At 39.0% G+C, this 144179-nt stretch overlaps 2 protein-coding genes and 2 long non-coding RNA genes across 8 annotated transcripts in view; 2 read left to right on the top strand and 2 right to left on the bottom strand.

The window, feature by feature from the left end:
- Adcyap1 (adenylate cyclase activating polypeptide 1) overlaps positions 1–9529 on the bottom strand; it is a 10018-nt gene extending 489 nt beyond the window's left edge. Inside the window, exons 1-5 of one of the 2 annotated variants that reach the window (XM_074070212.1) lie at positions 9400–9529; positions 8946–9056; positions 6690–6821; positions 6122–6220; positions 1–5047 (exon numbers count right to left, since the gene is read on the bottom strand). The exon at positions 1–5047 is cut by the window's left edge and continues 489 nt beyond it. In XM_074070212.1, the coding sequence (XP_073926313.1) occupies positions 4858–5047; positions 6122–6220; positions 6690–6821; positions 8946–9055 (531 nt within the window). In that variant the 5' untranslated portion in view covers position 9056; positions 9400–9529 and the 3' untranslated portion in view covers positions 1–4857. Of the gene's footprint in view, positions 5048–6121; positions 6221–6689; positions 6822–8945; positions 9221–9399 lie in introns of those variants that run through there. The other variant, XM_020186197.2, reaches the window with a different exon arrangement.
- LOC141422505 (uncharacterized) lies at positions 6776–18534 on the top strand. 3 transcript variants are annotated; one of them, XR_012447115.1, is made up of 8 exons: positions 6776–6968; positions 8358–8625; positions 8747–8979; positions 9409–9561; positions 10163–10279; positions 11654–11838; positions 13689–13796; positions 14244–18534. It is a non-coding gene; the product is annotated as an uncharacterized lncRNA (long non-coding RNA). The 3 variants fall into 3 exon arrangements; XR_012447113.1 differs by having other exon boundaries at positions 10079–10279; XR_012447114.1 differs by lacking the exon at positions 8358–8625 and having other exon boundaries at positions 10079–10279.
- Positions 18535–47642: 29108 nt separating this feature from the next.
- LOC141422504 (uncharacterized) lies at positions 47643–80516 on the bottom strand. The gene is made up of 3 exons (XR_012447112.1): positions 80330–80516; positions 52392–52496; positions 47643–47906 (listed from the first exon to the last, which is right to left on the bottom strand). It is a non-coding gene; the product is annotated as an uncharacterized lncRNA (long non-coding RNA).
- A 202-nt stretch (positions 80517–80718) lies between these two features.
- On the top strand, positions 80719–139726 carry Yes1 (YES proto-oncogene 1, Src family tyrosine kinase). Of its 2 annotated transcripts, none has more exons than XM_074070211.1 (12): positions 80719–80885; positions 115204–115473; positions 119555–119654; positions 122098–122196; positions 123571–123674; positions 123764–123913; positions 125997–126152; positions 126322–126501; positions 128907–128983; positions 130940–131093; positions 131512–131643; positions 137136–139726. In XM_074070211.1, the coding sequence occupies exons 2-12, from the start codon at positions 115212–115214 to the stop codon at positions 137342–137344; spliced, it is 1623 nt and encodes a 540-aa protein (XP_073926312.1). In that variant the 5' UTR covers positions 80719–80885; positions 115204–115211; the 3' UTR covers positions 137345–139726. The 2 variants fall into 2 exon arrangements, with proteins under 2 accessions (XP_073926312.1, XP_020041780.1); XM_020186191.2 differs by lacking the exon at positions 80719–80885 and adding an exon at positions 80992–81210.
- The last annotated feature ends 4453 nt before the right edge of the window (positions 139727–144179 follow it).

Raw genomic sequence — 144179 nt, 5'->3', positions numbered from 1 at the left:
GGCTGAAAAAGATTGTCAAAAAAGAACAGCTTAGTTGTTGGACCTTGTAGAATATTGATATTGGGTAAACAGAGAAGACATTCCAAGCATGAAGAGATTATTGGAAGTGGAAAAGGAGCATTCACATTTCAAAGACTGGTAAGAACCCGTCCTTCCAAAGACAAAAATATTGTGTTAGAGAACAGAGAGGTAAGATAGACAACTGAAGAACCTGAACCCTGTGACAGTGGAAGCTATTTTAGAACATTTCTTCAAAGGGATATGACACTAAGAAGCTAATGGACTAGGCCAGAATGACCAGCCACAAACCAAAGTAAGAACCCACTGGTAAGACAAGGGCCAGTAGCAAGGAGAGCAGGCATCATTCTTCTTCAAAGATGGCAATGAAAGAGAAGAAGACCAACTTGACCTTGGTTCCTAATCTTGTAGAGGTGCAAACAGTAGGATTGAGTTTGAGGTAAAAGAGGGGCATCCAAATGAAATCATCTTGTAAATGCTTGGGGTAGGAGTGGGGAGATCCATTAAATCCAAATTGGGATATAATGCAATTGAAAGTTGACTTCTTGGTTCCCAGAATTAATGCCAGCTAGCTGCACAGGCTTTCTCCAGTGTAGCCCTGACTTCCTACTCCTATGACTGTTTTAGACTCCACTTAAAGGATCTCTCCTGGAAGTGCCTTTAACAGAGAATGCCAATCAGAATGTACAAATAAAATAACACTAGTAGTCTTAGTGATTTAAACTAAATATTGTAAATAAACTTAATGTCTATTCTGAGAGTATTCTTGGGGAATTTATTACTGTGTACAGGGAGCATGACCTGCTGCATATTTCATTTGAAAAACTCTCGCCCCAACATACATATGTTATCTGCATATTGCACCAAATTATAAATTATAACTCTAGGTGGGCTCAGACTTTAGTGCACATTACTGTAGGGGGTTTCTTTAAAATGCAGATTCAGTGGTTCTGGTGGAGCCCTAAGATGATTCTGTTACAGAAAACACTCTTAGGAAAAATACTACTTTCCTCCCAGATGTTAACCATGCTCTCTGAGCCATAGTACCTGGCCCACTTCAGGTGTTCGATAAATATGCATTATTTTGGATCAATGTGTGTTCCCAGCCCTAACAGCAATAAAGCACATATTATGGCTTCTTGAGTACCCAACTACCTCAAGTATTTCTAAAGACTGCCATATTTGATTTATAGCTATATTTGAAAATCGAGCACATTATTATATATGTGAACTTCACCTCATGTCAGTCAAGTCTGGGACTAATCTTTATTTTCTTGACAAGTCATTAGCCCTTAACCAAATAAACTATCCTTCTTCATTTCTCCATTTATCACATCACACTATAAATTGATGTGAGAGGCAGGTTAAAATGGAAAAGAAATTCTCCTCATCCAATAGTCTGATGTAAATGTGAACTTTTCTATATTCATTTTTTTAATTTACAACAAATGAAATTTATAGATTGTGGGCTCCTTATCTAATTATGGGCCTCAAATACTAAGCTAAGCTCTAAAACTAATATTTTGAACTCTTGCTGGTCTTTTAATACTATTGTGACATATCTATTGATTTATTTATTGAGTACATTTGCTTTTAGGGTAAAAAGCTGGCATTTTTGAATTAAATGGTATGACTTATTAAGTGATTTTCATTACAACATTTTTTAACCCAGAACTAGACAAGGACTCCAAAGAACATACCACTGGGGAAATTCACATGACGGCTTTGCTTTAAAACTTACCACTATGAACTAATAAATGATCCACAAATGACTTTTCATATTTTGTCCTAGGCTTCAAAGTACATTTTCTTTTAAAGGTATTTGCTTACTCTTAATTACATTCTTGCTCCTCCTACCCAAAACATTTTAATGAGAGATAACTTTGTATATGTCCAAACACATTCTAAAGCCTCCCAAATTGAGTGTTTATGTCATTGGTTTACAAAATTTTTTATCAAGATCCAGTTTGTACAGAGTTACTTATAAAAGAACAATGTTAGATAGCTATTTTAGAAGTGTAACTACTACTCCACTATGATTTGCCACCACTGCCCAGTAACTTTCTGAATACTAAGCAAGGTACAAATGCACTGGGGTAGGGGGTGGAAATTAATCTAAAGTGTGTGTCTTATAAAGGTTGCAACATCCACACCTATGTATGAGCTGAATATCTTCTTAGGCATCTCCATCTGAGCAGCTACTACAAATTTTTAGTGGAATCCAGTAACCCATCAAGCAGATATCAGAATACAGCTTATGAAAATACATGGATGTTTAGATAGATATATATTCCAGACATGAAAACTCTTACGGTTGCTAAAGAAATATAATACTTTAAAAGATTTTAAAGTAGTTATTTCCTGAATGTCTTTTTTTCTCCAAACATTAGACCAAGTTGCATTGTTTACAAAAATTTATTCATACAAATTTTACACACTTTATATAACAGTTATCAAAGTCCTAGTTATAGATATCATGTGTGTAATAATACTTGGTTAAGATTTTTTTTATAATCAGTTGCACACAAAATAAGAGCTTCAAGACTAACATCTACCTAAATTATCACTATATCATAAATTTGCTCCAGTTTGGTAAGGCTCTTGGCATTTCTAAAAAGTATACAAAAGATTTAACTGGGTGATCACTGTAAAATGCTTGCAACTAGCCACGGGCACACTAAATTAGACTTCATAAATAAAAGGATAACTAGAGCCCTATTTCACCACTAACAGCTGACACAAATACAGAAAATTCTGCCCATTATCCAAGAAACAAATAATTAAGACTAAAATGCAAGCTGATGTGTTGCAGCATTGTAGGGCCACTAAATAGCCATCAGTGATTCGTGGCGATTTAAAAGGCGAAGAAAGGCACTAAAGCTGCAAACTGCATCCCGTGTCACATTGCCTGAGGAGACTGCAGACTTAAAGAAAGATTGATCCTGTAGCAGGACACAGGCATAGATCGAGTGCCTGTTTTCACTGTTTGCAATGTGATCTCCTGGCAGCATCCATCCTGCCTGGGAATGCAAATACAATTCTGTTTTCTTTGATGTATGACTTCATACTGATCAAATCCGTAAAGAAAAAGGAAAGGTCCTTTAAACTTTACAAACTAATGCTTAATTTTTTTCTTATTATTTTTTCCAAAAATTTGTGCCTGAAAATTGGCTTGGTTTATCCGTTGCTGCTTGATCTGGTTGCTGGGTGAAGGTTCTTTTGTTTATAAAGATTACTGTATATGTTCAAGAAATTGACAGGAAACAGACATGCTTTCTTTAGCTAAGAAAGAATACAAGGGTGGGTTGTGGGAGTTTGCTTACCTCACTCTTGACCACAGATATAAGATAGTACTCATACATAAGAAGATGAGGTTTAAATGATTTATCAGTTAGTCAAACTGAGCAACATGTGAACACTACACATTCTAATATGACAAAGATTGGTTTTATGAAATAAATTTTACTAAGCAATAAGCCATAATGTAGAAAAATACATTTTACCTACAAACTCAATAAACAAGAAACAAAAGGTTCATATTTAGTGCATAATTACTTAGTGGTAGCTATACAGGGGTTCCTAAACTTTACAATAACTGCTTGCATCAAACAATCAAAAAAAATGAGAATCATTCACAAGTTTAAGAGAAGTGAATGAAAAAAAGAAAGGTCAACAGTACTTAAACAGTGCAAGAAGAAAAACCACAAAGGAAAAAGGGTGGCTTCTACAGAGCAGGGTTCAAAAGGGAGGATCCTGGCCATTTCACAAGATGAGAAGCATGGACAGCACTGGAGAAAAACACATTGTACTTTGCATCCATTTCCAATACCCAGCGCCCAAAATAGGTCAGGCAGCGGACCTGCGGTGCAACTGGACTTGCCACCAGCTTCCCAGACCTGGGGCAGCCTCAATCCAGTCCCTCTGCAGGGTCCTTCTACTGCCTTATGCTCTGCCTCTTCCAATATATCACTATTTCCTTTACTTTGTTCCAATTGCCCTAGCCTTGGGATATCAGGTTCCCTGGTGAATGGGGAAGTACAGACAAGAGAGCTTCCCCTCCCAAGCCCCTCTTCTCTGTACAGTCCCTCAACTCTTCTCCCAGGGAGTGGCATGAGTGAATTCTGGGGAGAAGCACAATTTGGATGGAGCTGTTGTTTTATTAGAATTTCCTTCTGGGCTGAGAGTCTGAAGAGAGACAAATACACATAAAAATAGAATCAAAGGAAGCGAAAGTATTGGAACTGCCACCCAGCCACTGGGACAATGCCCACTGAGATAGTTAGGCTGGGACTCAAGCAGCCTGCCCCAGAGACTCACTGGGAAAGAATGCCCTCCAGCAATTCTCCAAATCATTATTTCTAAATCTCCCTGGAGCAGGACATCATTGTTTATGTACAGTAGCAAATGGTCAATATTAATATCTTCAGGCCTGTTGTGGATAAAAATACTATCCTTTTAATTCCAGTTTACAAAAATAGGAGTAATATGCAAAACAATGATTGTCTATTTTCTATTTACTTTATATAAAAACATAAACAGCTCAGGTGAATTTTCAATCCTTATGCACGCTTTGTATGAATTGCTCTCTATTATACTTATATATATTCTTAATATATATATTTATAATATATCAATAATTGGTCCACAAAGTATATCTGTGCATTCTCTAGTGCTTTGTAAAAAGAAAAACAATATTATTATCAAAATATTCATTTAATGGCTTTACTTCATACATAAATACATGTTTGATAGAACACATGAGCGATGACTGTTCAGTCAGTTTGGAAAACGACTTTTCATTGTGTCAGGGTTATACACAGGGTAGCTGTTAACTCATCGCTACAAATACGCTATTCGGCGTCCTTTGTTTTTAACCCTTTGTTTATACCTTTTCCCTAGGACTGCCGCCAAGTATTTCTTGACAGCCATTTGTTTCCGGTAGCGGCTGTAGCTGTCTGTGAAGATTCCGTCCGAGTGGCGTTTGGAGAGTGGCTCTGAGTCGTCCTCCGCGCCTCCACCTAGGCTCCCACTGCAAGGAAAGGGGTCGTGGAGGTAGGAGGAAAGGAAAGGGAAGGAGTCGAGAAGAGGGTGATGGGGTGAGGTGGGAAACACAGATTCAATAGCTGTGGGGAGCAGGCGGGCCCCACCCCACGCGGGCGCCTTCCGGGGGCGCACGAGGTTCGCCCTGCTTGCTAGCCGCCTTCCTCTACTAGGAGGCGACCGTGGGGAAGTCTGGACAGAGACCCCTCCGCTCCTCCCCCCTCACCCAGGACTTCCTGCCACTAAGTCCTACAGAAGAAGATCCCGGAAAATATTTAACCATCCGTGCGTTTGCGCTACGGTCCTCACTGTACCTTTCACCCCCTAGATACAAAGAAAATGACCAAGGGGCCCTAAATGCCACGTTGGCTGCTGTCATGGAGTTTACATCGATCCGGCTTTCCTAATCAAACACGAGTACTTCTTTCGCACGCTAACTTGAAAAACGTGATAATAATGTAAGTCGACAGGCTATAGGCAATATTTTCAGCGCATGAATTATTCATGGCGAAATGTAATCTGTTTTCCTGTGGGCTTTATTAAAATGTTGCCTTCTGCTGAGATTGGCTTCACGCAAGTCCTAAGCTCTGTGTTTGTCTGGCGTGAGCAAAAACTGTTTGTTTCCCTAATTGTCCAAATTCAGTGATTTGTTTACTTCGATTTGAATTTATAGTAAATGCAATGCTCCTCCCCTCAAAAATGCCATGTTTAAATGAAATTATAGCAAATCCTCCCGCGAACGTTGAAGGGTCTTAATGACTAGGAGGGGTTTGTTTGGTTTCTCTTTTCTTTTCATTCAAACGGATCAAAATCCCTGGTTTTCCTCCCCGCCTTTCCGTCTCACCGGGTCTCCAGCTCTTGGGGCAAATTTAACGTGCCATTTCGAAATCTCCAGAGGCTGGTAGCAGGTACCCCCAGAGCCGGGAGCGCAGACGCACCATCAGCCACACGTGCACGCACAGACGCAGAAGCCGCCCCGCCCGCCCCGGGCGCGCTCCGCACAGTCACCCACCCCGTGCGCGCACGCCAGCCCGCGCGGGTTAACTCTTTCGCAAACTCTTACCCCACACCCTTGGCCACGAGGGACTGCAGGTACTTCCTGGCGGACAGCTGGTCCAACACTTTGCGGTAGGCCTGGTTAAGGATCCCGTGGGCGACATCTCTATCGGGGAGGCAAAGTGTGCGCCCAGGGTCATTGCCTCGGCCCCCAAGTGACAGCCAAGCACCCCCTGCTGGGATCGCGCACCCTCAGCCTTGAAGGAGGGTAAAGGGCAGCGGCCCAGGACCTGGGAGTAACTCTCGGCAAAGTTCCCAAGAGTGAATGCTAGGGTCCAGTGTGAGTCCTGGCCTCCGGGGATGACAGGTGTGGCGTCTGGCTCCCCATCTGCTGAGGCGCACACTCAGTGACACTCCTCAGCCCACAGATCTTTGAGTCCCCCACGCGGCCCTTTGATCCACTCAGATCCGCCCGCTACTAATTTTCTGTCGCCCTCGTGGGATCCAGCAGAGAGAAAAGAGGCTTGAGGACGTTTAAGAAAATGAACCTGCTCTGTGGGCCACCATCCTGCTCCTTCCTCCCCGCTCCCCACCGAGTCCCGGGGCGCGCGGCCCGGGCCTCCCGCAGGTAGTACCTCCTCTCAGCAGGGTAGTAGAGAGCGTAGGCGTCATGCAGCGCGGAGGCGGGGCTCCCTGCACCCGGCGGCTCCGCGTCGTAGAAGTCCCGCAGCGGGTTTCCGTCCTCGTCGTAAGCCTCGTCCTCCGGCCTGCGGAGTAGACAGGAGGGATGGTCAGTCACATCCCTCCCCAGCTCTTTGAGGACCCAAAGGAAGACTCTTCCATTGATTTTCCATCTTCGTAAAGATTCCCCCACGGAGAATTGTCCTTTCTTCCAGAACGGGGGTGGGGCAAAGGTAAGGAGGAGGGGACTACACCCAACAGAAATAAATGCCTACTCCGCTAGGCGGCTCGCCCACCCCTCCTCTAGCGGATAAAGGGTTTCCCAGCAGGATAGCGGCCTCAACGAACCCTAGAAAACCTATGCTTACGGTGCATACCTGGTCACTGAAAAGGACCGCCCCTCTCCCCACCGGGCGTCCCAGCCTCCCCCAAGTAGTAAAGGGCGGGGACAAGAAAAGTCCTAGGAGGCGCGACGCTGACCAACTCCAGTGTCCAAAAGGGGAGGCCCAGATCGGAATGAGTGGGATGGGTGGGTAGGGTGTGCGGTAGCCAAGTGCGGCCGCCACCCCCACCCGAGCCTCTAAGCCCAGGGGAGCCCTTCCCCGCGCAGATGTAGGTCACGGAGAACCTCCAGCTTCTATTTTAGGCGGGAGAGAATCTGGCAGGAACATGAATAATAGATGTCCCTAAACTTAGCCTGTTTGACGACTCATTCTGTGGTGTGTCCGTGCCCTCCGGTGCCTCTCACCCGAGAAAAGTGCCAGGCACACGGAACTTTGAAAATAGGAGGAGGTGAAATAAAAGGGCTTTTAAATCCAGTAAATAAGCAGTCTACACTAATCCGTTAGCGATGGCGGGGCAACAGGATCCTATCTCAACCGCAGAGCGCAGAGAAAAGGTCAACCCAGGACTGACACTCAGCGAGTGCCGGGAGACCTTACAGTCGCCCTAACCTACCCATTCTTCATACAAGACGGGGGAAAATGGGTTAAAACAACAAAGCCCCATCGCTTTGGGCCATTGGGAAGAATCAGGAAAGCGCCCTGGACGAGTGGTACTCTCTAGGCAGGGTTGGTAATTCGTTACTCCGTTTGCCTTTCCTCCAGCCTTGGAGAGGCCAGAGTCTCATCCCTCAGCACGCCCCACACCCAGGCTTTCCTCGGCGACGCGCTTCAGCCCTGAGCTTTCTAGCCACTTTTTATCCTGCCCTATGCTCTGATGCCAGGAATCTAATACAGAATTTAGAATCCATCTCTGCGGCCAAATCAAGGGTCAGCGGCCCGTAAGGCGAACGTTCTTGGGCGCGGCTTGGAGGAGCAGCTTTACGCGCAGGTCGCGTGCTCCTCGCTGCCCGGAGCGCCACCGAGTGCCGACGATGCGCTGCCCATCTCGTTTCCACTGTCCCGCACACCGGGGGACGTGGGGACTCGGGCTGCGATGGGGAACCTGGGCAACACTGCACGATTAGAAACTAGAGATTAAGAAAAAAAGCCCGGGTTTCTCCATCCTGGGGTGGGCATGGCTGTTCTCCCGGTCCTGCCTGCCTGCTTGCTTTCTCTTTCTCCTTTGGATCCGTTTCTCCCCCTCCCTCGCAGTCTCATTCTTGTTATTCCTCTCTCTAGTCGCTTTTCCTTAACCATAACCGGCCAACACCCCCTCCCCAAGACAGTCTGGGACTCAAACTCCAGTTGAAACACAGATTACTTGAAAGAAAACGCTTCAGGAAAAAGAATTAGAATGAGGTGAAGAGGAAGGGCGGAGGAGAGAGAGGGAGACCCCGCCCCAGTAGTCCAGAACAAGCTGTAACAAAGCGAAGTCTAAAGGAGCTTCCCGTTCAACCCTCGGCCCAGCTCTGGGAGCCGAAGTTCTCTGAACTTATCCCAAGAATAGGTAAAAGAAGCCAAGCTGGGGGCCCTGCCCTGCACCCCGCCTTGGACCAGATTGGGGGGAGGGGCTGTATCTCTAGTGGTCAGAAGCTCACTCGCTCTACCCGGGTCCCTGGGCTCCGTAGGGTTGGACGTGGGGAGCCTAGCCGTCCGTGAAGCCTGCCGGGTCCTCCTGCTTAGCTTGGATCGGGACCCGGGGCCCAGCCAAGGCTGGTGAAGGTGCACCGGAATCATAGAGGGCGATTTCCCGGGGACTGCAGGAGAACGACCATGAGGTGTCCGGCGAAGAGAAGCCCCATCTCAGCCTGAGCGCCCAACACCTACCTGATCCCGGGGAACCGGAGACCAGCGGCGGCAGGTGAGCAGTAAACGCTGCTGTGCATTATTATCCCATAGACCAGCAGGGCCAACCTCGCTCCGCTACACATGGTCATTCTGCGCAGGACGGAAAAGGGCACACAACAGTGAGAACGCCCCTGGCCTTTCACCCTCCTTCCTCAAGAAACTCCGGAGCTGGGGGAGGGAGCGAAGCTCCGTTGCCTCTGTTGAATACCACTTAGCGACAGCAGGCGCGCGCCCTGCCACTTCTTGCTTGCTATAGTTAGAGAAAAAAAATATATGTGAATGCATATACCCAGCGCCCAATAACTAGCCAGACCTGGTAGAAGGACAGCTAACTCCTACCCTGATTCCGATGGCAGAGGGGGAAAAAAATCCATAGTCATGTAACTCGTTTGGTTTGGAAAGATATTATTCCCCTTTACTATTCAACTCTTACCGCTGCTAGGAGAAGCTCTGCTGCCAAGTAGGACGCGGGCAAAGGGCTCCTTTGAGTTTCTGCGCTGGAATCACAACCCGAGAGGCATCACCATCTGGCGTTGGAGTCTAAGGAGAAGCAGCAGGGATGAGCAGAAGGAGCTGGAGGACTTGTTTGCTGAGGGTAGTATTCTGTTCAAAAGTTTGTGGACGCACGGAGGGAGCGGAGCGAGACACCAGGAGAAAGGGGCGAGGAGAGAGATGTAGCAAGCAGAAAGAGGAGGCAGGAGCTAAAGGGAGGGGGAAGTAAAGTGGCCTTAAATCCGCCGGGAGAAAGGAGCGAGATTAAGGGAAAGTCAAAGAAGAGGGAAAAGAAGAAAAGGAGAGGGCTGGCCGTGCAGCCGGCCTCTGTGGGAACTGCAGGGTCAGTCAGCTGCAAGAGTCGGTAGAGCCTTCTCCGCTCCGAGGTCCCTCTGACTGCGTCTGGAGATGCGGCTTCTTCTGCTGCTGCCTGTGGTTACAGAGGTGACCGGCCTTCTGCTCGTATTTATATGTGCAGTTAGCAAAAAAATCTATCCGAACATGGTTTTAGGAGAGTCCTCTGTGTCAACATCTGCCTATTGCCTTTAAGTACAGAATATTTTGTTGCACTGTGCGCTCCGATTTTTATTCATGAAATGACTTCCTTTTTTTTTTTTCAGTCACGTAATGATCGGGTATCAGTAAAAGACGTCAGCATCCTAGTCCCTCAAGGAACATATTAACTATTCTGTGCTGTCCTGCAGGATGATAAAATCCGGAGTCATCGACTTCTCATAAACACCTTTCACTCATACAACCTAATTTTTAAGAAGTCCAATTATTTTGATGGTTTTCAATTTCACCCAGTTCTTCAAGGACAGGTAAAGAATTTGTAGAATTTGGAGGATGGAAAAGTCATGTTTTTAACTGTATCCCTACTGTTTCTCTTTACTTTTTCATCAAACCTTACCCATGAGAGAGCTCTGGTCTCTGGAATTAAGCACCATCAAGCTCTCCTATTAATAAATTTAATTTAGATCTCCTAATTTCTTGCGTATGTTCTTTCAGATAGACAATTAAATGTGGAAGTCGTTTTGTTTTTAAAGGAAAGTCTTGGAGGATTTTTCAGTAAATTTCTAATGAGTCTGGCTGTCCTTGACAGTCTGGCTAGGAATAGATTGATTAGAGCTTAGGTTGTGTCCAGAGCTGGGCCAGTGCCCTTGGTGCTGAGCTGTTTGGGCGCAGATGCCTCAAATGTTGAAAATTGCCACTGGTTTAATTTTCACCAGAGCCTCTAAATCTGAAGCTTTGGCAGTGGTGCTGTTAATGTGGCAATTCATTGTCTAAATCACCCCGCTGTTCAGATACATTCCCTGTGTAGTGTCCATGAATGGGTCCCAATGCTGAGAACCTTCTGGATCCCTGCCTTAAGTGTGAGTGAAGGTGTGTGTGTCTCTGCTTAGTCCTGGTGTTTGGACCTCTAGATTTCCTGTTTTGTACGCCTTCACACTTTCTGTGGCTCTTACTGATTTTAAAAATTGAAACTGTGGCATCATGTTTTCCACAAGAATTGAAAATTCAAGAATTTAAGGGTGAGAGAGATGGTTTTTACACTTTCTTTACAAGTTGAATTCTGTTTGGGAAAAAACAGGCAGACTGGGAAAACAGGAGGATTCCCACTACAGGTTCACTTGCTGAAGGTTTCTAACCGGAATCCCTCCCTTGGGAATAGTTGTGGGGCTTTTTGTTTTGTTTTGTTTTTTTCTTTTTAACTGAAATGACATGGGAAGAGGAAAGCAATAAGAAAAGACCACATCCCGAAGTCTCTGAGTAATTCAAGAACATTCATAAATTTCTACTTCAGTAAGTCTATTTCTTTTCACAGGGAAATGGGGTCATCAATAACCATTAGTGTGCATTTTAATTATTTGAATCTTACACAAAAATTAAAGGAAGTTACAATTAAGTGGGACCGTTTCCCGTTATTACGATTTGGATCTAACATTTAAATAAGCTATATTTAATCCTGCATGCTATTTCCAAGACATATTTCTCATTCTCAATGCCATTCCCGCTCTTCTGGGAGATTTAGTACTTCCTCCAAGAAGGCAAAGTTTTGCTTATTCCTGGCCATCAGTGACCAAAAACTGCCTTCTTTCTCTTCGTTTCCTCCTAGTCATGCTCTGGATTGGCTGACTTGAATAAGGCTTCCAACCACATCTACACGAGGATGTATCCTTTTGTCTCCGATGCAGGTTTGCTGGTTTATGTTGGAGTGTTTGCATGTGTGCGTTCTGCGATCGGCTGTGCCTCTGCTCGCACACGGAGAGCCCGCGGTGAGCAGGACCGGATAATCAAGCAGAGACATCTTTCTCACTGAAGCGCGCAAAGCTGTTGCCTACTGTGTCTTCCCTGTCTTCCGCAACGCTTCACGTCAAAGGTGAGCCCCCATTAAAATCCTCTTTCCTCCCACGCGAATTCCGAAATGAGTTCAATCTGGAGAAATATTTGAAAATCTCCAAGACTCCTTGCACAATTCACAACTCAACTTTAGTAAAGGGAGCCACCATGTGGGGAGTTTGTTGACTTCACGGCCTATTAAAGGGGGGGAAAACCACAGACACTAACGACTGCGAGGAGCAGGATGAACTAACTGCTGGCTCCCCGCGTCCGCAGGAGTCTGAACTGTGGCTGCGACTTTGGGAAGGCTGTGTGGGCCACCTGCGCTCTGTTTAGTTTGGTTATTCCCAGATCGGAACGCAGGGGACCCAGCACTCCAAGGTCACAAGCATGGAGGCCGGAATCCATTCACTTTAGGGGAAAGACTAAGCAGAGAACTTGGGATTCTTGGTCGTCACCTCCAGAAAAGCCGCACCATCTATTGCTCTGAATACCCACAGCTGCTGAAGGGAACCGAACTCCTGACAGGATCATCCCACAGATTTTTTTCATTGCCAACGACAGTTTCTAATTTGGCCTGTTTGGTGTCTCAAGAGTAGGGAAGCGTTCCTCTTCTTGAAAGGAACCCGTGGGGACCCATGGTCTGAAAGAGAAAGGGGAGGCTGGAGGCAGAGAAGGTAAGAGAGGCTGCGGGCTGCTCTCCACTGGTCAAATCCGCGCACACTTTCTGCTTTCTTTCGGGTGGAAGGTAAAGAGTCTCAAAGACCAAAACAACCTTCCCAACTCCCGCTCCTGCAAGGGGAAATTTGCTTCTAATCTCGGGTTAAGAGATTACACAGTTGAGAGCTAACACAGCATGGGGTGACACACCACACCTTAGGGGAGCTTGGTGGAGGAGGTATCAATAGGAAACTCCAGTCTAGAGATACCCCAGCCTCCTGGCACGCACTGACCAGGTGAGGACAAGGAAGGAAACCACGGCCAGCAACACCTGTTAATTACAAATGCAGAGGCCAACCTGGCTTAAGGTACAGGGAGGAGTCTGGGTGCAGATCCAAAGGTCCCTTGGTGTGAAGAGAAGGAGGAGTGGGAGGAGAATAGGGAGGGGCAAAGCAAGGGGAAAGAGCGTTCTAATTTTATTTTGTGCCTACCCAGTTTCTCTCCCAAAGGGATTTTTATATCCGCCTGTGGTGACTGAGGTTAAGAGCGTGGAGAAACCTCTGGCCTCCTAAATATTGAAAATGACGTGGAACTTTCTATTTACAGATAACACAAAGGAATTTCAAGCCTTCTTCCCAAACAACCCCATTCTTTCCTTCCCCCAATGTTTGCCAAAAGACTACCCCAGCTGGCAAAGATTCTCTCCAGATGGTGAAAGCAAGAACAGTTATTTTAGCTGGAATAACCAGTTAAAAAAGTGAGAGAAAACAGGGAAGTCTTCAGAGTGGAAGGTCTCACCCCTGCCCTCCTTGACACAGAGTGACTAAAGACCTCTGGGGTTGAACAGTGACTTATCAGGAAGAGACTTTTTGGAAATCCTTGTTGAAAATGATAAAAGACCCTAAATTCCAAGTCCCCAATGTGTGAACTCCTGTTATCTCGTTAGTCCTTCAGATATGAAAACAATTTTTTATCTGATAATGCTGAATGTTGGCTTAAAGTCAAGCTAACCTCTTCCCTGGGTGGTTTTTCGTGACACATCTGTCTTTCCGATATCCAGGTCTTGAGCCTTGAACCAGAATTCAAAGACTTCTTTAACCTTCAAAGCAATAGATTTTTGTATTCAAACAGGAGGAATATGTCTACTGTATTTACTTAGCGCTTGAATTTGCAGGTGGTTTCACTACATTAGCAAATGCTATAGTACTTGTATTGTTTTGTCTATTCCAGGTTCCTGGTCTCTAGACTGTCTCCACTTAAGAAATCTACTTTCTCTCTGTGTCATGGGAACCTTCATCCTGCTCATCTCTTTCCAGTCCCCCATATTGCAAATCAGTGGTAAGCTAAGTCATTTTTCCTATATGAAGATCAGTGGTCCATGACTTGTTTCCCTAGGTAAGATTTACACTACCTTCCTTCTGGTCCAGTCACTCACAAAACCCGTAGTTTACGCAAGTCACTTTCCCTTTCCTTGACTCCTTAGCTCTCTGCACATTACCTTTCATCATCTCCATGTCCTACTCCATCAGATTGTTTAAAAGGAAATATTTACACGGAGCATTCTTGCACATTCCTGATAGAACTAGTACTAAGCCAAGGTTGGAAAATCATACATTCTCATTTTATTCTTCTGTAGACAGTCCTTAGCATAAGAACCAGACTATAGGAAGCCTTTTTGGTGAACAAACTTGATGCAGAACATGATCCTGTGCTAAGAATGAGAAAAGTGAATTATAGGTCTGTATTCAATTTCACTCTAAACTTTTTCTCCTCTGACTGTTCCAGAAAATGCGATGACTAATGGCTCACTCCATACCGATTACACCTGGAGGGAAACCCAAATGTTCTGCAGCAGAACATCATGACCATCTCTTACTGGACTGCATGCATCATGCTCTTCTGAACTCACTGTGAAGTAAGGAGCTGATGAGTCTATCCATGATGTCACGACTTCTCTGACCTTCACATTGTAGTGCCTCACCTACTCTGAGAACAATCAGAAAGAAAGCCTTTCCAAGCCACACGAGCAAAGCCTCTCTCTCTAACTAAGAGCAGAAGAGCATATGCATGGAGCCAAGAAATTTTGTAGGTTGTTTTAAGACACAAAGCAGATATGCAAGAAACAAAAACCAACATGTAACTTCTGCTATAGGTTTGGGTGATTTCAAATATCCCACAAATATACCTTTTTTAAGGTATATTTTCATGTTCTGATTCTCTGAACATGAATTTACTGGGTACCAAAAATATACACCTCAGACTTCACTACACAGCATCTGCTAAATTCTCCTGAGGTTTCTAGAACATCTCCTCCTTGAAATCAAGGAGAAGAAAGTCCTCTCTTTTTCAGTCTAAATCTGCTCACATAAAGTTTAAATGAAGAAGGGAAAGCTTGGAAAGTATCCAGGAAACCCAATATCAGCTTCTGAAAATGTTAAAAGACAGATCTGTGTGCAAAATAAAACCAGGTTTTTATGTGTCAATCAAAAGAGAATTTTGCTGTAAGAGTTTCATAAGATCCAAAGTTCTGCCCTCTGTGCTCAGTTATCAATGAATGGAGGTATATTTGTAATAATTTTGTGGAAACTTTGCTTTTCATTCACCTTATTACTAGCATTGTGTGGTAATATATCTGTAAATACATTTTTTAAGTGCTCAGAATTGAACCCGGGGCTTTATACATGATAGGCAAGAGCTACCACTGAGCTACAATCCCCAGCCCGTGCAAATACTTTTTAAACAATCTTCACTCTCATTCTAAATGTATACAAGCATGATTATTTTAAAAAAACTTTCATCTGTATTGAATACAGTTATATTTGTCATCAGTTTACTATTTGAAAACCTCAATTATTTCTTTAAATTATTTCAAATCCTTCCTTCCAAAAGGGCTGCATGGTATTACTATGCAGTAGTAACAGCAACAACAAAAATAACTATCAAGTGAACAATTAACTGTGCTGAGTGCTTTGCTAGAGTTCTTTCCCCTCATAACCATATATTTTGTAGACACTAATGTTACTCCTAGTCTACAGATAAGAAACTGAGGCTCAAAGAGATTAGGTAACTTACTCAAACTTTAAGTGTCAATAATTCCATAGAGTCTTAATTACTATATGTTAAACTGCTTTATATGTTTATTTTCTCTATAGTTGTTATAAATACAAATAATTGATATATCAGTTTTAATCTGTGACTTGTCTGAGAAGAAAATCGATTTCTTACTAATTTTCCAATTAAAAATCATGTTTAATATAATTGAAATCAAATGCTATTAATACAATTGAGAATGAATAAGTTAAACTACAAACATATATACTTACTGGCTTTGTTTTATAGAATAGGTGTGCCTCTTAAAACACGTTGTTAATTGGGCAGTACCATATTCTTATTTACATATACCAAGTTTTTCAAAGGTTAAAAATATTGCCATCCCAAGTCATTGTTTAAAATGATTTCATACTTAATGCATCCAAGGTTTTAGTGATTTATTTAGCAGAAAAAATTCAATATTTTAAGTTCATCATTTGATATCCATTGTATCATCATATAGTATTAAATCATCGTGTAATTCAATACTACAAAGCCATATGATCACCAGTGAGTCAAGACTCCTGTGAGTCAAAATGAGATGATGTATATATAAAAATGTTTTATAACAATAGATCCTAGACCAGTAGAAGGCAAGGGAAATGGACATTTCTTAAGCTCCTTTGATAGCAGTGACAGTCTCTGTGTTAGCAAATACTTTTTCATTTGATCTTATTGCTCTATGAGAGAGACATAGTAGTATTGTCCCTGTTTTTACTGATTGCAACACTGGGACTCATGAAGGTTAATTAAATTGCCCACAGCTAACAAATGACAAAGTAAGGTTTCAAACTTATAACAATTTCCAAAGTCGTGAGCTTTCTCCTACCATTCTGCTTCCCTGTTTTGCTGTATAATCAACATTATTTGTGAAGGGAGAAGAAACCCAGTTTTCCAGAGAAGCACAGGACTACAGTGTTTAAACAATCATTTTTGCTTTTCCCCTCACATTTTAAGATAGATGAAGCTATGTGTAAGTATCATTTCCAAGAACATTTTAAAAGACATAACTAATAAATAAGATTTCACTCTCAGGTATTTTTTTTAATGTGATAAAGTTTCAGCAATTAAAACAGTATGGTGCTGGCAAAATAATAGACAATATAGAAATAATACTAGTATCTAATTTCCAATGGCACGAGTAGACTGCTGGGACAAATGGCTATCCGTTTAGAAAAAAAGAAACACTAGACTGCTACTTCATATTCTACAACAATATAAAAGTAATATTGAAATGAATTCAGGACAGAAAAGTACAACACAATCACACAAAACTAGAAATATATATAAGTAATTTTAGAATTATAAAGGAAATTTTAAGACTGATTGAAAATAAACCATAAAAGAAGAGACTGATAAGTTGACTAAAGCATTTTTTAACAACTCTGTGTTAAAAGAAAATCCACAAGCCAGGCATGGTGGCACACACCTGTAATCCTAGTTACTTGGGAGGCTGAGACAGTAGAATCACAAAAGCAGGAGTTGGAGGCCAGCCTGGTCAACATAGTGAGACCCTGTCTCAAACAAATAAACAACAAAAAAAAGCAAATAAATTTAAATGACGTGCATGGAAACTGAGGAGAAGTGTTGACATCATTTATAAAGACTAAAGAATTCAAAATTTCAAAATACGAAGGACACTTATCCATAAAGAAATACAATCAGGGCAGGCACAGTGACTCACACTTGTAATCCCAGCTACTTGAGAGGCAGAGATTGGGAGGATCGAGGTTCAAGGTCAGCTGAGCAAAAAGTCAGAGACCTCATCTTAACCAATAGCTGAGTGGGGGAAAGTTTGCACACCTGTCATCCCAGCTATGCAGGAAGCATAAATAGGAGGATCACAGTCCAGGTCTGCCTGAGTAAAAATGTGTGGCCCTATTCCAAATACAACTAAAAAAGGGCTGGCAGAGTGGCTGAAGTAGTAGAGTGCTTGCTTATAAGCAAAAGGCCCTGAATTCAAACCCCAGTACCACCTATATATATATAAAATCACATGTAAATAAAAAGTTGGTAAAGGAAACAGGCAACTTAAAAAAAATTAGAAACATGAATGGAAAACAAATTTGAAAAAAAAGAAAAAACTTCAAGAGAAACTTTTCTTTTTCCAGATGGATAGGCAGTTTTGCCAACTGGAAATCACATAACAGTGTTATTTCTTTATCTGTATGCACTTTACATATACTGCTTTGATCTATTAAAAGGGGCACAAATGGTCACACAAGCAGAAGTATTTTTTAAAAGTTTGCAGTCCTGCAGATTGAACACAGTGTCTTGAGTGTATGAGGCAAGGACAAAAATATCATCTTTTCAATGTAGAAAATTGGAATGATTTATTTTATTCTACTACTATCATATTGTCAAACATGGTAGGCAACATGCCCTCAGGCACTGCTGGCAGGAGTGTGTGTTTATCCAACTTGTCCAGAGAGCAGTTTGTCAATTACACACGTTTAACCTACTGATTTCACTTTAGTGACTTTATGCTGAGCAATAAGCATGTGTGAATCTGTGCAAAGATTAACTTCCACTCTGTTCCTAGCACCATTGATTATAATGCACAGCACTTGAAGACAAGTACAAATGTCCTTTCATGGGGAATTCATTAAATTTCTTTTAGTACATCACTACACAAGAGTATAATATCCACTATAAAACGGTGAGATGAAATGATACTGTAGAAAAATCTTTAATGACATGAGAACATGTTTAGAATATGTCATGGAAAAGAGTGAACTTGGGTTATAAACCCACATAGACCACACCAATTTTATCAAAACAAACATTTATACCAAACAGTAAATGTTCATTGCTGGTGTTGGAATAATGGAAGGAAAACTGGATTGCATTTATTTTCTTTTTATGTGTATTCAGAGTTTTTTAAATTTTTTTGATAAATGTTTTCATAATAAAAAATTCTGAGATTTGCTTTTTAATACATCAATACATTCATTTTTAAATGTCTAATACATGGCTTTTCTTTATTGCATCTCCAATAAAGGTATACTTCATCCTTGTCAGATTTTCTTTTGTTTTATACTAAGCTCAGATACTTGGTTCTTTTCATCATGCTGATCTTTGGCCTCCATTTGGAAGGAAAGCTAAACACAAACCAAGTCACTAGAAAGAGGAAGAGAACCAAATCTACTTATTAAAGGAGAAAGCTTTGCAAAAGTAAGTTCGAGAAGAAACAGCAGAGAGGAAAGTCAAGCAACACAGCCATCAACTGTGGCAGTTGCCAGTGTACATATTGAATCATCTTGTATATAAGTCATCACTGATAACATTAATTGAATGTGTTGAATCAAATTTGTGCCAAATGAGGTTGAACTGTTATCTTGGAAGTATAGTATCTGACATTATTCAGAGGTGGGTCATCTAACTCGTTTCTTCAGAACTGGCTCCTTTATGATCCAGTTCTGCTGTCATGTTTTGTGGGATCAGTCAGGTGCAGACACCTGATTAGTGTCTCCAGGGCCCCTCTCACCTCTTTAAATATATCTTTCCACGTCAGCTTCCAGGGCTAGTTGGGATCAGGGTTGAATAATGACTAGCAAGCAGGCTTGGTCAGGTACTATACATGAGGTGATGAGTCAGAAGTTTCAAGGAATGGTATTATGGGTTGAATTGTGAACCCCAAAGAAGATACAGTGTTGTCCTATACGCTAGTATCTCAGAATGTGAACTTATTTGGAAATAGGGTCTTTGCAAATGTAGTCAGCTTAAGTTGAAGCCGCTAGGGTAGGTTGTAATTCAATATAACTGGTGTCCTTATAACAAGGAGAAATTTGAACACAAACATGGGTATGCACAAAAGGAAGATTACATAAAGGTTGGAGTTATGCTGCCACAAAGAAAAGAACATCTGAGGCTACCAGGGCCTGGAAAACGCAGGGAGGGATTCCTCTCCTACAGGTTTCAGAAGGAGCATGGCCCTGCTGTCACCTTGATTTCAGAATTCTCACCATGAGGAAATAATTTCTGTTGTTCTGAGTCACCCAGTTGTGGTACTTTGTTTAAGCTATCCTACAAAACTAATACAGGTGAGACAGTCCTTCCCCACTCCTCCCTTAAAAAAGGGGCAAATAATTCTCAAGAAATCCTGGGAAGTGTTCAAGAGTCCTTTAATGCACCCAGTGGGTCTGGCTGTGGCAAAAACTTATCACAAAGAATCCAGTGCCTGTGTGCATGGGCAAAGCCTCTGCTTTACACATACACTCCCAACTTCCATTTTGCCATTGTTTTTCATCTTTAAACAGAAAAAAAAAAACTGGCCTTTCTCACAAGGTTACTGCATATATATATATGGAAGCATTTTGAAAAGAAAGGGCAAACATAAATGTAACAGAGCCAGATAAGATGACAGTCGTAAGAGGCATGTGGAATAGAGTGGCTATAGAGCTTAATGCATTAAAGCCAATTGTTTGCTGCTTTTTAAATGGTCTGCAGTCTTACAATGCTTCTCTAGTGTGTTGAAAAAAACCAAACTACTACACCAGCTCATCCATGCAGATGGAGTGAGCTATCTGTGTAGTTTACATACTCCAGGGCAACAGTGTGTGACAGCCATTCCCTGGAGGTTCACACAATAGACACTTAGTAAATAAGGCTCTCCCAGGAAGGCAAATGTTTTGCTACATAAATAAAATTTCTTTGAGAAAATTGCATGACTCAGAGTAATAGGCAGAGAACAAAAGAAGGAAACCACAGTTCCTTTTCATTGGAACACATTAAGAGTGCCTCAAGATATGTAGGTTCTATCCCAGGTGGCACACGTGTAATCTCAGCTACTCTGGAGGCAGAGATAGGAGGATCACAGCCCAACCAGCCAGGCAAAAAGTTACAAGACCTGTCTCCAAAACAAGCTAGGCATGGTAGTTCATGCCTGTAATCCCAGCTACTCAGAAGGCAGAGATAATAGGATCATAGTCCAAAGCCAGCCCCGGAAAAAGCATGAAGCCCTACCTAAAAAACAAACTAAAAGTAAAATGACTGGGGCATGATTCAAGTCAAGCATGAGGCCCTGAATTCAATCTCCAGTACCACCAAAATAAAAAAAGACACATGGATTCTACCTTTAGTGAAAGACACCACTCTAAAAACGCCAGCCTCATTCTGAAGGTAGAACATTCATCTTTCCAAATGTCTCTTCCCTAGATGTAAACACATATTTTAGAGCTGGAACTAATTCCTGCTGTTGTCTTTTTAAGGGGACTTAATGTGGGTCAGTTTTACACTTAGGAGCAAGCCTCCCCCAAAATATGTGAAACAAATATCCCACCTCCTGACTTAAGGAACCCAGAATTATGTAAAACTCTAAACATACTAACACTGTGGACAGCTGCACATAAAGCAGCTGGAACTTTGAGGACAGCATTTAGCCCTGCATGTGCCTCTGAAGACAACAGATCTCTGCCACATGTGAAGCCAAGTCAAGATAAAAATACAAGCAATGTGTTGACGGGACTGGAAAGAGGCATTGGACTTAAAAACGCCCTTCTGTCAAAATTCTAGTCAAAGTAATTGAAGTCAAAATGCTTTGCAGCCAGGAACTGGTGGCGCATGCCTGTAATACTAGCTACTCAGGAGTCAGAGATCATGAGGATGGTGGTTCAAGGAAAGACCCTATCTTGAAAATATCCAACACACACAAAGGGCTAGCAACATAGGTCTGGTGGTAGAGCGCCTGCCTAGCAAGCATGAAGCCCTGAGTTCAAACCCCAGTCCCACGAAAAATGCATTTTGCACCCTTCTATTGAGTTTCTTAAATTTGATCCTCTCTACATATCCACAACTGCCTTCATTCAGAAAATATCTGCAGATGCTCACAACTGGTACAGATGATGCTTTTCATTAAACCCCTAGTCAATATCTCAGTTAAAGAAAACAGGTACTGTAGGTAAGCCATTGCCACTCTCGAGGATAAAAGCTGTGATGTTGCCTAAGACAGCTGGTATGAATGGGAAATAGGACAGCTTCGCAAATTGTTTTTATAAATCACTGTGCTTACAAAAGTGCAGTTGGTCTGCAAAATGTATGCTCGCCTAACACAGATTTTACCTAGGCAATTCTCTTTCTATCCCACAGTAGAGAACATTGGAACAGTTAAATCTTTCTGATACACATACCACCGTACCACACATCACCCTCACTCACATTGCTCCCATAGCACACAGAAGTTTCTGCCCAGGGGGTGGACAATTAAATTACAATATGCAGAAGAGGCAGAAATTAAATGTCAGTCTGCTTGCAACTTGATTTCTCTGTGATTCACCCCAAGGTCTTATAAAGCATGAACATATATATACTAAAGATTTTATGACTGCTACCATTTTTGGGAAACCCCTACCCTTCTGAAATAAAAACATGCAGGTGGCTAGATACAGAGAAATCTAAAAAAGCTGCTAAACTCATCTCATACTGTTAATGACCTGTAGTGACAGAGATATCATCACTTTGGAAGAGAGATATTGACCAGGTAGGATCAGGAGGGAGCCTTTGAGGACTGTGTCATTCCTTAATCTGGGTGATGGTTACATGGATATATCATAGGTTAAAAAAAACAATTATCAAGTCATAAACTTAAAATTTGTGCACCTTACTCTTAGTCATACCTCAATAAAAAATTTTTATTTCTGCCAGTTAAGTGTATTCATATCCTGCTCAAAATTAGGTAAAGCAATAATACATTTTATAGAAGAATAATTTACATATTAATAAACTAATAAAGTTATATTTGAAAAGTCATGACATCCCTTGAAGCCTATATGCAATCATTAAATATACACCACATAGCCATGAATATGGATTATCCATAAAACCTAGCCTAATTACTTCTTGACAATAGTTGAAGCAGGATAAACAGGGTGGAAAAAGAATGTTTCCTAAAACCTAATTCCTCTCAATTGCATAGTCACAGAGAGCACAGGGAACAGAGCCAACCTCTCTCAAATATAGGACTCACCTCACCTTTAGAGTCACCTGCAGCTGCTGCTGAACCTGAGGCCCCATAAGCATTTGTGCCACAGAAAACAAATTGCTGTCTCTCAGCCCCACTCAGGCCTGAATACTGAATTCAGCAGCAGAACTGAAAAATACCCATCCCAGGACCAAAACGAGCGGTTAGCATCAAAGAGAATACCATCCTGGGCTGGAGCTGTGGCTCAAGGGATACAGTGCCTGCCAAGCAAGCACAAAAAGCCTTAAGCTCAAACCTCAGTACCACCAAAAGAGAGAGAGAATGCCAACCCAACTTCTCACCTTCTCCTTGTGTACAAATCCCAGGAAAAGCATAGATAAGTGACATAGATGAGGCTCAAGCTCCCAGGGCCCAACTCCCTCCTATCCTACCACTGGAAAGAGGAGTTTGTTTTTTTGCTTTTGTTTGGTTGGTTGGTTTGGTGGCACTGGAGTTTGAATTCAGGGCCTCATGCTTGCTAGGCAGACACGCTACCACTTGAGCTACTCTGCCAGCCCAAGGAAAGAAGTGTTTGAAGTTAACCCACTGTTGTGAAAAAGTCAGGGTCCTTCCACAGTAAAGTTAACCCCCACATGTTAACCTTGGAAACCTTCATTTTCCATATAAGTAAAGTCTGAAAAATATGAAAAAAATCTATATGAGGTCATTTACATTTTTACTCACTGATTCTTCACAATCTAATGTGTTCTTCCCTCTTAGAGCACACTGCAATTCGAACTGACCACATTTCAACTGCTCACCAGGGACGACCACATTGAACAGCACAAATCTAACCCTTGCTCATTTCAACCATGGAACTCTTTCCACACCCACTCCTCTACTAATTAGGCATCCCAATTCACTAGAATTCCATAAAGAGCAATTAATCCCATATCTGTCTGTTTTTTTCAAATGCTACCTCCCTCATCAGAATGCTATTCTCATTTCTCCAAAATTTACCATGAAAAATTCCCTGAGAACTGATTGTCCATTAAGTTCAGTAAAGTTGATTATTCCTACTTTTGTGTTATTTCAGGGGTCACAATAAAGCATTTATCACATTGGGCTACAACATTCATTTTCCTCTCTGTTCCCCTTAAATAAAGACTTGAGCTTACTGAAACCAAATCCGTGTATCTATCCCCAGCAGACTAAGAAGCTTGGAATATAGTACGTGTTAATGCAACACTGCATTTATTGACTACCTTAAAATATACTGGACACTATGGTTTCACATATTATATCTCATTTAGTCAGTGTTTATTAAGATTCATATAGCCAACACTGGAAATAAGAGCTTATAAAGTATTAGATTAAATGACATCAAAATCAGCATAAGCTAGAGAGAGAATGGAAAATATATTCAGCAAGTATTTTGGGGGTCTCAATAAATATTTTTTAATTTTTTAAATATTTTTATTAGTATATGATACTTATACAAGGGAATTCATTATAACATTTTCATGTTATACCCTAGCTTAGTTGTTCCCTTCTGTTAGTCTCCCTCCTACCCAACTGAATGTTTTAAGAACCTAAACACTGTCCTAGGCTCTGAAGATGGATCCATAAAGAAAAGAGAGGAGGCCAGGCACCAGTGGCTCATGCCTATAATCCTAACTAATTGGGAGGCTGAGATCAGGAGAATTGTGGGCAAATAGTTCATGAGACCCCCATCTTCAAAATAGCCAGAGCAAAATGAACCTCCTGTTCAGTTCAAAAGTGAAGCCCTGAGTTCAAACCCCAATCCCACCGAAAAAAAACAAAAGTAAGAAATGAGATGAAGGATGAAGGATCAAGTGGTAGAGCATCTGCCTAGCAAGCAGGAAGCCCTGAATTCAAACCCCAGTACCACAAAAAAACAGAAAAAGGAAGCAAAGAGACCCATGCTGTCATTTGTGGATTGTATATCCTGGAGGTATCCTCAGAAGGCAAACAAATCAACAAATAAATTAACAAGAGAATTTCATGCACTAATAAGTGCTTGACTCATATATCATACTTTCCCCTCACTGTCCCATGGCAGACATGGGTGATTAATCATAGCACTCTTTCCTCCTGAGCCTAAACTCAGAGTCATAACCCATCTCAGTACAGCATCCAGGCACATGAAATCCATCAAAGTTGTCACATCAATGAAGCTTAGTTACCACTGTAGGCCTAGGCTTTTTTATAGAACAGTTCTTTCAAATCCCAAAAATTAGTCTTGGCAGATGTAAGCCCTAACCACCTTCAATATCACCAGAGTGTCATAGTCTACATATATATATATACACACACAGAAGTTTATTTTGGGAGCCAGGTGCCAGTGACTCACGCCTATAATCCTAGCTACTCAGGAGCTAGAGATCAAGAGGATTGTGGTTCAAAGCCAACCTGAGGCAAATAGTTCACAAGACCCCATCTCAAAAAAAACCCAATACAAAAGAAGGCTGGTGGAGTGGCTCAAGTGGTACAGTGACTTTCTAGCAATCCTAGCCAGTGTGAGGTCCTGAGTTCAAGCCCCAGTGCTGCCAAAAAAAAAAAAAAAGAAGTCCATTTTGGAAATGACCAAGTTGCATGCAAACTATACATAGCAACTATTTTTACTTCTTTCTTCAAGTGACATCTTCTTTAAAATTGTCAATATCTTTTTTAAAGTGTCAATATCCAAAATACAATATTGGCACTTAATAGGAAAAAAACACATTCTTCTATTGTAGCACTCACGGTTTTCCAGAGTCTCCAGAAAAATAAGATTTTTTTAATGAGTTGATTCACGCAGTTGTAGGTGTTGGCAAGTCCAAAATCCATAATAAAGCAGGTTGGCCTAATTATGACTAAGTATTCATGGACAAGAATTGATGCTAAAACTGAGAAAGAATATATGAAAACAATTCCATTTACAATAGCCTCAAAAAAAATCAAATACCTAGGAGTAAACTTAACAAAGGATGTGAACGACCTCTACAAGGAGAACTACAAACCCCTGAAGAAAGAGATTGAGGAAGACTACAGAAGGTGGAGAGATCTCACATGCTCATGGATTGGTAGAATCAACATAGTAAAAATGGCTATACTACCAAAAGTAATCTACATGTTTAATGCAATTCCCATCAAAATTCCAATGACATTCATTAAAGAGATTGAAAAATCTACCTTAAAGTTATTTGGAAACACAAAAGATCATGAAGAGCCAAGGCAATATTGAGCAAAAAAGAGCAACACTGGAGGTATCACAATACCTGACTTCAAATTATACTACAGAGCCATAGCAATAAAAACAGCATGGCACTGGCACAAAAACAGATATGAAGACCAGTGGAAGAGAATAGAGGACCCAGATATGAAGCCACACAACTATAACCAACTTATTTTTGACAAAGGTGCTAAAAATATACGATAGAGAAAATACAGCCTGTTCAACTGGTTAGCAGTCTGCAAAAAACTGAAACTAGATCCATGTTTATCACCCTATACCAATATTAACTCAAAATGGATCAAGGATCTTAATATCAGACGCCAAACTCTAAAGTTGGTACAGGAAAGAGTAGGAAACACTTTGGAAGTAATAGGTATAGACAAGGACTTCCTCAGTAGAACACCAGCAGCTCAGCAACTAAGGGAAACTATAGACAAATGGGACTCCATAAAACTAAAAAGCTTCTGCACAACAAAAGAAATGGTCTCTAAACTGAAGACACCACCCACAGAGTGGGAGAAAATATTTGCCAGCTATACATCAGACAAAGGACTGATAGCCAGAATATGCAGGGAACTCAAAAAACTAAACTCTCCCAAAATTAATGAGCCATAAAGAAATGGGCAAGTGAACTAAACAGAACTTTCTCAAAAGAAGAAATTCAAATGGCCAAAAAACACATGAAAAAATGTTCACCATCTCTAGCCATAAAGGAAATACAAATCAAAACCACACTAAGATTCCACCTCACTCCTGTTAGAATAGCCATCATCAAAAACACCACCAACAACATATGTTGGTGAGGATGTGGGGAAAAATGAACCCTCATACATTGCTGGTGGGAATCCAAATGGTGCAACCACTCTGGAAAAAAATTTGGAGACTTCTTAAAAATCTAAACATAGATCTGCCATATGATCCAGCAATACCACTCCTGAGGATATACCCAAAGGTGACTCAGGTTACTCCAGAGCCACCTGCACACCCATGTTTATTGCAGCACTATTCACAATAGCCAAGTTATGGAAACAGCCAAGATGCCCCACTACTGAAGAATGGATTAAGAAAATGTGGTATTTATACACAATGGAATTTTATGCAGCCATGAAAAGGAATGAAATCTTATCATTTGCAAGTAAATGGATGGAACTGGAGAACATCATCCTGAGTGAGGTTAGCCTGGCCCAAAAGACCAAAAATTGTATGTTCTCCCTTATATGCGGACATTTTTTTAAATTTTTATTGTTTTATTATTTTTATGTGCATACAATGCTTGGGTCATTTCTCCCCCCTGCCCCCTCCCCCTCCCTTACCACCCACTCCACCCCCTCCCTCTCTCCCCCACCCCCTCAATAACCGGCAGAAAATATTTTGCCCTTATCTCTAATTTTGTTGAAGAGAGAGTATAAGCAATAATAGGAAGGAACAAGGGTTTTTGCTAGTTGAGATAAGGCTGCAGACATTAGATCAAGGGCAAATACAACAAGGGGATTGGACTTTGATCACATGATAAAGCAAGAGCACACAAGGGAGGTATGAGGATAGGTAAGACACCCAAAAAACTAGATAGTATTTGATATCCTCAATGCAAAGGAACTAATGCAGATACTTTAAAACAACAGAGACCAATAGGAGAAGGGGACCAGGAACTAGAAAAAAGGTTAGTTCAAGAAGAATCAACTTAGAAGGTAACACACGTGTACATGAAAGCAATCCGAGGAATCTCCCCGTATAGCTATCCTTATCTCAACTAGCAAAAACCCTTTGTCCTTCTTATTATTGTTTAGACTCTCTTTTCAACAAAATTAGAGATAAGGGCAGAACAGTTTCTGCCTGGAAGTGAGGGGGTGGTGGGGGAGAAAGAGGGGCAGGGGGAAAGGGTAAGTAGGGAGGAGAAATGACCCAAACATTGTATGCACATATGAATAAATGAAAAAAAAATTGATGCTGTAGTTTTCAGGCAGAATTTCTTCTCTGGGGAGCTATAGTTTTTGTTTTGGCTTTCTTATTTGTTTTGTTTGGGGGAGGGTTGTTTGTTTTGATGTTTGTTTGCTTGCTCATGACCGTGTAGTTTAGGTTGGCCTTGAACTTGCAACCTTGAGCTACAATATGGAATTTGGAATCTCTAGTTAGTGGACCCATATCAATAAATTTGTCCTGATCCAAATTTCTATGCCTTCCAGAACAGAGAAGCTAGTGTAAATCCAGTCTGAATGCAAAAGACCAGTCCCTCAATAGTCAGGCAGAAAAGGAATAAAATTCTTCCTTCCTCCACCTTTTGCCTTCAACAAATCTGGTGGTGCCCACCCACATTGAGAAAGAAAATTTGCAGGCTGGTGGAGTGGCTCAAGTGGTAAAATACTTGCCTAGCAAATGGGAAGTCCTTAGTTCAAACTACAGTGCCTCAAAAATAAAATAAGAAAGAAAGAAAAGTTGTTTCACAGGTCTATTGACCCAAATGCTAATCTAATACAGAAACACCCTCACAGGTTAGCCTGGCCCAAAAGACCAAAAATCGTATATTCTCCCTCATATGTGGACATTAGATCAAGGGCAAACACAACAATGGGATTGGACTATGAGCACATGATAAAAGCGAGAGCACACAAGTAAGGGGTGAGGATAGGTAAGACACCTAAAAAACTAGATAGCATTTGTTGCCCTTAACGCAGAGAAACTAAAGCAGATACCTTAAAAGCAACTGAGGCCAATAGGAAAAGGGGAACAGGTACTAGAGAAAAGGTTAGATCAAAAAGAATTAACCTAGAAGGTAACACCCATGCACAGGAAATCAATGTGAGTCAATGCCCTGTATAGCTATCCTTATCTCAACCAACAAAACCCCTTGTTCCTTCCTATTATTGCTTATACTCTCTCTACAACAAAATTAGAAATAAGGGCAAAATAGTTTCTGCTGGGTATTGAGGGGGGGGAGAGGGAGGGGGCGGAGTGGGTGGTAAGGGAGGGGGTGGGGGCAGGGGGGAGAAATGAACCAAGCCTTGTATGCACATATGAATAATAAAAGAAAAATGAAAAAAAAAAAAAGAAACACCCTCACAAACACACCCAAAAAAAAAAAAAACACATGTTCAGTCAAATATCTGGGCACCCTATGACCCATTTAAGTTAACATGTAAAAATTAACAATCACACAGCCAAATCTTGTTGAACCCATTAGTTTGACAAAAACATCCTAAGGTTTCAAATACGTGGTCACCCAGTACATTGCTTCTTATAACTATTTGAAGTATTCGACAGTGATATCTTGCATATCTCTACTGCCACATAAGCCACAGACTACCAAGTGACATCTTTACCACTGAAAATAGTCATTAAAACTAGTCGTATTGGATAACAAATCCAGAAAATTCATCCTTAAAATGAGTTATTTCTTCTAGACCCATTTTCCATACCAAAATCTGTATCAACCAAAGTTCTCCAGAGAAATACAACCAGTTAAGGAGAGAGAGAGAGACAGAGTCAGAGACACAAAAACAGAGTAACAAAGAGAAGTTTCAATGTCTAGGCTTACACAGATGTGGAGTCTGGCAAGTCTGAAATCTTAGGGCAGGTTGGGAGGCTGGAAAAACTGAGGCAGGGAACCATGCTGCTCTTTTGAGGCAGAATCTTCTTTTTTTTTCCTTGGGAAAACCTTGGTTTTGCTGTTAGGCTTTTCCACTGATTAAGGCCCACTCACAGTACTAAAATAATTACCTTTATCTAACAATAATTATTTGTAATTGTCAACCACATTTACAAAACAACCTCACAGCAATATTTAGATTCACAGGTGATTGAAAAACTTGTATTACAGCCTAGTCAAGTTGACATATAAAAGGAACCATTACAATTTCCCATACTGATTTTTTTTTCAGTGCTAGAAATCAAACCCCACGCACACTAAGCAAGCACTCTACCACTGGGCAACATCCCCAACCCTCCAATAGTGATTTCATTGTTACTAGAGCTTGGGTCTGGAATGTTCCTCAAAGACCCATTTGTTAAAAGTTTGCTCCCCAGCCTTTGGCACTACTGGGAGGTGGCAGAACGATTAAGAGGTGGGGCCTAGTGGGAAGTCTTCAAGTCTTTGGGGAGAGGGTGCCCACAGAGGATACTGGAACCTCATCTCTCCCTCTTTCACTCTTACTTTCCAGTCATGAAGTGAGTGGCTTTACTCCACCATGTGCTCCCCGCCATAATGTATTGCTTGCTACAGGCCCCAAAACATAGGACCAACCAACCTGGACTAAAACCTCCAACACTGTGAGCCAAAATAAACCTATTTTATTTATAAGTTGATTGTCTCAGGTATTTGTCATAGTGACAGAAAGCTGACTGACACAGTTGTAATTTGCAAATAACATAATTTCTGTGGTCATCTAATTACAATAAGACTTTAAAAGTTTATCAAATCTGTTTTCTTTGCTCCCAGCCATCCCCAAATCATGAAGAAACTGTTATTTAAATTTAATTTATATGAATAGTATTTCTTCATGGTTATACACTACTTACAGAGTTAGCAATCTCATATATATCAACTCTACCACTAGGAAAAAAATATCCTTAGTGGTTTATGGATGTTTTGGAAACATTTATTTGTAGCCAAGACTTGCCAGGAATAAGTCAAATTAATAATTAAATAGAAAGCTTTTATTGCAAAGGGAACAAAGCTAAAATAAATTGGAACTATCTGAAACTTTTTAGTACACAAATTCATAGCGCTTTTATTTAACTGAACAGTTATTACAATAATAACTAACTCCCTGACATCTTCCAAATCCCCTGGAGCACTTGTCCTCTAAATCTGAGAAAGATGACAAGGGATAGCCTAGCAGTTCAGCCTGTGTGGGAGAAAATAAGAGAAATCAATGGAAATCCGTAGGGAAACGCGTGGGCAGGTAGGAAATACTCTGATTTGTTTTGCATTGGAACTTAGAAGGGAATAGATTTTTATAGCTGTAACCTCAAATATGCAAAACCATATTTTTATTTTTCCATAACTGAATTTCATTTCTGCCCTGAGGTTCTATTATTACCTAATCACAGAAAGTTTAATTTAATAATTCCTAGGTAAACTCAGTCAAATCAATGACTACTCACTCTTCCATGTTTTTAGTCACTAGGTTGAAGAATTTCTTTTTCCCAGGAGATCCAAGGACCCTCTGTTCCACTTTTACCTAGGAGTATAAATGCCAGAGAGCTTCTGGAATTTCCTGTATCTCGCAGGTAAGGCATCTGGCTTTCGGTGGTTCTCCAGCCTCCACAGGCCTAGTCAAAGATGTTACTCACCTTTCTGGGTCTTCAGTCCTGAACATCTGTTCTAGCTATGGTACCTCTTTCAACTGATCCATGCAGCATCTGTGGACTGTCTCCTTTTACCACTGCTGCTTCTACTCCATCAGTCTTCTCTCAGCCAATCTTGTTCCTCTCTACAGAGCAGGGAAAACTTTCTAATGCACTCCTGCTCTCCTCTGGGTCTGGGAGAGGCGGGAGACGGGCTTTCTGCCTAGATACTCCACACCTTGTAGCCATTGCCACTGCATACCATACTTTGGTAGGAGGGGCCTTCTCTGAAAAGTTTGGATCTCTCCCCAGCATTACTTGGGAAGTCAAGCACTAACACAGCCCTGAGTTCTTTGAAGTATAATGTTATTACACACACACACACACACACACACACACACACACAAACACAAACACACAACCCAAGGGAAGAGAGGCAGGACACTAGGACCCTTTTCAATTCACTCTGCTATTACTAAAAAAGCATATTTCTCCCATGAGCTCATCCTTCTACATGGAGGTGTGGTACATATGGAGACCTCTGCCTTTTAGTATTCAGACTTCTCTGAGTAACCTATTTTCCCTGTGGAGGGAAACTGCAAAGATATTTTTATAACTATTATTTTTACTTTGATTGTATCACTTCTCACCAGAAATAAAAAAGTTCCACTGATGTGATGAGTTGAAAGTTTTGGCCAAACATGAAAGTAGAGGAAGTCTTGATTTGGCTTTTCATGCCACTATAGTTATATGGTTCTAGCAGAGAAGCCATTATTGTTCCAGATTGGTGATGGTGATTTCCTTGGGTTTTAGGAGGTCTGACAGGCTTATATTTGATTCCTAGTTCCATTATGTTCTCCCTAGCTGCTTTTTTTTTTTTTTTTTTTTTTTTCAGTACTGGGGTTTGAGCTCAGGGTCTCACACTTGTTAGGCAGGTGCTCTACCACTTGAGCCCTTCCACCAGCTCTTTACTAACTGCTCTTAAACAAGTTACTAAACCTCATTAAAACTCATATTCCTCATACCCCACAACAATCTCAAGAGATTATTATGAAAATTAAATAGGTAAGCCAAAAATGTTGGTTCCTTGTCCAATTAGGCAAAATTTGAAATTCCCAGTTGACATAATCTCAGTATAAACTACAACATAAAAACTAAATTTCTTTGTACATTAAAAATTAGCAAGATAATCATGATAAGTAATCACTTATCCAGGATGATTTCAAAGAGATTTTAAGTTCAAAGTATTCAGGAATGAGTGACTTCTTAAGTAAGTCACTCACCACCCCACTACTTCCCACACAAACACATATATATCTGATCGTAATTCTACCTCAAGTTCAATAGAGTAAAATCTGCTTAGAGTGGTGGGTTTCTACAAGCAACAGCTTTTAAATTTTGGTTTTACCATGACCAAGAAAAGCCAAATTGATCTGCTGCATTTGGGATTATGTAAGAAGTTTTCTGTGGTTTATAGATTCCTTGGACCATGTGTATTGTGTCTGTTCCTGCTCTTCTGATTCAATGCTTGCTCCTCACTTGGTACTTGCTCTTCATCTCTAATGGGAATTCATCACTTGATCTATTCTCAGGCTAAATCCCATACTCGCCTCTGCTATTTCAATCTTGCTTCCCACCCTTTTCCTAGGATCCAGTCTCCCTTACCTTGGGAGATGACCTAGGACTACAGTCCATGGAAGATGTACTACTAAATCCAAAAACAACAAATATAAGAAAACAAATGAGATGAGAAAGATTTCAGAAAACAAAAAGGATCACTATCAAAGCAAAAGAGAAAGATGATATATACTAAGTATGGTGGCCCCTGAAAATGTGACTAACAACAAAAGGCAAAGATAGAGGATCTTGTAAGAAATTAGAGAGTCCCCTGGAGGAGCTCAAAAGGACTATGTTGTAACAGTCTCACAAGGAAGGAGTGAATCAGAGTCGACATAGCCAAGTTTATACATGAAAGTGAGTTTATACATGAAACTGTGAGAACCTGAGGCACCTTAGAAATCACTTAGCCTGACCCCCTTATGTCACCCATAAAGATAGTGGCCCAAGAGGATCCAATGACTGGACTAATGTGAATCTAGAATGAGCCCGTTTCTCCCTGTGTCTTATTCCTTTCTGAGCACACAATGACTGACTTGATCTATTTTTCAATTTCTAGGACTTTGACCAAGACAACCTCCCTCTAGGTGGATTAAGCAGTCACACAGTTATGTGTCTATTTTTCTCCATATCTCCTTCTACTTAGCTGTGTCTTATTCCTAAACTTACAGACTGTAAATTAGTTCTACGTGATAAGGAGGAATTTTTCCTTTTTTCCCAGAGTCATATATTACCCAACCCTCATCCTCCAGCCCTTCTTATCTACTCTACTTCCACCCCCAAATGACTTTGGTGGAGTTTTTTTGTTTTGTTTCATTTGTTTTGATTTTTTTCATTTTTATTAGCATATATTCATTGCACAAGAGAGTTTTTTTGTGACAATTCTGAATAGATTTACATTGTACGCTGGTTAGATCATCCCTACCATCTCTTCTATTCCCAACCCCCTCCATACCCCACTTAAAGCAATTGCAAGAGGTTTCATCATTCTATTTCAAATATGTATATGAAGCCCATCAACCGTATTCCCTCTTCTTCATGTCCTCCATTCACCCTCCCACAGGTACCTATTTTGCAGTTGTTTTAAAGCATATCTTAACTGAGGTCTATTAGAAACCAAACATCTTCAAAACCTTAGGAATTAGGTCCATGGTGGAGTTAGAGGAAATACAGGAGGTGGTGAAAGGAAATCTTTTCTGTCGCACCCAGCTCAACTCATCATACAATGAACTGGAAAAACATTCTCATGGAGGAATGATGTGTTACTCTTATTAGTGGGTACAACCTAAGGGCAATGAGTTTATCAGACCTTTGCAGAACAACATAAGAGGGCTATTTTTGATGGGGCACAGAGGAGACTGCTCTGGAGTTGGGAAGACAGTATGGGTAGAAGGCTCTGGTCTGCCCAGTTAGCTGCATGGAATTGGGAAACTGAGAAGAGGGGAGCTCTGCTTCAGGTGGAGACCAAGTCCTAAAATAACACTGAAGACAAACTTCACTCATTTCTCATATTTGTATCGAGCCGGCTTAGTACTCATGGTAGTTGCTAGAGTTCTGTTTTCTCCATGACTTATGTGATTCTTCAGTGCTTTGCATTTATATTTTGTCAAAGCATGCTAAAAACATGGTCTATGTTGGAATTTTTGTGATAACTTGTTGCCCAATATTAGGGATTCAAGACTTGGAAAATGTGTTAGTCAGAGTTTTCATGCCTGTGACAAAATACTCAACATGAACAATGTAAAAGAAGGAAAAAAATTGGGGGCTCATGGTTTCAGTAGTTGGCTGGCTCCGTTGCTGTGAACTTGAGGCAAAGTTGAACATATGGCAGGGGGCACGTGGTAGAGCAAAGCAGCTCACCTAGTGGCAGACCAGGAGCCAAGAGCCACAGGAAAGGACCAGAGATAACGTATATTCTTCAAATGCACACCTTCCAAGACCTTCTTCTTCCAACCAGATCCCACCTCCTACATCTCCACCACTTCTCAATAATACCATCATATCACGAATCTACCAATGGATTAATTCATTGATGAAGTAGAGCCCTCATGATCCAATCACTTCTCAATGGCAACAGTAACTGGACACTAAACGTTCAACACACGACCTTTTCGGAGGGACACTTCCTGTCTAAACCAAAATAGGAAACATCTCCAGTAATATCCTTATTCCTACTTGTTATATGGAGGAACTATTACCTATAAGTGAATTGAGTGCAATTGTTCTTCTGTTCTTTATTTGGAAGTCTAAAATAATTGTATATTTGTTTTCCTGTTCGAATTCCCAAATATTCCAGTCAAAAGGTTTCTTTAAATTTTTTGTTAGAGGGTCAATATGTTTTAAAGGACAACCTTAGCCAGGGACTAGTGGCTCACACCTATTATCCTAGCTACTGAGGAGGCAGAGATCAGGAGGATCTCAGGTTCAAAGCCAGTCCCAGGCAAATAGTTCGTGTGACCCTATCTCGAAAAATACCCAACACATAAAGGGCCACCAGAGTGGCTCAAGTGGTAGAGCACCCTGAGTTCAAGCCCCAGGACGCAATAAATGAATAAAGAAAGAAAGAAAGAAAGAATAACCTTTTAATAATAACAACTGCACAAATATATAAGTATAAACTACTGACATAGTATGTAGATAGCAATAAGTCTGTGATGACTTTGTCATATTTAAGATCAGGATCCATATTTCTAGTCTTCTACATAGCATTTTTAAATAACTACTTCATCATTTCTGGTCCTTTCAAAATTACTGTAGAGACCTCTTGCTGTTGTAAAAAAAAACTTAGGTGTTCATTTGACATAGTTACATAAATTTGCTACCAATTTTAGAAACTGAGTCTTCATTAAAATCATTAACCAACAGCAAAAATAGTAAATTGTTAATTGTGCTAGAAAAAAAAAAGCAAAAATAAGAGGCTCGTTACAAAATCTCAGAACTGCATTGCCAGATAAAATTTCATGTTAAAGGTTGCTTTGTCTACATCTCTTAGATCTAGACACTTCAAAAAGGACAAGTATCTGTCCGTGTGTAGCCAGTTCCAGCGTCACCTGATCAAGGAGCATTCTTCTTACACCCATCTGAACTCCTACAGTGCAGTCTGCTGTTAACTATCTGGAGTTAGACCTAGAGCACAGTGCTCCAAAGAACCCCCACCCTTTAGACACCAACCATGAGCTCCAGCGCTTCTAAGCCCTCCCATGCTTCTGGCCAACTGGATAAAAACCTGAGGATTCCTACATTCCCCTTGGGCTCGATAATTTGACAGAAAAATTTACAAGGCTCAGAAAAGCACTATGTTTATGTCTATAATTTCACTATAAAGGTTACGAATCAAGACCAGACAAAAGATCTAAAGGGTAAGGTTTGGGAGAGTCACAAATGTCCATGTCCTCTACCTGAGAACTCAGCATGCATTATCCTCCTGGATGGTCAATCTGCTCACCAATTGGGAAACCACCTGAGCTTCAGTGTGGAGTTTTTTATTAGGGTTTCATTCCATAGGAATGATGGATTGTATCATTGGCCACATGGTTAAATTCCATCCCCAGACCCCTCTCCTCTCTGTATATTGGACTGAAACCATCTGAGACAAAGCTTCAACCTGCTAATCACAAGTTTGGTCTTCCATCATGGCCAATCCCCATCCCACAACTCTCTAAGGGCCCACCAAGGGTCACCTCACTAGCATAAACTCAGGCTTGGCCTGAGGGTCTCGCTGTGAATCGTAGACATTCATATCACTTAAGAAATTCCAAAAGGTTTAAAATCTCTGTCTCAGGAGCCTGTAGTAAAGTTCAGACAAATTCATAACACACCACCTTTTTATGTGAATTAGGATGATGTATATAGATAAATGGAGTCTCTTAAAATGTGTCTTATGAAACTCTTGAAGACTGCCTCATTTTATTCCCTCTAGCTATCATTTTTACCAGCAAAATTACATCTAATTCATGGTCCCAGAGCAGGTATTGTCCAGCATTGAATTATCAAATTACTTCTTATTAAATTTTTAAGAAAAATGTCAGTCTTTTATTATTCCACTATGTGATTTTTATTACATCTATGACCTATTCAGAAAACTTTTCCATCACCTGAAGATAAAAATCTTCCTTTTGACAATTATATTTCTTCCATTTTTCCCAGAGCTGAAAAGACTCAGATATTCTGATGTGAGACATACTCGTAGGAACATGGGTATGAAATGAGCTCTTGCCTAGTTATAGAAAGAAATCGTAAATCCTTAATAATAAATACTAGAAAACTGTTGTGACATTTATAACGAAAGACTTATTTCTGTCATTTTAAGTTGACCTGATTTTGGACCTCATTATAGATAAGGACCCAATCAGAAGAGTTGATTAAAGAAAAACTCTTCTCTCAATTAACACGTGGTGGCATTAAAGATGCATAATTGGGCCAGGCCTGTCATGGCCAATTTAAAGGAAGCACATCATTCATTTCTTTTACTCTGACTTCCAAGGCAGAGATATTTCATCCAAGTTTCATGGAACACCATCCATAGAAGAGCTGAATAACTTCTGTCAAGTTCCTGAAATGACGAATAAAATGCTGTACATTTGATGGAGCAGAGGCTTCATTTTCTTCTTAAAAGTCCCAGGAATCACTTTTGTAAAGGAGCCCTCCTTCAGAAATGGCCAGCTCTTGAGCCACTCTCTAATGTTTTCAAAGCATCAAAAAATTAAAATTTCTACCATTGTAGTCCAAGGGACTGACACTGGAAATTCCCAGCTCCTCCAGCCTTCCCAAGGCATCTATTTCCCTAAAAGGTTGACTTGAGCCTCTGTCCCATGTGATGTCCAGAGCTTACCTCCATATTAGAGAGTTCTTGGTATATAGTGCTTATGTTTCTTCTGGTTACCTTCCACTCAGATTTCCTGTTCTACTCACTTCCTGTAGCAACATCTGCATGATGGAAAATAGTCCTATTCTCTTTATTTTCCAAAGTACCTTATACTTGCATATAAAAGAACTTTTTTATTTTGGCGGTGCTGGTGTTTATATTTGCTAGGCAGGTGCTCTACCACTTGAGTCACGCCTCTAGCCCTTTTTGCTTTAGTTATGTTTCCAAGAAGGTCTTGAGTTTTTGCCCAGGGCTGCCCTAGACTGTGATTCTCCTCCTTCTAATTCTGGAGTAGCTGAGATTGCACTGGCCACCACCAGGCTTATTGGTTGAGATGGTGGTCTTGATAACTTTTTGCCCAGGCTGGCCTATTGCTGTGATCCTCCCAATCTCTGCCTCTAAGTAACTGGGAATACAGGCATGTGCCACCACACTAAGCCACAGAACTTTACTGAAGGTTTGGAGAAACTCAGAATAATCATGTAACAACCATGTTTCTAGCTCCTGTAAATTTGATGCTTTAATGTCTCCCCTGCATGAATATGCTGGACTTGCCTTACTCTAGACACCTAGCCATGGTCTCCTGCCTCCCTCATTGAACCTGATTCCTCCCTGAAAGAAGTCATCCTTCTGAGGGCATACTTTTCCAATACAAACCAACCAGTCCACAGTCCACATTTCCAGCTCCTTTATAGGGTTCTCAGAATCCAGGCGGTTATCCACCTGCTCCACTCACCCCAGGGCACAGAACAGGAATCAGCTTGCAATTTAATATTAGATGTCACTGATCCTCAGAAGTCCCCTTTCAGGGAATTTCTTAGCAGTTATATTTGCATGGAACTCCTCTTTCCACTGAGGTGATTCCTCTCCATGGTTTCTCTTCTCATCCTTAGAGTTCTGCATAACTTTCCTCTTCACTTGGGAGTGGAATTTAGGAATGTTGCATCAGCAAAACAGCTTCCCAAACACACTATCAATGTAAAATATTAACTAACAGTTTAGAATTTATCAGATAAACATAAAGGCTGCAGTTAGTAACAAAATTAATGTACAAGAATTAACAACTTTCTCAAAGAAAAATGGAATTAGGTCATTTGTTAGAATATGGATGGAACTGGAGATCATCATATTGAATGGGATAAATAAAGCTCAAAAAGCCAAATAGCAGGGTTAGAGGCATGGCTCAAGCAGCAGAGCACCTGCCTAGCAAATGTGAGGACCTGAGTTCAAACCCCAGAACCAAAAAGAAAGAAGAAGAAGCCAAATATCACATGCTCTCGCTTATTTGTGGAACCTAAAACTAAAACCATGATCATGACTATGATAATAATGGGTCATGAATGTGAAAGGGGGACAATATGAGGGGGAAAATCAATGGGAGGAGAAGGGGCAAAAGAAGGGATTCTGAAGGGGAAAAAGGACCAAAGCATGCTACATGTTTATGTTTGAAGACAGCATAATGAAACCAACCAATGGGAGAATGGGAACATAATAGAAGGAGTGAACTTGTTCAAAGTACACTGTACACATATATGGAATTATCACAATGAAACCCCCACATTTTATTAAAGTATACTAATTCAAAATATAATTTTAAAAGCTTATTATTTGCATGAATTGTATTTCTGTATTCAAGCAACAAACAGGATATGAAAATTTTAAAGACACTATTTAATATAACATTAAAAGATATTAAATACTTGCAAATATAGCTAACAAAAGATGTATACAATCTATACAGAGAAAATTACAAAACACTAAGAGATTTTAAAGAAGAAATAAATAAATAACCTATTATGAATTGGAAGACTTTATTAAAAAGGAATTAGTAGCTTTCTAGGCATAATCTTAACAAAGAATGCACAGGAACTATCCTAACAAGCTCAAACTTTATTTAGGGCATAATTATTTAAAACCAAATAACAGAAAGGCAAGCTATAATACTTGAATGGGGAGTACAAATATTGAAACAATATCAATTCTGCCAAAGTTAATGGATAAGTTCAATATGACATCAAACAAAATTCCAAAACATTTCAGATTAGGAAGAGAAAGCCAACCAAACTATTTTAGTAGAAGGGATAAACTTGCAGGAATATTTGTGAGAAAATATTAAAGATAATAATGAAAGAAAATATAAATAATCACTGTCTCTAAGGGTTTCATAAAACTCAATCTCAGATGTTTTGTCATCAGTGTTCAAAGCAGCATTACTCACAATAGCCAAAAGGTAGAAACAATTCAATTGTCTATTGACAAAACGTGGTATGTACATACAACAAAATATATTCAGCCATTAAAAATAGTGAAACTTTGATACATGCTATCAAAATTTGAATCTTTGCAAACATATGCAGAACAAATATTTTATGAATAGGCAGATTCCTATAGACAGAAAGTAGAATCAGAGTACCAGGGCTGGATGGAGTGGTTAAGGGGAGTTATTATTCAGTGGGTACAGAGCTTCTGTTTGGGATGATGAAATGTTCTGGAAATGGACAGTGACATGGTATACAACACTGTAAACGTGTTTAATGCCTTAAATCTTAGATCTTATCTTAGGTCTTAAATGTTCTTTGTTCCTTTTTTATTAGAATATATTCATTGTATGGGGGGATTCCTTGTGACAATTTCAGATTGTTCTTTGTTCTTACTTTGAAACAAAACCAAAAAATGGTAACTAGGTAGCAATCATTTTACAATATATACATATCAAATCACTATATTGTATACCTTAAACTTATAGAATTTTGATTACATGTTATACTTCAATAAAGCTAGAAAAATAATAAATATTTGCCTATCACATAGGATAATTGTGAAGAATAAAATGAACTAAGGTGTGTTCTATGACTATCATAGCAAATTCCCCATTAATGTGCATTCCCTTGTACTTTTTCTCTTTCCTGAGAAGTCGGGGCCACGCCCTATCAGATATGTAACTAAACTCCTCGAGATTTTGTTGTCTATCTGTAAAATAAAGGATTAACTGATCTTTAAATCCATGTCTACCTCTAGCATTCTTTGATTCAATATAAACACCCTGAAAATTGTCCCTGGTAAGGGTTCACAATGCATTCTAGTTGCTAAACATGGGTCTGGTGCTTAGAAGGAGCCCAAGTTGTGGAGCTATTACAGAAATAGCATCAACCTGGCATGGTGAGTAACACTTGTAATCCCAGCACTTGGAAGGCTAGGGCAGGAAGATCTAGAGTTTGAGGCCAGCCTAGGCAATTTAGCAGGACTCTGTCTGAAAAAAAATTGTTAAAATAACATCAAACTTCTAACATTCTATTTGGAGAGTGGAAAGGGAAGTTAGTTGTCAGAATGTATGTTTCTCAAACAAAGGATCCCACTAAAATCAAATTATTCATCAACAATGAATAGAATTTTGTAAATGTAATATTTCAATTACATCAAACCTGTCCTTGCAAAAAAAATCTTTTTCCTCCTCCATTCAGTTAAGAGAATACCTTGTGTCATCCTATGAGTGTGGCATTTATTCACTGAACTATTGTCCTTCTCAGGAGATGATTTTTACCCCCAACAAAAATAACTATGAATCACTGGTTCTATGAATATTTCCTCCTTCATTTTGTTTATCATATGAATGACAGGCTTCAGTGTATTTATTTCTAATATAAGCCAACATTGTCATGAACCTGAAATGGTCTAAACTGCAAACGCCAACTATTGTTCTTTAAATTTCAGTTTTGAGGTAGCTATGCAGTTCTAATTAAGGGGTCACAATTCTCCTAAAGAAATTATGTTCTCATGAGTAACAGGAAAAGAAAAGGGAGTTTCACAGAGAATGGAAAGTCAACTGATATTAAAAGGGTTTTTTGTGTGTTTGTTTGTTTTTAGGAAAAAAATTTGTTTATATAGCTTGAAAACTAAGAGAAAAATATTACCCTAGCATTTATTTCCCTAACATTTCTATAGTGACTATGATCAATATGTTTAAAAATCTACATATGTTTCCAGGCTTCTCAAGAAAAAAAGTATATTTAACACAGAAACATAGTGCTTTTTTTTATGTGTCCTGTTACAGGATTATTTTTCTATGAATTTGCATGAGCAATCTAATCCAGTGTTCAGTTTTTCCTTATGAAGTTGCCATGCATAGTAATTTTCATCTCTATTGCTATGTATTCACAGAGAACCTTGTATTTCTCCATTTATAGCACTTACCACACTTGCAATTGCTCACCCAATTACTGTCTATCCAGAAAAACATTTCCTTGAAGACAGAGCCTATCATTGGTTCTTCCCATAAGTGTTTGGAAGAAACAAGTTAATTCAAGGGAAAGTATATTTAAAGTACAAAATGTAGCATGTGCCCAGGAGAAAAAATTATATAATTATTTAATATAAGACATGTGATACATAAATACTAGGGTGATTTTTTTTCTTGGCAGTGCTGGAGTTTGAACTCAGAACTTCACGCGTGCTAGGCAGGCACTCTACCACTTGAGCCATGTCTCCAGCCAACTAACATGATTTTGAATGTTGCAAATAGAAGGCCAGTGGTATTTTTTATTATAATTATTGATGCATATTCATGGTACATATTAATGGGTTTCAGTGTGACATTTCCATACATGTATATGGTGCTTTGGTTGTATCCACCCACCCTCCTATCTTCCCTGTTTTATCCTCTCCTCTCTTCCACCTGCCCGTGGTCCCTTTACCTTCCCCTAGTAATTCCTCTACTACTTTCTGGTCATCCTTTTTTTAAAATTCTAGCTTCCATACAAGAAAGGAAACACACAATACTTATCTTTTTGCATCTGATTTATTTCACTTAACATGATGACTTCTACTTCTACCCATTTTCCTGTAAATGACCTGATTTCATTCTTCTTTATGACTGAATAACACTCCATTGCATATATATGCCATATTTTCTTTATCCATTCATCTATTGATGGGCACATAGCTTAGCTAATGTGAATACTGCCACAAAAACATGTTTTCGGGTACTTTATGGTATGCTGAATTGATTCCTTTGGATATATACCCAGGACTGGTATAGCTGGATCAGATGGCCGTTCTATTTTTAGTTTTTTGAGAAGCTTCTATATTGACTTCCATAGTGGTTGCACTAATGTACATCCCCTCAAGCAGTATATAAGGTTTTTCTTCCCCCCACACCCAGCATCCTCACCAGCATTTGTTATATTTTGTTCTTTTGATAATGAACATTCTGGGTGGGGTGAGCTGGAATCTCAATGTCATTTTCATTTTCATTTCCATGATGACTAAATACGTTAAGTATTCATTGGCCATTCATACTTCTTTTGTTCAGATAATGTAAGGTCAGTGGTTTCTAAAACATTTAGAGCAAAGATAAAGCACTGATCATTTCGTTCTCCTCTCTCTCTCTCTCTCTCTCTCTCTCTCTCTCTCTCTCACTCACTCTTTTGAGATAAGTTCTCACTATGCAGCCCAGGATCCAGGATTACCTGAAACTCACGATTCTCCTGCCTCCACTTCCCAAGTGATTGGATTACAAGCATACATCACCACATCTGGCTCCCAGCGCTATCCCTTTAATTTTAAAGTTTTCATTCTGTATCTTGAAATTCTAGGAATGAAAATCACTTCTGACATTAGATATGACATGGTTCCCAAATATACCATATTATGAAATTAAGAAATTGAAATCAAATTAAATGGCTTTCAGGATCTCCTACACGTTATCACTTTGTAACAGCTTAAAATCAGGTAATCACTCACGGTAAGGAAAGACCCTAGAGACCCCCTGGTCATCTCTTTTGTGTTACAGCTGAGAAGTTGCCTCACCCAGCCACCTGCTGTCTTCTTACTCAGAAGCATGATGGAGATCAGCCCACCAGAAGCCCCTCAAACCACAGGTTCTTCGCTTACTAATCTTCCTAAAAATCTGAATTTCATCCTTACAGTTTCTTTCCCATTTTTCCAAAAGTCTTTAGACAAATTGACAAATAGTTTATGGGCTAAACAAAGTATAGCACCAACAAAAGCTTTCAGGATATTCTGTTGCCAGATCCATAACATATAAAAAACCACCTGTGCTTGGGCCAACCCACTTGTCCCTGGGCACAAGTAGCACTGACCAAAATTCTCTCTGAAATTTTCCCAGCGGAGGACCGCAGCTTTCACAATGCTGCACTGCCACCTCGTGGCTACTTTGAAGGACTTGTGCTCACAGCCAAAACCACAGCTCCTTGGCTTTTTTGGATTGACAATTTTATTCTAAAGCATCGGAACCAAGATATGAAGTCCTGAAATGACTTCTACCTTCCTACAGGAAATCCTCTGATTCAGATTCAATCCACCTAGCAAATGGAATCAACAAGTATAAAGCCACCTGGGACCAGAAACAATTTATATTGTTGAGCAGAGATCTCAATCATCTGTTTTATTTCAAATGTACATCTCAATTATTTAAACTGCACTGGTTCTTTTTCCAGTTGCTGCCTATATAAAAAGAACACAAACTGAAATTTACCAATTTCAATTGCACCATTTTCCAAAAAATGCCTCACCGTGAGACAGAAAAGAGAACACAAAAATGATCTGGGAAAAGACATTTGACCATTCTGTATGTATGTACCAATGTTGACATAAAAAAATCACTTGATTATCTCTGAATACAGTTAGGACAGGAAAAAATCAGATTATTTTTTCCTGGTCCACTTTGCTGTTCGTGGTATGGTGATCTTGAACTTCTAGTGTTTTTTCTTATGCTGTCTTTACTGGGATGTAAGGCAAAATGGCATGTTAAGAAAGAAAATCTCCTAATCCATAAGGACTGATTGATGAGATCAGTTAAACTCCTGGGCTGTGCACCAGTTCCCCTCCACATAAAAGAAGGTTGCCATGGACACACAGAAAGTTCCCCACTAAAAAAATACAGAAAGGGAGCTGGGTGTGGTGGCTCACACCTTTAATCTCAGCTACTCTGAAGGTGGAGCTCGAGAGGATCAAGGTTCAAGACTAGTCCAGGCAAAAAGTTAAGAAGACTCCTTCTCAAGAAATGAGTCAGGTGTGGTGGTACTCACAGGTAGGCGGATCAAGATCCAAGTTTTACCTGAAAAATGACTAAAGCAGGAAGGGCTGAGGGTAGGGCTCAAGTGGTAGAGTGCTGAATTCAAACACAAGGCCCTGAATTCAAACTCCATACCACCCACTCCCTCAAAAAAAGGAGAAAAAAGAAGAAAGACAAGAAAGGGAACTTGTAATAATGTTTTACTTAATTAAGAGTGAATTTGGTCATTTCAGACAAAAATTATGCAACTATTTAAGTTAGTACCTTATTAGTAGAACTCATTAGTAAGAAAGAAACCCAATGAGTCATGCCTAGGTTTAAAAGAACAAAACCCGTGGGTGCAAGCAACCCTGCTTCAGTCTGAGTCCACTTTCCGGGTGCATGTGACCCTCATAGACAATTGCCAACAGTTCCTTGATTGTGCTGAGATGCCTGGTGTGGGAAGTCACTGTAAGTTTTCATAAACTGGAAGATCATAAAGTCGGATGAGAATTCTACAAAAAGAGAAATTCCAGGAAACTCCTTAGCACATCGTGGGCTACTCGTTCTTTCTGCATTTCATGAAGGAAGGAAGTGTGGGCAGTTTCTTTCATAGTAAGCTTTCCGGGTCTGCTCATTCTAATTCTACCTAGAAATTGGGAGGTGACATCTTGGCTATTGTGAGTCATACTGCAATGACCATGGAAGAGCAGACATCTCTTTGACACACTGATTTCAATTTCTTTGACTGCAAACCCACTAGTGGGATTTCTGGATCATGTTATAATTCTGGTTTTTTGTCTTAAACAGAACCTCCATGTCTTTTCTACATGGCTGCTATAACTTACAATACCAACATTTTATCCTGCCTTGAATATTACACAATGTATACATGTACCAAAACATCACACAGTTCTCCACAAATATGTACAACTTTTTGTCAATTAAAATGAAGTAAGGGGCAGCTCAGTGATAGACTTGCCTAGCATGCATGAGGCCCTGGCTTCCATCCCTAGCACAAGAAAGAGAGGAAAGGAGGGGGGGGAGGGAGAAGAGGAAAGGAGAAAGAAAGGAAACAGAAATCTGAAGAAAAGAGAAAAAAATTAAATGGCCAGACAAAAGTTAAGTACATTCACAGCTGGGATACATGGAGAAACTCTTTTGAACATTGATTGACTTTGGAATTAAAAATGAAAGACAGGACTGTAAAATAGGTACAGTGAGGGGGTACTTGTGGGAGAAGGAGGGTGAATGGAGTAGATGAAAGTGAGGAAATATGGTTGATGGGCTTCATATACATACATGAAAGAGAATGATGAAACCTTTTGCAATTACTTTAAGTAGGAGGTGGAGAGATAGTGGGGGCACTCTAAACAATATACGATGTAGGCCTATTCAGAATTGTCACAATGAATTCCCCCCTGTACAAGGATTCAAATTTTAAAAAAATTAAATGGTCAGAAATACAAAGTGTAAGGGGACATGGTTGAAGGGGTAAAGTGCTTGCCTAACAAGCACAAGGCCCTTAGTTCAAAGGTACTGCCAAAAAAAGTAAAGAAAAGAAATACAAAGTGTAGCCTGAATTATAAATGTCACATAATGATCAGTCAGGCAAAAAATGGAGAAAAAAAATTATAAAGAAGTTGTCAGTGCAGTGGTTTCCAATATGAATGTGAACGATCAGTTCTAGAAACAATTTCGGTTCTTGTACAGGCTGTAAAGAAACGAAGCAGATGAGGGCATCTCAAATCAGAAAAGCCAAAACAGGAAGGCGATCGCTGATCTCCCTCTTCTACTTTCTAGGCCACAGAATCAACAGATAAGTCCGACCTATTGGGAATTAGCAAAGAAGGGTGCATTTCGTTGGTAGCATCAGAGTGAGACATTTGCTTCAGCTTCCTTTGGAGGAAAAGGGCAAGGACATTTAGTACCTGAAAAGAATTCAAAAATGGCCTCTTTTGGAAATTTTTCCCAAGCTTGTTTATAGAAAAAAAATGGAATTACAATAAAGGCAAGGAACCCCCTTGGACAGAATAAAGCACTAATTTCAGAATACAAAAACAGCCTCCATGCTATAACAAGTGTGCCCAAATATTATCATTTTCAGGGCTAATCATTCTTTGTCATTCTTTTCTCAATAATGACAGGTTTTTTTAATATTCATTTTGCATTCAGGCAGAATTCAATATGAGCGCTTTCATTCCAGATTTTTTTTAATGCCTGTGAGCATTGTTACTTGGCCTTCATTTTCCCTAGCGCCATAATGAAGTGCCAGATTTCCTTTTGTTAGGCTAAAATAAACTGTTGAAAGGTAAGAAGAGAGGGCCAGGAAGGGGAGACCACCAAGCATGTGTCCAGAGCACATTTATTCTAATGCTTTTGCTGTCAAGTCTTGCCATCTGTGCTCTTATTATCGCTGGGAAGGAACAGCAACCTCCAGGTCAAGCAGCCGAATCTTCAGATGTTAGATCGGCCTGGGGTCTTCTTTTATATAGAAAGCCAGCGATCTGGGTTGCTAAGGATACGTTTTCACCACAAATGTGAGGTTGAGAGACCTTACAAAAGGTAACGGACACTGAATAGTATTTTGCCATGAGGCTGCTTAGTTCATGTTGGTTTTCTTACACCTGAGTGCTGTTTTAAAACGCATTACATTTTTAAATGGTATCCAAAGCCCAGATTGCTGAAAAATAATTCCAAGAATTTAAGAAATTAGTCTTAATAAAAAATCAAATTCTGCAGCCTCACCTATAAAACTACAATTGCTACAGCTAGTGCTAGAATTTTCAGAATTTGTACACAGTTCCAAACCAGGAAGAAACGGAGGTAGAGCTCAGCAGACTTCCTGCCTGTTAGAAAAGCCACAATTCGCTACATATCTACCAACCTTAGCCTCATTTCCTACTAACTATGGAGGTCTCAGGGACAGTTTCACACAAAATGAAAGTCGGAAGAGGGGCAACAATAACTATGATACTAACTGTCTTCCTATATATTATGTGGACTTTGTTTCTTGAACTGTAAATTAAGAGATTGAATTTAGAAAAGCCTAAAATGTCAAAATGAAACAGTAACAAGTTACAATGAGTCCCTCCCAAGCCCCGATCTGAGAGACATCAGCATGAACGACAATGGGCCTGAGAAAAGTCAATGAGAAATCCCATAACTCATGAGGTTTCTTTTTTTTAATTAAATAAAAAAATTCAAGAAACACATAAACACCATGTCACTGGTACAAAATAGGATAAAATAATTCTTCAAAGTGTGAGAGTTACAGAAAAGAATGCTTAGAAGTGGAGTCATTGGATCTTTGTAAATTGGGGTTCAGAAGATGAAGAGTCATTCCTCAGGGTGGGGGCAGGCAGGCCAGGAACACGGACCAGACACCCTCTTTTTCTATTTCATATAAGTCTCAAGGGGTCAAGACATCTCTCTCCATGTAGCCTCTGTGGGGATACAAACACATTTGCTTTGGTTAGAAGAACCCTCCCCTACTCACACTCCTGCTTGAGTTTTTTTTTTTGTTTTTTTTTTTTAAAGAGGTAGGGTCTCACCAGGTTGCCCAGGCTGGCCACAAAGTCTTGGGCTCACATGACCCTCCTGCCTCAGCTTCCCAAGTACCTGGGACTACAGGCCTGCACACCTGTCTCTGCTCCACAACAGCACTTTCAACAAAAACTGAGTCACGTTAAAAAATCAGAAGGAGCCGAGCACCAGTTGCTCACACTGGTAATCCTAGCTACTCAGGAGGATCAAGGTTGGAGAAACCCTATCTCCAAAAAATCCATCATAAAAAAAGGGCTGGTGGAGTAGCTCAGGAGGTAAGAGTGCCTGCCTAGCAAGCATGAGGCCCTGATTTCAAACCCAGTGCTGCAAAAAAAAAAAAAAAAAACAGAAGGTCCCTTGCAAAACAAAGCCCAGTTTCTATAAAAATGAGATAACAATAGCAGTGAGCAGCAATGTGACAGTCACTATGAACTAAAACTCTAACTTAGTTTTCAAAAATTGTCAAAGAAGTCATTACTCCTGGAAGTATTCTCATAGATTGCTTCATTGAGGTGAAACCTATTCAAACAGGTTGAACATGTTTTCCTTTCCTGTAAAGTTTATTAATTTTATTTTTCATAAAAGCCAGGGATTTGTGGGTTTTCTATGATATAGCTATGTTATTGACATTAGTTCTATTCATAGATACTTATTAGAATAAAGATGTAACATTTATTACTTCGTAGGCACCATAGGTATATGTCATCTAAACTAGTTTGTAAGTGCTGGACAGCACTAATTCATATGCTGTTATATTGGGATATCATCTTTGCTTTTGAGGGGGTTGGAGGGTTTGTGTGTTTTTTGTTGGGTTTTTGTTTTGTTCGTTGGGGTTTTTGTTTGTTTGTTTGCTGTTATTTGGTTTGGTTTTTTTGAGACAGAGTCTACACTATGTAGCCTGGGCTAATCTCAAAGTCCTGGGCTCATGTAATCCTCCAGCCTCTGCATCCCAGGTACTGGGATTATAAGCGTGTGCCACCACAACTAATGAGAAATAATATTTATAACCATCATTTTTCATTTCCAGTTAGTTTATTTATAAATTCTCAGAAGCATGAAACCAAGTCATTTCCCCAGTCACTAAAAATTTCCTGAGATTTTTTTTTCTAGATTTCTACTTTCAACCAAACAAAAATGTGCTTCCTCTTTAATAAACCATCTAGGCAAACAAAGGAAACTTGGCATTTAGCCTGATCTCTGTCTAAAGGGAGAGTACTCCAAATTATAAACATGAAAGTGTTCTCACCTAACACATCCTCACTATCACCGTACTATTTATAATGTTAGACTTCACTTTAGAAACTCATCCTCATTAAGTTAACATATGAGAAAATGAATCACCAAAAAAGTTAATACCATTTATCAGTAATGATATTACAAATAAATTGAATACTCCCTGGGCCTCAAGTATATCAACCTCACACACTTAAAAGCAGCAAATCTTTCTTCTTTTAGTCCAGGCTCAAATTTGAAATAATATCAAGTAATATCTCAAAGGATAACTTTTGCCCAAAAGTGCTTCCCCAAAAGAATATGGAAATTACTTTTCCCATTAAAAATTCTGTGAATTATAGCCAGGTACCCATGGCTTATGCCTGTAATCCTAGCTACTCAGGAGGCAGAGATCAGGAGGATTGAGGTTTGAAGCCAGCCTGGGAAACATAGTTCGCAAGACCCTATCTTGAAAAAACCCAATGCAAAAAAGGGCTGATGGAATGGTTCAAGTGGCCTAGCAAGCATGAGGCCCTGAGTTCAAACTCCAGTGCTGCCAAAAAAAAATGTAAATTAACACACAAGGTGTGAGACAACTGCACACCCATGATTATAGCAGCACTATTCACAATACCCAAGGTATGGAAGCAGCCTAGGCACCCAACAACTGATAACTGAACAAAGAAAATGTGGTGCATATATACAATGGAGTATTATTCAGCAATAAAGAGAAATGAAATTATATTGTTTGCAGGCAATGTTGAGCTAGATAGGCTCAGAAAGCCAAATATCACATGTTCACACTCATATGATGATGATGGCAGTGGTGATGATGATCATGATGATTATGATAGGACATGAGTGTAAAGGGGCAGGAATCAGCAGGAGAGGGAGGGAGAAAGGAGAGGGTACTGGGGGATGAAGAGAATTGAAGTTTGGCACAATGAAATCCACAGAGTACTATTAAAAAGGAAGGGAGACTAAGGAATGTAAGAGAAGGAAAGAGCTTGATCAAAGTACACATCTACGGAATTATCAGAATGAAACTCCCTTAATGTTATTAGTCTATGCTAATATTTTAAGTAAATAAAACTAGGCTTATAGAAAAAAAAGTTACTGGGCTGCTCCTGACGAAGAGACTCAGAACGGAGAGAGATTTACCCACTGGCCTCACAGAGCAAACTGCCATGTTGAGAAAGGGACACAAGGCAGCCTCTAAAGATGTGAACTTGGTTGACCAGCAGCAAGAGAGCAGGAACCTCTATCATCCAACCGTCAGGAACTGAATTCTACCAATAACCAATGAAGCTTTGCTGAAGAATCCAAGCTCCAGGTGAGATCATGCAGTAGGCTGGGACCTTGGGAGACCTGGAGCCCAAGACCTAACAAAAACATGCCTGACCCATGCAAACGATTTCTCCACTTCTGAAAGTGATCTCTCTTCATTCACTTAGATCCTCTTCAATGTTTTCAATAAAGTTTGCATTTGATTTTGTAGCCTAACTCTGAATGTAACTGGTTTTAATATTTATGATTAGTTCTTTACACCTTAATATCTCTCTCTCTCTCTCTCTCTCTCTCTCTCTCTCTCTCTCTCTCTCTTTCTCGGGTCCAGCATTTGAACTTCGGGCAAAGCATGCACTCTACCCCTTGAGCCACACCTCCAGTCCATTTTGCTCTGGCTGTTTTGGAGCTAGGAGTCATACTTTTCCCAGGCCAGTCCAGACCAGGATTCTCTATTTTGTTTCCCACTGCCATAACAGACACACACCAACATGCTCAGCTTTTTTCTGTGTCTCACAAACTTCATTTGTTTATTTGTTTGTTTATTTTTGCCAGGGCTGGCTGAGAACCATGATCATTCCAGTCTCAGCCTCCTGCATAGGCTGTAATGACAGGCACATGCCACCATGTTTAGCTATTGGTTGAGATAGGATCTCACTGATTTTTTTTTTTTAATCAGGGCTGGCCTCAAACTGCAATCCTCCCAATCTTGACCTCACACGCAGTTAGGATTAAAGGTTTAAACTATGTGCCTGACTACATCTTTTATCTTCTGAAACAAACAATTTAACCAACCATAAAAGTCTCTAATTGTACTCTTCTCTACAAGTGTTGTCGGCATTGATCTGATTTCTTCTGCCATTCAGAGAGGTCCAACCCTATATTTTGTTCTGTTTAGGCAACTTGTGTTTTTATCTGCATGGGCTCTTGCAGTATTTCTTCTGTATCCTGTTGAAAGGGTAATCACTTTGAAACAATGGTCAGGACATACTTCATTGCTGTTCAGGGGAGTATACAGATCTCAGAACCAAATAACAGAAGTAGTTCCTGTCCCTATAATTTTAGGCTGTGATGGATCTCAGGTTCTGGTTCTTTGAAAGGGTACACTATTACCAAGGGACCAGGTAAGAGTTCCTTTGAACATGAAGCTTCAATTGCCATTGGGAATTTTGCATGCTAAATCAGAAAGCAGAGTGGAGTCACTGTACTGGTGAGAGTAATGGACCCTGATTATCATAAGGAAATAGGATTGCTGCTACATCATCCTGTGTAAGTCCTAAACAGGACCTAAGGACTCAGGCTCCTCACAGAACACGGTCTGGGTTTCCCACTGGGAAAACCACGTAGACTAGCAGAATGGTCAGCCAAGGAAGAGGAGAAACTAGAATGGATGAATCAAATGCCAAGTGTCCACTGCAGTTTATGCCAACTGCAGCAGAGGAAGCTGTAGCATGAGCATCTGCTATCCTGTGATAAGTGAATTTTTAGAAATTTTGGCTGGCCAACCTAGAGGAATTGGCAACGTGATGTCATAGAGCCAATTGTGGAGCATGAATGGATCCAAGTGGTGAACAACGGCAGCACCCGAATCTCCTGTCTCAATACCGCAGCGTGGGCCAGCCTGACTTTCAACTGTGAACCTCCATTCTGCCCCATTGCAGGACAAAAGTGCCCCAGAAATAACACCCCAGGGGCAACCTTCCGCCAATGACATAGAGGAGATAGTATACACAAACATGCCCATTTCCCTGCCTTCAAGTGAGGTAAGTCTGAGCTTCCTGTTCTATGTGGTCTCCTAGTTTCTGGTCAGGATGAAGCACATTCATTGACTCTTTTCCTTCCCTGCCTCTCATCCCCATGCTCCACCAGAGTTTTTTAGAGTTACTTACCATGTACTCTCAAAGCCTCAGCCCAGTTCCTCTTCTAGGGTTGAAGCAGGTTTTCCATGGAGCCCCTCACTTGCTTGAGCCCCTTCCATGACCTTAGGAAAGGCTCTAGAAATGTATTCAAACAGTGTATCAGTCAGATCTTTTGTCACTGTGGCAAATCCTTAAGAGAAAAAAGACTAAAGGGAGAAGCATTGATTCTGGCTCACACTTTTAGAGGTTTCAGTCCATGCCATTGCCATGGGCCTGACGCAAGGCTGAGCATCATGGCAGAGCATGCAGCAGGGCAAAGCAGCTCACCTCATGATGGACAAGAAGCAGAGAGAAAGAGGGACTTGCAAAAAGAATTAGAGGCATAGCTCAAGAAGTAGAGTGACTACCTAACAAGCACAAGGATCTGAGTTCAAACCGCAGAGAGAGAGAGAGAGTTGGGATGGAATTCTAAGTGGAAAGGCTCTACTTCAGCAGTCCCATTGACCATTAAAGGGTCCTCTTTGCCTCAAAGCCCCTGGGTTTTCAGGTCATTTTTGTCCTAGAGAGTTTATCAGAATGGCTTAGTAGCCCAATGTGTCAGCTCTTTGGTGTGGAAATAAATCAAACTGCTCTCTTATAGGCTGACACGTGCTCTATAAATGCAAACCTTTTGGCAGAGTTCTCTGTTCAAGGAGAGTCAATGCCCCCAGTGGCAATGGGGGAGGGGCAATATTTGATTGTGCCTGGGTCTCAGAACTGTCAGAACATTTAACATCCCTGGCCCCAAAATACTAAAGGTCAGCTGGACCTCCCCCATTCATTAGAAGAACCAAAAATGGCACCGTATAGCTCCAAATGTCCTTCAGAAGGGTGGTTCCCACACCTTATAGAAAATTGCAGGCTGTAATCATTCAGTATTGTTCCCTTTCTTAGCTATTGTCTAAGAAAATGGTAAGCCAAACAATTTCATGATATTCATCTTTCTACTTATTATTATCACCTCATTTATGTAGTAATAGTCTTAGATATTTAACTAGATAACATTGCAATTAGTGCAGTGCTAAGCAAATTATAAACATTCACATATCATGTGCTCATAGTCTAATCCCCTTGTTGTGTTTGCCCTTGATCTAATGTCCACATATGAGGGAGAACATACGATTTTTGGTCTCTTGGGCCAGGCTAACCTCACTCAGAATGATGTTCTCCAATTCCATCCATTTACCAGTGAATGATAACATTTCGTTCTTCTTCATGGCTGCATAAAATTCCATTGTGTATAGATACCACATTTTCTTAATCCATTCGTCAGTAGTGGGGCATCTTGGCTGTTTCCATAACTTGGCTATTGTGAATAGTGCCGCAATAAACATGGGTGTGCAGGTCACATGATAAAAGCGAGAGCACACAAGGGAGGGGTGAGGATAGGTAAGACACCTAAAAAACTAGCTAGCATTTGTTGCCCTTAACGCAGAGAAACTAAAGCAGATACCTTAAAAGCAACTGAGGCCAATAGGAAAAGCGGACCAGGAACTAGAGAAAAGGTGAGATCAAAAAGAATTAACCTAGAAGGTAACACACATGTACAGGAAATCAGTGTGAGTCAACTCCCTGTATAGCTATCCTTATCTCAACCAGCAAAAACCCTTGTTCCTTCCTATAATTGCTTGTACTCTCTCTACAACAAAATTAGAAATAAGGGCAAAATAGTTTCTGCTGGGTGTTGAGGGGGGAGAGGGAGGGGGCGGAGTGGGTGGTAAGGGAGGGGGTGGGGGCAGGGGGGAGAAATGAACCAAGCCTTGTATGCACATATGAATAATAAAAGAAAAAGGAAAAAAATAATAAAAAATAAACATTCACATAGCTGCAATTTTTTTGTTAATGTGTACCATTATTAGCTATATTTGATTATTAAATATTAGTTAAAATGAAAGCCAAAAGAAGCAATATTTTATAACATTTTGAATTTTAATTTCACCTAAGTAGGATTAGGTTTACCTACTGCAACCCCTGCATTATCACTCAGATCCCCAAGAATCAACTTTCTTATCTATGAAGTGGGGGTATTGGTATTGGCACTGTGTGATTGTTACAAAGCTTATCTGAGACTGTGTTTGTGAATGATAGTATCTAAACAGATACTTTTTCCTAGCTTATTTTAGCAGGTTTTGGGAAAAAAACAAAACAGGGTAGAAAAGGGGCAAAAAAACTCAGATAGCTCCAAAACTGTCTATGAAATCTGGTTCCAAGTTCCTCAAGCATTAATTTACATTCTAGTCACCTGGGAAGCTCATTAAATGGAAGAAAACTTGTAGACAGTTTTGAAAAAATTTATCAAACTAACAAAATTACATTTCATGTTGGGTGGCAAAATTACTCATGAAATTGGAAAGGTGCCTACTTTTTCCTAACATTTTTATTACCATCATTTTACTATTGGAATTAAGAGTGGTCAGATATCATCTTTGAAAAGCAGCAACACGGAGGGGCAGGATATACAGTAGAAAAATGGTTGTTTTTTACTTCCCTTAAAATATCTACCCAAAAAATAAAATAAGTGAAGAATCACACTGTTAAATTGCAGATTTCTTTTAAAAGGAAAGTCTTTCAAAAGGTCTACATCCTAATGTACAGTGTTACTCGCTCATGACGGTAGATCACTTGGCCAGGTGTTTCTGTTTGGTTCCGGAAAGTATTTCCAGAAAAATGGCCCACAGGAAAGCAATCTCTCCACAACAGGTGTCCTGTGCTGATCCCAGTGCCCACATTTTCTAAAATAATTAAGCCAGCTAGCAAGAGTTTAAGAGGTTGTCACACTTGTTCCAGAGATCTGAGGATTCTTGATGCATAGCAATTAAAGTCATGCACATGGGACAATCGGACTGATCAGAAGTAAGGGCTCAGAGAAATAACAGCTTCCTCTGCTGAAAGAGCGGATAAAGAAATCCGTAGGGCTCCCTCGTACCACCAGGAAAAAAAAAAACAAAAGCTTCTATAAATGGAGAGCTAGTAGTGTGGCTCAAGCAGTAAGAGTAACTGCCTAGCAAGTTATAAGGCTCTGAGTTCAAATTCCAGTTTGGTTTGGTTTGGTTTTCTAAAATTGTTCCTATGTAAACATATAGTAAGGCCCAAGAGGAAGTTCAGAAGGTCAGATCTTCACGTTTGCTTCCCCTCCTGTCATATTCCAAAGGAGGAAGTTCCCAAGTAAGAAATGAATTCCCAATAGCCCTTAGCACCAGAAAGAAACAAATCTTGGCATTGTCCAGGGAGCTTGAAGGGATCTACCCCACAGTGACTGCCTCATTGTTACCATGAGGATTGGAGGCCTTGGTCTCACCTGGACTGGTGGGCAACCTGTAAAAATGGAGAGGGGAAAGGAACAATGAATCAGGCAGAAGCAGATGGCGCTAGGACTGTGAAGTGGAATGAGGTGAGAGCTGGGTCACACACAAAGGGAAACCTAAGGAGGAATTACTTTAAGGAAAATAAAAGCATGTCAACAAAATTTCATAAGTCCTATAGAATTCCCACTTAAATTTTTTATTCAGTAAAAATTTTGTATGCAAGTAAAAATTAGCAAGAGAGCATTCACTGGGAAATTTGACTGGGGTCACATGACCAAGGAAACTGTTACTACACAGTTTTTTGGTGAAGATGCTCATTAAAAGCCATTTTCTGATAGGGGAAAATGTAAGTATTCAAGACGTCTTTAGTTGAGTCTTGAGGTAGAAACTGCCCCTTCACACAAGGGGAAGCATAGGAAGAAACAGCTTTCCCGAGGCTTTGTAGACTCTGGATTTGTAATCGAATTTTGATTATCAAAAGATAGCTGGGAGTTTTGTCTTTTTGTGAAGTGGGTCCAAACAATAGCAAATGATTGCACAGCCAAGGGACAGAGTGGTGTGAAATGGAATTGCAGCCGTGGGCTAGAGGAGGCTGCATGCCACCATAGAAGTCATAGAAAGAACTGTGATTTTCATAATGCAAGGCAGTGGGGAAAGGATAAGGAGAGTAATAGGGGTTAGGCTGGTTAAAACACAATATAACAGGTAAAATATCAAGGCAAACCCCCACTGAACAATGAACAAACAATGAAGGGCAGGAAGGTGAAACAGGTCATGCCAAGGGGAGGGTAAATGAAGAGGGTGAAGGAGGTGAATATGGTGGAGGTACTTTCCACATGAGTGTGAATATGGAACATTGAAATCATTTTCAAGAAGGGATTGAGGGGGAAAAAAAAGGGATTGGGGGACTTGCACACCCATGTTTATTGCAGCACTATTCACAAAAGCCAAGTTTTGCAAACAGCCCAGATGCCCCATGACTGGTGAACGGATTAAGGAAATGTGATACATCTATACAATGGAGTTTTATTCAGCCATAAAGAAGAATGAAATTGTGTTGTTTTCAGGTAAATGGATGGAACTAGAGAACTTCATGTGAAGCAAAGTAAGCCAGACTCAAAAGGTCAAAGGTCATGTTTTCCCTCATAAGTGGATGTTAGACCTATAAGTTAAATATATATATACATATATGATTATATATATATATATACACACACACACATAAATATAGTGAAAGAAAGAAGAAGATTATATTAATGGGTCTGTCTGAGGGGACTATGGGAGGTAGGAGAGGGAAACAAAATGTTAGAGAATGAAAAATATTGAGACAACCAATATGTATATAAATATAACAAAATGCACCCTAAGTTGAATATTAGGGGAGCATGTGATTTAAAAAAGTAAATAATGGGGGGGTTAATTTGATTAAAGCACAATACAGACAGTCCTTAATTGTCAAGGTAAAACCCCCTCAGACTATCAATATACACATTAAAAAAAAAAGGAAGGACAGGAGGGTAAAACAGGTGTTTTCTAGAGGTGGGTACTGGTGGGAGGGGGGTGGGCATAAAGATAGGGTGAATGAGGGTGAATATGGTATATGTATCTTGTATTCATATATGAAAATAGAAGGATGAAACCTGTTGAAATTGTTCTAAGAAAGGGGGAGGTGAGGGAGAAAGATGCAGGGGGTACATTTAATCAAGATATATTGTAAGCACAATTTATGCGTTTTTACAACAATTTACATATGTTGCAAATATCTTAATGTATCCTCCTGCACAACTATTATATGATAATTAAATTTAAAAAAAAAAGGACTTGGGGGAAGAGAAATAAAAATGGAAGGGATGAACCAAACAGGGTGCATTGTACACATATATGGGAATGTCACAACAAAACCCCTGTACAACTAATATATAGTAACAAAAACATTTAAAAATGGGGTTTTGATTTTACCCTAGGTTCAATAGAAACCATTGAAGAATCTCAAAATGTTAAAAATTCCTTGAAGGCTAAGGATGTAGAGATCCCACTGGCATGCTGGGGCCTGAGCTCCATCCCCAACAAGAAGAGGAGTGACCTTCCTTGGTTATTTCCTGTTATAAACATGTTCTGCTCAGCTCATTACTCCCTTCCATTCAGTGGATAAGTATTCCATGAAAGTCTAATACACACTGTTCTAGGTTCTAATAATAAACTGTTGACCAAGACACAAGGTCATGTCCACTGCCTTATGAATGATAAAGTTGAACAGTTTTAGCATTTGTTGCCCTTAACGCAGAGAAACTAAAGCAGATACCTTAAAGCAACTGAGGCCAATAGGAAAAAGGGAACGGGTACTAGAGAAAAGGTTAGATCAAAAAGAATTAACCTAGAAGGTAACACACATGCACAGGAAATCAATGTGAGTCAATGCCCTGTATAGCTATCCTTATCTCAACCAGCAAAAACCCTTGTTCCTTCCTATTATTGCTTATACTCTCTCTACAACAAAATTAGAAATAAGGGCAAAATAGTTTCTGCTGGGTATTGGGCCGGAGGGAGAGGGAGGGGGCGGAGTGGGTGGTAAGGGAGGGGGTGGGGGCAGGGGGGAGAAATGAACCAAGCCTTGTATGCACATATGAATAATAAAAGAAAAATGAAAAAAAAAAGTTGAACAGTTTTTTTTAAATTCCAGTGAGTAAGTACAGACTAGATTTTATCCCACTCACCCACCTCGGCTAGGTGCCCTTGTACAGTGTACAACCTGTATAGATATTCATGGCATCCCTGGACGAAATGAGTTGACTTCAAAGGGCATATGTTTTAGTGAGAGCAGATAGATAATAACTGAGCAAAACATGGATAATTAGAAAGGATGATATGATCAAGAAAAACTGAAGAGGGAAATGTTAGACTGAAAAAAAGAAGGTATAGGCGAGGGACGGCTCAATACGGCAGCACAGGCTTTAATGGGGAGAATAAACCTGTGGGTGGGGTTCTCCTCTCAGCAAGAGAGCTAGAATCCATTGTATTTACAGACTGGGGGCAGATAAAGGAGGATAATGGGAAAGTGCCAGGAAATTGGTTAGGCCAAGGAAAATTTTGTGATGGGCTTGTTGTTAGGGGTAGCTAAAGGAGATAAGTGGTGATTAGGTCATTCAGTTGCTCGATCAACTCTTGCTGTGCCCCCACCCCTCCTACAATGGCATAGGGTGGATTTCTATTACTCTTTGGGGCCAGGGGTGATCTTTGCAGTAAGTGGTGGGGTGTTTCCAGTAAGCTGCCAGCAAGGGGAGGATGTGTGGTCCTAACATGACTGTCCTCATGTTCACTCTAACAGGAGAGACTTTTTTACCTAAGATGGTCGAGAAAATTTCCCTGAGGAAAGGTCACTTAAGCTGAGACCAGAAGTATATGAAGAAGCCAACTGTGAAATAAGCCATAGTAATAATGTTCCAGCAAAAGGGAGCAGCATGTGCAAGAGCCTTGGAGCGGGAGAGGGTCTGGCCTGCTGAAGAACACAAAAAAGGCCCGCATGGCAGCAGTGCCTGTGTGCAAGAAGGGCAATAAGACCTGGAGGAGGAAGTGGGAGAAATCTCACCCTGTGGGCTTTGGAAAAGACTGAACAGGTTGGCATTTGCCAACCTGTGGGACATGGATTCACAGATGGCCACTGGGAAGTTATTTGTATGGGAAGACAGTGCACACAGGGACTCACAAGTATCAGCATAAGAACAATCATTGAGCAAAATACAGTGACTCAGGCCTGCAGTATTCAGGAGGCAGAGACAAGAGGATTTCAGTTCAAGGAAGCCCAGGCAAAAAAACATCAATGAGCCCCTATCTCAAAGAATAAGCTTGTAATAGTGGTACATATCTGCAATCCTAGCTATGAAGCTAGGATCGTGGTCTGAGGCTGGCAAAAAAGTACAAGACCTTGTCTGAAAAATAGCTAAAGGTGTTGCTTAAATAGTAAAGTGTTCTCCTCACCAAAAAAAAAAAATTATTGAGCCAAGTGTGGTGGTACACATCTGTAATCCCAGCACTCAGGATGTTGAAGAAGGAGAAGCAAAAGTTCAAGGCCAACCTGAGCTACAGAGTGGACTCTGTCTTGAAAAAAAAACAAAAAACCACTGGGTCTCCAGGTGAGTATAATGCCCTCTAGGGAAAGTAGAGAAGACCTGTGGACAGGGCCTTCAGGGAGGCTGACCTCTAAGAGGCCCAATAAAGAAAATGCAGTATTCCATCACAGTAAGAGCTGCACTTGGATTCCCGGCCTCTCTAGACTCAATCTACCTGCTGTAGAACTTGGCTGAGGTTTTTAACCTTTTGGCGTCTTGGGTTCCTCGTGTAAAATGGGAATGAAAAGTACCTGTCTCAGAAAGTTGTTCTGAGGGGAAGATGAGAAAACTCATGCAAACTGTTATGGGATCTAGCCCTCAGTAGGGCTCACGAGGCGAGTGCAAACTCACATACACAGGCAAGTACACGTGCACAAATGCTCACACACATGCATGCACACTCACATTTTACTGATACTGAGAAGGAATTTCTTTTTGTTGTTGTTGGGACTGGGGTTTGAGCTCAGGGCTTTGTGCTTGCAAAGCAGGTGCTCTACTGCTTGAGCCACACCTCCAGTCCACTTTGCTGTGGTTATTTTGGAGATGAGGACTGGTGAACTATTTGCCCAGGCTGACCTCAAATTGTAATCCCCCTGATGGAAGCCTCCCCAGTAGCTAGGATTACAGGCCAAGCCACCAGTGCCCAGCCATGAGAGAAGGAATTTCTAAAGAGGAAGGGTAAGAGCCTGACACTAATTGAAGAGAGTTAAAAGGTGAATATGGCCAGTGACAGTAAATGTGCCTGAGAGGTTAGGAAAGGGGAGCCAGGAAAACACCCAGTGAGTTTAGCAATGGTCACTTTTGCAAGAGTCGTGTCAGTAGCAAGTTCGGGTTGGAAGCCTTTTCACTAGCATTTTAGGAATTATTATGGGATGTGGGAATGGAGATAGAGAACTTACCCTACTCTGCTAAGAGGCCGGGCTCAGGAAGAGGAGAACCACACAATAACCAGAGTGCAGAAGTGGATCAAGTCAGCTTGGGTTTAAAGCTTAAATCACATAAGTATGTTTCTATGCCCAGGACAGGGAGCTGGGACTAGGGAAGAGAAATGACCACTGATTTACAAGGTGGAAGGTAAGAGGTTAACACAGGACCATACCTTTGGTGTGTAATGGCAAGGAAATACAAGTGGGGTTTGGACCCAAGGTCTTGGGCTTGCTGGGCAAGTGTTTCACCACGTGACCCACACCCCACTCCTTTTGCTTCAGTTTGTTTTGTAGACAGGATCTTGTGCTTTTGCCTGCACTAGCCTTGAATTGCAATCCTCTCACTTCAGCCTCCTGAGTAGCCAGGATTACAGGCATGCACCACTACACCAGGTCCCAAATGTGGTAAACTTTTAAGAATGCAAATAAAGAGTTAAATTTCTCATGGGTGTACTATATTTGCTCTGTTCTCAGCTGTAAGACTGAGGTGCAAGGAGTTAAGGGGATTATTAGGCTGACTTACAGAATTATAAAAATGGATGACAGTCTAGTATCAGTCCATAAGAGCTTTTAAGTCACAAGTTTCTTCATAAAAGAAATAAAATAGGAGCAGGGGATATAGCTCAGTGGTAAAGCACTTGCTTAGCAAGAGTGAAGTTCCCAGGTTCAATCCCCAACACTGCAAGACAAACAAACAAACTCTAAATATAAAGAAGCCGAAGCTCTTCCAAGCAGGTTTTGAAGCTAGCTTTTAAAACTTTATGGGGCTTTTTTTGACAGTACTGGGGTTTGAACTCAGGGCCTTATATTTGCCAGGCAGGCATTCTACCACTTGAGCCACATTCCCACCGAAAGTTAGCTTTTTGGAGGGTGAAATGTTAGTCTGAAGTTTTTCTGAAAAACAGAAAAGTGCAAGTTAAACACAGGGACTAGGAGTGTTCAGCCCCAGGGCAGAAGCCTTGCGAGGCTTTCCTTGAGGGTTCAAGAATTAATACAACTACAGAAAAACTCCCATTGACTTCCAGTCCATTATCTTTTGAGTTCATCTGCTTTGTGACAGCCTTTGTTGCAGACACCATCTGTGCCATGGGTAGAAAATTCAAAATCCAAGGCCATTTCCAGAGACTTTTGTCCTGAGAACCTTTCTGCATCATACACCTGGCTCTCAATATTTCGAATCAGCCATTTTTAAAGTCCTTTAGAGATAAAAGAAGCCATTGTGGCTCATTGCAGAGTGACCCTGACCTCGTCTCTGCTCATCAAATGCTGTAAGATAAAGAGCACATGCATCAGAGTGGTTTTATCACTATACTGGGAAACAAGTAAGCTAGGTCTAAAAATGAAAATGGAGTCATGTTCAAGGTCATTACTTCAATACAGAAAAAGTCTAATTGAAGTAAGCTTATTCTAAGTCAGTTCTGGCTACTGTGATTGGCCTTGTCTCGCCAACAAGCTGAGCATATCATAAATTATTTACGGGCGTCAATGAGTTATTCTGGTTGTCATGATGACATTCTACCTGCAGTGCCATATCCAATTTATTTTAACCAGAGAGCACTCTGTCCTTAGAGAGATTTCCCCTGGTGTGATGTGAATTACCACACACACACACACACACAACTTCCAAGTCTTGCTGAGCCTGTGCACTGCACTATTCGTTATGACCACGAGGTGGCGCCCACAAACCTCCCACGAACCCTACAGGGCAGATGCTGAATTCATCCCTCCACCAGCCAGAATGGAGGATGATGGCCAAAGGTCATCAAGTCCTACCCAACTATTTTATAAATGGGAAAACTGAGACTCAAAGAAGGTAAGTGACCTAGCCCAAACCACACTGCTAGTTTGGAGAAAACAAGATCAAAGTTCAAGGTCTCTTCACTGTCAAACCCAAGTTCATTCCACCAAAGGGCAATGGTTTACAAACCAAAACCAAAGCAAACAACAAAGCGCCTTATATCCTAACAAAATTTTACAAATAAAATCTACTTCCACTATCCCCCCCAACACACACAATGACAACGGAGTCCCTCTGATTGAAAGAATTGTCCTGAGGCATAGCTGAAGAACCACCAGGGTCCTCAGATGAGTTTGAAGCTGATGGATGGGGTGGAAAATCTGGACCAGGAGTCCTGGCTCATGCTTGTCCTACGATGTGCATATCACACCGACTCGCTCCCTCGCCCCTGCTGCACATTAAGCTCCTTCACGGCCACTAAACTGCCCCATACCTTCACATAATAGCTTCATACCTGAAGTCCTCCCTGACCCCTCAGCTTACCAGCCCTCACTGCCCTGGAACTGAACCACTGAGCCCCAGTCTTGGGAGCACTTGGACATCTCTGGCCACTTACCCTTACCCCGCTTCCCTGTCTAGTGGCTTGTCTTTGCCTCTCCTGATGCTGCATTCTGCCAAGGGAATCAAAAGTAACATGTCGGTTCTACTGTGAAGTTCATGGTTTCCAGCATTAGTCAGCCAATGACAATGCTCAGCTGCTCCTTTTCAGACCTAGCCGACTTCCTGCCTATTCCCCAAACAGGTGGCCCAGCCATCAAATGCTCATCACTGCCAACCCAAAATGGAGTCCCCACCTCCTGCCAGGTATTGTTCTAAAAGCATTCTATGGGCTAACTCATGGTAACCTTCACAACAGTCCTAAAAATCTGGGGGAGTGGGAGAGAATCCCCATTTTGCAGATGAGAATCAGAATCACAGGGATCAAAAGACCTGAGAAATGACAGGGCTGAAAACTGAGCCCAAGCAATCTTGGCTCCAAAGCCTGTGTTCTTAGTCAAAACACTCTGTGGCCTCCGATGGCTACATCTGTGGCTTTGCTTAGAAAATACCCATTAAGCAATCTCCCCCTATTCTCCCTCAACTTGCTTTATTTCAACATAGACATTTGACCCCATCCTCAGACCAGTGAGTCACAGTCTAGCTACAGAGTGCAGGCCTTTGCAGTTTTTCAAATCTCTGCAGGTGATTTTGCTGCAAGCCTGGATTAAGATAGCCACAAGAGATAATATTGGGTGATTCCATTTACATGAGGTAACTAGAAAAGTCAAAGTCACAAGGACAGGAAGTAGAATAAATGGCTACCAGGTCCCCTCTGTGTCATCACTTTTTCTGCACATTAAATGATTTTCCCTGCCTTCATGCCTGGCTAGTTCCTGCTCTCGCTCGTGCTCTCAATTTCTCTCTCTCTTTCTCTCTCCCTCTCCCTCTCCCTCTCATCTCATTTGTTGCACAGCTTCAGCTCTTACCTGCATGTTATTGACTTGTAAGTTTGTCTCGAGCCCTGACAGTGCTGCTGAGTTCTGGCTCGGATCACATTTCCCACTGGCTATCTTCCACTAGACATCTGCTTTCCCTCGGGCCTCTCAAACCCAACATGTCAAATTGGGTTGTGATTTTCCCCTTTCCTACCCTGCTTTTTCTCCTGTGCTTTCTTTTCAAAACCTAGCGTCATCAGATATGGCATGTGTCAAGTACTCAGAATAAGGCCTAGTACCCATTACTATTATCTGAGCTTGATAATATTATTCAAAATAGAATTGTAATAATAGAAATATAACAAGGACTTTCAGAAACATGTTGAATCTGTGATGAAGGGCCTAATAGTTTATAGTGCCCACATATTTAAAATAAAAATCAGCCTCTTAGAATAGCAGGGTAGAAAAGGCAAAGGTCAATGATGTAACACGTTTCTGCAAGAGGTCAAATATGTAGCATATTTTCTCCAGTGTACTGTTAGTACAATGAAGATAATTTCCTTTGAAAGTAGGCCTTTGCAAGAAGGTCTAATGAAAGGTGGAAATAGGAAGACATAGCAGATATAGAGACTGAAAGAGATGAACAACTTTCTGTGCGTCTCATCAAAATGTGTTATAGATTTATACAAAGTGCTCAAAGTATGTACTAATGATTGGCTAAAAGATTCAAGATATTTTCAAAGATGTTATGAATAGATATTATTCAGCCTTAAAAAGAAAGGAAAATCTGAATAAACTTTGAAGTTGCTCTTTTAAATCAGTAAGACATGAAAGGATAAATGTTGTATAGCTCCACTTATTTGAGGTATGTAAGGTAATTCCAGTCATAAAGACAGAAAGTAGAATGGTTGTTGCTAGGGGTTGGTAGGGGAAGAAGAGAATGGAGAATTATTATTTAATGGATATGGGTTTTTTTGGGTCGGGGGAAGATACTAGAGATCAAACCCAGGGTCTGTGTGTGCTAAGCAACTCTCCTACCACTGACCTATACCCTCAGCTAAAGTAGTTTTCGTTCAGAGAAATGAAAAGTTTAATTTTGGAGATGGGTGTTGGTGATGGCTGCACAGCAATGTGAATCTTCTTAATACCACTGAACTGCACACTTAAAGTTGGTAAAATGGTAAGCTTTATTTTATATATATATATATATATATATATATATATATATATATATATAACCACAATTAAAAATACCATAAGGCATATACCTGTAAGTCCTAGCTACTCAGCAGGCTGGGATGGAAGATCACTTGAGCCCAGGAGTTCAAGACCAGCCTGGGCAGCATAGCAAGACCCCATGAAAGAGAATGGAAGCCAGGCACCAGGGCTCATGCCTGTAATCCTAGCTACTCAGGAGGCACAGGTTAGGAGGATCGAGGGGAGGAGAGGAGGGAAAGGACAAAGGGAGAAAGAAGAAAGAAAGGGAGGAGGGAGAGAGGAAGGGAGGAAGCAAGTGACACTGTCACTTTCAGGTTGGTAAAGGCTAGTGTGCCTCCTCCATCTTTTTCTGTGCCCTGGTAGCCTTGGCTACTAGAAGTAGTCAACCGAGCCACAGACTTCAAGAAGTCTTGAGGTGCTGCTTGTAGACAAGTCCAGCCAAGCTGCATTGCATTATTTCTATGAGAAATAAACTTTGGTTTTTAAGCCACTGAGACTTAGAAATTTTTTGTTACAATAACATAGCCACACTTACACTAACACAATGAGTAGTATCACAAATGATACCATGGGAATCATTTTAGCTTCCCTATTCATTGGAAAAGTCCAGTTCTATGAATAACCACTCAAAACTCCAAAGTAGCCATCATTAATACTAAGAAACATTAGAGGGCACAACTGAGTTGCAAAACACTTCGGGCAATCCTGGAAATGAAGGGAGGTTTGAAAACTTGTGACCACTAAACGATGCAATGGAAAAATGGTAGTGAAAATCGTCAGCTTTAAGAACAATTGCTTTCTCTGTGAATACATTGGCTATCTTTTTCACATTCAGATAATTAAATCCAAATCGATTTTACACTTCAGTTTTAATATGAAATCAATATTCCAAAAATATACAAAGCATACATGTTTACAAATATGAATATTTATATGGGAAAATGGATGGAAATGTTCTCTTTGTTTTCCAACTGTATTTTTGTTTTCTTTAGCTATTTCTATCTACCAGCCAGGACTGTTTGGCAGTGAAATTCCTGTGCTTTCTAACCTGGTCAGTTGGAAAAGCTGAAGTTTCTAAGGTTTCGTTATTATAAGAGGTGACCAGATGTTCCAAACATCAAGCTGTTACAGGAAGCTCCCCACCCACTCTAAATGTCACACTGAGTTCTCAACAGACTTCCCTTTCCCGTTTCCTTTTTCCCCCTTTCTAATTTTTTTCTTCCCAGTCTATTCAAAGGCTACCACCAAAACCATCTTCCTCTATTGTTGTCCTGATGACATCACTCCCTCCCTTCCCTCCCTTCCCCTCCCTCCTGTCTTTGGTCTCCTAGTCAAAGTTTGCCTTTATTCCTGTGGACAGCCTTTATGCCTGCCTCTGCCTCATTTCCCCATTATTTCTCACTGCTTCTCACCAATTACTACACAGGATTGTCTTTGTTTTCTGTTTTTCTGTTGTTAATGTTTTGGGGGGATTTTATTGTTATTTGTTTGCATTTTGAGATGGGGGATGTTATGCTAGTCTTGAGCTTTCCATCTTCCTGCCTTAGCCTCCAGAATGCTGGGATTGCAGGCATAATGGCAAGACTGTTTATGGTCCTGTGTCGAGGATCTTCTAACAGAGTATACGGGAATTGCACTCTTCTAGACTTTCCCAGGTTCATTCCAAACTAATTTCCATTATGTATACATTGATCAAGAATATATTTAACACTTTCTGCATTCATGGCATGGTTCTAGATATTATAAGAGGAGGTGTAAAAACCATGATCTTTAAAATGAAATTTACCAGGAAGTCATTCAAGTTAGGACTTTTGGAACCCAACTGGAATTTACTCTCCTTTAGAGAAGGAGATAAAATATCAGGAGGACATTATGCAATGACACAAAATAACTACACCATCAGACTGGAAAACCTTCAGTCATTCCAATTATTTTATCATCTTGTCAAGATTATAACTTCAATTTTAAAAGGTTTGAGCAGGGCACCAGTAGCTCATGCTAATCCTTGCTTCCTGGGAGGCTGAGATCAGGAGTATCACAGTTTGAGGCCAGCACAGTTTGTGAGACCTCCATCTCCACAATAACCAGAGCAAAAATGGATTGTGGCTCAAGTGGTAAAGCACCTGCTTTGCACATACAAAGTGCTGAGTTCAAACACCAGTCCCATCAAAAAAAAAAAAAAAAAAAGGTTTGAGTCTTTAAGTGGAGATAAGAATAGGAATCCTCCATGGACTCATACTTTTCTCATTTTTACTGGATGCTATGATCCTATTCAAAGAGGAAAATTATTAGCCAGATGCTGGTGGCTCACACTTGCAATCCTAGCTATTTAGGCAGAGATCAGGAGGACTGAGTTTCGAAGCCAACTCAAGCAAACAGTTTGCAAGACCTTATCTTGATAATACCCAACACAAAACAAGGCTGGTAGAGTGACTCAAGTGGTAGAGTGCCTGCCTAGCAAGTGTGAGGCCGTGAGTTCAAACCCCAGGACCTCCACAAAAAATTCATGTCATGTTTAGCTGTTCATGGAAATGTTTTAGAATGAAAAAGTTTATAAGGCAACAGAATTAACAAACATTCAGGAAATGAAAATATTTGCTAGGTGCCAGTGGCTCACAGACTGTAATCCTAGCTACTTGGGAGGCTAAGACCAGAAGGATTGCAGTTCAAGGCCAGCCCAAGCAAATAGTTCACAAGATCTTACCTCCAAGATAACCAGAGGAAAATGGACTGGAGGTATGGTTGTTTTGTAAACTGGAGCCCCTGTTTTGTAAGCCTGAAGCCCTGAATTCAAATTCTAGTCCCAGCAAAAAAAAAAAAAAACAACTTTTATTATAATTTCTCCAAGTGTTTAGGTTTAAATCAAAATTACATTTGTGTAAAAGAAAAAATACTAAAACTATGAACATTTAAAAATACCGAATTTTTATAATGACACAATGATACCAAATAGTCTCAAAATTTTATCATGTACTTACTGTGTATCAGGCATACTAGGAACTGAAGACAGAAGTTTAAATGGATGTGTCTACCATGGAAGAGCACCATTTCATGTGAATAAGGTTTATATGATAGCATCAAAGAAGTAGCAGTGATATGCCATATTCATTAATACTTTTTTCTTTTTTGTGGTGGGACTGGGGTTTGAGCTCAGTGCTTTGTGCTTGCTTGAGTCACACATCCCACCAATAACAACTTTTCTCTTTTTTTTGGTAGTGATGGTACTGTGGTTTGAACTCAGGACCTCATGCTTGCTAGACAGGTGCTCAACCACTTGAGCCGCTCTGCCAACCCTGTATTAATATTTTTTATTAAACCATCACTTATTAAGTGCTTGCTGTGTGTCATGTATTGTGCTAAGTGCTTTGTGCATTTATTTTCTCATCATAACAAGAACCTTGTGATGGAGGAATGAACAATTATTATTTCCTATTATGGATAAAGAAACTGGTATGATAAGTAATTTGCCCAAGGTCACATTGGCTGGTAATTGGAATTTGAACCCAGCACCGTGCTATACTACTTCGGCAAAAGGAACTTGTGAACATACATATTCAGAACTAAATTTATAGACCACGGGGCTGGGGGCACAGCTCAGTGGTAGAACACGCCTATAATATGCAAGACCCTGAGTTCAACCTCCAGCACCATAAAAAAAATAATAAAATAAATATATAGACCATGAAGTTGTAATGGAACTGATTTTGTAAAAGGCAAAAGATTGATACAATCTGAAGAGAAACTAATTTGGGATAGTCAATTGACCACATTAATTGTTGTGAATGGTTAAGTTTTGTGATGGTTAGTTTCATGGGTCAACTTCACTGGCCGTGTTATTCTGAATGTGTCTGAGAGGGTGTTTCTGGATAAGATTAACATTTGAGTCAGTGCACTGAATGAAACCGATTGCCCCACTCACTGTGGGTGAGCCTATCTAACTCTTTGAAGGCCTGAATAGAACAAGAGCTAACTTTCTCCTGAGTTAGAATTCCTCCTGCCTACCTGCAAGTCTTTGATTCGAGCCAGGGTTTTTTCCTGCTTTGAGTCTTTTGCTGGTGATAGAAAGCAGGACCCTGCACATGCCAGGGAAGCACTCTACCACTGAGCTGCAGCTCAGCCCCTCCTTGAATCTTGAACTGAAACATTGCGTCTTCCTCCCTTATCAGCCCTTCGCATTCCAAATGGAACTACACCATCTGCTCTCCAGGGCCCTGGAGACTCGCCCTGAATTTGGGACTTCTCAACTACCGTGATCACATCATCCAATTCCTTATTATATATGCTCACTTATATGTGCATCCTATTGGTTCTGTCTCTCTGGTGAGAGAGTTAAGACAAGCTTCTTAATGCTACCCAAGCAATTTTCCAAAAAAGCAAAGGGGAATGGAGAGATAACAACTCTGTGGCACTTCACAGCTCCTGTCTGAATGGTGTAAAATCAAATTGGTTTATAGTAACTTGTCACTTACTTAGTTTGGCCTTGATTAATTCACTTAATCTAACAGAGACTCATTCATTGATTCATTCATTTAATAAATACTGGCAAAAGGTCTTTTCTGTCCTAGGCACTGAAAGCACTGGGTTAGGCAATGAAGGTATCAGAATAGATAATATAAAGTCCCTCCCTATCCTTTAAAAATTCAGTATGGTGAGAGCTGAAGGCATTTGATAGAAAAATTCACATTCAGAGCAAGAGTTGTAAACCCTATATCATTAAGAACTCTTACCTCACTGGGCTCTAGTGGCTCATGCCTGTAATTCTAGCTACTCAGGAGGCAGAGATCAGGAGGATCACAGTTCTAAGCCTGCCTGGGCAAATAATTCACAAGATCCTATCTTGAAAATACCCATCACAAAAAAGGGCTGGTGGAGTGGCTCAAGGTGTAGGCCCCAAGTTCAAACCCCAGTACAGCCTACCAAGATCCACTCCTACTCTAAATTACCAAAGACTTTATCTCTATGCTCCTCACTAGCATGTATCAAAAATGAGCTATCATTCATCTTTGTATGTAATATTCTACTGTTAAGCTTCTAAAAGTAGGATATGTTATTTTTGTTCATTTGTTTGATATGATACAATAAGCATTTCTTGTGTAACAATAATGATTTTCTGTTGTTGACTCAGCCTGAGAAACGAAAAGCATTTCATTTCAATGTGCGGAATTCTCTCAAGCTACACAATATGAAGAGAATGCCAAATAACAGAAATATTATGTAAAATATCTTTGGTTTCTAAGAAGAGAAAAGACACCAAATACGTTACAACTCTAATAATTTGTTTAGAATGTCATGATGATTAGGAAATTAATCAACAATAAAAATTTAAAATCTGTGAATGACACATTTGTGTAAGGATTTTAACCTATAGTCAAGCATTGAATTCTAACTTTTGAAAAATGCCTAAGCCATAAGCTACAGTTGAAAGTTATCAGTACTGTGGTCAAGGAAGTGGGTGCAAGGAGAAAATCTTTTTAATTTGTAGAGACAATGGTGATGCGTGATTATGAGACTCCTTACAACCACACAAACTGGAGCATGTTAGTGAGCCTTAAGCCCCAGCTTCCCCACCTGAGAAATCCATGTCAGAATTTTAGCTCTTTTTGGTTGGCATAAATAAAAGAAAAAAGATAGCTGTCACAAACAGGATATTTCTGACTCTTAGGGAATTCTTGTTTCATTAATACCTACATTGATTGTTGTGAAGCATTAATGGTACTAGCAATTTGCTAGTACCATTTACAATTTCTCAATTGTAAAATAAATGGTACTTGCCTTAGAAAATAAACAAACGGCCAGAGTTTGTATGTGGCTAGTCACTGTAAATTCTTTGCACTGGTTCTACATAATCTCTACTTGGCTACAATCTCTGTTGAATGTTTTCTTCCTATACCTTGAAGAAATCTGTAATCTGATTTTTTTTTTCCCAAGGCAGGTTTTGCAGGCCAGAAATTCATTTCTCATTTTATGCATTTTTTTCCATCTCTCTTACATTCTTTGGGGTGGGGAGCATTATATCAAGCATGGCTCAAAGGAGAAAATTATGTTTTTTTTAAAAAAACTCAGCCAGGGGCCTCCATTCCTCTTTAAATTCCAATGAAATCACAAAATTCTGTTTGAATAGCTACATTGTTCCTAGTCCATTAGACATTAGCAGCTAAACTTAAATTCAATAATTTATAGTGTAGTATTAAAAAGGAAATAATGTGGGGTGGAGGTAGCTTCAGAGGTAGAGTGTGCACTTATATTCAAAAGGCCCTAGGTTCAATCCCCAGCTCAGAAAAAACATTTTTTAATAAAAAAAATGTGAAATATTTGTGACTCCTAAATATAAAATTAGATATTCAAGATTTGGACTGATCCAAAGGTTAAAAAAAAAAAAAAAAAGCAGCATCCCAGCAAGTAAACCAAATCTTCTAAATGTTCTAAAATATCATAGAAAGTTAAGGAATGGAAATGTCTGGTAAACAACTCACATGCATTTCGAATGACTGAAATAGCGTAAAACATAGTAACAACATACATATGTATATGGGTGCATTTGGGGAGGGGAATGGTACTTCAGAGCCAAGCAATGGGGAACCTACCAGGCTTGGCTCAGAGAAACTGGATAGAAACACCAGATTATTTTAACTGACTTACAGTGTGCTCACAATAAATAAGAAACCAAAAAAGGAAATAAAAAGAAATTCATTAGTACATTAAAGCAGTTCAAAGTCAAATCTTTTTTATTTTATGTATTTATTTTTCTTGGTGTTACTGGGGCTTGAACGTAGGGCCACGCACTTGCTAGGTTTATGCTAGACAGGCACTCTATCACTTGAGCACTCTATTAGCCTTCAAGGTCAAGTTGTATTAAAGAACACTCATCAAATGAGTTTCCAATTTTTATTTTATTTTGGGGGTTTGGGGGGGCAATAATGGGTTTTTAAACTCAGGTCCTTGCTCTTGCCAGGCAAGTGCTCTACCACCTAAGCTATGCCCTTAGCCCTTTTCTGCTTTAGTTATTTTTTAGGTAGGGTCTTGTGTTTTTACCTGGGGCCAGCCTCAGACCTCAATTCTCCTACCTATGCCTCCCATGTAGCTGAGACCACAAGCATGAACTGCTGTGCCCGGCTTCACCAAGATAGGGGTCTTGCTGACTTTTTGCCTGGGTTGTTCTCTAACCGCAATCCTCCTGTTTCTGCGTCTAAAGTGGCTGGAGTTACAAAGAGAACTGTAACTCTCTTACACAGTTACACTGTGACTGGACCCCAGTTTTTATTGCCAAGAGATTAGAAGTGGCTTGAAGAACCATGTCTCACATCAAAAAAACTTTTTGTTGAGTCATTACAAGAGTGGGTATATGTGCACCAATGAATACATTCTTCATCAAAAAGAAGAAAGGCTTCAAAGTATATTAAATGATAAAGTAAGGTTTAGAAAAATATATGGCATGTTGCAATTTGTAGAGAAAAATAACAAAGGCAGTGATATGAAAATGTGTCAAATTGTTGTGGAAAGACACACAAGACACTGATCATTGTGTTTGTGAGGAAAGAAGCTGGGGCATGAAAAATCAGGGGTGGAAGGGAGCTGACTTTTTTACTGTGCCCTTTTAGACTATATGGACTTTTCTTTTTTGCAGTGTTCTACCACTGAGCTACACCTCCAGCCAGATTGTATGGATTTTTTACTGAGCCTATCAAAATTAAAAATAAAATCATTTAAGTAAGTCTGGTATTAAAAGAAAAATAAATTAAAAAAAAAAAGAGTAACAGAATTTGCCATTTGTACTTTTTTAAAAAATTGCATTGACTTCAGCTATTCATTTAAATTCTGTTTTTCATTTCTCAGCCATGTTATTATCACTTGCCTTCTTTGGAAGCAAATTAGAACAATCTGGTATGAGGACAAACACGAGACGTATTTGTATGTGGCTTGCCTAGGCTGGCCTACAACTTTCAATCCTCCTGCCTGGGCCTCCAGAGTGCTGATATTACAGGTTTGCATCACTACACTGTCTTTTTCTTCTTTTTTACCGTGCTGGGGATCAAACCAAGTCTTCCCTCCCTTGCACATGCTAAGTGCATGTTAAGCACATACTGTACCCCTAGACTGTACTCCCTGCCCAAAGAAATCTTCATATTAAGAGAATGAAACAAAGGAATTAGTTTTTTTTTCTTACAGGAGGATTTTTTAATACAGACAGACCTTTTTTTTAACTTGAAAATTTTCTGCTACTCAGCAAAAACCTTGCACTCAACAAACGGCAGTTGTAAGAGAGCTGATGGTCTGAGCTGATTTGATGGGTTTTACCTCCCCTGTACCCTATAATGCCTAACATGGCTTATTTCCTACCAATGCAACACCTTTTTTTTTTTAAATGATATTGTCCACCAAGAGTATTTTATAAGTAGAGAAGGGCTAAAGGATGGTTGGTCAATTTTAAACTTTTTAAAAAATTATAGCAAGAATTCTAGATAGGATGGCATAGTAGTTGAGTGCCTACTCTAAAGTTAAACCACTGGGGCTCAATTTCCAGCTCAATCACTCCCAGCTGTATGATTTTTGTCTGGATTACTAACCTCTCTTTCCCTCATTTTCCTCACAGGGAAGGATTATAATCATTTTCTCCTTCAGTTTGTGGTGAAGACTGAGTTAATACATAGAAAGTTCAGGACAGTGTCTGACACATAGTTCAGTGTTCGAAGAATGTTACCTTTAAGTTTTGCAAGATCCAATGCAGAATTTGCTACTTTCAAATTGACCAAATTGTATAAAAGGAGAGAAATTACAAATCAACTAATATACTGGACTTCTAACTTTTTCACTGTAACTCATGGTTAAAAGTACATTATTTTATATCATGACTCAGTATGCATACATATATAAGGGAAACAGTTTTGCATTAGTATATGCAGTGTAGTCTAATATTTCTTTGTTCCTGTTTTTAATTGTAGTTGCCATTCAATTGATTTTGTCATTCACTAAAGCAACAATTCACAGTTCAAAAAACATTGGTTTGGACTGCAGGTGTGGCTTAAGTCACAGAGTGTCTCCTTGCAAAGGTGAAGACCTGAGTTTAAATCCCAGTCCCACCAAAAAAATTTAATTAAAAAATCTTAAAGAAACATTGGTTTAACATAATACCTTTAACTTCTGAGTAGGGAAAATGGAAACTCTAAGAATTGTGAAATTTACATGCTCAAGTTAGAGTCTGTAGCTACAAATGAACATACAATTCTGGGAGCAGAGTGTTTTTAATTGAGATATAATTTTTATGCAGTAAAATTTACTTTTTAAAGTGTACAGTTGAGTGGGTTTTTTTTAAGTATGTTCACAAAGCTATGCTAATTCCAGAATATTTTCACTACCACCCAAAGAAATCTTGTGCTCACTAGTAGCACGTCCATAATTTATATTTTAACTCAGAGTCCAAAGAACTTTACATTGTCGTAGCCTTATGCAGATATTCAAACTCATTATCTTAAGGTAAATAAAGCTTAGTATGTATGTCTAAATAATCAAATTTATCAAATACTTGCTAGGATTTTGCATAATTCTGTTGTTAACCCTTTTAAGATTTCATAAATTTCTGTTTTCCTTGGGGTTTTGTTTTGTTTTTCAGGTATCTTCTAGATTCTTAAGCACACATGGCAACTACTTAGGAATGAGCCCTGTGTGCTCTAAACAGACTCAGGAAATGCTTTGTTCTTTGGATGTATAGCACATCATCTCAAAGGAAATGAGACGGGTAATTTTTACAGAGAATATATAAGGCTTAAGAGAAAAGCTTAAAGTTGTTTATTCTGGAGCCTTTTATAAAAGGAGGCAATTTTTTTTTCCTATTTTAAGGTTTTCACATAAAATCCACAAGTGGACAACAGATTCCCTAAGAGGCTTAAAGAAAACCTAAATATTTTCCTGAACAGAAGTTAAAATAAATTTTAAAAGTCACTCACCATAACATAAACCAAATTTTCCAATCCGTGGTATTCAAAAATCCATTCCTTAGTCTCTTGCTTTGCTTCTATCTTAACTTGTTGGAATTAATTTTACACAAAATGAGCATGAGTGCTAACTTTCTATCTATGCCAAAATTATGAGGTTTCCAAAAGGAAAAAAATCACTAAAGCTAGTCATATTTGGATTATTTAAATAGCATCCTCTAAACTGTGAGAGTCATTATATATACTTTGAATCTTGTCCATGGTTGTTTAGTAACATAGTTTTGAATATTCATAAGGACATGCACCTCTGCAAATTCATCATCAGAGCTCAGGGCTCAAAATAATTTGAAATGATTAGCTAGTTGAAGATTAACTCCCTATAATGAAATTTTAAAAATGGTAATAAAACTGGAGAACAGTTTTTTTTTCAATTAGTAGTTAATTAAAACAAAAAATTAAACCACCAGTGGCTTACACCTGTAATCCTAGCTACTTGGGAGACAGAGATCAGGAGGATCGTGGTTCAAAGTCAGCCTGGGCTTCAATGTATAACTAGGGATACTACCACCAGCCTCTAGGGTCATTATAAGTAGTCGATGAATGATGTAGGTAAAGCATATGGCTCAATAAAGAAAGCCATTACTTTTGTTGCTGTTGCTAATGTATTATCAATTCTAGTATCTGCACTGCCTATCTAATTAATTCATTCACTCACAAGATCTGAGACACTCTTCACCAAAGGGGTCTTATGTTAAGTATTTATTACACATGTGATTCCCTTAGGAGATAAATTAGGTAACAATATCAAGCAACCATTAAGCCCTATTCATATATAAGCCAAAAACTATTCACACCTTGCTAAAGGATTAAAGAAACTGTGGTTTACATCAAATAATAAGATTAAGTGAGTAAAATTTTAAAATTTGGTCTGACACAAATGAAAAATAATGATCTAAATAGTTAAAAATGCAAAAAGGTTTATTTAGAGATTAAAACAAGAATTTTAAAGCATGGGTTTATTCTAAACACATTTTTTAAACTCCTACCATAGTATCATCTTGCATAATGTCCAATAATAAGTACCTTAATATGAAACTTTTATGTTTCATGATCTGATGTCAGTTAAATTTAAAGATATGAGCCTAATTTATAGTTTCTCTTCTAAGCAGTCAATGGAGATAAACATTCGAACTTTAACTTCTTGCCTTGTAGCAAAGTTATGTCCTACTTTTCATAACCCATTTCGGAAGATTTCCAGGAAGTAGCAATCTGGTAGCAATTTTAATGGTGTTTAAACTCAGTGTCAGAAACACTGATAAATTATGACTACACATCAGTTTACTGTATCAGAATAGTGCAGGCCAAACACTTGGTGATGGATATAGGAACTGCAAATATAGGTTATAGGAGGAAATTACCAACCTTTAGGACAGACATACCAAATGGTTTCCAACATACTCTATTCCAGTTTTTGGGGTGGGCTGCCTGAATTGTGTTGAGAAGGATTTTAAGGATGAAGTTAATGCTCTGGGAGAGCATTGCTATGTCATGCTCTAAAAGCCACGACTGTCATGGGTAAGTAGCAGAAGGGTATGACTAGTCAGTTCTCTTCTAGGTTTGGTGTCTTATGTATTGCACAAAGAACATGAGTCTCAGCATTGAGATCTCTTTTCTCCCTCTGTCGGTAAAAACAGGCTCCCCCTTTTCACCCCCAACCTAGCTCTGTGTAATGGCAAAATATCCTGCCCTCACAGCACCCGAACTGACTGTCAGCAGTACAAGTAAGTAGGAGAGACTAAGTTGTAGTTCTTATATGCAAACAACAGAATCAGTATGCTAATTTAAGCAGAAATTTATTGAAGGAACTATGGGCAATCAGCAGGAAGATTAGAGGAGCAGACTAAGGCAGGAAGCAAGAAAGATGAAACAGAGTCCAGGTCTCACCATGGGGAGGGTCTGTTTGGGATGCAGGCATCATCAGCGCTGGACACTTGCTGCCTACTGCTACTAGACACCCCTACCCCTGGACACTCACCTTCTGCCACTGGACTCTCAACTCCACCGTGGCCCCCATGAATAATCTGTCATTCCTTCAAAACTCTAAATTCCAAGCAGGGCATGGAGGTGCACACCTAGAATCCTGGCCCTCTGGGCAGAATTGAAAGTTCAAGGCCAACATGGGCTACATGGTGAGACCTGTCTCATAACACCAAACAAACCAACCAACCCTCATAATTCCAGGCTGGAGACTGAGATTATAGAACAGGCATTCAAATCACTGGCTTACACGCCAGATATTAGTAGAGGATTGATTCTCAAAAAGAAAGGATGGAAATCCACAACTTGCTGTATTTTGCTCAGCAGAAGCCATAAGAAAGGATGCCAAATGCCCATCTGGCATACGAACTGCCTCAGAGAGCAGTATGAAAGTTTGAAGCTAGTATGCTGGGAGTGTAGCTTAAGTGCTACAGTACCTGCCTAGCAAGCGTAAGGCCCTGGGTTCAAACCATAGTACTGCCTGAAAAAAAAAAAAACCCACAAAACAAAAACTGAATTTGGGGCTGGTGGTGTGGCTCAAGTGGTAGAGTGCACAAGGCTCTGAGTTCAAGCCCCAGTACTGAGGAAAAAAAAAAAAGTTTGAAGCTACTGTGAATGAGCCTGCCTAAGCAAAATGGGTACCAGGAGTTAAAACTAAGGATTTTGCTAGATACAGTAAGACTAGGGCCAAACTGCAAGACAACCAGAAAGTACTGAAATCAGAGAACAAGCCAAGAGATGATCCCAAAGTAGATGCCAAAGGAAAGACTAGACAGCTAGAAAATAGTCCTGGACCCAGGGACAGGAGTCACAAAGTGAAATCAGAGGTGGCAGACCAGCTAGCCATGATGTTAAAAAGCTAGAGAAAGCAACAAAAGACAGCAAGAAAATGGGACAGATTTGCAGAAGTTCATGAAAGACTGTCAGTTGTGACATGTCCTTATATACCCATTAATTTGGTTCTCTTAGACAACCCTTGCTCATCACAGAAAATGTAAAAACTAATCCACCAGCTCCCATCCTTGAGGCAATGCAGATTCCACTTGTGGAGAAACTGATGGGTCACAGCACTGCTTCATGGAGTTTGACACAATGAGTCTAATACTCAAGAAGAAACACTTTCCTTTTGCCTGATCCTCCAAATCTTAGCCTAGAGGGGTCTTCCTAGGAGCAGTATTAGCCAGTTGGAGGCCACAAAGCCAAGGTGGTACAGGTAACATCAGATACCACCAGGATTTGAGGAGATCCAGCCTTTGAAAGGTAGAAGGCATTTTGAAAGGGCTGGTGGTGGGGATGGTTGCTTGAAAGCAGAGGCAGTGCATGTACCTTGTGAGCGGTGGATGGCTTTCCACTGTCACTAGGAAGAGGAAATTCACCATCACCGCCTCTGTGACGGGAGCAGAAGCAGCAGTAGTGGGTCACTCACTGATAACAAGTAGAAGTTTATCCTCAACAAAAACATTTCCTGGCAGAATCACATGTTCAATCTTTCAAACTTCCAGATAAATAACTTTAATAAATTTAAATGAAAAAATCTTTTATGGAGACCCAACATAAATAGTTTAAACTTTCCGTAGCTTTTTTTTTTTTTCCAGGCAGACTTTCCCAGGGGTTTCAAGACAGATCCTGTATCACACCCTAACACACAAAGTACCAGACCTCAATACTGTGCAGTAGAGAAGAATGGGAGCGAGCTTCTTTACTTGTCTATTCCACAAACAGATTTTCAGTTAAAAGTAGTTTCTTTTGATGGGTGGCTCACGCTTATAATCCTAGCTACTTAAGTTGGCAGAGATCAGGAGGATCCCAGTTCAAAGCCAGCCCCAGGCAAATAGTTCTCAAGACTCTATCTCAAAAATCCCATCACAAAAGGGCTGCAAGAGTGGTCAGCGCTAGTGATGCACATCTGTAATCTTAGCTGCTTGGGAAGCTGAGATCAAGAGGACTGCAGTTCAAGGCCAACTTGGGCAAATAGTTTGAAAGGCCTCATCTCCAAAATAACCAGAACAAAATAAAGTAGAGTTCAAGTGATAAAGTGACTGCTTTGCAAGTGTGAAGCCCTGAGTTCAAACCTCATTCCTACAAAAGAAAAAAAAGTAGTTTCTTTTATATTTAACTCAAGGACACTTTCCAGATTCTGTCTCTCATTAAAAAAATGTTTTAAATATTCCTGAAAAAAATTAACTATTAAAGGTAAAACTGAAAACTTTCCAAGTTATTTAGACTGAATCTGTCATTAGATAGTAAATATTGCAACACCTTAAGGAATTCTACTTTTTTTGGGGGGTGGGTGGGACTGAGGTTTGAACTCAGAACCTATTTACTAAACAACTGCTCTAGCACCTGAGCCACTCTACTATCCCTTTTTTTGTGTTCGATATTTTTCGAAGTAAGGTCTTGAGAACTATTTTGCCTGGGTTAGCTTGGAACAGGGATCCTCTTGATCTCTGCCTCCCGGGTAACTAAGATTACAGGCATGAGCCACAGGCACCGGGAAGGCTACTTTCTACTTTTAAGACAAGCTGAATATAAACCTACATGAAAATCTTAATGCCCAAGACAGTCATTACATGCACCTTTCTGTTAATGTGGATGCCTGTGCCTATTTCTGGTTCATTTAGTGAGGTGAAGAAACATTTTTTTCAAACCCTTATTATTTCCTCAAATTCCTAGAATACCAGAATACTGACAAATGAGTGTGCTATTTCTTGTTTGAAGATGAGTCTGAATTTCACTAAAAACCACAAAGGAAACCAACAGTCCCTCATCAAAAATTCTGATAACCCCACTGAACAGGAAACACAAAGGGGAAATTAAGAGTCGGACTATGCAGAAATGACTTTAGCGTAACCTCAAGGTTCACTAAGTCCATGCATGACCTTGGTTAAACCCTCATCTTTCCACTGTTCCTTTTGCACCCTCCCTTCTCCTACAAAGCAAAGAGGAAAGGTGCATAGGGTTCAGACGAACACTATTCCAGCTGGGGCTGCTCTAATTTCGGGGTCCTCAGTCTCCGTCTCTACAGCTGTCAAGCAGGGTCATCATCATACCTCGCCCCACTTCCCTCCCTGGAACGTAGCCAGGATCTGAAAAAAGAGTACCCTGCTCCAAGACAAATCAAAGCCACCATTACTGGGAAAGTTGCCAACACAGCTCAGCTTCGGTTCCCCTCCCGGCAAGGCTGGTTCGACCTACAGTCAACAGGAAGCTCCTGGGGCAGGGACAGGATCCCGGCCTCGGAAGGAGGCCAGACGCGAACGTTTTTGGACGGCGACCAGGCTGGCGAGGCGCGTGTGAGAACCGCCCCGCAGCTCCCGCGCCGGGGCTGAGTTTACTACGGCTACAAAGGGTGCGGAAGCAAGATTCCGAGAGGCACCCGGCCAGCCCCTCACCCTCACCCCAGTCCCCCCCGCCCTTAACAACACACCCAAAAACAAAGTCCGGGAGCCCGGGGCTGCGCGGGGATAGGCGCAGAGGAGAGACCGAGGCCGAGGGCGGGACCGGCGCGCCCCGGTCACCCGGACCGACGGAGGGCGGCGGGCAGGGGCGCCGCGGGCGGAGAAGCACCTCCTCCCCACACGCCCCCTCAGCCTGCGCCGCCTCGGGAGTCCGCCCTGGACCCCGCCGCCATGTTGGGCCGTGGAGGAGCGGAGGAGTGACACGGCCTCGCCGCCGAGCCGGCCCGCGGAGGGGCCGAGGGGCGTGGGGAGGCCGGAAGGCGCTCGAGCCGGACGGCGCGGCGCGAGTTCCGGTGAGCGCACAGCCGCGCGCAGGTAGCCACCGCCCCCTCGCCGCGCCGCGCCGCCCCCGCCGAGGGCGGAGGGGGCGGGGCCGGCGGGAGGAGGTGGAGAGTGAGGCCGAGGGGTGGGGGAGCCCGGGAATCCCCTCCTCCTGAAGTAACGCGTCCCGGGCCGGCTCTCCGCAGTCGTCGCTGCTGTCCGGCGCTCCGCGACCAGGAGGTGGAGGACGAGGGAGGGAGAGGGCCTCGCGGGCGTCGCCTCCGCCCGCCGCCCCCTCCCGCTCCCGAGCGAGCGCGGCCGCACCGAGCGCCCCATGCGAGCGTGGCCGGAGGGCAGGTAAGAACCCCGTGCGGCCCCGCGGCCGTGGGCGGCCGGTCACTCGACCCCGGTTCCTCGCGGCCCGCGCTATAGGCCCCGGAGCCCGTCCACACCCGGTGGCGCCTCGGCGGCTGCTACTCCCCACCCCCGCCGGCCCGGGTCGGGAAGTTGGGGAGAAAGTTTTCCCCTCCCCCGACCCGGCACGGCCCGCCCGGCGGGTGTGTCGCCCGGCCCGCGCTACCTGCTCGCCCCTTGACTGACGTGGACTCCGCCCCGCGCAGCCCTGCCCGATCCCGCCCGAGTCCCACTGGAGGTCCGCGTGGGGACATCGGCCGCCCTGCGTCCCCAAGGGCGTGTGGCCGCTGGGCGAGGAGGGGGCGAGCTGTGATTGTGCTCCCATGGTCGGTGTTGGGGGACGCGGGTCCTTTCCGTTCGGGGAGGGGGGCGTCCCATGTCGCCCGATGCCACTGTGCAGGGCGGGAGAACCGGGTGAGGGGCGACTGGTGAGTTTGTGGCTGCCCTGGGTTTGATTGAAAACCGCAACATGCTTAAAGTTTTCCTTTGTTTTGGATTGGGGGTTGGGAAGTAGACCATTCAACGGCCCCTTTGACGGTACTGGGTCTCTCCGCTTCCGCTTTGGTTCGGTTCTCTGTCCACATGTGTGTAAGAAAATTTTGTTGTAAAGTGTGTTTTTCTTCTTGATAATTGCTTCCAGCTTTTGGTGTGTTGGGCACGGGGCAGAGTTTTAAGAAGCTCTTGGAAAAATCGTGTCTGTTGCAGAAACTGCTTTAGTTTCTTGTTTTGTGGTGAGTGGGACACAGCGTAGTTCAGATTTGGTTGAGTTTACTTTCTGCGTGATTAATTGAGTAAATGCATGGAGTAGCGAACTGTCTCGTGTAAATTATTAAAGTAAGTTAATGAAAAGTCTCCAGTAGAACCACAACTTTACATCCATGCCGTTATTATGTATGTTCCACTGGTGCGTGTGTGTTCATGTAGGCGATTTATGTATGCATGATAACCATGGTAGTGTATTCGTGCATTGTTAACAGAGTTACTGCGCCAAAAGTATTCTGGTAATTCTAAGTATTTAAACCATTTCTGTTAAGTTTCTAAAGTTAAATTACACACTAAGGAAAATATCACCTTAATGTGACTGCATTTAAGGCAAACTGCGTGTTAAATCTAGTATCTCAACTAAAACAGTGCTTGGCACACAGTGGGCAGGAAACATTTTGAATGGACAGATAATGAAGGAATGTTTTAAATTAGAAGCTAAGGCCCTTGTGTGCATCACAGATGATATTCATGCAGTGTACTCCAAGAAAGTTGTTTCTCCAAGGGTAATCTTTTTCTTAAAATATGTGAGAACCCTACTATGTCAGCATTTAATCATCTTAAATTTTTCACTTAAATCTCAGTGAAGAATTGCTGGTTGACAATACAGAGGGTCCTAAATTTGAAAAAACTCAATTGCCTTTGATCGGAATCTAAATACAAGACAGTTCATATCCATGTTTCCAGGATAAAAGATAAAAGTGCTCTTAAAGTATGTACTTTGCTATAACCACCATAATGTTATAATAGCTTTAATTTTCCAGTTTTTGCTGACTTCATAAGCCACAAAATTGACTCCTTTCTGTTCAACCGAAAGTGAAATTACTGCCTTGATCTGTCTTCCTGGGATAGGTGGAATTTGTCTTATGGTCAAAGTATAATATTAATACATTGTTGAAAAAAATTTTTAGTTCATGAAGTTCTCAAGCTGAAAAAAAATAAGTCTTTGCAAATAAAATTCTATTTCGTTGTATGTAATGGTTAAAGAATAAATATGCTAATAGGAATGACCCAGTATAGATGAAATATATTCATGGTATATTCAGAGTTCAAATTTGCATCGTTTTAGGCAATTTATCACTGTGAGTAATTTGTGTGTGTGTGTGTGTGTGTGTGTGTGTGTGTGTGTGTGTGTGTGTGTGTATGACTGTGGTTTGAACTCAGGGCTTTGATGTTGTGAGCCACACCTTTAGTTCATTTTTCTCCGGTTATTTTGGAGAGGGGCGGGGGCGGGGCAGAGCTTGAGAACTTTTTCCCCTGGCCTCGAATCTCAGCCTCCAAAGTAGCTAGGATTACTGGAGTGATCCACTAGTGCCAGGCGTAATTTTTGTTTAAAAATATATTTGTCTCTCAATCTAATCAGTCAGTTTAGTGTGGACATCATTTATTAGTCTTGTTGGTGTTTAAAAAAAGAAGCCTAATCAAAAATTCCTGAAAAAGCATTGCTAAGCTCTGGTGTCTAGGAATGCAAACTTGAGTGATAAAACTGTATTTTAAAAATCTGCAAGGAAGTGATTTCAATAAAAGATATGGCAGGAAGAAGACTGTGATTGGGACCTGGCTTTTGGAGTCCTGGCAAAGTTTTTTTTTTTTTTAACCTAGTGCTAGTCACAGGGGAGTAAGTCATACATTTGTTTTGTGTGCTTTTTTGTATCTGAGTTTTATTTTACTTGCAACCTTTTTTTAAAGAAACTGGTTTATAATGTAGCATGTAAGGTACTTGGATTAAGAATTTAGTATTTGGTGATTGACTTCAGAATACTGCGTGGACTCTGCTTTGCCAGAAAGATTAGACTTATTAACTAGTGTATGTAACTGTCTTGAAAATGCTGAGCACTCACTTCCAAATGTACAACAATTAGAGAATTGTGAAAAAGATACATTTTTTCACCCACACCCTGGAAGAGATTTTCTAATAAGGTCCTGTTAATTATTTTAATATTTTGTGTGAAAACACTACGTTTTACTTATTTTAAATGTTAAGTGTCATACTAGGTAGTCCACATATTTATTGAATGAATGGGCACTGTTCTATTATCAACTACTCTGGTGTTCAGAAAATTAGGTAATATAACAAAACTCACAACTTCACAGCATCAAAGTAGTAATTCTTGACTTTTATCCATTTTCAGTTCTAGAGCAGTAATGCTTTAGATCAATAATTTCAGCCTTAGCTTTGATGTTCTTAAAGATGTCATGAAATTCTCAATGTATATAACTTTCCATTTACTTAAAGTTTGTGATGATGTATGCCATTTGAAGGAAGAATATGGTTTTGTTTCAAAAGAAAACAAGTGACAGTATAGTGTTGAAGTTTTGGAAATGCACAGAACCATTGCCTTATCCTACTTTTTTTGTTTTGTGTAATGCTTGCCATTTTAGTTTTGATGTTGTTTTGCATTGTTGTAGTGGAATGCTGAAGAAGAGATCATATCTGTGCCAAATTCTTATATCACAGGAACTTTGTCATGTTAAAAAGGTGATGTTTGTGAGCTCTCTTTGTTGTGTGAATATTTACAGGAAGTTTTAGTAAGATCTTCCATTGTTCAGAATCCTACATAGCTTAGGTCACCTTCAGTTCACGTTTAAATGGGTTTATATCATAAATACAAGTCCTCTACCAAGGTACAGCTGCTTTTCTTTAAAATAAAGAGTCTGTTCCTATTAAAGTATCTTTGTGTCTTACTGTAGTGTGTGTGGCAGTTTGTGTATTGCTACGTACGGTAGGGTATGTATTATCGCTGTTCTTCCTCTCAGCTGCTCCAGTGCCACAATTAGGCTGAGTATTGCTCAGCTGCAGCTGCTGGGTGATTATGAACCATCCAGCTCCTGTCTAAACTCAGAGGCAGATTTAGAAAAAGGAGCTACAGTAACAGCAGAGAATGAGAGAGAAGAGCTGGAACTGCTGCCAGTTTCATTTTAACATATCTGTAAGCTGAGGAATCATTGGCATACAGCACTACTGTTGTCTTGGAACTAGCAGTATTAATAGCAATATATCCTGGTTTGGATTGGGTTTCCCTTTAAGATCTTGAAGCCCATGCTAGGAAAGATGGGGAATCCAGTAATTTCAGTGAAATGTACTGCTTAGTTACTAATGGGCTGAATTACAAGCCTCGGTGCCTCAACTCCTCCCCACCCACAACTCTGGGTGGCAGTGCTCTTTGGTTTCCCTTGTTTGAGTGTTCAGTTGAAGGTTCCTTGAAGCATATTCCGCATACCCCATTCTGATTAAAACTGAGATTCTTAATATAACTGCTGTGGCTGTTGGGAAGGTGGCAGGATTTCTGATATGCAATTTCTGTGGACTCCATACTTTCTCCCAGGAAGTGGAAGGTCCTCAAGAGGGATAATTTCTAGAACTTGCGGATCTTTTTGCCTGAATTTTGCAAGCAGGAACCCTAAATTCTTTTAATTCTTTTTTCTTTCCTTTTTTTTTTTTTTTTTGTGGCAATGGGGTTGGAACTCAGGGCCTCGCGCTTGCTAAGCAGGCACTCTACCACTTGAGCCACTCCACCAGCCTTTTTTTGTGTTTGTGTGTGATAGGTGTTTTCGAGACAGTCTCTTGAACTATTTGCCTAGGGCTGGATCCTCCTGATTTTTGCCTTCTAAGTAGCTAGGATTATTGGCTTGAGCTACAGGCGCCTAGCTCTTTTTTCTTTCCTTATTCCTCATGCTTGAAAGGATGAACAAATGCAAATACCAGAGGGTTAGTGGCATGTGCTTGAAACCCCACCTACTGGGGAGGAGTCTGAGGTGGGAGGATTGGGAGTTCAAGGCCAGCTTGGACAGTTTTGCAAGATCCTGTCTCAAAAACAAAACACAGAAATAATATCAGCCATATATGGCAAGCCAGACTGAAAGATGCCATGGGCAAATTTTGCTGGTTCTGAAATAAAACATGGTCAGTTTATAAACACACCAACCAAATAATAGCAGCAGTATCTTGTTCTCTTAGCACCGCTCTCTACTGAAAATCTAAAGGCAATTCCTTTTGTTAATTCTTGGCTATTCTTGGTGGTTCAGGTTGGGCTAATTTGGAATGGGGATTAGAGAGTGCTCAAAGTTGTATAACACAAAGGAAGGAAGAGGTACAGGAAGACTGTATACTTGAACTTTATCAAGTACACATTGTCATTAGGCCACATACTTAACAAGACACTTCTGTGATGACCTCTTCCTTTGTGCTCCCACAAAACTTCTATGACAAAGCACGTTCCTCTTGCATTGTAATTATTTCTCTCCATGACTGTTATCCTTGATGAAGTATCCACTGTGACAGGAGTTGTTATATTAGTACTTGAAAACAGCCCCTAGCACAATAAAGACTATGTAAATTTTAAATTGTGTAAATCAGTGTGGTTCTGGGTATCATTATGACTTTAGAACTACACAGTTTTTTTACACACAACAAATATTTTAGGTATAATTTTACTAAAATTTAATAAGACTAGCTTAGTAGTTTTTCATAGGTTAAAGTTCAATAGTTCCTTTAGATTTTCGCTTTCAAAGCTTTGTTCTGGAGGATGATTTTACAAAATAGTTTAAACAATCTTGTAAAAGTTTAAAAGTCATTTTGATACTGCTAACATAAACTAGAAACTTTAGTAGTTAAATTTTAAATAATCTTTAGGAAAGCTTATTTTAAAGAAATACTATTTGCTATTTTAGTGAATATAGGTCTAAATTCTAGAAAAAAAAGTCCTAGATTTTTCTAATACCACATTTTTCTAGTATCTAGTGGTAGTGTATCACATTAATAGAGATTATTAGTGTTTTAATTTACATTTGTATTTGCCTAGGACAAAAAGAGAAAGAAGTCCTCATTCTCTTGCTGTAACGTGCATAAAGGAACGCATAGCTCATGAGACACATCAGCTGGGTTATTGGGGGTGGGGTGGGGACAGGAAGTGCTGGAAGGAAAGGACTGACCACTGAAACTTCAAGATTGTCTGGTTTTCAACCTCTGTTCTAGCAATATATACCTAAGTTTTTTTTTTTTCACCTTACTACAGAGGATAGTCATTTCTTTCTAATTTTATATTTTTCAATTTCTTAGCAGTAAGTAGAAGTTGGAGTGAAGTAGAGAAAGTTGGTGGCTTTTAAGAATAAGTAAATACAGTTGTTTCATGCCAAGTTTATTGATTTTGTTCTCATGTGATTAGTGTTTTAAAAATAAGGAGACTTTAAAAATAATAGCAATCAAGTATTTGAAAGGAGCAGAGAAGGAAACATGCTATAGTAAGGAAGAAGTAGAAAGTAGTAGACAATCTGGATTTTAATTACACTTGTGACAATGATGAGCTATGTGGCCTTTGTCAATTCAGTGAACTTGCTAGGTCACTTGAAAGAGAGGTAAGTGGACCAGATGGATTACATTTTTACTCCTTGTGCTGGGGGTCTAACTCAGGGATTCTATTAGTCTTTCGGCTTTGTATAAATGTGTGCTTTTGATAGAGTTGAAATTTTTGTGATAGTGATAAATTTTTTTTTTAAGTTTTAGTCTAGAATTTTATGGGCAATAAAATTAAATTCATGTAATGAAAAACTGACCCATAGGATTAAAATTGCCCCTCCACTTGTTCACTGACATTCCTTCGTAAACATTTTATTTTATCGTTTTTACATTTACTTATGTGTTTTCTAGGAAGGAAGACTGGATTTAAAGTTTTCTAAACATTAATTCATTATAGGTGTTTATGACTCAGATATTTATGTTTCAAAACACTATGGAAGTTTTATTAAAAGAAGACACAAATATAAGACTTTCATATTTCATATTTTGTGACAAGACTATTAGGAAAGTAATGCTTTAGTTGCTCTTTTGAAGCAGATAGCCATGATGTCAATTATCAGGTAATCATGGCTGTTAGGTTAAGAATTTTGCCACATTGTATCAGGAAAATAGCTACTATCATTGAAACTTAGTTAATTTTTTAATTGACAAAAGTGTAGCCTTACTCTGGATATTTTCTTTTAAAACATGTACTTAATATTTAAAACTAAACAAGCATAGGCATTTGAAAAGGATTAACTTTTGAAAGTTTGCTGAATAGATTTTCTGAAAAAATAAACTATTAAATAGGATTGTGTTCCCCAAATGCATCAGTCAATGTTTTGAAAATGAAAATCTGTTTTCTAGAAAGTCTTTTCTGTAATATATCCTTTCTGGTTTGGTAGCCCATTAGAGTTAACCTATAGAGACCTAACCAGCAGAAACAATCGCATTTTGGTGGTAAAATGTGTTTTAGTTGTTCTTTGAACAAATGAAACATTTGTCCTATAAGTACTCTAAAATGGTTAAGCTTTGTTTTGCCAATCATGCTCACTCCCAATCTTCCCAGCCCGTCTTTATTTTAAAAATCACTGAGTTTCTTATTAATGCTAGGACTCTCCCAATTAGGCCTTGCTCTAAGCTGACTTAATTAAGAGTGTAGAAGCACTCTCCCACCTTCCTGCTAGGTTCTGTGATACCTGCCTCCTACTCTAACTCTGTAGGACACATGGGAAGCTTCAAAAGATTGGTGAGGAAACCAAAAGAGTAGAAAAAGGCTTGGGAAGATGAGTGACATATTTTTTTTTTTTTTTTGCAGTACTGAGGTTTGAATTTGGAGCTTCATGTTTGCTAGGCAGGCACTCTCTACTTACTGCCTGAGCCACTTTATCAGCCTTTTTTTGTTGTTCTTTTCTGTTCCCCATTTACTCCTAGTCAGTCTTAAGCATTGGATAAGGAAGGAAGAAAGCCTATGATAGATGTGGTGAGGTGCTGCATGTCATAGGCATTATCCCATTTAACTTGAATATTTTAAATATGTTTCTAAATACACAGAAACATTGTAGAGGAGATAGGTATTCATTACAGACAAAGTAACTGAGGATGAGAAAGTATGTGTAATTTGCTGAGGTCACATAAATAGTGAGTGTTGGGGCAGACCTCAGATTGGAATCTAGAGCTTTATTCCTTACAAATAGTAACAATGATGGAAAAGAAGGGGTTTCTTATCTTTTTTCCTTCTCCACTAAATTGTACTTTTGAATTGGGGACAGAGAATTTTCAATCACATTCTTTTTTGGTTGTTTGGTTTTAGACAGGGTCTCCATATGTACCCCACGCTGGTTTTTTCATGCTTAGTATCCTGCTTCCACCTGCTGCCATACACACGCTGGAATTACAGCCCTGTGCCCACTGTACCAGTTCTTACACTTTTCTTGTTTTCTTTTTTTTCGGTATTGGGGTTTGAATTGAGGTCCCCATGTTTGCTAGGCAGGCATTCTCCCACCAGTCTACACTTTTCTTTTTAATGGAAGGAGCTTTGTGATACTGTTTGTTTCATTACAGATAGATGTCAGATGTTATAATATTTAGAAAAAATATGGTTTATTATACTAATTAAGCTTGAGCAAAAGCTATCCTTTTGTAAGTTTTGGGTTTATAGTGGAAAATGATATAATGAGTCAAAAGCTTTTTTTTTTTTTTTTTTGAGGGGGTCCTGAATTTTGAACTCAGGGCCTCACACTTTGAAGGCAGGTGGTTTTAGCACTTGAGCCACTCTGCTAGCCTCACGTCCAAAACATTATTCTCTTTTTATGAAATGTTTAGGCCAGGTGTCAATGGCTCAAGCTTGTAATTCTAACTACTTGGGAGGCTGAGATGCAGAGAAATGCAGTTCCAGGACAGACTGGGCAAAAAGTTTCTGAGACCCCATCTCAATGGAAAAACGCTGGGTGCAATGGTATAAGCAGAAAGGACTGGAAATATGGCTCAACTGGTTGAACACCTTCCTTGCAAGCATAAAACCTGAGTTCAAACACCAGTACCACCAAAATAATAAACTAAATAAAATATTTATCCCAGATTAACAAACCATTGTCAGCATGTTTTCCCAATCAAGGTTTTTTAAATGTTTACTTTTGGTGGTACTGAGGTTTGAACTCAGAGCTCTGCAGTTGCTAGGAAGGTGTTCTACCACTTGAGCCATGATTCCTACCCCTTTTGCTTTTATTTTTAGCAGCACTGGGGATCAAACCCAGGATCTTACACATACTGGGCAAGTGCCCAGGGGTGTACCACTGAGCCACACCCCTGGCTTTAATTATTTTTCTAATAGGTCTTGCTCTTTTCTCTGGGCCTGGCCTCAGGCTGCCATCCTCCTACCCATGCCTCCTTAGCAGCTGCGATTGCTGGTGTAGACCACCACACCTGGCCTTTTTAATCTAAATTGAATTCACTAAAAGAACAAAGAATCATGCAAAAGGACAGGTTATTACACTAATAAACCGTAGCAAATGCTGCCTTTTTTAGGTTTGGGTTTGTACTGTCTACATATAGTCTGTATGAAGATAGTCTCCCTCCCATGTATAATTGTACACATGCTATTTATATTATATATGTATGTAGTTTGTACTCAAGTCTGAGTCTTCTGGCTCAAAAGCTGAATCAGATGGTTGCTGTTCAATATTGTTCATCTTTACTAATTATCATTTACTTTTAGATGAGTTAATAGAACTAGATGAAGAGTTTCATTACCTAACTCGGTTCTCTTACTGCATTTCAAACACATACTGCAGAGACACTTTCTAATTTGCCCTGTTGGCAAGATAGCAATTTCCTACTGGTAAGAGACTCACTAACCATTCAGGATGTGCATTTGGAGGAACCAGGAGGATTCCTCCTTACTAGTTCATTCATTCCTTTGTTCTTTCTATCTTCCATACTGGTTTGTTCCTATAAATCTTATTACATGAACTAAATGAAAATTCTCCACTGTGTCAAGTTCTTACACTGACAATGATTTCCTTCACCAACTTAGGAGCCTTTTCTTCTTTGACTTCCTTTTATTTCTTTCATTGTATCTAAGAATGTACCCTTTGTCCTTGCTAATAAGCTAGAGCATTATTTTCTAGTGGGAATACCAACTAGACTTTGTACCATTGTCATCACACAGAGACTAACTACAGTACAACTCCTCCATCCATCACTTCAGTAGTTCATTACTACCCATGCTCATTAAATTTTTATGAAAAGGTTGGCAGATTTTATACTGTTATTATTGTGCCAACTGTAAGTGGTAGGAATGGCTGCCACTAGAATATAAGCTGCCTGAGGGTAGGGAGTTTTGTTTTGGCTACTGAAGTTGTTCTAAGCATCTAAGACAATGACACGAAGTGTTTTTGAATGTAGGGAAGTGCAGCAGTCAGCTGGAAGTATCTGCCTACTATGAACATAACAGATACCTCATTAAACTCATGTAGTAACCACAGATGTCTTTTACTCAAGACTTCTTGAGTGGCAGACCTGTGTAAACTGGTGGCATTCATGTTTAGGGTAAATTCTAATAAGCTCAAGTGGGAGACTCTGGGCTGAATCCATGGTATCACAAAAATAAATACAAATTAAATAAGCTTTCTACTTGAATGTGATAGAGAAACTGAGGTTTGATTCAGCTGTACCTCCTGGTTTTTTTTTGTTTGTTTGTTTGTTTGGCTTTTGTCAGCTATCACTTTTAAATATTAAAGAGTAGTACTTAACTATACAAAAGTATAGTTACCCATTTACAAAAAGGGGGTTCTAGTTCTTTATTTTTAAAATCTTACTCTATAAATATATACATAGCAATCGTACATCTTAAAAACCCTAGTAGTATTTACAAATAAAAATCCCTTTTGAGTTCCTTTTTTGCTTTTTTCCTAAATACTGAATGCTCAACTCATTTGTTTGTGTTATTTCCTTTTTTTTTTTGGCAGTATTGGAATTTGAATTCCAGACCTTGCATTTCCTAGGCAAGCACTCCACTGCTTGAACCATGCCTCCAACCTTATTTGCTTTAGTTATTTTTTAGATAGGGTCTCATGCCTTTTGTCTAGGTGATCTCAGACCAAGATCTTAATTTTCCTACCAAGCTGGGATTATAGATGTATACCAACACACACAGCTTATTTGTTTTGATGGGGGTGGGGGAATTCTCGATAAGTTTTTGCCCAGGGTGGCCTTGAACCACCATCTAATCCCTGTCTGCCAAGTAGCTGGGATTACAGATATGAGCCACTGTGTCTGACTATATTATTCCTTTTTAGTAATAGGTGTGTATGGCTGTGAAGTTTGCTATGAATATAGACCTTTGGTTGCTCATTTATGTAGAAATTTGTTATTTTATAATTGCAGTTTTTGTTTTCTCGTCGACACAAGAATGTCATGAAAATTTTAAGTATTCACCTCCCTTAAAAATGTTTGAGTCCCTGAAGTTCTAGGGATAAACTCGGGGCCTTCAACACGCTAGGCAAGTGCCCTATCATTGAGCTACAACCCCAGCAGTGTACCATTTCTTTAGGACTTACAGCATATATTCTGTTATTGCAGTAAATGCTAAACAGCAGTTTGAGAAAATTACATCCTAGAACACTTGTCTAGCATGTGCAAAGTCGAGGTTCAGTCCCCAGCACTGCCAACAGAAAGAAACAAAATTCTTACCAATCAAAAGTAATTTAAGCATGTGTAGGCCATTTCATGAAATTTTAAATAGCCATTAATAAAACAATTAATACTGTAAAATGGGTAGTTACATGAAAAATGTTGATGAAATTTAACTCGGCAAACTTTTTTTACATACTTGCACTAAGCAAATACTGTTAATGCTGTTGAAATAACCTAGTAAGGGTGTAAAATAATACCAGGATTATAAACATTCTTAACATGTTGAATTCTAAAATAGCTTTCCACAGAATAATTGTGATTGTCCAGTTGGAAACTTCCAGTACCTTTAGGTCATAATTTTGAAACTCAAAATGTTTTGATTTTTAGTAAGACTTAAAATGTTGACATATGTATACATAGTTTTGTTTGTTTTGTGGTACTGGGGTTTGAATTCAGGGCTTCACACTTGCAAAGCAGCTACTCTACTGCTTGAACCACACCTCCAATCCATTTTGCTCTGGTTATTTTGGAGATGGGGGTCTCTCAAAGTGTTTATCCAGGCAGGCCATGAATGGCCATCCTCCTGATCTCAGTTTTCCAAGGAGCTAAGATTTCAGCCATAAACCACTAGTGCCCAGCTTACATAGTTATTATGTAAGTGGTTTTTAAATAGATTTCACAGCCAGGCGTGGTGGCTCAACCTTGTAATCCTAGCTGCCTAAGAGGCAGAGATCGGGAGGATCATAGTTCAAAGCCAGCCTGGACAAAAAGTTTGTGAGACCACATCTAAACCAATGCCTAGGTGGTAGTGCTCACTTGTCATCCCCAGCTACGCAGGGAAGCATAAAAAGGAGGATCATGATCCAGGCTGGCCCCGGGCATAATGTAAGATTCTACCTCAAAAATAACAAGAACAGGGCGGGAGGCAACTCAAGTGATAGAGCACCCTGCCTAGCAAGCACCAGGCCCTGAGTTCAAATTCCAATATCACCAAAACAATTTTTAAAAAAATAGCCAGAGTATAAAAAGGGCTGATGGTGTGACTCAAGTGGTATAGAGTTTGCCTAGAAAACCTAAGGCCCTGAGTTCAACCTCCAGTACTACCAAATACATATATATATATATATGTTACATACATATATATGTAATAATAAATAAAATTAAGGGCTAAAATAGTATAAACAGAAGTAAGGAACATTTCAGAAATACTATACCAAAGTTCTGTCTGGTTTTAATTCTGAGGTCATCATAAGGAACCATAGATGGAGTAGGAATGACCATTTATAGCCCACAGTAAAATGCTTCCTATGTAAATATGAAGATAGAAAGAAACTTCACATGCTATCTCTACATCAGTTGTTTTACTCCAGTATTTTACTACAAAAAGCAAGGCAGGCAAATTCCTATTCTTTGGAGATTTAAAATGTAAATGAACTTGATAATTCAAAATATAAACTGAAAGAAGCTCTCCAGAAATTCTCCAGAGGTATATTCGACTTGTGGTACAGATACAGTCCTTGGAGCTTAACTGTATACAAATTTGATAAGTACCAAATCTTATTTTCCATTGTTTTCACTTATTCAAGTGTCTCTAAGATTCCTATTTATTTCTTAGTGAAAATAGCAATTTCTAAGTAATCAGTAATGCAAAAAAAAAAAAAAAAAAGAAAACAAAACAAAAACCCTGGTGTTTTCAATTGTGTTACCACCATGAACTGGTAAGATGATGGCAGGAATGACTGGAAATGGCCAGCATGCTTTCTGCCTTTTTTAGGCAGCACTGGTGTTTGAACTCAGGGCCTCACATTTGCTAGGCAGGTACTCTACTACTTGAGCCACTTCACCAGCCCTGTTTGGTGATGGGTTTTTTTGAGATAAGTTCTTGGTGAACTATTTGCCCCAACTAGCTTCGAACCATGATTCTCCTCATCTCTGCCTCCTGAGTAGCTACAGTTACAGGTATGAGCCACTGGCTCCAGGCCCATTCTGCCTTTCTGATACAGCTGCTGTTGTCTTGTCACCTACCATTTATGCTAAAACATGAATTGAAGTCTATAAGTATTATCAGGTCTTCACAAATTAAAAGGAAATACAGCCAAGCATGATGGTAGATGTCTATAATCACAGCACTCAGAAGGCTGGGGAAGGAGAATCACAAGTTCAAGGTCACCTGGACTACATAGCAAGACACTGTGTCCTAATAATAATAATAATAATAATAAAGATACAGATAAGTAGTATGTTAATCTGATACATGTTACTGTATTATACATTCAATTTATTTTTACTTAAAAATTTCAAATTACAGTATTTTTTTCTCTACTACCCTCAGTTAAAAAAATCAGATCCAGGACTGATGGAGTAGCTCAAGTGGTGGAATGCCTGACTTGCAAGCATGAGATTCTGAGTTCAAACTCCAGTGCCACAAAAAAAGGAAAGAAATCAGGTTCAAACATTAATTTATTAATTAGTAATTAATTAATAATAAATAAATAAATTTATTATTGGTGGGTCAAGTCCTGAATATTGATGAGGAAAAGAATCTATAGCTGACTTAAACAAAATTTTTTTTTTCCCTTTTCATTCTTTTTTTTTTTTTGTGGCAGTTTGGGGGCAGTGTTGGGTATTTTTGAGATAGGGTCTTGCGAACTGTTTGCCCAGGCTGGCTTTGAACCGCAGTCCTCTTGACCCCTGCCTCCTGAGTAGCTAGGATTACAGGCATGAACCGCTGGCACCCAGCTTTTCTTTCTTTCTTTTTCATTTTATTAGCATGTGTTCATTGTACAGAGGGAATTCATTGTTCCAAATCCGAATAGCCTTACCTTGTACATCGGTTAGAGTGCTCCCGCCATCTCCTCCCTGCAACCTCCTTCCTTCTGCCCCACTTAAAGCTATTCTAAGAGGTTTCATCATTCTATTTCATATATGTATATGAAGCCTGTCAACCATATTTCCTCACTTTCATCTCCTCCATTTACCTTCCTCCCTCCCACAAGTACCTCCCCGTACCTGTTTTTGAATTGCAGCTACTCCGTGCAAAAGTGCCATGATAATAAGCTTTTGAGAATATAAAAAGTTAATTCTGAAGTAGTATACTACTACTGCTTCAGATAACCTGAGAGAAATATTGCATTGAAGGTTTAAAATTTAATGATAGATCAGGAAAATAAAGAAATGCACATTCAGGAAAAGCATGGTGAGGATGGGATTTGTGTAGGTTTTACAGGGCATAATATGGACCCAGAGGGGGCTGACAGTATAAACAGAGAAGATGGAGAAGACCACATGCCTTCCAGGTGTGGCAAATTGATGCACTTGGAGCAGGAAGAAAATATCAGTCATGTAACTAAAGCAGCAGCTCCCAAGCCTCAGTGCCTTCACATCACCAGGGATGCCTACTGAAGTGTAGGTTCCTAGAAACTCTGATTCGGTAGACCTGAACTGAGGACCAGGAATCTGCAATTTCAGTAAGCACCCAGGTTTTTATATTGTAGGTGTATTAGCTCAAATCTCTGAGATGCGCTACTGAAGAAGAAAAGGAGGCTTATTTATTTAGCTCTCCATTTGGAGGTATAAGGCATGGCAGCTGCCTCAGCTCAGTTCTGGTAAGGACCTGGTGGTGAATGGTGGGAGCGAGTGTTGGGGCAAGTAAGTGGTCAGGAAGCAGAGAGAAAGAGATTGGGGTCCCACAGTCTTTTCTGGGGGAATGACTCCAGTGACCTAAGGACCTCCCACTATGGTTCACCTCTTAAAGGTTCGTAATAACTCCCATTACTACCACCCTGCAGACCAAGTTCCCAACACGTGGACATTCAGGGGAGCACAAACCATATTCAAATCATAGCAGTAAATCATGTGGGAAAATTGAAGATAGACACGTAAGCTTAAAACTTTCAGGTGTTGGATGTGACACAGTGGTAAAACGCTGGCGCTCTGGCATCTGCTTTATTATTTACTGCCGTTTTACCTTGGAGGACAGTTACTTAACCCTCTGCAACGGGTTCTGCCTCTATTAAGTGAGAAAAATAGCAGTACTGTTTCATAGGATGTTTTGAAAATTAGATGATCTTGTGCCACGCACAGTTGTTATTGTATAGTAAATATTAAATGTTAGCTGTTTTGTGGTTACTGTCATCTGATTAAGAAAAATGTATTGTTTTACTAGAATATAATTAAATTCATTAATTTATGCTACATGCTTAGTCACACTACTTAGTATATATACCTTTTGTTTAGTTTTACCTCATTGATGTATTCATCATAGCATTTTTTATGCAATGAATGCGAACAATTTGGATATATAAATAAATGTCATAACTACTCAGATTGCTCACATTATTGAGTTTTGTTTTAGTAATGGAATATTAGCAAATACAAATAAAATATTTCATCTACTTTCTGTTTGGGGTAAAACAATATAATGCAGCAATTCATTTGGATGAATTTTAATTCACTTACAAATGTAAGATTTGGTATAGAAATTGTCAGAGGGCTTTCATTCATTTAAAGATATCATTAATTTTTAAAATAGAATAAAGCTATACTTCAAAAAGTTTTAGAGTAACAGGGGCTTGGTGTGTAGCTCAGTGGTAGAATGCTTTCCTGGCATGCGCAAGGCCCTAGGTTCAACTCCCAGTGCTGCAAAAATGAATCACTTGATACGACAGCATTTTAGACTTTTTCTTTACAGAATCCCTTATTAACTGGGAATTTCATAAGTATGTATTACAATTTTTAAGTGACAGAGCTTTACAGGGCTGAGAGTGTATGTAGCTCAGTGGTCGATCATGCGCTTCAGCATCTGTAAGGCCCTGGGCTCAGTCCCCAGCATCAAACAAACTGAAACTTGTAACCCACTTACAGGAATCTTTCCTATTTCAATATTCATCTATAGTCAGTTCTCATTATTTGTGGTAGTTATGTGCTGTAAAGTCACTGTGAATATTAAATTACCAAATATTAAACCATTGCTCTTAAGGGAAATCTAGGGTTGGGTTCCTTTGACCTTTTGTTAATAAACCATAATCTTGTTATATGTTTTCTTCTGTTTAAAAACACCTGATTTAATATTTATCCCTGATTCATTAACACTGAACTCACAAATTACAGCACTGTAACTCATACCTGAATGAAACTTCTCTAACACATATATTTTCTCCATATGCACATCACATCCTTTTTGCTCTTAGGAATACTAGTCAGCACTTCAGCATTAAGTCTGGGGAGGAAGGGGGCATTTTAAACAGCATAATCAACAGAAACACAATAATAAAAAGTGGCACTAAAGACCACAGAAAGGACACCTGTTTGTTGAATCAAGGCTAAAATAAGAAAGCAGCAGGTCACCTTGTTTTGCCTGCACTTAAGAGTATGTCCATATGGCAGCTCAGAATTTTTGCCACTCTTCTAAAGTGCCTTGAATATGATTTGGGGGTTACAAATGAATTTGAGAAGATAATGAGGTTTGGCTGTGTGTGTATTCATGTTTACTGATGATGACGTTTATGGTAGTGAATATTGCAGCATGCTTTCTGGGCTAATCATGACAATAGACAGAGGTCCTATTTTAGATTTCCTTAGTGCTGCTGTGTTTGTCGCTCAGACTTAGCACTCATATCTGGTACTCTACCTTCCACTCTAGGGAAGGAAAATGCTTCTGTGCTTAGTGTTGTGACAGAAAAGGAAGTCACCCCACCACCACCACCACCCCTAATCTTCCATCTTTGAATCCTAGTGATTTGGGTAATTGCTCTGTGGAGAACTGCTTTCAGCCAAATTATTATTATTATTATCATTATTATTTGCAGTACTGGAGCTTGAACTCAGGACCTTCACCTTGAGCCACTCCACCAGCCTTTTTTTGTAAAGGGTTTTTTTCAAGATAGGGTCTCTCGAAACTATTTGCCTGGGCTGGCTTCGAACCGTGATCTTCCTGATCTCTGCTTCCTGAGTAGCTAGAATTACAGGTGTTAGCCACTGGTGCCCAGCCTGGCCAAATACGTTAGTACTTCAGAAGTTTGGTAAGGGAAGGGGAATATGATACCTCCTTACAGGCTTATTTTCTTCTAAGACCTAGTAAGAAGAGTGGGGTAACTGTTGACTCAATTGTTTTATTTTACTCTGAGTGTTAAATTATTAAATTTACCAGGCTCTGGTGGCTTAATGCCTGTAATCCTAGCTACTCAGGAGGCAGAAGATCATGGTTTGAAGTCTGCTTGGGCAAATAGTTCACAAGACCCTGTCTCAAAAATACCCAACACACAAAAAAGAACTGGTGGAGTGGCTCAGAGTGTAGGCCCTGAGTTCAAACCCCAGTACCACCCAAAAAAAAAAAGAAAAAGAGACTATCACTGCTGCCGTAAAGATGAAAGGAGAAGTTGGTGGAGTGGGTCAAGTGGTAGAGCGCCTGCCTAGCAAGTGTGAGACCCTGAGTTCAAACCTCAGTATCACCGAAAAAAAAAAAAAAAAAAAGAAGAAGAAAGAAAGGAGGAAGACAGAGGTTGGTGGCTCATACTTGTAATCCTAGGTACTCATGAGACAGAGATCAGGAGGATCACAGTTTTAAGCCAGCCTGGGCAAATAGTTCATGAGACTCTATCTGGAAAATATCCAATACAAAAAAGGGCTGGCAGAGTGACTGAAGTGGTAGAGCGCCTGTCTAGCAAGTGTGATGAAAAGGGAGTCCATGAGCCAGAGAATGCAAGTAGTCCCTAGAAGCTGGAAAGAGCAAGAAAACCTATCTTCTTTTTTGAGTCTTTGAGTCTCCAAAAGGAAATGCAGCCCTGCTGACACCTTAATTTTAACCCATGAGACCATGTCAGACTTCTGAATTGTCAGATAAATAAATTTGCATTGTTTTAAGCCACCAAGTTTGTGGTAATTTGTTATGGCAGCAATAGAAAATTAATCGGTGCTGAGACAATATTGCCTAAATCCACTTTCAACTTCTGACTCTGTTACATAGAACCAAAACCTACTCAAAAACTCAGGCCACAGTTTTCTCATCTGTAAAACAGGTATAAAACAACAGCACGTATCTTCAGTGGCTAAATTATCTGGATTACATAAATAAGTGCAGTGAATTTACTTATATACATCTATATTAAACTTTAATATGGTGAGCATGTAGGAAATTTGCAGTTAAAAGAAGAAAAATGTTGGAACTTGGCAGAGTGGCTCAAGTGGTCAAGCACTGCCTAGTAAGCGTGAGGCCCTGAGTTCTAACCCCAATACTGCAAAATGTTTGATACAAGAATAATTTAGACATTTATTTAGTATGTCCTATGGACATTTAGAATTATAAGAAAAGTTTTGGGTATATGCATGACAAAATGCATCTTAATGGACATTTTTTTTTTTTTTGCCAGTATGGAATTTGGGAAGATTGTATCAATAACACGCCCATTTTCTTTAATATAAGAAAATGAATCTTTTTATTATCCTCAAAGAAAAAACTAATCTTTAGTGTTAACTGTACATTACAAATATTACTACCAGGTAAAAAAAATTAACCAGACTGAGATACAATAGAAACTTAGAAAAATCTGCTGGGGGTCAGGGTAGGAAACAGATATGCTGTGAGCTCACTCATGGCTCGCTGTTTGTTCTGCTTTTTCCAGTCCAGCTGACTTCAGCTTTCAGATTCTACTTTGTTATAACATTGCACCCATAATTATTGCTAGAATACTGTAAAAGGTCATATAATGACTTACCTCACACGTTTTTTCCACTTTAGGAAGGGTCTTTTCGGTTTGGAACAAGGCTTGGGGAAGTATTTAGTGTGAGACTTTGAATTTTCAAATGTGCTTTTGAGCTCTTTCCCCAACTTTTTCTTTGCATCTTTAGCAAAAGTATGCTGTGTAATTTTGATTATTTACTTCCTATATAATTGTATTAAACTGTTTAAGAATGTCCTTAAATACTTTACCTTAAAGTTGCCTTCTTAGTCTGGTTTGCAGCATTAGCTATTGAGATCAGAAGTATAAGAAACTAAAACTAGAAAAATAGTCCTTTTATGTATTTTATATTGATGGCATTTTTCATTCATATAAAATCGTAGAGATGTAACTTTAAGTCTGTGACTTACTGTGAGTATATTCTTGCTATATCAGTTCACTTAAGCAGAATGGTTCTTTTGAAATGTTGGTAGCTTTTCTTGAATAGATGAAATAGTGAGCCCTAAGTGTTTTGATTGCCCAGGCTCTCTCATTGTGTATCTTTTTTTACCTAGTAGATATATATATTAGCATTTATTTTTGAATGAAACAAAAACTAAGGAAATTGAGTAATAAACATTTATTAGGTACCTGGTATGTGCCAAGATCAAATAGCTTTTCTATTTATTGGTAACAGGACAGAATTTCTTCATGGAAATTAAAAATTGAAATAGACAAGTTTTGAAGCAAATATTTAAAAAATTTGCATTAAACTGTAGCAAAACCAAAATAAACTCTTTACTTCTATAGTAAGGAAGAGCTACTAATTAAGACAAGAAAATTAGCTATCAAGAGAAAGTTGAGAAATTCACTATTAAAAGAAGGTAGTTACAAGTCTATATCTAAAGTTAATAAGATTTTTTAAATAACTGGAAAAAACGGTTTTAAATGTATATTACATGCACAGGTCACAATTAAATTCTGGGATGCTAATCAAAATTTGTTAGTTTGTTTATTTTTGTGGTACTGGGGTTTGAACTTAGGGCTTATACCTTCAGCCAGTCCACTTTGTCTTTACTCCTATTACTGGATACATTACCTTGAATTTGAGAGGCACTGCTATAGCTTCTGCTAATTCCTGAAAAAAAAATTAATGGTTTAACAAAATATAAGACCACCAAAGTGTAGCAGAAGTCAGAAAAGTCTGTGTTCTTAAAGCTGTAACAGATTAAATTGACTGACTTATTACCTTGTCCTTCCGAATTCAGCCTTGCTGAATTATGTGACTGATTATGGTTTCAGAAACACCTGGCTGTTCCCTGTTTCTTGCTTCCTTGCTGAAAATTCCCTCTTCCCAGAACTATTAATTTCACATTAATATTCTTCTTCATTTGATTTATATATCAACTAAACTTTTGTGTTTTAAATCTATTGAGTAAAGCATACATTGAAACCCCAGACATTGTTACAGTATAAATAGGGTGGTGATACAGTAAATACCGTAGGACTTTGTGAAAATTAAAGAGCTTCTAGTCAATTTTATAAGCCAAATCCAATTTCTTCTACCCATTAGCCTTAAAGAGATAAAGTAGAAATGAGATGCATGTTGTTATTGAAAGAAATTGCACACCTATTAAGAGTCTGTGCAGTATCTGACCACTGTAAATTGCTCCGCAGATGTCTTGACAAAAAGATAGGATATATGGAGCAAAAATCTGAGAGGATAAAAATTCTTAAGATAGATAAAACATCAGCTTATTTTTTTCAAGAATTGGATGAATTTGACTAGGGAAGGATGCCCAATATTACTTTACAGGTGCCGTTCTACAAATAAGCTGTTTTTAATAAGTGTCTAAAGATAATTAACTTTTACATTCAGATTTGTTCAGTGTTGAATTTAATACTTTTTTAATTCTTGAGGCTTTATATTAGTTTGTAAATTATTTTATTATCAACAACAACAACAACAACAAAAAGATGTTAAGGAGTCTCCACAATTCTTCACATGTTAATGACATCAGGCTCTTCTCATAGCAGGTCCTCTGACAGACTTTACTAAGACACCAGGAGGTCAATTGTTTGTACATTTAAAGTGCAAAAGAAAAGAATAAGATGTAGAAAATTGCTGCCACAATGACCTGTAAGCTCAGTTTTCCATTGCTCACATTTTCTGTTCTTTGACTCTTGGAAAATTAAGTTCTTTGTTTGCTTTCACAAGACAAAGTGCATATGCCCTTCAGGAGTGTGCCTCTTCATCCTCTCCCGCCTGTGTTTTCTGTTCTTGTATAGTCCTCCCTGTCCTTTGTGCTTTATGCTAAAAAGGAGAGATTTAAAAAATGAAAGCTAGAGAAAAATCATGGATTATGTTTATAGCCTCTGGAGCTCCTTGACCTGTGGAGATTAGTAATTTCATGTCTTAGGAAATTAAATTTATAAATTAGGATTTCTTAAAGTTTTAAAAGTTTGTTGTAAATTGAACCCATCTGGGCAAAATGCCAAACTAAGGCATCTTCACACCCCTAACTGAAACACAGCATATAATGTCACAATTGGCTAGGTTACTAAAGGTAGAAATAATGTACATTTAAATCTTTTTTTAAGTTAAAAAATGTGTTAAATCAAACTGGATGTGTGGCCCTCGACTGACCTGTAATCCCAGCACCCAGGAGGCCAAAGCAGGAGAGTACAGAGTTCCAGACCAGCCTGGTCTGCATAATGACTCTGTCTCAAAAAAAAAAAAAAAGTGTTAAAATCGCTGTTATTAATAATAAGGCAGAGTGGGAGGCTGTTTTCAAAGTCAGCAAGGTTTGTGTAGAGTAGTGAAACTGGCTGTCAGTAATGTTACGATACTACTAAAGAGCTAATATTTAATGACTTACCAATTAACAGAAAATGTCATACACAAGGCTTCCCTAGAGATGCAGGTGGTAGAAAGAATGCAGTTTAGTAGTAAGAAAACCTGGTGTCCTGCTTATGTTCCCTTTTAGCCTCACCCCCTTGAAAAAGATGTAGTAGACACTATACCTACTCCTTGTGGTAGCTTAACACATTAGGATAATTATGAGATCAAATTAAATAATAATAATAAAATACTTTGTAGATCTGAAACACTGTCAAAGTAAAATGTTATTTAAAGGGGACTTAACTATACTACACAGTGTAGTAATGTGTTTCCAGCTAATGATTGAGCCAGATGCATTAGAAACTTACATTTATTGCATCTTTACTAAACATACTGTTACAAGGTGGGTTGTGATACAGTATAGGTAATTCTGATGTATGATCACCTAAAAGTTAAAAAACTTTAAACTGATTTATGGAATTGATGTATTAGTAGCTACTTGGATTTATGTATTTCTAGAACTGTTGCTGTGCTTGGCTCTTTGGGGGAATATAAATATTAGGCGGTTGATAGGAATCAAGTTACAATTTCAGTGATTTATTTCAACAAAAATTAAATGAATGCAGGCTAGGAATAGTGGTTTATGGCTGTGATCCCAGCTACTCAGGAGGCAGAAATTAGGAAGATTGCAGTTTGATGCCAGACAAGGCAAAAAGTAGTGATACTCCATCTCAATCAACAACCCTGGTATGGTGGTGCATATCTGTGATCCCAGCTATGAAAGAGGCTGTAGGTAGGAGCATCCCTACGTGAAAATTAACTAAAGCAAAAAGGGGCTGGGGCATGACTCAAGGGGTAGAGCACCTGCTTAGCAAGATGAAGGCCCTGAGTTTAAACCTCAATTAACATTCAAAAAAAGAAAGAAAGAATATACATATGTAAAATGAGATTTGTGTTAAAAAGTAAGTACAAGATCTTTAGGATATTAGTCTGTCCTGGTTGCTGTCTATTCTAGCATCATCTTTCAACTTCTTATTCTATTACTATACTAAACATTGAACCACTTTAGTTTAAAAACCCACTTTGTTCTCTCTTGTCTATGGGCTTTTATGCGTCCTATCTGTTCTTAAAAGATGGTCTCTGTCTAATTGGTCTTTTGGTCTCTCCTAATTCTAAGACTGTGTTTTGGGAGATCAGCAGGTGATAGGGAAGGTAAATTAGGGAAATTAGCCTGGCATGGCAGGTTAAGGAGTTGGAATTTTATTCTGTAGGTAGTAGTAAGCCTGTGTTGAATGTGGCTAACAGATGGCCATTGGGTTTAACAATGTGGGGTTATTTGGTGACCTGATAGTAGTTTTTAGTATAGCAGAACCAGGAAACACACTGAGAAATAAAGGAAATTCAGATTATGTTTTAAGCAAGTGTGAGAAAAAGAAAAAGTTGAAGTTCCACATGGGATATGTGGAAAGAAAAGAAAAGGAAAATTGTGGACAGGATTAAGAGATCAGAGATTTGAAAAAGAGAATACTTACCATCACAAATACCTGACAGCATTTCTTAGTGCTGTCACTACTTTAATAACCTTTTATTTTCTATGGAATTTTGAAACATAAGACAAATGCAGCACCTGCTTTGCAAGTCTGAAGCCCTGAGTTCAAACCCCAGTAGTAAAAAAGAAACATCTAGTTACAAAAAGACAAATGCAATGCCTTAGATTTTTGAGTACAGTGATTTACCTTGTTTTGGAGGGTGACAAGACAGCCATATAAGAAATAGAAAGAGGGACCATTTTGCTTCTCTGCCCTGGAGAACTTGGTACATTAGCAAAGCCCCATTAGTTTCTCTCTGCCTTCTCTTGCCCATATCTGAGAAGATGATAACCTACTTCAGGTGTGATGAGGGAGCAGCGTAAAACCTTCCCTTCTATAATGGCAAGTGACTTTGTGGAACTGGATCAGCATTAAACATTAATGTTCAGATCTTTGACTTCTTCTCTATTAAAGAAAAATAATCTTATTTGGAAATTGGTTTCAATTTGAAAAGTTCTTATTTTTAGTGCATTTTGATGCACTGAGGGCCTAAGGGCCTGAGTTCAAACTCCCAGTCCTCTCAAGGAGACCTGGGATGAGCTAACAGCCAAAACCTAACTAGTCAACAGGTTAGGGTAATTGGACAGTAATTTATATTCTTTTGCTTTTACTCTTGTTTATTCAAATGCAAAATCAGAAATGGGCAAATAAGGCAGTGACTGGAATATTGAGAGAACCTGGAGTAGACCTCAAATGAATAAAAAGTGTAAGTTATGACATAGTAGGGAATGGTTGCACCAGTAGAGAGTAAAATACTTGCTTAAAACATTTGAAGTACAAGGGCTAAGGGTGTAGTTTAGTGGTAGGGTACTTGCCTAATATGCCAGAGGCCATGAGGTTGATCTCCAGCTCTGCAAGATTCAGAATCTGGGCACCTGTGGCTCATATCTGTAATCCTAGCTACTCAGGAGGCAGAGATCAGGAAGATCGCAGTTTGAAGCCAGCCGGGGCAAATAGTCCATGAGACCCTATCTTGAAAATACCCATCACAAAAAAGGGCTGGTGGAGTGGCTCAAGGTGTAGGCCCTGAGTTCAAGCCCCAGTACTGCCAAAAAAGAAAAAAAAAATCAGAAGTGCAAAAATAGAGGTGCTGGGTTCACTTTATGGTAGGGAAGTAATAAGCTCCCGAAAATAAAGCGATTGTCTAGTGTCAAGACAGACAATCAAATCTGAACGTGCTCTTGGGATTAATCTAAAAGATCAGACTGTTTTATAGTTTCTGATTTTTGTATGTTATTTTTGCCTCTTCCCTATTGCCACTTACTTATATTTTTACAATAAAAGTTTTTTCCATCCAAAAGAGCCTAACTGTAAGCTGAGTATAAAATTCAGACTCACCAAGGAGAGATACACAGAAGACTACTTTACAACATGTTTTCTTTCTTACCTTCATACAAAGGAAAAATGCCACAGGGTACTTTAACAGATTACCTTGAAATCATTAATTTATTGAAGATGATCATTATTAAAGAGCATATACTTTTATCTGCTGTGTAAACTGAAGTACAATTTACTTTAGAAGTTAGTACCCTATGTACTTTAATGATATTAAAATCAAGGAATAAAATATTTTTACTTTTAAGTAGCTATGATGAATTTACCATACTCAACCTCCTTTCCAAAAAAAATCTGGACAAAATAAATTGACACAATTGTTTTTAGACATTGGACAGCAGCAGTGTTATACTGTGGTCCCTGAAAGGAGGGAGACAAACCTAACCACCCCAGCTTTCTGCCCTGGGGTTGAGAACTAGAGAATTGTGGTCTTAAGTTGAAGAGAGAAAGGTAAAAATTCATGGAAGCTGAGGCAGCTGAGTACACAATGCAGACAAATAATTCTGAACTATATATACATAGACTGAAACTATAAAGCAGAGAGCGGCCAGTTTAACATGAGCTGATAGACACCAGGGGTCACAGGACTGAGAAGCATTTCAGCATTTACTAACTAGAGGGGAAAATCCCGATGATCAGAACATTTAGTGGAAACCCAAAGGGCATGAGGTTTTGCTGGGGGTAGGTTGGGGCTACACTAAGTTAATAAAGGAATGTTATATGGTGGTACATACCTATAATCCCAGCTACTTGGAAGGTGGGGCTTAGGAGGATTGTAGTTTGAGGCCAGCTCAGGCAAAAAAAGTTAGTTAAGACTCCATCTGAACTAGTTAGTAAGCTGGATGTGGTAGTTAGCATCTATAATCACAGCATGCTGGAGGCATAGGTATGGGGATTCAGGTCCAGGCTGGCCTGAGCATAAATGTGAAGACCCTCTTCCAAAAATAACTAAAGCAAACAGGGCTGGAGATGTGATTCCAGTGTTAGAGCACCTGCCTCTGTAGCAAGTGCAAAGCCCTGGGGAAAAAAAAACAGAAAAACTTGTCTATGAGCTGGGGATATAGCTCAGTAGAGCACTTGCCTATCATGTGCATAGTCCTGGATTTGATCTCCATCACCAAAACAAATCCAAGGATACTGCTATAAAAATTCGAAGGTAGTCTGTGCACTGGGAGAGAAAAACACATAGTGTAATATGTTTTACTATTACCATATAGAATATAGTAATAAGTGCTATATTAGTAAATATTCTTGTTTTCAGAACATAATAGAAAGAAGTCAGCCTTATTAAAGAATTGATTTGAACAGACACTTTACCAATTAGATATATGGGTGACAAAGTAATAGATGAGCCCATGAAAACATGCTCAGTGTAATGCTTCCTCATTAGGGAAATATAAATTAAAACCACAAAGAGGTACCACTTCGTACCTACTAGATTAACTTTAAAAAAAACTGGCAATACCAAGTGTTGAGGGTGTACAACATACTGGATTACTATTTTGATGGTGAGAATATAAAACATTAAAACTGCTTTGGAGAAGTTTTGTAGTTTCTCCTAAAGTTATACTTCTATACAATCTAGCAGTTTTTCTCTGAGGTATTTACTCAAGTGAAATGAAAGCGTATGTTCACAGAAAAGCCTATAGGTATGTCCTCAGAGTGGCTGTATGTGTGACTTTCAAAAACTGGAAACATTCAGATGCCTCTCCATTGAGGAATTAGTAAACAAACTAGTATGTGTATGTAATCCAGTAGTACTCAGTGGTGAAAAGTAATGAACCAATACCTGTGGAAACATAAGTGAAAAAAGCCAAAATCAGAAGGCTGCATACTGCATGATTCTACTTGTATGGTGTGTGGAAAAGGCACAACTTTGAGAGCAAAAAGCGATCAGTCATTTCCAAGGGTTGGGAGGAAAGGTTGACTACAAGGGGCAGGGAAGAACCCTGTAAGGTAATGGAACGGCACTTCACTGTCATCGATGTGACAGCCGTACAGCTGTATGCATTTGTTATAAGTTGTACACTGTACGTTAATATGGGTGAATTTGACTCATGTAAATTATACTCTAAATTTTATTATTATTATTTTTTTTTCTTGGCTTCCTTTTTATTCTGTATCAGTCCTGGTACATGCTTTAAATTGTTTTATATTTTTCTCTGTTCCTAGCTGATCACCTAGACTAAGGACCTAGTATTAGTCCAAATGATCATAGTGGTGGTGACGAAATGATGGTGATGATAACAATAACAGTCATTCCAACACACTGAGCAATAGCAAACTTCTGAGCACTTTATGTGAATTAATTATCAAAGATTCCATGATCTAGGAAAAATATTATCATTTCTACTTTATACATGAGGAAACAAACAGAGATGTGTACTAGCTTGTCCAATGTCTCTTAGCTAAATTGGGCTTTGAGTCCTGGCAGCCAAATTCCAGATCCCCCACTATTGTGAGAGTGCATTGCCCTCTGCCCAAACACTCAGTAAAAAGTTCCAAGTCTGCACCCTAAATCTCTCATACGTTTACATCTTTCTCACTATCCCTTCAGCCCTATGTCAGTCACCACCCTTGGGAGCTAAGCAATGGCTACAGCCTCCTTTAATGGTTTCCTCGTCTCTAGTTGGGGTTCTTTTGCTCTACCCAGATAGGAATTGTGGGTAGGTGGGTAAGTGAGGAGAAGCTCTTCCAGTGTTAATAATCCTGAGCCCTTGTCAGTGACTCTGCCACTCTGCCAAGGCCACTTCTGCCACTGCTACTGCCTCTTCCTGTTACAGCTCAGCCAGCTCTAATAATGATGAAGATCAAAAGTAGGAAAAGATAGAATACACAACAGAAACCTTGAACAGTTAGCACAGCAGGAGGTTGTCTCCTGGTTGGTTCTATTTTATTATTTTTTGGTGGGACTAGGGATTGAACTCAGGGCTTTGTGCTTATAAAGCAGGCGCTCTACCCTTTGAGCCACACCTCCAGTCCATTTTGTTATGGTTATTTTGGAGATAGGGTTTCTCCAACTATTTGTCAGGCTGGCCTGGAACCTCGCTCTTCACAATCTCAGCCTTTCAAGTAGCTAGAATTACAGCCTGAGCCACAGACACATGGCTAGTTGCATAGATTTATACCTTTGTCAGACCCATGGACTCTTCCACTTAAAACAGACACATTTTACTGTATGTTAGTTATACCTCAATTTGTTTGGTTTTTTTTAAAAAATATTTTAAGTAAAGACTTCCTGATACTATCTAGGAAAAAAGATTTACATAGTTTTAATTTTTAAATAAGATCATATGGCACAAAAAAATCTTTAAAATAGAAATAATAGTTTAAAAATCTTGTTTTCCAGCAAATACTCATGCACAATCAGAATGAAATCGTTCATGTAGGATTTTAATTTTGCATTTATGAGATACAAAATTTATAACTTCAAGACTTTTATGTTCCCACTTTGAGGGAAGTCTGGGATTATTTTTTTAATTTTTATTGTGCTACTGAGTCCTGATATGGTGACAAGAGATTTGTTTGTTTTTTTGTTTATTTGTACATGCTGGGGTATGAATTCAGGACTACACACTTCCTGGGGAGGTGCTCTACCACCAGCCCTTTTCGCTCTGGTTATTTTGAGATAGAATCTGCCTGGACCATGATCCTCCTGGTTGCTGGGATAACAGGTGTTATCCCACCACACCCTGCCTTTTTCCACTGAGGGTGGGATCTTACAGGAGTCAAACTACAATCCTCCTGATCTCAGCCTCCTAAATAGCTATGATTACAGGTATGAACCACCAGCACCTGGCTCTTTGAAAAGAGATTTAATATATTAGCCATCGTCATGTGATTTGAGTATTATATATTTTGAAAGATCCTTTCAGTTGCAAATAACAAGGAATCAAACCAAAACTGGCTTATACAGTAGGCTGCATTTTTTATCTCACATGGTGAGGTTTCTGGAGTGAAAATGTGTTTTAGGGTTATATAATTCAGTACATGACCAACATCATCAAGAATTCAAGTTTCTTCCATCTTTCTGTTCATGCATTCTTAGCATATTGGTGTGCTCCTCTCTGGTAGGTATTTGTGGTCCCCAGATTTAGGCATCATAGATGGAACATCTGTGGAAGAAAAACTGGATATTTTACAAGAGAGGAAGACTTCCTAGAAGGCTAAGCTTGTGGCTTAGGTAAAGAGGTCTTCTGATTGCTTAAGCCAATCATTATTTATTACCTAGGGCTGGGCAACTGCCAACTCTTCCCTGAAGGATTTAGCAAATGGAAGGGGGGTGAACAAAATCAGGGCTCTTTTATCAAAGACCAGAGTGGGGAATGGCTGTTGAGTAACCAACTGTCTATTGTATTAGATTACACTCAGACTGTGAAGGAGAGGACCAGTAAACCAAACAAAGAAATTATAGAAACTGTCTTGATACATGACTATATACTTCCAGCTTGTGAAGATGTTGCATTCCAAAAAAGGTTCTCCATATTTTTGTGGCCTAGTTATTAATTTACTCTTCAATTTATTGCACCTGTAGCCTTTTTTTTTTTTTTGTGGTATGGAGTTTGAACTCAGGGCCTCATGCTTACTAGGCAGGCACTCTACTACTTGAGCAACTCCCAGCCCAGTCTAGCCTTTGTCTTAATGACATTAGGAAATGCTCTTGCTAAGTCCCTAATGAGCTCCTAATTACTAATCACCTGGCCCTTTAAAAATCAGTTTAAATAAACCTTTATTTTGGTCTTTAACACTGTTAGCTATTTTCTTCCTAAAAGCCTATTTCTGTGTTCCAACTGTACTGTTCTTCTGATTAAATTTTTCTTTAATCCAGGTGTGGTGGTGCACATCTATAATTTCAGGTAGAGATCAGGAGGACTGTGGTTGCTTTTGAGACCACCAATCCTGACAATAAGTCAGTGAGCTCCTGTCTCAAAAACAACTTGAGGCTGAAGGTGTGACTCAAAGTGGTAGAGTGCCTGCCTAGCAAGCACAGAGCCCTGAATTCAAGCCCTAGTACTGCAAAACTTTTAAAACATTTCAAATGGAATTAACTGTATTACCTACTTTTAACATTTTAACATTTTTGCTACTTCGTGTCCTACGGATTTGGTGGTGGTGGGGGGAGCCCACTCTGCACACATTCTTCCTCTCCCCTTTGGTGCTAGTGATGGAACCCAGGGCTCTAGGCAGCCACTTTACCACTGAGCCACATCCTCAGACTTACTTTAAGTTTCTTTTAAGGAAAAACATGCTACTGGTATAGTTGAAACTCCCAAATCATCCCACTGTCTTAAGTTGATGCTTATCTATGTTTTTATATTTATGGAAGTATGTCCAGGTCTAATTATTGCTTCCTAATTCCTTTCCCTGACTATTCCTTGTGCGTAAGTTTCCTCCATCATTGCATTCACTTCCCTCTACATCTGTACCTTGGATGAGTTTTATCTCCAAAAAGTTTAGTTAAACTGTGAAAGTATTTTTGTTTAATCTTTTCCTGAACTTTAAACTTCTTACCAATTCTTCACTAGACTTCACAACTTGATACCCCAACAGGCACTTAAAATGAATATCTCCAACTAAATCAAGTCCAAAAGCACTTTCCCTTCCTCTCTACCTCAGTTATAGGGTTATTTTCCACTTGGCTCAAACTACAAACTTTAGAGTTTTTGAAACTTTTGAGTTATTTCTTACTATACTCATGTATTTAAAGTGTTCAGTAATACTGTATGGTGAATATATGACTCCTTTTTTTCTTCATGTCTCCTCTTCCTTTGTCCAACTGATTATCTAAACTTGATTATTCTACTTATTATTTGCCTCTTGTTTTTCCCTTCATCATTGGCCCCACAGTGTTTCTACTTTTGATTTTTCTCACGTGAGTCAATGCAATAGTTTTATAACTTGACTAACTGATGCCATTATTTCTTCTTTCCAGCCTATAATCCATCTTTTTGTCATAGTTATTCTAGAACACATTTTTTCCCTGCTATTTTCCTTTTTAAAAAATCTTCATGTAGCTTCTTCATGCTCCCTGGATAAAGTCTAAAAGTTACTGTCTTACAAATAGCCCTTTTTATAAATTCCCTTTGCCTATAGCTGCCCATCTTATTACACTTAAAAATAACTCCTTACATGCACTTTTTTTTTTTTTTTTTTTTTGCGGTACAAAGGCTTGAACTCAGGACCTCACACTTGCTAGGCAGGTACTCTACACTTGAGCCACTCCTCCTCCAGCCCTGTTTTTGTGTTGGGTATTTTCAAGATAGGGTCTCGAGAATTATTTGCTCTTGCTGGCTTTGAACCTCGATCCTCTTGATCCCTGACTCCCAACCAGCTAGGATTATTGGCATGAACCACCAAACAGCTAGGATTATTGGCATGAACCCTGCCTGTTAACATGCACTCTTGCTACAGAAATGTACTCTTCCCCAAATGCACCTTTTTTTCCTTCAAGAATTTGAAAAATTCTGCACACTTTCATTCTTCCTGGAATGTCCTATTTTGTCTTCCCTAAATATCCAGCTCTTCAAGGTCTAGCTCAGATGCTAGTTCCCTTCCAAAGCTTTCTTTCCCGAATACTCGAGGCAGAGCTGATAACTTCGTTGTACCTGCCTCCACTCCAGCATTTTGTTCAGTCTGGTACTTTTCAGATTTTGTAATACCGTATGTGTTTCTTACATGTTTTTGTGACCTTTTTAAAGAAAGGGAGGTAAACTTTCTTGCCATACCCAGCTCCTTTTACAGTGTCTTATAATATGTTTGATTATTAATACATATCTGTAAGTCAGTAGTTTGGAACTTGAAAGCATCTTTCCCATATAAATGTTTAAATAATAATATATTCTTAAAGGATCCTGCTGGGAGACTTGGCTAAAGAGGTAGCAAGGCAAGTATAAGACCCTGAGATCAAACTCCAAAAACAAACAACACACAAAAAAACCTCATTGCACCTGAAGTTTACTTAAAAATGTAAATCACATCCTACATTTATAATATGTCTAAATGAGGTGGACAGCTACTATGTATTGATGATGGGATGCTGGTAAAACTAGACTGAAAATAGTAATTTGTCTTAGAGCTATTGGAAGAGGTAAGTAGATGGATGTGAGAAGTTTGGGCCAAAGACTCTGGATTAAGAAAAAGAGGTGCCTGCACACCCATGTTTATTGCAGCGCTATTCACAATAGCCAAGCTATGGAAACAGCCAAGATGCCCCACTATCAATGAATGGATTAAGAAAATGTGGTATTTATACACAGTGGAATTTTACTCAGCCACAAAGAAGAATGAAATTTTGTCATTTACAAGTAAGTGGATGGAACTGGAGAACATCATCTTAAGCAAAGTTAGCCAAAGATCACATGTTCTCCCTCATATGCAGATTAGAGACCCAAAACAAATGCAGTAATGTCATTGGGCATGGGTCACACACTAAGGGGAGACTGCACAGGAGGAATAGGGAAAGGGAGGGAAACCTAAAACTTGAATGTGGTTGATGTGCTCACTGTAGAGGAGCAAATATAGTAACCTTAAACTGACAGAGGGCACTTTGGGAAGGGGAACAGGAAGTAGTGAAGAGGTCTGGCAGAGATGAACCAATGTGGATTTCAATACACGAGTGCATGGAAGCAATTCTAGGAATCTCTCTGTATAGCTATCTTTATCTCAAACTAGCAAAAACGCTATGTCTTTCTTACTATGTCTTTTGTTTTCTCTTCAACAAAATCAGATGCAAGAGGGTGGAACAGGTTCTACCTAGCAAGGGGGGGGGAGGAGGTGACCCAAACAATGTATACACATGTGAGTAAATGTAAAAACCATAAAATAAAAAAAAATTTTTTTTGAAGTAAAAAAAAAAAAGAAATAGAGGTGCCAGGCACCAATGGCTCACACCTGTAATCCTAGCTACTCAGGAGGGAGAAATCAGCAGGATCACCATTTGAAGCCCGCCCAGTGCCACCAAAAAAAAAAAAAAAGAAAAGAAAAAGAGGCTAGAGTAGTGTGAAGGTTGCAGCTCTTTAAGAAGCTTAACGCCCAAGAACTACAACTGTGGTTTTAGTTTTTTTGGGTTTTGCTGTTGTTTTGTTTTTTGCAGTGCTGAGAATTGATAGCGGACAGTTGTAGTAAGGAACACTTGATAGAATGAGTGAGAAAAGTGTAGTTTTGTGTGTGTAGGGGGCAGTACTGAGGTTTGAACTTAGGACTTCCGGCTTGTTAGACAGGTACTTTACCATTTGAGCCACTCCACCAGCCCATTTTTTGTGTGTTAGGTATTTTCAAGATAGGGTTTCTGGAACAATTTCTCCAGGCTGGCTTCAAACTGCAATCCTCTTCATCGCTGTCTCCCAAATGGCTGTGATTACAGGTGTGAGCCACTGGAGCCAGGCTGAGAAAAGTGTAACTTTTAAAGGAAAAGGACGTGAAGTTAGGAGTAGGGGCTTGCACGGGGGACCATGGCTGAAGCAGATTACTAAATGAAGAAGGTGAGGAACTGAGAAAGGTGGCTCAAGTGGTAGAGCACCTGCCTATGAAGTATGAGGCCTTGAGTTCCAACTCCAGTGTCATCAAAAGAAAAACAATTTAAGGCTGATGATGTGCGTCAGTGGTAGAGCACTCACCTACCATATGCCCTACCCTAGATTTGACCCCCAGCACTTCCAAAAACTTGTAGTTGTACTTTTTGCTTTCATTTGAGGTGGTGGAGGAGCAAGCATGCGGTCCTGAGTTTAAACCTCAGTACCACCAAACAAAGGTGGGGGGGTGGTTAGGATAAGAGAGTAAAGAAAATGGGAAAGGTAATTTCGGGACCCTCTCTTTTGAATTAACATATTTCACAATCAACTTGTTGACAAATTAAAATAAATTGCAGTAGTTGCTGGCTTTCCCTAAAAGTTTTTTCTCCTTCATATAACTGCCATCCTCTCAAAAGCTAATTTATGTAATTATTAATATTAATAATAACATTAATAATATTAACAGTTTTTGATACTAATCTTTAAACTTTGCATTCTTAGTTTTTGACATTCTTAGACTGTACGTAGTATATGTATATTTGTGTATATTTTGCATATTCCTTATACTGATATTTTTATATTTTTGCAATTTATCATATTTAGTGGGTATATATTGATTGTTAGAGAGTGATGTGATTGGAGCAGGCTTTAGCAGAATGGTATAAAAAAGAAATAAGAGGAAAAGACTTCATTTTCAGCTGTCTAGTTTTTTGTTTTATAAATACTACTTTTCTGTGGGGGGCCTTGTTTAAAGTGATGTTTTCAGTTGGCTCTTTTTGAAGTACTCTGTATATTAATTGCTTTCAAAATGTTTGCCTTATTGCTTCCATAGATTTGATAATGGGCTGCATTAAAAGTAAAGAAAACAAAAGTCCAGCCATTAAATACACAACTGAAAACCCTCCAGAGCCTGTTAGTACAAGTGTCAGCCATTATGGAGCAGATCACGCTGCAATGACACCATCATCTGTGAAGGGAGCATCAGTTAATTTCAGCAGTCTTTCTATCACACCATTTGGAGGATCCTCAGGGGTGACTCCTTTTGGGGGAGCATCTTCCTCATTCTCTGTGGTGCCAAGTTCATATCCTACTGGTTTAACAGGTGAGATTTAAATGTATGGTTATGGTGTCTTGAGAACATAACCTTGGGTAATACATGCTTAAAGTCACCTCGGGGGACACAGGAAATGTTTGTTTTTCTTCCCCCTCCCCCTTCCCTTTGCCCATACTTTATTTTGTTATACTAAAATAAATTCTTGCTTTAAAAAAAAAAGAAAAATTTCATACTGGGCACAATGGCTCACGCCTGTAATACTAGCTTCTTGGGCTGTGGAAATCAGGAGGATTCTGGTTCAAGACCAGCCTGGGCAAAAAGTTTGCCAGACCTCCATCTCAATGAATAAAAGCCAGGTGCAGTGTGCACACTTGTCATCCCAGCTGTATGGGAAGCATAAATAGGAGGATCACAGTTCAGGCCCACCAAGGCATAAATATGAGACCCAATTCAGAAAATAGCTAAAAGCGAAAAGGGTTAGGGATGTGATTCAAGTGGTAGAGCATCTTGCCTGGTAAGCTCAAGGCCCTAGTACCACCAGAAAAGAAATAGAAAATTTCTTACCAGAGAACTTCTCAAAAAATTGTATATGCAAATTAAAGTCTCTAACAAAAGTTAAAATCTTACTTAATATATAGATAGATACGGTTCTGGGAAATCTGGTGATACTCTAATAGTGATTGTGAACTGGTTTATACCACTAACTATTAACTCATCCAAGTAATTATTGAGCATGTACTATGTGGGAAGCCCTGGAAATACAGATTAAAAACACACATCCCTTCCTTAAAAGTGTAACTTCTGACTCAGGACTGTAAAGTGCTATCTAGTATCGAAGTGTTATAACAGTTGCTTAATAAATGTTAATTATATGGCAGTGTAGTAATAATAGAATGTTTCTATCAGATAGTATTGATTTTAAAGAGAAAAATCCCGAGACTCAGAGTTTAAATGATCCTCCCGCCCCCAGAGTCACTGTTGATAAGCAGGAGCTCAGATTTAATATAATAAGTGGGGTTGTGGAACCCCACTTATTATATTATCATATCCTTTCCTAGGGCAGTGAGAAGTGATAGTTGACAGTTTTTCATTGATACAGAATGCTTTAATAAAAAGTAAATTAAAAAAGAAAAAGTGATCCCTTTCATGAAGGGTCCTATATCAGGACACTTTTCCCTTGAAGTAGCAAAGCACATCCATGTTGGAAAAGAAGGAGCTCCAGGATTCTCTGATGCAGCAATTCCATGATGTTTCTTTCATCTGTCTTCTGCAGCCCTTGGAGTGTCCACTTTGTCCTTAGGCACAAAGAACTGCTAACCTCAAGTGGAGCAACACATGTCCTTATTAACAGTCAGTGGGAGCATGTGCTATAAATTCGTCTCCACAGTTTGCTCACCTCTGGAGCAGTAGCAGTGGCTAGAGGACTGCCAAATACTAATTCTATTAGCTAGCACTTGGAGAGTTTTGTGTATCACAGAGTCAGTCTCAATCTTGATTCCAGCCTCCTAACCAAGTGTTTTCGGTAATCAGTAGCTATGATGATATCTCTCAGACATTAACAAAGTTTAAATTAATTTCAGGATCGTATGTTTGGGAAAGATACTAGTTCAAAATGGTTAAAATAAATGTTGAAATTTAAAGACATTCTTTAGTTACTTAAAGGAATTTACTTATGTGAAATATCACATTCATTGTGTTCATTTAACTCAATAAAAATGGAGTATCTGTGTAGGTATAGGGTTAGATAATAAGTACCGAATAAATAGCTATACCATATAAACAGTTTTGGGGGTGAGGTGAGATGGGGTTTGAACTCAGAGCTTCACACTTACAAATCAGGCACTCTACTTCTTAAGCCATACTTTCAGTCCATTTTGCTCTGGTTATTTTGGAGATAGGGTCTCGCAACTTATTTCCCTGGGCTGGCCTTAAACCAAGTAGCTAGGATTATAGCCATGAGCCCCTGGCACCCGACTAAGCAGTGGTTCTTAAGTGCTATGCATAGGAACTAACAAGAATGATTGGTAAAGGCTCTCTGGTTGATCAAAGAATGCTACCCTGTGAAGAAAACATTTGAACTATGTATTTTTTAGTTGTATAGTGGGGCTTATTGTGGTATTTCCATACATGCACATAATATAATTTGATCATATTCACCACCTGTATTACTCTCTTATCCCCCTCCCCTTTTTTTTGTTTTTACAATTTTTAATGTGTTTCATTTCATTATTCTGTTTTTCTTTGAACTGATATTTAATGAAAATCTATTGCAGAGCTTGGAAAAGGGCTTTCTAAGGTGAGAGAATAAGAAACACAAAGTTCAGGAAGTACAAGTGTACGTGGAAGTTTTAAAGATTAGTGAAAGATCAGTGTAGGTAGAGAGAAGAATTATATGAGATTGAAGTTAGGTAGGACACCACAACGACTCGAACCTCATAGACTTTGGTCTCTATGAGAGTTTGAGTATTAATTCAAAGCTAGAAAGAAGCTTTGAGATTTAAGTAAAGGATTTGGCATGGTTTAGTTTCCTTTTAAGAAACTCTGTGGCAGCTATGTAGTGAATCAGTATAGAAGTAGGTTAGGAGGATAGTACTCTCAGTAGTCCCAGTGAGAGATGACGTGAACTGTGGTTAGGGTGACAGCAGTGGAAATGGAAAGTAGATAAAAGTGTTTTAGCTGTAGAACTGATAGTATGGTAAGGGACTTGGCTCAAGCACCTGACTAGATAGTAGTGCCATTTGCTTAGATGGAGATGAGATGATTTGGGTTAATACAGGTTAGCGGAGAAAAATCAAGAGCTTCATTTGTATATAACAAATTTTAAATGCTCATTAGACATTCAAGTAGATAACAAATAGCAAGTTAACATGACTAAAACTAGGAGTGAGCTAATTATTTTGTATGATCACATTCTCATACCTTTGGTTTTCTGTTACTTTGTACTTAATGCAGCAGGTTTTATAGTACTGTCTGCACCTCACAGTACTTATCATTCTACTTACAGTTTTACTACCTGCCTTTCCTCTACTGTTCTTTAAAAATACTGTTCTATCAATGTAAGCAAACTAATAATGGATCTGGCAAATCAATGGGATTACACTGAGTAGAGTATGTACTTACTCAAATTAAGTATATGTTGACCAGGGCTGGGGGTGTAGGTCAGTGGTAGACTACTCACCTTATATGCATAAGGCCCTGGGTTTAATTCCCCTACACCACAAATTTAAAATATTGGTTAAAGGATATAAAATTTCAGTCAAGAGACCTGTTGTAGTTCTGTTGGTTGTAGTTAATAACAATGTATTGTATTCTTGAAAATTGCTAAGAGAGTAGATTTTAAGTTTTTTCACCACAGAAAATGATAACTATCTGAGGTAATACATATGTCAATTAGCTTAATTTATCTATTCCACAGTTTATACATGTTTTAAAACATTGTGTTATATCTGATAAATGTATATATAATTTTTTACCATTTCTATAAAAAAGATAATATGGGATTTTAAAAACAGAATACCTGCCTTAAATAATTTTAAACACTGAAATGTTATGCATATTGCATACATGTGTTCTATTGTAATTTGCTTTGATTGCACATAATAGTTTGTCTGTTTAATGTGTTCATCTCTTAAGCATGTGCACATAATGCTAAAGATAACAATTAATTTGGAAATTTATCTTTATAATTCAGCCATACCACTTAATTTCTGAGACAAACATTGCAGTTTTATTTTTACATACATAGTAAATAATCGTACAAAAACCTTAGTGATTACTGTTGAGAAGATCTGTACTAGCAGTCTGTAGTGCTCATTAGTGCTTTTCCTTCCAAAGAATTGATTTGAAATTTGATTGTCTTTTCAAGCCAGAGATGTTGCTTCAGAAGTTAAAATTAAATTTATTCCTCTGAGTCCATAGAATTTTAGAATTTATAGAGTACAATGGTGGAAGGTCACAGAAATGTTAAGAACACATCCTATTAAACTCTAGTTGCCCAAAGCTCTAGTTGTCCAAATAAATTCTGGAGACTAAGGATCAAACTGTGTGTAAACTGTTTTGCTGGCAATAGTCCTTTAATTCTCTTTTATTAATCTATGTAATTTTCCATGGTCTTTTTTTCTTCTGCCAGGTGGTGTTACTATATTTGTGGCCTTATATGATTATGAAGCTAGAACTACAGAAGATCTTTCATTTAAGAAGGGTGAAAGATTTCAAATAATTAACAATACGTAAGTGTTGTAAATATTTTGTGAGAGAGAAATAATGACAGAAACCTGGTCTTTACGTTGAAACCACTGAGCTAGTTGATTATCGTCCTTTGGGTTGGGTGATGCATTTGACTTCTTGAGATACATGGCATAATGCTACTGCTGCAGACAAAAGTTACTACTTCCTTCTATAAATTGTGCCACTGTTGTTCATCCATAAACAGTAGAGATTTAAGAATGAAGAGTACTGGGGGTGGTGGCACACACCTGTCATCCCAGTACCCTGAAGGCTGATGCAGGAAGATCACAAGTTTTAGGCCAGCTTGGGCTATATATTGAGACCCTATCTCTTAAAACAAAGTAAAACAAAACTTTATAAAGAGAATTCTATGTAAGTACCAGATGATTTAAAGATCTTATTTTTTATTAGCATATAATAATTCCACAAAGGATTTCATTGTAATTCCACACATGCATGTAATGTACTTTAATCACATTCATCCCCTCTGTTACTTTTTTAATCCCTCCTCCCCTTTCTATTTTCATATATGTGTATAGAGTACTTTGATCATATTCACCCCTCTTTACCTTAACGATCTTATTTTTGCTCCTAAAACACAAAGGTAAAATATTGGCTAAGGAACCCTTTACTCCCAAAGTGACCAAATTAAGTTGCTTTTTTTTTTTTAATGTAACTCCTAGACATTTTTCATTTAGTGGTTCATCATAGACAATTCTATGCTTGATTATGGATAACAGATCTCATAATTTCATTAGCAAGCATAACAACCCTCCTCATTCTTTAAAGTACAGTTCATATTTCCTTTTCAGTGATGTCTTTCTTTACGTTCTTCCTCTCCTACCCGGCTTGGTCCCTATTCTCCACACTGTAGTAGATGTTTACATAACACCCTGTTCAAACCTCAGTCATAGTTCTCATCAAATTTTAAATTACAATTTGTCGCTTGACTTGTCATTCTTTTAGACCAGTGGTTCTCTCTCTGCCTGGGGCAGAATCCTTCAGGAGTTATTTGACAGTGTTGAAAGATATTTTTGGTTGTCACAGTCTGGGTGCTGCTACTGTCATCTAGTGAGTAAAGGACAGGGATATTGGTAAACAGCCTGTTATGCACAAGACAGAGATTCATCAAGTCCAGAGCATCAAAACATTGACAAACTTTGAGTTCGTTAAGGGTAAGGACTAGCTTTGTATCTGTGTTTTCCACAAATCCTGTTATAGTCTTATACTCAATAGGTATTCAGTTGGGATGAATGCTTAGCAAAGTCAAACACAAAGTTTTCTGGTTTTGTATCTGAAAGTACATAATGTGTACTAACCAAATGTATCAGTTTGTAAATATTTGAATTACCAAAGGATTTTCCATTTCACTTTTTAGAGAGCAAATTCACTTTGAGCATTTATAAATTTCAATTTGGATAATATGTTTAGTCTTAAGTAGTAAATCCCACATACATATCTCTTAGATATATCTAAAGGACTGATAATATTTATTCTTTTCACATTAATTTTAGAGATGTCAAGGCTTAAATTGTAGAAACAACATACAATTCTCATGTTCTGAATTGTAACTTAATTATAGTCTTATTGGAGTATTTTTGGGCAATAATTTTATAAATAAAATTACTCTAGAAATTCATCTTTTGATCATTATTACTCATGTTAATTTTTTTGACTGTAGGAATGCTAGTGCCTCTTTTTTTTCCCCCATAAAATGACTTTAAAAGGAACATTACAGTTTTATGTACTAAAAAGACAACCATTTGGTAACCAAAAAGAGAATGAACATCTGCTAGATGCCATAACACAGATTAACCTTGACAAAAGAAGTTGGTCACAATAAACCACGTTAAGTGGTTCCATGCATATGAAATGCCCACCACAGGCACATCCATAGAGACAGCCAGCAGATTAGTGGTTGTCAGTGGTGGAAGTGGGAGGGGTTGGGGGTGACTGCTAATGGGTAGAGTATCTTTTAGTGTGAAGAAAATGTTCTAAAATGTATCCTGATTGGAGAACTCTATGAATATATTAAAAATCACTAAATTTTACACCTTAATTGGGGGAGTTTTATGGTTTACAGGTTATCTTAAGATGTTTTAAAAAATCAGTCAAAACTAAAGTTTGAAAGGTTTATCTCTCAAATTACTTTATTCTGTATAGTTTATTGTTTTAGGTTAAAAGAAAGATGTTATAACTAAAATGCAAGTGTGTGGTGTTTTGAGGAATTTTGTTATTGTTGGAACAGATATAATTTGTGTTTTTGCCTAGTTTGAATGTAACCTATCTCTTAATATTGTCCTTTTGAATTTAATTCTTGATCAAACGAATGCATAAATAAAAAATGGAAGTGCTACCTCTTTGCTTCAGACAAGAAAACAGTGCAATGTACTGTACCTTGGACAATAGTCTACTTTGTGGTGATTGTTGTTTTATGTGTTGCAGGGAAGGAGACTGGTGGGAAGCAAGATCAATTGCTACAGGAAAGAATGGCTATATTCCTAGCAATTATGTAGCACCTGCAGATTCCATTCAGGCAGAAGAGTATGGCAATACTTCATATTTTATTAATTATTTTGATTTTTTAAATGTTTTAATGCACATTCTATTTAACCACAACTTTACACACACAATTACCAGTCTTACTACAGCTAATGTATTGTATTAATAGATGTTACTTGAGAATTAATAATTAATGTCATGGTTTCCGCTCAGAGTAGTATCATAAATGAATTTATTAATCATACTGCATTATGTGTAGTCTCTCTGCCCTATTTTTCCACTTTTTAAAAAAATTATAGTAACACTTTCATACTCTACAGTTATTTACCTCAGTTAGTATTGTGTCAGTGTTAAATTTTTGGTGTAGATGCTTGCATTGCGATTATGGAGGGGAGTATCCTTTTCTCTAGGATACTTATCATTATCCCTACATACTTCACTACATAGAGGTGATGACACTATTTAGGAGTAATGATGCAGCATGTTTGCAACACACAGTCAGAGCACAATAGAAGGAACACCAAAAAGCAAAATGTTAACAACTGGTGAACCTGGTTGTAAGGCATATGGAAATTCTATGGTACTGTTCTTGGAACTTTTAAAAAGTTAAAGGTACCTGGGTCAAGTAGTAGAGTGTCCACCTAGCAAGCATTAAGGCCCTGAGTTTAAACCCCAGTACAACCATAAAAAAAAATTAAGTTTGAGATATATATTACTTTCAGGTCAAACCAGTTTATCTGGGATCCATAAAGTCTACTTCATTTTTCTATTAGAACACTAAACAGTTTGTGTATATAGTAGGTATTATTTCACTACTTGCTTGCTTTTATTAATGACATATACTTTGTCTCAATAACTCTTTTCTACTATTTGTTACTTTTTGTTTTGTTCTTTTGTCTTCTCCAGTATTCTTTGAGCTCTTCCACAGCACACACTGTCATTTTTAGTCACTTAACTATTAAATCAAACCCATGCAAATTTAGGAGTTTCCTATAACTTAGATAAGATAGACTTGCATCTTACTGAATACACATCATGACACTGTTATTAGAAAATCACTTCTGTTCTTCTCACTATAGTCTTAATGTTTCCCTCTATCACTGATGGAAGGGATCTTTGAGTATGTACTGTCCTTCCTTCTCCATTTACTATTTTTTGTGACTGCCAGGTAGAATTCAAGACACATGTTGAGTAGTCAGTACATGGAAATACTATCAGAGCATAGTCTTAATAATAATATCTGTAGTACTCCTATTTAATAAATAAGAATTTATGTTTTACTATCTTTTAAGCCGCATTCTTAGAGCTATTATTTGTCATTCTCCCCATCCCACTCCATTCTTTCTGATATTTGTGTATATAATTTTTCTGATCTTTATACCTTTCCAACTCAAAATAATGTTAATTTTTTTCCAGGTGGTATTTTGGCAAAATGGGGAGAAAAGATGCTGAGAGATTACTTCTGAATCCTGGGAATCAGAGAGGTATATTCTTAGTAAGAGAAAGTGAAACTACTAAAGGTAATAATACTCATATTAACGTAAGTATAAGATTTCTCTGGGCAGTATTTTGAGAAAGATATAGTAAAGGTATTCATTCTTATCCCTAGGTGCTTACTCCCTCTCTATTCGTGATTGGGATGAGGTAAGGGGTGACAATGTGAAGCACTATAAAATTAGGAAACTTGACAATGGTGGATACTATATCACAACCAGAGCACAATTTGATACTCTGCAGAAACTGGTGAAACACTATACAGGTAGGTGAATATTTCAGAGGTAAAAATTATTTCCTCATGTTGAATTTTATGAGGACATAATCCATGTCATCGTCTCTCTTCAGGTTCAACACTGACACACAGTATATGCCCAATAAATACTTGTATTCTAATTTTAATTTTACTTATTTTATTGTTGGTGGTACTGGGGTTTGAACTCAGGCCTTACGCTTACTAGGCAGGCACTGTACAACTTGAGCCACTCCTGCAGTCGTTTTTTTGTGTTGGATATTTTTGAGATAGGGTCTGGAGAACTGTTTGCCCAAGCTGACTTCATACCGAGATTCTCCTAATGTCTGCCTCCCAAGTAGCTAGGTGTATAGGTGTGAGCCACCGGTACCCAGCTCTGTATTCTAACTTTAAAATGAGGAACAGAAGCCCTCAGGCATGGCTTGGGCAGCATTGTGGGACTCCAGCTCTAAAAATAAAACAAGGAGCAGGTGATACTTAGTATCTGAATTGAGTTACTAGATAATGTGCTAAAATCAGACTGTTATTGGAATCCTTACATCTTACTGGCATATTGTTTACTTTGGAATTCCTTTTCATAACATAAATTCCAAGGTAGATTGTGGAAATAAATTTAAAAACATAGCAGCAAATATTTTATTTGTGGACACTTAGGTAAAACTCATATGTCTTCTGTGCTCTTGGATTACCTTCTCCTGAAAGGACTGGATCTTTTTTTTTCCTTTCTTTTCCTTACTGGGACTTGAACTCAGGGCCTACACCTTGAGCCACTCCACCAGCCCTTTTTTTGTGATGGGTTATTTCGAGATAGGGTTTTGCAAACTATTTACCTGTCCTGGATTCAAGCCATGAGTCTCCTGAGCTGCCTCCTGAGTAAGCTAGGATTACAGGCATGAGGCACCAGCGTCCTGTTGGGCTGGGTGTGAAGATGCATTTTTTTTCTTTTGTATGGTAGTACTGGGGTTTGAACTCAAGGGCTTTGTGCTTGCAAAGCAGGCACTCTACCACTTGAGCCACACCTCCAGCCCATTTTGCTTTGGTTATTTTTGGAGCTAGGGACTCACAAATTATTTGCTCAGGCTGGCGTCAAACTGCGGTCCTCCCAGTCTCAACCTCCCAAGTAACTAGGATTACAGGCATGAGCCACCAGCGTCCAGCTTAGATGCATTTTTCTTACCCTAGAAAATTAACCTATAGCAACTATAAAGACATTCTGGTCTTTCAAGGACCTTTAAAAGTACACAATATTGGGGTCTTGTTCCTCAAAATTTCCATTGCCAATTTGATATGTAAATACATCTGATTAGATCATTAGTACTATAGTAGGGGAAGTTTCCATGGTAATCTCTTCCTCAGTGACAACTAACTGCAAAATAAATCTAGCATGTCAATCAGCAATCTTGTCATTGATCAAGCATGTTAACCAAGCAGCAGCATCACTTACAATTCCCTTTGATAGATTGTGAATTTGTGTGGTTACTTGATGAGAATGGGAGGAAAAGTGTCTCATCATATACAATTAGAAATAATTTATAAGCAAGATGTGCAAGTCAAGCCACTGCAAATCTGGGGTTCCCTGCCTTCGTATCTTCTTTATTTAAAATTCAGTCCTTTTAAATGAACTTCTTCCTTGATTTTCAGTGTCTTACAGATGAATAGTTATTAGAAATAACAACTAATGATAGCATTCTCTTTGGGAATAAACAAATCTCAGTGGTCAAAAGCAGAACTTGGGAGGCAAACCTGGGTTTGAGTCCCAGCTCTGTCCGCAGAATCTTGGGAAAGTTATAAAATTACCAGACTTCGTTTATATGAGATATTTTTATAATGCTGAATTGACACAATAGCTAGAATATAAGTATCCAATAAATAACAATATAAAATATATTTAGCAAAACATTTCACTTCTTATATATACTTTATTTTTTGCTTCTCATAGACAACTCCCTTGTATTTGTGTTTTTAGAGTAAAACTGATAGGACATTGTGATTTCATTTTTCTACAATTTAAGCTTTTAAAACAATGATACACTATTGTGTGTGTACCTTAATTTTTATAAATTAATTTTACAATGTATTTTGTTCATTTTTTTAGAGCATGCTGATGGTTTATGCCACAAGTTAACAACTGTTTGTCCAACTGTGAAACCCCAGACTCAAGGACTAGCAAAAGATGCTTGGGAAATCCCTCGAGAATCTTTGCGACTAGAGGTTAAACTTGGACAGGGATGCTTTGGTGAAGTATGGATGGGTAAGAAGCCTGAACTTTTTGGTTTTTGTCTTTTTTTTCACCATAAATTGAAAGTGCTACAATTTATGATAAAGTGTGTTTAAATACTTACATAACTGCTGTTCATTGAAGTTTACTCTAATATCCCTTAAAATCCAGAGTAAAATAGTAAAAAGTATTTTTTCTCTAGGAACATGGAATGGAACCACAAAAGTAGCAATCAAAACACTAAAACCAGGTACAATGATGCCAGAAGCTTTTCTTCAAGAAGCTCAGATAATGAAAAAATTACGACATGATAAACTTGTTCCCCTATATGCTGTTGTATCTGAAGAGCCAATTTACATTGTTACTGAATTTATGTCAAAAGGTATGTTTATATTAGTATCTTTTAGAGTATTCATGTTGGTGAACTTTAAAGAAAATAAATGTTCATTTCTATTTTTTAATACTATGGCATAGTCCTTTCTAATTTAAGATTTTTATGTAGACATTTGAAAAGAAGAAATGTGATACTTTGTTTAATGGAATAGTGATTACTTCCAGCTGTTTTAGAGGATATTACAAAGTTTAAAAAAAATTAGGCAGAATCTATTTTGAAAGTAGGTTTGATTAAAGGAAGTGGAATAGCTAGGGAAATAAGTAAAAAAGAAAGTGTTTGCAAACTCAATTAAAATGACAAAAAGATACTTATCTGTAGTACTAAAGCAGAGCAGTAAGGTAAAGTTAAAGGAAATCCATTTTGTCTCATTTTCATATAAGCACAATCCCTATACCCAGGACTTCTAGAAACTTTTTTTTTCCCCATTGCTGTCAATGGAAATTTCTCCATTCTCCTTAGTCCAGACTATAGTTGGGATCTTCAGTAACAGGTAGCTAGTTACTAAGAGAAGGGAAAGTTGATGCTCTTCCCTGTTTATCCCTATTTATGCTTTAAATAGAACCAGAGACTCAGAAAACATGCTTACTGACTCAGTTTTGCCCATTTTGAATTGGATCTATTTAAAAATATTCTTTTTTTGCTCTTGAATCAGACTAGTTAAATCGCTGGATTAAGACACTTTCCTTAAGTCTACCTTGACGAGTGAAGTAGTTCCATCTAGTGGTCACAGGGGCAACTACAAGATACACATTTGGTACAGAAAAATTTTCCCCTCAAAAGGAACTGAATCCAATTGACATAGATTATCAGTTGATAGTCAAAACATACGCAAAGCTCCAAAGTCCCTGGCACTCTTTGGAAGGAGTTTATAATGTAAACAACTGCCAGGCATGCCATTTGAAAGGGTGCATTGGGTGAACTAGAAGGAATAAGGAAGAAATTTAAATCAACATATTGGTAGCGTAAGAAATAAAGCAGAGGTAAGGCTAATGGTCCATTTAGCTCCATGTATTGATTTTTAAGAATTATTTAATTTGGAGAACATGGTAGAATTCTATATTGTCAGATAACTGGGTTTGGATTATTTCCAGGTAGGTTTAGAATATAAGATAACAAAAGTCCTTTACTTAGCAGTTAGCTCCCTAAAATCCATCCAAACTCATTGTTTCTTATACTCTATCATAAACCCACTGTTCGGAACATTTTCTTGTTGCTCCTGGTTTCCAGGGTTGCTTTTTGCTTGTTTTTCTTCCTGTAGTGCTGGGAATCAAACTCAGGGGGCTTGTTATTAGTATGTTGCTAATACTACTGAGCTACACATACCCCAGCCCCACTTATGATTTTTATTTGTTATTTTCTTCACCTGGAATTTGGTTTTCCTAACTTTTGACCAGTCTACCAACTACACTTGGTCAATATTCAATTCATAATCACGTATTATAATTAGTCTCCTCTTTTAAGCTGGAGCTGTTCCTCAGCCTTTATTTTTTCTTATGTACCCAGCATCGTTTATTTTTTTTTATTATAAAAAATTTTTATTAGGATATATTCGTTACATGGGGAGGATTCATAGTGACAATTCCGATTAGGCTGATTGTGTGCATAGGTTAGATCATCTTCAGCCTTTCTTTGTCTTTGATAACATTGTTACTTTTTTTTAGAGAATGATGCACTTTCACATTTTTATGAAATGTGCTTTAATTTGGGTTTATCTGATGTCTTCTCTTTAAGTTCTAGGTATACTTTTAACTAGTAATACAGAGACAACAGCCAGACTTTTCCTTCCTAGTCCTTCACTTTATTGTGTTCATGGTACTTTGCTGTTCATGGTACCTTCTGCTGAAATTGAGAGACATTGTTTAGGCCAGGACTTCCACAGCAGATCACCTAGCTGCCTATGTGTAGCTGTAACTTCCCCAAGACAGTCCTTGTTACCTAAAATTTTTTTTTTTCCTTTTTTTTGGAAGTACTGGGATTTGAACCCAAGGCCTCATGCTTGCTAGGCAGACGCTCCTAACTGTTTGAGCCACTCCGCCAGCCTCAGTTGTTTGAATTCTTTTTCAGATTGACTTTAATACTAAGTTTTAAATCAAAATTAGAATCTTAGAAAGGATCTTGATAAAAACTAGGGAAAAAATGAGTAATCTGGTAATATTTTCTCTTGGGATATAGAAATTTTTCCTCTTTATGTTTTAGCAAGAGAATATTTCAATTTTGGGATCTTTCCTAGAATCTTTTTTAAATTCCAAAACTGCAGAAAAGGTAAGGAAAATTGAGAAGCTGAGAAATTTTGTGTTGTAATCTGATGATTTGTTTTGCGATTAGAAGAGTTACTTATTTTGATCTTAATCTAAGATTTGCTTATTTTCACAAAATCTTGTTTTCTCTTACAGGGAGTTTATTAGATTTCCTTAAGGAAGGAGATGGAAAGTATTTGAAGCTTCCACAACTAGTTGATATGGCTGCTCAGGTATTTGCATATACATGTATCAATCTGAATTGAAAGTATACATCTTAAACGTAGAGTAATCATAGAAAAATATTGTTTACAAAGTGAAATAACAGAATTTTAGAAGAGGAAGGACCACTGGAGATACTCTGGCATGCAGTACTAATATTGCAAATAATATGTAGCTAAAGACATCAGGTATCTAAATTCACATAACTTGTTAGTAGCAGAAACCAGTATTAGAACAGCTATGGAACTCCCAGTCCAGTGTTGTCCTATATAATATGGCCTTTTTAAAAATGCTTCTACAGATAAATTTAAGAAAATTAAAACTGGTGAGTGTTATTTCAAAGAAAATATTAGAAACCTAAAGTGTATTCTGAATTTTTAAAGGTATTATAGCTAAAAACAAAATTAAGATGGCAATATACAGTTAAGAATTAAGACTTTTTTACTCCTCTGAATTTTTGTTTTAAAGTGCAGCTTCTATTAAGTAGAACAATGAAACCTGTTTAAATTGTTCTAAGAAGTGGGGGGGGTGAAGGAGGATAAAGGAGAATGATGGAGGGAGTGAATCTAGTTAAGATACATTCTAAGCACATTATGTAAATGCCACAATATTTTCCCCCTATACAACTATTAAATGCTAATATTTTAAAGCATAGTTTCTGTTGATATGTGGTGGTGTTCAAGGGGCCCTTTATTGGCTTCTGTTGACATGCTGGTTACATGTTACCTGTTAGTGAGCATCCACATGTCCACAGACTAGCAATTTAGACAGGCTTTGTACTGAGAACCTACATGTGAGACAGGCATATGCCAGGGCCTAAGTTCAAGGCTCTTAGATACTCTGTGCTAGGGAAATTGGCAAACCTTTTTTGTAAACATCCAGGTAAATGTTTTAGGCTTTGGTACCTAAATACAATCTCTATTGGACTTCTTCCTCGTCCTCCTCCTTTTTATAGCCCTTTAAAAATGTAAAAACCTTTTTCACTTTTCAGGCCACACAAAAAATGTGGGCCACATCTGGTCAGCAGGCTATATAGCTTGCCATCCTCTGCTTATGGCTAATAATACCTTTATCATCAGCACATGTCATGATGTGCCTGATGTGGACCTTGATGCATTTGTGTCCAGAGCTCTAAATAACCCATGACTTCTCCCTTCTCGCCACTGACCAAGAAGACATTGTGTTGATAATGGCGACTGGATATACTGAGGGCCTGAAAAGCTTGGCCTTCAAAATATGTATCAGATTTTGTTTTGAATTTTTTGTTGTTGTTGATGTTTTGCAGTGGTAAGGATGTGTCAGATTTTTGAAAGCTGAATTTAGCCTGCTTTTATGTTACACTTTTTCTTCTATTATCTCCTAGGCTATGCCTGTACTATCCTTTTCTTTTGTGTGCATGTGCCTGGGTGTGGGTGTGTGTGTACCAGGGATTGAATTCAGGGCCTCATGCTTGCTATGCAAGTGCTGTACTTGAGCCATGCCTCCAGTCCTTTTTGCTTTTGTTTTTTAGTTTGTTTTTCAGGTAGAGTAGTGTACCTTCTTTTTTTTTTTTCTTTCTTTCTTTTTTCCTTTTTTTCAGGGGCGGTTGTGGGGTTTGAACTCAGGGCCTACACCTTGAACCACTCCACCAGCCCTTTATTATGATGGGCTTTTTTCAAGATAGGGTATCACAAATTATTTGCCCAGGCTGGGTTTAAACCACGATCCTCCATTATCTTCCTGATCTGTCTCCTGAGTGCTAGGATTACAGGCATGAGCTCAGTGCCTGGCTCAGAGTAGTGCACTTTTGCCTGGGCTAACCACAGACCATCAGGTAACTGGGATCATAGAAGTGCACCACCACACCCAGCCACTTGTTACTATTATCTTTTGAAATCTGATTTTTTTCAGCTATCCATTTAATATTAACCAAAATTGTCTTGTCCCTGCTTCCCTTTGTATTATATGTTTTATGTTTTCTTTCCAAGATTGCTGATGGTATGGCATATATTGAAAGAATGAATTACATTCATCGAGATCTTCGGGCTGCTAATATCCTTGTAGGAGAAAATCTTGTATGCAAAATAGCAGATTTTGGTTTAGCAAGATTAATTGAAGATAATGAATACACGGCAAGACAAGGTAAAATTACTTTTACATAGGTGTTTGTAACCTCATGTCCTGTGTTTTTTCTTTAACACTCTTGAACGTACAGGATTTCATAGAATAAGAATAGTTCTAGGTCCCCTCAGAAGAGTTACAGAAGCGTTTTATAATTCATGTTTTTGGCTTCCAAGCCTCCACTTCTATTTGCTTGAATGGTTTTCTATTTCCACCAACAACTTTCTTTTTTATATATCCTTAAATATAAAAAAGAACTGTGATTTATTTAGTTATAAATTTTAAAAATTAAAGAATTTTCCATGTGTGTCCTGTGTTTGAAGACTTTGACATTTAGGACACATATTATAAGAATATTGACAAAGGTAAGCCCTGTTTATACTGAATCTACACAAATAGATTTTTTTAAAAACACTTAAGATTGCCAATATTGTTTTAGGTGCAAAATTTCCAATCAAATGGACAGCTCCTGAAGCTGCACTATATGGTCGATTTACAATAAAGTCTGATGTGTGGTCATTTGGAATTCTTCAGACAGAACTGGTAACAAAAGGGAGAGTACCATATCCAGGTAAGCCTGCATTTCATTAGCCCTTGGTTACCCCAGCAGACGTTTTAGGGGGAGAACATTCAGAGTGGAAACATGAGGGTGGGGAGGAGGAATGTTGCAGTATTGGTGTTTTAACTCAGAGCCTCATACTCACTAGGCAGGTGCTCTACTCTTTGAGTCACACCACCAGTCCTTTTTGATTTAGGTACTTTTGAAATAGGGTTTCATATTTTTGGCCAGATGGCCTGGACCATGATCCACCTGCTTATATTTCCCAAGTAGCTGGGATGACAGGTGTGTACATCCCCAGCTTTTGTTTGTTGAGATGGGGTCTGGGCTGATCCTCCCAGTCTCTGCCTGCCCAGTAGCTAGGATTACAGGCTTGAGCCACCACACCCAGCTCAGAAGCATATCTTAAAATGTCCTGACTTCTCACCCCCACCCTCAAGTAATTGTTCTTTTCTGGTAGTGCAACTGTTGTATTTTTATAAATGTATATTTGCCTTATTTTATTAGTAGACTATTTTGAGAAGAAATTTATCTGTCATTACTAAAGAGCAGAAGTAAAAATGTCACCTTCTCAACAAGGTGCTGATGGCTCATGCCTATAATCCTTCATTCTCAGGAGGATGAGATGGGGAGATTCAAGGCCATCCTGAGCAAGAGTTAGAGAGACCCCAATCTCAGTCAGTAGGTGGGCACTGTGCTGTGTACCTGTTATCCATCCCATGCTACTCAGGAGGCTGAGATCAGGTGGATTGCAGTTTCAGGCCAGCCCTGGAAAAAATGTATGGGAAACCCCATCTCAGTGGAGAAAAACTTGGCATGGTGGCAGATGGCTGTCATCCCAGTGACAGTAGGAAGCGTAAAATAGAAGGATCATGGTCCAGGCCAGCCTGAGGAAAAAGCAAAACCCTTTCTCCAAAACAATCATAGCAAAAGGAACCATAGCAGTAAAGTGCCTCCCTAGCAAGCATGAAGCCTTGAGTTAAACCCCAGCACCACCAAAAAAAAAAAGTTCCTCTCAAAAACAAGAGATATCATCTCTGGCAGTAAGGGGAAATTTTAGCTCAGTTAAAATTCAGCTATGATTGAATTCCTATTCCTTTTAATCTGATACTTTGCAAACATTTCTACTGAAGTATCCTAATAGTTGAGGAAAGTGAAAGCATATAAAATATAGTGTTTGGGGAAAACTGCTATGCTAATTTTGTGATGTTTACATATTGTTTTCCATATTCCTCCTCCCTAATACCTCCAGCTGTAGATCTAATGCCGTCAAATTTTATCATCCACTTCCCATCCTTGCGTCTGTTCAGCAGCTCACATCTTTATAGTTCTCTACCCTAACCCTAGCAATTTCTTGACACTGCCTGAATCCTCTGATCTACCACCTTTGCCTGCCCATTGTCAAACAGTATAATCACTCCTTTGCATTTATATTTGTCATTTGCCTTTAATTTCATCACCGTTATTTGGCAAAATCATGACACTAGATAAAATCTAGCTCTGTCCATTGAACCTCTAGCACATATGACTGGAGAAAAAATTCTGTCATGCCAAGTACTTTCACTTTGAATTTATAGCTCTGAGGAACTTTCGAGCTTTGGACATGATGGAGTGGCTAATATCCAACTTACCATCTCACTTCAAACAAATACGGAAGTTAGGTAAAATGTGAAAAATAATTGTTTGAACATTGCACAGCAACCAGTGAAGCCAACAACCCTTAATAGGACCAGTGCATAAAACGAGCCCTATATTTTAACACCTTTTGCCTTGAAGACATTTGCTAAAAGGACATAGGGTGATAAAGCCCAAACAGAAAGCAGCTGTCTTATTGAGCAAAGGAGATAGGTCCAAGTGCCAGGGTCTGGAGGGCAGGGTCCCAGAGAGGAAGGAGCCATAGCAAAAGAACTCTAAAATTCTGCTTTAAAATCTCCTGGATGTCCTTGGTCACCTCCTAACCTGTACAAATATAGGAAGAGGCTGTGGAAGACCTAACAGAAAATAACCACTAGCAGTCTGGAGAGTGGAGCAGAATTTGGAGGCTATGGAGTGCCAGGGGGTTCCTGCCAAGCCCAAGTGAACAAGTGTTGGGGAATACTTTCTGATAAGACCCCAGAAAGGGCATAACTGAACAAAGCCTAAAGCCAGGCTTTGACAAAGAAGAAGCAGGTCATTTACCAGTACATCTCTAGGTAGAGTGGAACCTAATACCTGTTAGAAACCAATAGCATGTCCGCTTAATCCACAATGTGTGATTCAAAGTGTGTAGCACAAAGCAAAAAGTTACTAGACATAGGAAGAAAGGAGGAAGACGTGACTGATTATCAACAACTCAATATCAGTTAGACTCAGAGGTAATCCCAACCTGTAGTTAGCAAAGGACTTCAAATTAGCAATGTTTAAAATGGGAAAGAAAAAGTTGACAAAATGAAAAAAACTAGAAAAGTTCAGTAGAACTGGAATCTATAAAAGAATCAAAATGGAAATTTTAGAACTATAAAATATGTGAAATTAAGACCATATTAAATGCACGTAGAAGACAAAATAAGTGGATTCAAAGGCATGTTAACAGAGAATACCTGAAGTATTTTAGAGAAAATGCTAGAACCGTGTATGCAACAAGTGAGACACAGTGAAAAGGTCTAATTTATATGTAATTGAAGTCCCAGAAGGAGATGAGAAAGTAGAATAGGGGCAATACTTGAAAACTGATAGCAAAAAATCTAAATCTGATGGAAAAAAAAAAAACCCTCAGATTCAATAAACTGAACAAGCTGGGCACTGGTGGCTTACGCCTGTAATCTTAGCTACTTACAAGGCAGATCAGGAGGATTGTGGTTCGAAGCCAGCCCTGGCAAATAATTCAGCGAGACCCTATCTCAAAAAACCCTTCACAAAAAGTGGCTTAAGATGAAGGCCCTGAAGTGCCCCAGTATCACAGTAAATCTCATTGAGTATCAAGCAGGATAAGTAAAGGAAATTCAGTGAACTTCAAGCACATGGTCAAATTATAGAAATCAAAACCAAATATAGGTAGGGGATATATTGTCTACAAGGGAACGACAGCTAGCTAGCTTTTCTTCCAGAAAAGAATAAAATTATGTCTTCACAGTATTTGGAGGAAGGGAGAACTGCCAGTGTAAAACACCAACAATATCTTCCCAAATTTATAATGCATATAAAAATAAACTACGATAGTAATACAAAGAGCAGAGAAGATTTTTAAAAAGTATCAGGTAATCTGTTCTAAGTATTTCATACCTTTATTTGTTTATTTAAAGTATAACAAACCAAAGAAGCATATTGTAATCTCAATGATAACCACCAAGGTAAAATAAAAACCTAGGAAAGGGGCTAGGGTGTAAAGAAAGTTCCTACCTCCCCCCGCCCCGCAAAAAAAAAAAATCTAAGAGAGAAAAATCAAAAAGCAAGAGAGGATAAGAGAACAGATGGGGCAAATGGTAAATACATAACAGGATGATAGAATTAAACCCAAATTATGAGACAAGATTTTAAATGAGCACACTTAAATGCTGTGATACTATTTGTAAAAGACATACTTTAAGGTTTACAAAATGATTGAAATTAAAAGAATGGAGAAAAGAAAAGATACACTAAAAATGTGTGTAACAGTAGACTTTAAGGCAAATATTGCTAGAGGCAAAGAGGGATACTTAATGATAAAAGGGTCAGCTCAACAGGAAGCTAAAAATTCAAAATGAGCATACAACTAATTACATAGATGCAAAATACATAGTACAAAAATTAGTATATCCTGGTTAAATGTTCATATTCGAATCAGAATATGAACAGTTTGTAGATTTCCAGTCATTTTTGTGTTTATTTTGTTACTTGGTGTGCATACTCTCCCATATTGCAGTGTCTATAAAGAAGATACTGAGCAAACATCATTGTCCTTGACAGAAGAGAATTCACATCAGCACAAACACATGCAGGCTCTTCTCACAGCCATCTGACCATTGCAAAACAACAGCTTCTATTTGCTAGTTTTATTTTTGGGAAAATACTAACTGTGGCAAAAGCAAACAAGAATGATAGTTACTATCTGATTATAAGTCTTAACAATCTTCTCTTTCATGGAGGAGAGAGACTTGACTTCCTGCTGTGCTGAGGAGTTGTATCTCATTCAGACAATCAGAAGTGCCCACATAGGAAATGAAGAGTATTTTTACTAGAGGCCATTCCTGCCATATTTTACTTTCATAACTGTTAGCAGAAAATTCCATAGTTCTGATTAGCAGAAAATTCTGAAGGGTCAAGTTTTGAATGAAAAGGTTAATGTGAAATTAGGACTGGGGTAGATCTCACTCGGTCCTGGGTTCAGTCCATAGCACACACAAAAAAATAAAAGTTTATTGGTAATTGGAAGATATTTTTATAGAATCAGACTTACTTAGGTTAATCTTAATATGTGTTAGAACAATGAAGAAGCATAAAATAGAATAAAGGCATAAGAATAGGAAAAAAAGATACTGTAACTACAAAGACCTCATTAAATGGTTAAGTACCTTGTTCCTTTTCTACTTCACTCTTAACAACTTCTGGTTATACTTCTATGGTAGGTAAAATATTTTGGACTTCACTTACAGAGAGTTTACTACCATGAAAATCACAGAAAACTTCAAGTATTAGATCCAAAGTAATGGTGATGCAGTCTCCTTTAGTAGTTTTTTTCAAAAGTGTTTTGAGGATCCTTTATTCCTGAGAGATACCATAACTAACTAAAAATAGAAATAGTGACTTAGTCCTTTTTCGTTGTTTTAAGAGCATCATACTCTATGAAAAATCTCATTGCTGGTGGTTAGTTTAAGATGGCAGAAGATAGGAGGGGTAGCTTGACTTGAGGAGCAGGGAAAGTAATGCTGGAAATAGGAAGAGGCGTGGTTTTACTAGCTTGCTGAAACCATGTCTGGAAGAAGAATTTGGAAAGAGGCCTTTTTACTGTCCTGTGAACACAGGTTAAGCAGCCAGTTTGGGGAGGGAGGCAGGGTAGATTACAAAGGAATAAAAGAAAGGAGCAGTGTAATAACATGAAAAACTCAGATAGGTGATACTAGATAAGGAAACTGTTTCAGAGAAGTGACTTGCCAAAAAGTCATGAGGTTCTGACTGAATTCTTTCCTCTGAGTTCTTGTTTGAAAGTTCTTTTAGAACACCATCTTGCCACCATTCCTCATTAGCCCCCAGATGGGATAATTGTTAAATGATAATATCAGAAATTATCAACTTAATTTGGCACCTTAATTTCTCATAGAGTTGGCTTTTAAGACATTAGTGTGAAAAAGTAAAAGCTTAAGTGAAATGAAAAATAAAGCATGTTAAAGATTAGCATTTTCTAAGCTTTACTTGTATACACTGATGTTTAAATTTTGTTCTTTCTTAAAAGGATGGTTTCATTAAATAAACAATATGCCTATAGTCAGTCAGTGGTTAGAGAACTCTGTTTTGCTGGTGAACATTGTTTTTTAATATTTGAATCTTAGGTATGGTGAATCGGGAAGTACTAGAGCAGGTGGAACGAGGATACAGGATGCCCTGTCCTCAAGGCTGCCCAGAATCACTCCATGAATTGATGAATCTTTGTTGGAAGAAGGAGCCTGATGAAAGACCAACATTTGAGTATATTCAGTCCTTCCTGGAAGACTACTTCACTGCTACAGAGCCACAGTACCAGCCAGGAGAAAATTTATAATCCAAGTAGCCTATTTTATATGCACAGATCTGCCAAAATTAAAGAACTTAATGTAGAGAGTTCCTCATGAATGGGAAACAAAAGAAGAAAATCTTCACTCTGCATGTTTTTAATGGTAAACTGGAATTCCAGATATGGTTGCACAAAAACACTTTTCCCTCCAAGTGTTAAACTCTAAAGTACCAGTGATGAATTTTCCAACTTATTTCAGGGTCCAAAGAAAGTAGAGTTGTGGTAATGATGACAGTATGGTCAATAGCATGGTAAGAAAGAGCAATAAGGCTACTATTTATAAATTATTTCCTTTCTTTTATTCCCCAAACTCAAAAATCGTTAAGAGAAAACTATTTATTCTTACAGATAAAACTTGGGAGTAAAAAGTTTTAACACAGTAAAATCTAAAATTAAGGAATTTCATGGGACCAAATAACTCCATTCCAGTTTTTTCTTTTAATTTTCTTGAATTTACTATTCTCAAAAGCTTTTTTTTTTTGTTTAACAGTCAATATGCAGTCTTAACATAACCCTCCTTTTTCATGGAAATGGGCCAAGTTTTTCAAAAGCAAAAATAGATTACAAAGTATCTAAAAACTGATTAAATGTTACCACAGCAGTGAAATTTGAAAGTGTAATGTACTGTGTTCATACTCATGGAACTGGAGAGTAGAAAAAGAAAATTTTTACTTCAGTCATTTTCTGACTAGTTCAATTTAGAATAGTGATGGTAACTAGAAAGTGAGTTAATCTTTTATAAGGTTGCATTGATTTTTTTAAAGGCAATGTGTAATTGAAATTGTACTGTTCGATCCAAGGGGAAATCCTTTCATCTTTAGAGAGCATGAAAACTAAGACCCAGCATTTCAGCAGTCCAGTTTTAAGAATAGACTTGGTACTGAGATGTTGCTGAGTGTGTCCTTATGGTGATGGGTGCCACAAATAGAAAATATCACTAGATCAGGGACTTGAATGCACTTTTGCTTGTACTGAATATAAACTAAGAGAGAAGAAAATGTATTTAAAAGAAATATGAGAAAAGAAAATGTGAAAGTTTTACAGGTAGAGAGATGGAATGTAGTGTTAATGTTAATTTCACGGACTGATAAAGTGGCTTTGCTGGCACTCAAAGCTCCTCACTGGGATGATTTTTGAGATTTTAAGAGTTACAAGATATGACTATAAAACTAACTCCTCTTAACATAGACACTAAATGAGTGTTAACATCCTCAATATAGTGAAGTTAAGGCTTCACATTAATTCCAGTGAAACAGCATTTATGCAAAACCTTTTTAGAATTCTTGTTTTCAAATCTCTGTTTGAATCTTCATTCACTTTTAAAGTATACTTAATGGTTGCATTTTTCCCTTTTAGAATATAGTTGATTTGGAGAGGAAATCTTATTCTGAATAATAACTAATTTCAAGGGGGACAGGTTTTTTTTGTTGTTGCACTTTTAAGGTGCAAAAATAAAATATACAAAATAAAACTGATTTATTTGACTCAGAAGGAAATTCCAAAGTATGAATTTGAATAGCAGTATTACTGGTTTAAGAGTCTAGCAAAGAAAAAATTAAATCTGATAAATAAAGTCTAGTATTTATGTTTTTAAAGACTGTATTTTATACTCATACTTTTTAAAGCATTTTATCAGGTTCCCATATTTTCAGTATATAATTTTAACTACATCACTTACCTGATTTATCATTAAATTTAAAGTTCTGTACCATGGTATATCTGTTCAAATTCAGACCATTTTAAAATGTGACAAATGAATTTCATGCAAGTTGACAGTAGTTCTGGTACTAAAACATCTAGTTGTTTCTTCTTTTCTATGGAATCTGCTTAGTACTGAATCCTCTACCAAGAGGATCTTCCTAGGAAGAGTGCTGTCAATATTTGCCCTAAAAGTCTACAACCTTCATCATGAGTCTTTCTAAAGGGCTTTATGTGAACTATGACACTGTAGTTTTTCTGAGCATTTTAAAGAGGGTAGCAATTATGTTTATGTACTAATTCTGATCAGAAAAACTAGTCAGGAATGGTGTTCATTAGATTTTAACTGAAGAAGCAGTTCCTTATAGTAGCAGTTGTTCAGGAAGAATAAAACACTAACAATGTGTATTCAGTTTAAATTGTTATGTATTTTTAAATTGTCAGGAAAAATAAACAGTTTTGTACATTTGAAATTTTTTCCAACATCTTTCATCTTCATTGTCTTAATGTGGAGCTTAACCCTTACCAAAAAAAAAAAGTTGGCAAAAACAGCCTTCTAGCACAAACACTTTTTTTAATGAATAATGGTAGCCTAAAACTTAATATTTTTATAAAGTATTGTAATATTGTTTTGTGGATAATTGAAATAAAAATTCTTGTTGAATGCACCTATTTTCAGTTGCTATTCATTATTTTCTCATTCATTTTTTAAAAATTGATGTATTCTGATTTTATTATTCTATTGAAAAAATCTTCAGTTACTTGTAACTCCTGAGCATAGTCAAACCAATTCTTTATTAAATTTAAAACACTATTGAATTTATCCTACGTGGTTAAGTCTTTTTTTTTTCTTGTCACTGGGGTTTGAACTCAGGGCTTCACACTTGCTAGGCAGGCACTCGTACTGCTTGGGCCATTCTGCCAGTCCTTTTTTTTTTGTGATGGGTATTCTCAAGATAGAGTCTCTCACACTGTTTGCCCTGGGCTGACTTTGAACCGCAATCCTCCTGAGTAGCTATGATTACAGGCATGAACCATGGGCACCCTGCTTGTGACTTATTTTCAATTAATTTAATGACAAAGCTGTGTACACAGTAGCTTCTCCTTATTCAAGGTAATTGAGTTCCACAAAGCCTTTGTAAATGCTGAATTAGCAAATAATTCACTATTGCTCCCAGTAGAAATAGAGTTAGGTTCCTGTGAGCCTCTAGTCATAAGATTTTGTTGTCCACTGATCAATATGTAACCTTGTTTACTTGTGTTCTGTTTACTTTATTGTCTATTTTTGGCCCATTAACATTGAATTCATGACCAGCACCACTGTACTTTATGCCCAAGTGAAGATTCTCTAGCATGTTTTTTGCATAAGCGCAGCCTACTAGCACTTCAGGAACATTCTACACCAGTAAGTACTACAGCCTGTGGGCCGTATTGAGCAGCAAAATTACCCACACCACAAAAAGCACAAAAATACGAAGAATGTGGCACTAAATAGACTGCTTTTACAGTGTGAGCTGATAAAGGGACAGTGTTACCTTCTCAACTTTAGTTTGAGAACATGTTGGGTAGGGGGTGTCAAATTTTTGTTGCTTTGTGTACATCTACAAAAGGCTACAAACATGCTCCAGCTATTGATTTGGGGGTCCAAAACATCAGAAAAGCAGTTCACAACTACAGAATCTACAAATGAGGATTGTGTGTGCCTTTGCAAACATATTTATACAGAGGAAAGAACTAAGGATGAAATAAATGGCAACACTGAAAATTGCTCAGGAATGAAGCAATGAGAGTTGTAAGTATTTTTTGCAACAACTCTTTAAGTTTGAAACTACTTCAAATACAAAGTTGAAAAATGTAAATAAATTCATATTCCTCTTTAAATTATTTCGGTTGATTTTTTGTTTTGTTTTCAGTTCTGTTTTTTGTTGTGGTTGTTTTCACATGGCATGACATTTAAAGAGTCAGGTCTCTGCCTCTCCAACATCATCCAGGCCCTTCTCCCTCTGGCTTACTCTTACAGGTTTCATGGTTATTCTTACAATTCCTGGAACATCTCCCCAGTTCCCATCCAAATTAGGCTCCATCCATTTTCAAAACACTCTTCTTTCATAGCATTGATGGCTATAATTATGCATGCAGTTATGTTATTGCTCAATAAATGTCATATAAAATAATTATGGAGGAATTTGAAAAATAGGGAATTATGCCAGTGACAATTTAAATGTCTAAGCATGGAAAACCTTAAGTAAAGTTAGGTTCTAAACTAGATACAAAATTACTTCACATAGTAGCAAACCTATTTGAACAAGAATTAATAATTTGCAAAAACGAGAATTCCATCAGAATGATGAAATTATAAATATACAACTGTAAGAAATTGTGTTCGAGAAGAAAGAAAAATGATCCGAGGTCAAAGAATGGTGATAATACTTTTATTTTGGCAGTACTGTGGTTTGAACTCAGGGCCTCATGCTTGCTAGGCAGGCCCTCATCACTTGAGCCGCTCTACCAGCCCTATTTTTGTGTGTTAGGAATTTCTGAGATGGTGGGGGCCGGGGGGGCGGTCCTCATGAACTATTTACTCTGGCCGGCTTTGAACCGTGCTCCTTCTGATCTCTGCCTGCTGACTAGCTAGGATTACAGGTGCAAAACACCGGTGCTAGGCTCCCACAACTTGTGGGTTGTGGTGTGCGTGCCCCAAAGGCTCCCACAGATGAGGGCAATATGCTTTAGTCAGTCTCCTCACTCAGACGTTAATCTCATTCCGAAACACTCACGGACAGATCTAGAGTAATGTTAACCAGGTATCTGAGCACTCGGTGACCTAGTCAAGTTGACAACAGTAGTCATTTCACCTGGTAGGTGAATTTCGTGCTATTATTATTGACTACTCTTGTATTATTGTGGTTACAGTCTTCTGTGAGTCCACTCACAGGTGTGGCTAGTTCTATTTGGAATAATTGGGATATTCAAGGCCTATGTCTATGACTGCATTTGCAGAATATTGAATCTTAAATTGTTTCAAATTTTAGATACCTGACTCATTTCTTTATGGCTTTGTGTTATGTATTCTGGGAGAGAGAAGATAGTCCTCAAATACTTGATGTGTATAAAATCACAACCAAAGGATTGCTGAGAATTTGCCTAGTTTTTTAAATGTATGTACACAAACAGCATACTTAGGATTGGGCCTAACATACTCAGCTACCTTCACATACATTATACAAACACAACAGGAACAAAATTAATTCAAACAAAGAACTTTAATGAACTGTAATGATAAAGCCAGATTCATTTGATCATGTGGGGTAAGAAATATCTGCATATCTGAGGCCTAATCTGCTGGACTACAATGACCTTTCCTTTATGTCCATGCTAAGAACACTTTATTGTTTTTGCTGAATTAAGGTTTGAAGTAACTTTTTCAAACCAATAACTTTTGGATACTTAATTTGGGAGTTAAAGGGAAACTATACTTAAACTCTCAATATCTGGTTTAGAATAAAAAAAAAATTCTCACATTTGAAAAAGAACAGTAATAAAGATACTTTTCTTTTAAGAACAAGCATGAGATGTGTGCTTTTGTGTGAGTGTGTGACGTGCGAGACTGCGTGTGTTGTATGTCTGCGCATATATGAAAGAAATTACAGCGGGAAATATTCAATTTAAAACTACGAAACTATGCCTAAACTAACAATATCTGTGTTAGAAGAAAAAAAAGTATTTTCACATTTTCAACAGAAAAGCAATAGATACTTTTAAGAACAAGTATGAGAAGTGTGTGTGCACATGTGTGAGAGGATGTGCATGTGTCAGACTGTGCGGGTGAGTGGTTTTGTGTATTTATCCATGTATCAACAAAATAACAGCAGAAAACATTGAATTTTAAAACTATAAAACTATAACTACAATAACAATATCTGTGTTAGAACAGAAAAAAAAACAGTATATTCACATTTTCAACAGAGAACAGCAACAAAGCTACTTTAAGGAATAATTACTTGATGTGTGTATGCATGCCTGTGTGTGTGTGAGTGTGTATGTGTGAGTGTACATATGTGAGTATGACTGAGCATGCACGTGTGTGAGAGCATGTACGTGTGAGCGTGCATGTGTGTGAGAGTGAATGTGTCTATATATGAAAGAAATAACAGGAAATAAAGGAATTTTAAAACTACAAAATGTTCCTATGACATAAACTGATTCAAAACTTTCCAGTTCTGTGTTGAAACCCACATACACATGAAGCTGCATGTGGACTCTGTACTCTCCTGGCCTATGGCTCGCCAGGACTGCCTGGAGGCCCCTGGGAATGGTGCCTGGCCAGTCCTGCCCCAGAGAAGATGGGAGCAGAGGCTTAAAAATACTAGTCGTCACCCAGATGGAAAAGGGTCTGCGACTGTTATCACACCCTGTTAAAACGGGTGTGAACATTGTTCTTGTAAATCTGAAAGGGTGCCTGGGAAGGAGTGGCGGGGACAGGGTGGCAGGGAGGGTGACAGGCACTGGGGTGGGGCAGAGACCTAACTTCACTTTTCCAGGATTGGGCTCTGTTTTAGATAAGGATGACCCTCCTCCCCTCCTCATGATCCTGGTAGAAGGGGAAGAACGGGCTGCCCAGGTCTTCCTGCTGCTCTGGCTTCTGGACCTCAAGCCCCAGGGGGCAAGCGGTCCCAGCCTGTCCTTGTGTGGGCTCCACCTCCTTAGTGAGGCTCACCTCTTGAAGGTCACCCCACTGTGCCTTCATCACTACCTTCTCGTGTTGGAACAGGGCAAAGGCCTGTGCCACGGTTTCCATGGCTCGGGACAGGTGGCCGTAGCGCTGTTGTATCTGCTGAAAGTGCTCCCGAATTCCTGCTTCTCCTGGGTGACCCGCAGGAAGCAGCTCTGCAGCTGGCCCACCTGCGTAGACAGCTGGGTGTTGAGATGCTGTGCAGACTGCAGGGCGCAGGTGAGCTCCGCGTTCTCGTTGGTGCGTGTGATGAACGCGTCCTGCAGCTCGGCCAGCTTCTCCTTCAGCTGGCGGTTCTGCTGGAGCGCGCGGCTGGCTGTGGTTCGGTCGTTTTCCACAGTTTCTAAGATCTTCCTGTGGTCTTCAGCCTGCTCGCTCCAGAAGTCTGCCCTG

This window comes from Castor canadensis, chromosome 4 (genome assembly GCF_047511655.1).
Source record: "Castor canadensis chromosome 4, mCasCan1.hap1v2, whole genome shotgun sequence".
In the NCBI taxonomy this organism is placed as follows: Eukaryota; Metazoa; Chordata; class Mammalia; order Rodentia; family Castoridae; genus Castor; species Castor canadensis.
The sequence above is the reverse complement of the archived record's forward strand: the minus strand, read 5'-3'. Positions and strand labels throughout refer to the sequence as shown.

Bases quoted from the DNA above. Each gene is read 5' to 3' on its own strand.
- Yes1 (XM_074070211.1), top strand. From the start codon at position 115,212: ATGGGCTGCATTAAAAGTAAAGAAAACAAAAGTCCAGCCATTAAATAC. The intron at 119,655-122,097 runs GTAAGTGTTGTA...TATGTGTTGCAG, and splicing joins TTTCAAATAATTAACAATAC to GGAAGGAGACTGGTGGGAAG. The intron at 126,502-128,906 runs GTATGTTTATAT...TTTCTCTTACAG, and splicing joins TACTGAATTTATGTCAAAAG to GGAGTTTATTAGATTTCCTT.